The sequence below is a fragment of the Salmo trutta genome, chromosome 35, assembly GCF_901001165.1.
Source record: "Salmo trutta chromosome 35, fSalTru1.1, whole genome shotgun sequence".
Taxonomy (NCBI): domain Eukaryota; kingdom Metazoa; phylum Chordata; class Actinopteri; order Salmoniformes; family Salmonidae; genus Salmo; species Salmo trutta.
The window spans coordinates 57,267-201,445 of record NC_042991.1 but is presented as its reverse complement, the minus strand read 5'-3'; the positions used below and the strand labels follow the sequence as shown (position 1 = coordinate 201,445).

Sequence of the window (144,179 nt, the reverse complement as noted above, 5' to 3'; positions counted from 1 at the left end):
TTGTCCGTGTAGACCAATTTGGACTTCCAATCTCTCCAAAAGAATGTGGTGATTGATGGTATCAAAAGCAGAACTAAGGTTTAGGAGCACGAGGACAGATGCAGAATCTTGGTCTGATGCCATTAAAAAGTAATTTACCACCTTCACGAGTGCTACGATGGGGTCTAAAACCAGACTGAAGCATTTCAAATACATTGTTAGTCTTCAAGAAGGCAGTGAGTTGCTGCGCAACAGCTTTTTCAAAAGTTTTTGAGAGGAATGGGGGATTTGATATAGGCCGATCGTTTTTTATATTTTCTAGGTCAAGGTTTGGCTTTTTCAAGAGAGGCTTTATTACTGCCACTTTTAGTGAGTTTGGTACACATCCGGTGGAGAGGGAGATGTTTATTATGTTCGACATAGGAGGGCCAAGCACAGGAAGCAGCTCTTTCAGTAGTTTAGTTGGAATAGGGTCCAGTATGCAGCTTGAAGGTTTGGAGGCCATGACTATTTTCATCAATGTGTCAAGAGATGTAATATTAAAAAAACTTCAGTGTCTCCCTTGATCCTAGCTCCTGGCAGTGTTGTACAGACTCAGGACAACTGAGCTTTGGAGAAATATGCAGATTTAAAGAGGAGTCCGTAATTTGCTTTCAAATGATCTTTTCATCAAAGGAGTTCATGAATTTATCACTGCTGAAGTGAAAGCCATCCTCTCTTGGGGAATGCTGCTTTTTAGTTAGCTTTGTAACAGTATAAAAATGAAATGTAGGATTGTTCATATTCTTCTTAATTAAGTTGGAAAACTAGGATGATCGAGCAGCAGTGAGGGCTCTTCGATCCTGCACTCAGGGGCGAAAATCTGATATGAACTTTGGAGGGGACAATTACATTACATTTTCTCAAGAGAAATTCCTGAGGGGGACACCAAAAGTAGTGCTGTAACACATAGCCTACATTGTAATATGGTAAATGTATATTGAGGAACCAAAGAAATAAGGTGTTTGCCGTACTCCTAACTACTGGTACCCAAAACTACACAACTAATCACAACAGCAATACCATTGCCTTTAACAAATCTTAGTTCAGTCACCAGTTTAAGTTGAGAGTGGGGGTATCCATGGCATTTTCCAATTATGTTCCTATTTTACAAGTCAAAAAAATTGAGAACCTTTCATAATGTTGCCAAACAAAGACTCAACAAACTTACCTGAGACTCCCTGTCTCTGCCAGTCTGTCCCTGCATATCTGTCCCCAACTCTGCTGTCTGTGTGCCATCTGTTGCCTGCTCTGCCTAATGACATCATTGTGAAACATTTCCATTAGAATTTCATTTCTTTCTTATGAACATTTTATCAACTAGTCTTTGAGATATTAGGCTACTAGGGTTCTTACTTTGTGTTTTGGTGTACTGAAAAATACTCTTATGTCCGTCTTTTATTTTTCTGCCATTTTTCTACCTGGCTGGCTGGCTACACACACACACAGTGTGTAGGTTATTTACATTAGGAGATGGGCTTCTATCATCTTATCTTTTATCATTCTATTTGGGCTTCGATCTAAAAGGTAGCTAGCAAATGTGAAACGGACTAAAATGACAAGAGTTGACAGCTGTATGAGTTCACCATTTACACAACATATGCTGCAACCTTTTGTAATTTTAATAGTTTGTTTCATATTGGCTGGCTTCCAACAATAGCTGAATTTGCAAAGCTAGCGAGCACCAATTCCGTTTCAGTGGTGTTTGCTATAATCTTTGCTACCCGGGTTAAATAAAGGTGAAATAAAATAAATAAATAAAAGTTCCCTTGCGACAATTTAGCTTTTGCAACGAGACCATTAAATATATTTAAGACAATGGTAGAAGAGTGTAGTTCTGTCCAGTTTGGACTTCAGTTTATCGCTAACCTTATCGCAGGGACTTTGAAGCACTAACTTACATCATCTGCATGCTGATCTTGGAATAAATTGACGATAGCAAAGATTCCATCTTTGACGAGGCCACATAAATGGAATAGGTACTAGCTAGCTTAATAGTTAATATTTGCGCGCTATCTCTGCATATTCAGCTAGTGTGTGTGCTTGATTGACTGGATTAACCTCACTTCAGTTACGTTCATTGAGTGCCTTTCAGACAGTAGATTCGACCCCTCTGTTACCTTGCCAACTAAGGAACTGGCAGTGGATCAAAACATTGTGAGGCAAAGGGTTGGGGGGTCTCAATCTTTTGAAACTTAAAAATGCGCTATTAAGTGTCTATAATCAGCACAATTGCTTTCATTGCGTATTATTAATATTATTTAAATTACATAGTTATGTTTCAGTGATATATTGGGGGGGACAAATCATATTTTTCCAAGGATGGGGGGGTCGTGTCCCCCCCGTCCCCCCCCGGATTTCTGCCCCTGCCTGCACGGTACTGTCTTTCCAAGCTGATCGAAAGACTTCCAGTTTGGTGTTATGCCATTACCGTTCCAATTTTCTGGAAGCTTGCTTCAGGGCTCAGGTATTTTCTGTATACCAGGGAGCTAGTTTCTTATGACAAATGTTTTTTTTTTCAAGGGTAGGACTGTATCTAGGGTATTACGCAAGGTTAAATTATGTTCCTCAGTTAGGGGGTTAACTGACTGTTGTACTCTGACATCCTTGGGTAGGTGGAGGGAGTCTGGAAGGGCATCTGGAAGGGCATCTAGGAATCTTTGGGTTGTCTGAGAATTTATAGCACGGCTTTTGATGATCCTTGGTTGGGGTCTGAACAGATTATTTTTTGCGATTGCAAACGTAATAAAATGGTGGTTCGATAGTCCAGGATTATGAAAAAAAACATTAAGATCCACAATATTTATTCCACGAGACAAAACTAGGTCCAGATTATGACTGTGGCAGTGAGTAGAACTGGAGACATGTTGGACAAAACCCATTGAGTTGATGATGGCTCCGAAAGCCTATTGGAGTGGGTCTGTGGACTTTTCCATGTGAATATTAAAGTCACCAAAAATGTGAATATTATCTGCCATGACTTCAAGGTCCGATAGGAATTCAGTGAGGAACGCTGTATACGGCCCAGGAGGCCTGTAAACAGTAGCTATAAAAAGTGATTTAGTAGGCTGCATAGATTTCATGACAAGAAGCTCAAAAGAACAAAATGCAGTCATTTTTTTTGTAAATTGAAATTTGGTATCGTAAATGTTAGCAACATCTTTGGGGGATATGGAGAATTAGAAGAGGCCTCTTTTAACACAGTAAATTCATCAGGCTTAATCCATGTTTCAGTCAGGCCAATCACATCAATATTATGATCCGTGATTAGTTCATTGACTATAACTGCCTTGGAAGTGAGGGATCTAACATTAAGTAGCCCTATTTTGAGATGTGCGATATCACAATCTCTTTCAATAATGACAGGAATTGAGGAGTTCTTTATTCCAGTGAGATTGCTAAGGCGAATACCGCCATGTTTAGTTTTGCCCAACCTAGAACTCCTTTATGAAATCGCTATGTCAGATTTTAAAATAGCTTTTCGGCGAAAGCACATTTTGCATTATTCTGAGTAGACAGCTCGGCCATCACAGGCTAGCTAATTTGACACCCACCAAGTTTGGGGCAACCTAAACTCAGAATTACTATTAGAAATATTGGATTACCTTTGCTGTTCTTCGTCAGAATGCACTCCCAGGACTTCTACTTCAACAACAAATGTTTTGGTTCCAAATAATCCATAGTTATATCCAAATACCTCCATTTTGTTTGTGCGTTCAGGTCACTATCCGAAGGGTAACGCGCGAGCGCATTTCGTGACAAAAAAATTCAAAATATTCCATTACCGTACTTAGAAGCATGTCAAATGCTGTTTAAAATCAATTTTTATGCCATTTTTCTCGTAAAATAGCGATAATATTCCAACAGGGCAACGTTGTATTCATTCAAATACTGAAAGAAAAACATGGCGAGTTCTTGTGACCGCGCATCTCCAGTCTCACTGTCCCCAGGCAGACCACTTACAAACTCTGCTCCTATACTTTGCCGAGAGACAGCAGACACCCCATTCCACTTTCTGGTGGCTTTAGAGAGCCAATGAAAGCCTTAGAAAGTGTCACGTTACTGCACAGATGCTGTAATGTTGATAGAGATGCAACAGAAGGACAACAATTTGTCAGACAGGGCACTTCCTGTATGGAATCTTCTCAGGTTTTGGCCTGCCATATGAGTTCTGTTATACTCACAGACACCATTCAAACAGTTTTAGAAACTTTAGAGTGTTTTCTATCCAAATCTACTAATTAAATGCATATTATCGTTTCTGGGCAAGAGTAGTAACCAGTTTAAATCGGGGACGTTTTTTATCCGGCCGTGAAAATACTGCTCTTAGCCCAGACAGGTTAAGAACAAATTCTTATTTACAATGATGGCCAACAACCGGCCAAACCCTAACGACACTGGGCCAATTGTGCGCCGCCCTGTGGGACTCCCAATCACAACCGGTTGTGATACAGCCTGTAATTGAACCAGGGTCTGTAGTGATGCCTCGAACACCGAGATGCAGTGCCTTAGAATGCTGCGCCACTCGGGAGCCCAAGGGCAGTCAATCCGTAAAATTTAAAGAACTTTGAAAGTTTCTTTAAGTGCAGTCGCAAAAACTACCAAGCACTATGATGTAACTGGACCGCCACAGGAAAGGAAGACCCAGAGTTACCTCTGCTGCAGAGGAAAAGTTCATTAGAGTTAACTGCACCTCAGATTGCAGCCCAAATGCATGCGTCACAGAGTTCAAGTAACATACACATCTCAACATCAACTGCGTGAATCAGGCCTTCATGGTCGTATTGCTGCAAAGAAACCACTACTAAAGGACACCAATAAGAAGAAGACTTGCTTGGGCCAAGAAACACGAGCAATGGACATTAGACAGGTGGAAAGTCCAAATTTGAGATTTTTAGTTCCAACAACTTGTGGACTTGATTACGTGCTGCTGTTCGTTTTGTTGCTAGCGTTACGGTTTTTACTTTTTAATTACCGTTTTATATATATATTTTTTTTTTCCCTCACTTTACTTTTTTCAGTCAACTTTTTTACCCTGGACGCTTTATTTGGACATGGTTCTACAGGACCTCCACCAGCCGAAGCTAAGTAGTAGCATTAACATTATGCCTTATAATTGCAGTCGCTGTACTCATAATATACAGGAGAACATTCACCTTATGGTGAGGATAGCCATGCTGCAAGCCCAGCTTCAGACGCAATCGTTAGGCAAGGGTAATTTAAGTGTAGGAAATGATGAAACAGCGTCTGTGCCACAAATAAGTACAGGTAGTAATATAAATCCCCTCGCAGTCCCCACAGCCGGACAATTTTCTCTTGGCTTCTGGAAGGAAATGCTGTAGGAATGCTCAACCGGTGTCGCTCATTCAGCCGACAGAAACTTTAACCGGTTCTCCCCATTAAAGTAATGATGGACTGTCATTTCTCTTTGCTTATTTGAGCTGTTCTTGCCATAGCCCTATTTGGTAAAAGACCAAATCCATACTATCTTCTGTTTATGACCCCTACCTTGTCACAACACAACTGATTGGCTCAAATGCACTAAGAAAGAAAGAGATTCCACAAATTAACTTTTAATAACAAGGCACACCTGTTAATTGAAATGCATTCCAGGTGACTACCTCATGAAGCTAGTTGAGAGAATGCCAAGAGTGTTCAAAACTGTCATCAAGTCAAAGGGTGTCTATGAATAATCTCAAATCGAAAATATATTTTGATTTGTTTAACACTTTTTTGGTTACTATATGATTCCATGTGTTATTTCATAGTTTTGATGTGTTCACTATTATTCCACAATGTAGAAAATAGTACAAATAAATACAAACCCTGGAATGAAAAGGGGTGTCCACACTTTTGACTTGCACTGTATGGCTGCACTCAGCATACATACTCATTCTGTATTATTATACTGTATACTGTATACTGTTTGAAGACTGTATGTTTTGTTTATTCCATGTGTAACTCTGTGTTGTTGTATGTGTCGAATTGCTATGCTTTATCTTGGCCAGGTCACGGTTGCAAATGAGAACTTGTTCTTAACTAGCCTACCTGGTTAAATAAAGGTGAAATAAAAAATTATTTAAAAAATTCACCCATACATCCATAGTTTAAGCATGGACAGACAAACACACACATTCCTGTCACTGTCCTTTGTGCTCTCTTTTTCAGGCCTCCTCTTGAGCTGGCCTACCCCAGATGAGATAGTACTGCCCCAGGTAGACTAGGCCAAGCCTGCAAACATCCACCAATGGCAAATGATGATGGTATGGTACTGTACATTAAGCAATACTCATCTATAAGAGACAATGAGATGTGGATCTCTCTCTCTCACTCTCTCACTCTCTCTCACTCTCTCTCACTCTCTCTCACTCTCTCTCACTCTCTCACTCTCTCTCTCTCTCTCACTGCTACTGCTAGACCAATTACATCATTTTGTAGGTTTAAAGAGATCTTTGAGTCATCTACAGTAGATGTCTCATAAAGGGATAGCTCATTAAGGCCAGGACACATCTATGATTGATCTCTAGGAGGAGAAATGGTTAAAACCACTTAACTCTCCAATCTCAACATCCGGTGAAATTGCAGAGCGCCAAATTCAAACTACAGAAATATGAATATTCAACATTCACGAAAATGTAAGTGTAATACATCAAAATAAAGTTTAACTTCTTGTTAATCCAGCCGCTGTGTCAGATTTCAAAAAGGCTTTACGGCAAAAATACACTATGCAATTATCTGAGGACAGCGCCCCGCATACAAAAACATGAAAATAATTTTTCAACCAGGCAGGTGCGACACAAAAGTCAGAAATAACGATATAATAAATGCCTTACCTTTGAAGATCTTCATCTTTTTGCAAACCCAAATGTCTCAGTTACACAATGAATGGTCATTTTTCCTTCTTTATATTCCCAAAATGTCTATTTATTTGGTGCATTTGATTCAGAAATACACTGGTTCCAACTCACCCAACATGACTACAAAGTATCTAATAAGTTACCTGTAAACTTGGTCCAAACATTTCAAACAACGTTTCTAATACAACCTCAGGTACCCTAAAATGTAAATAATCGATAAAATGTAAGACGTGATAAACAGTTTCCAATACCGAAGAAAAACAACACAGAGCGCTCGCTCGTTCACACGCACCAAAAGACTAGAGACCTTCTGAGTGACACATAGAAAGAATATGACTACTTCATTTCCCAAAAGAAAAACATCGAACAATTTCTAAAGAGTGTTGACATCTAGTGGAAGCCATAGGAATGGCAATCTGGGCCCTAATAAATCAGGTCTCCCATAGAAAAGCATTGGAAAACACAATGACCTCAACAACAAAAAATCCCTGGATGGATTGTGCTCGGGGTTTCGCCTGCCAAATCAGTTCTGTTATACTCACAGACATTATTTAACAGTTTTAGAAACTTTAGTGTTTTTTATCCAATAATACTTCTGGGCCTGAGTAACAGGCAGTTTACTTTGGTAACGCTTTTCATCCGGACGTGAAAATACTGCCCCCTATCCCGAAGAAGTTTTAAATGAGGTCATACTGATCTGGAAGATATTGGGATAGTGGGGGGAAAGGGAGAAGAAGCTATGTGACCTGGAGAAAATCTGTGCATCAAACAAAAAATGTGATCAACTGTCTCAGCATTTAAGTCATGTTGTACTGAGGTCTTTATCTTGCTTATTTACCATTGAATTAAGGATACATGGCCATGGTGTTCACTGAGCTGAAGCATAGTTCTGACCCAGAATACTGTTCCCGATAGCTGTCCAACTTCTTGTGATTGGTTCTCACTCTCTTTCTACCCTTCCTTGTCTTAGCGCTGGCCGTCCTAGATCCTGAGTTCTGTTACAGGACCTTAGGGAGCCAGGCGAGGGTGGTTGGAGAAGGGGTGTGTTTGGGCTGGGAGAGCTGGGTGTTGTTATTGAAGTGACAGCAACACACCTCAGATGAAACTTGAAACCGGTAGCCAAGGCTGCAGATCTGTTTAAGGGGAGACCGTTATGGAGAGAACGAGGGGAAAGAGAGAAGTGTGAGTTATAGGTTGAAGTGGTCTCCATATGTACTTAGTTACAAAACTACTGTATGTCCTTCTAATAAATTGTGACCACTGGTGTGATAGTGAATGAAGCCTCCTCTTTGACTGTTTTCCCCCATATCAGTGTGTATGATTGAGAGGGAAGTTGATGTGATGCAATGCGAGAGCTCCTGTCCCCATTTGTTACCATTAGGACTTGATCTAATGAACATATACACACACACACACACACACACACACACACACACACACACACACACATACACACACACGCATCCTATTAACCCTGGGCACAGTGCTACCTAGTTAATCTTCCCCTTGACCTACTCACACAGTAGCTGTCAAAAGGGGTCTGTCTTGAGTTTAGTGCTGGGATCCTAAGAAAGGAGAGAAGAAGTCTATCACATGATGCCTATATGAAGGTAAGGATCTGCATTGACATTTTGTGAAATTGTGTGTCTCAGAGGATTCGAGTTCGATTTCTCTCAAGCCCCCAATCTCTACCCTCTATGGTCCATTTGGTTTAGGAAGTGCCATGTCAGGATATCGCCCAATGTTGAAGTGTTTTGGGACCTGTCCTCACTTAGACCAAGTCACTCATCTGGATCTGGTTAAGGATGTGTTTCTTCATCTGTATGTATCTCTGTGTGTGTTTAAGTGTGTTTTACTGTGGTTTTGCGCTTGTCTTTTGTGCGTGTGCAATGTGCATGTGTGTTCACTTATGTATTTGCATATGTGTGTATTTATGTGTATACATGTCTGTGGGATGGTAGGTAGCCTAGCGGTTAAGATTGTTGGGCCAGTAACTGTAAGGTTGATGGTTCGAATCCCTGAGCTGACTAGGTGAAAAATCTGTCTGGGCCCTTGAGCAAGGCACTTAACGCTAATTGATCCTGTAAGTTGCTCTGGGTGATAGTGTTTGCTAAATTATGTAAAAGCATGCCTGTTTATGTGCGTAGGTCGAAAGGTGCCTGTGTCTATGAGTGAATACTTGCGTTCTGCATATATGCATTGTGCATGTGTGTCAGGAAGTGTTTGTTTGTGTGTGTGTGTTTGCATACCTGTGTGTGTAGAAGTCTAAAAGTGGATCTTTAAGAGCAGTCTGGCTGTCTGTGTAGATAACCTCTCATTAAACAGATGTGTGACCTCCCACTCAGTGGTCTGGTCTCGTCGCCCGGCCAATACCCTGATCTAAGCCTATCAACTAGGCCTACAGTACTGTTGGCTTGCTGGAACATTGAGACAGATGGGCCTACTGTATAGACTCCCTCTGTCATAAACTGCACAGTCATTAGGTCTCTCAACGGCCAGGCTGTTTTATGTTTCTCTAATGGTATTGGTTTCGCTTATAAAAGGCCCGCTGTTGGTTATGCTGTCACAGTAGATGATGTGTGATGAGATTATGTTACGGAACTTGTCTGGAGAGGACAACGGCAAATGTATATTGAGAGGGAAGTTGATGTTATGCAATGCGAGAGCTCCTGTCCCCATTTGTTACCACTAGGACTTGATCTAATGAACACACACACATACACACACACATATATCCTATTAACCCTGGGCACAGTGCTACCTAGTTAATCTTCCCCCTGACCTACTCACACAGTAGCTGTCAATAAAGTTATATTGTCCAAAATCATGTGACATAAAACACTACTTTTCTTTCCTTGCATTTATGGTAGAGTAAGTTGTCATTATAAATCATATATTAACCATTCATCAGTTAAATTAGACATTGAACTTGAACCCTGTAAGAATTCTGGATCTAGCTGTCGGACAGTTTTTTTGTGTAGAGATCTGACAATTGCAGTGTAACTATGTAACATTTTCTGTCTCCTTATGTTACATGGGGAAAACAGTTTTCATGGGCACACAAATCCCCACAAAATTATGCAATTGCAAAATCGAATGCTTCTAACCCAGGGGTGTCAAACTCATTCCACGGAGGGCTGAGTGTCTGCATTTTTTCCCTTTCAATTAAGACCTAGACAACCAGGTGAGGGGAGTTCCTTATTAATTAGTGACCTTATTTATTTTTTATTTTATTTATTTCACCTTTATTTAACCAGGTAGGCAAGTTGAGAACAAGTTCTCATTTACAATTGCGACCTGGCCAAGATAAAGCAAAGCAGTTCGACAACATACAACAACACAGAGTTACACATGGAGTAAACAACATACAGTCAATAATACAGTAGAAAAAAAATAAAAAATAAGACTATATACAATGTGAGCAAATGATGTGAGATAAGGGAGGTAAGAGCAAAAAAAAATGCCATGGTGGCAAAATAAATAAAGTATAGCAAGAAAAACAATGGAATGGTAGATTTGTAGTTTGAAGAAAGTTCAAAGTTCAAATATAAATAATATGGTGCAAAGGAGCAAAATAAATAAAATAAATAAATACAGTAGGGGAAGAGGTAGTAGTTTGGGCTAAATTATAGATGGGCTATGTACAGGTGCAGTGATCTGTGAGCTGCTCTGACAGCTGGTGCTTAAAGCTAGTGAGGGAGATAAGTGTTTCCAATTTCAGAGATTTTTGTAGTTCGTTCCAGTCGTTGGCAGCAGAGAACTGGAAGGAGAGACGACCAAAGGAGGAGTTGGCTTTAGGGGTGACCAGAGAGATATACCTGCTGGAGCGCGTGCTACAGGTGGGTGCTGCTATGGTGACCAGTGAGCGGAGATAAGGGGGGACTTTACCTAGCAGGGTCTTGTAGATGACCTGGAGCCAATGTGTTTGGCGACGATTATGAAGTGAAGGCCAGCCAACGAGAGCATACAGATCGCAGTGGTGGGTTGTATATGGGGCTTTGGTGACAAAACGGATGGCACTGTGATAGACTGCATCCAGCTTGTTGAGTAGGGTATTGGAGGCTATTTTGTAAATGACATCGCCGAAGTCGAGGATTGGTAGGATGGTCAGTTTTACGAGGGTATGTTTGGCAGCATGAGTGAAGGATGCTTTGTTGCGAAATAGGAAGCCAATTCTAGATTTCACTTTGGATTGGAGATGATTGATGTGAGTCTGGAAGGAGAGTTTACAGTCTAACCAGACACCTAGGTATTTGTAGTTGTCCACAAATTCTAAGTTAGAACCGTCCAGAGAAGTTATGCTGGATGGGCGGGCAGGTGCAGGCAGCGATCGGTTGAAGAGCATGCATTTAGTTTTACTTGTGTTTAGGAGCAGTTGGAGGCCACGGAAGGAGAGTTGAATGGCATTGAAGCTCGTCTGGAGGGTTGTTAACCTGTTACATCTAGGGGGCAGTAATTTCACGGCTGGATAAAAAACGTACCCGATTTAATCTGATTATTAGTCCTGCCCAGAAACTGGAATATGCATATAATTATTAGCTTTGGAGAGAAAACACTCCAAAGTTTCTGAAACTGTTTGAATGGTGTCTGTGAGTATAACAGAACTCCTATGGCAGGCAAAAACCTGAGATGCTTCTGTTCAGGAAGTACCCTGTCTGAACATTTCTTGCCCTTCTTTATTATCTCTGTCGTTTACAAAGGATCTCTGCTCTTACGTGACAATTCTCACGTCAACAATGGAGTCTCACAGCCCGGGAAAAACAGGAATGATGTCATTCAAAGCCCTGGCTGAAGCACACGAGAGCAAATGCTGAGTGGTCAGTCAATGGACTAAGCCTTAGGCGCGTGACACGCCCCGCCCCCGGCTTTTGGTTTTTTCCTCAGTTTACAGACAGGCAGATTCCCGGTCGGAATATTATCGCTTCTCTACGAGATAAATTGCATAAATATTGGTTTTAAACAGCGGTTGACATGCTTCGAAGTACGGTAATGGAATATTTCGAAATTTTTTGTCATATTTTGCGTCATGCTCGTGGCCGAGATTTAGCGTTGGGATAGTGTCTAGAACGCACGAACAAAACGTCGCTGTTTGGATATAACGATGGATTATTTGGGACCAAACCTACATTTGTTATTGAAGTAGAAGTCCTGGCAGTGTATTCTGATGAAGAACAAGCAAGGTAAGAACATTTTTCTTATAGGAAATGTGATTTTGGTGAAGGCTACACTGGGTGGGTGTCTAAATAGCTAGCCCTGTAACGCCGGGCTATGTACTTACATTATTGCAAAATGTGCTTCATCCGAAAAGCTATTTTAAAATCGGACATATCGAGTGCATAGAGGAGTTCTGTATCTATAATTCTTAAAATAATTGTTATGCTTTTTGTGAACGTTTATCGTGAGTAATTTAGTAAAATCACCGGAAGTGTTCGGTGGGAATGCTAGTTCTGAACGTCACATGCTAATGTAAAAAGCTGGTTTTTGATATAAATATGAACTTGATTGAACAGACATGCATGTATTGTATAACACAATGTCCTAGGTGTGTCATCTGATGAAGATCATCAAAGGTTAGTGCTGCATTTAGATATGGTTTGGGTTTATGTGACATGATATGCTAGCTTGAAAAATGGCTGTGTGATTATTCCTGGCTGGGTACTCTGCTGACATAATCTAATGTTTTGCTTTCGCTGTAAAGCCTTTTTGAAATCGGACAGTTTGGTTAGATAAAGGAGAGTCTTGTCTTTAAATAGCTGTAACATAGTCATATGTTTGAAAAGTGTAAGTTTTCGGATTTAGAGGAGTTTGAATTTCGCGCCCCGCCCATCATTGGATATTGGAGCAGACGTTCCGCTAGCGGAACGTGTAGATGTAAGAAGTTAACACAGTGTCCAAAGAAGGGCCAGAAGTATACAGAATGGTGTTGTCTGCGTAGAGGTGGATCAGAGATTCACCAGCAGGAAGAGCGACATCATTTATGTATACAAAGAAAAGAGTTGGCCCAAGAATTGAACCCTGTGGTACCCCCATAGAGACTGCCAGAGGTCCAGACAGTAGGCCCTCCGATTTGACACACTGAACTCTGTCAGAGAAGTAGTTGGTGAACCAGGCGACGCAATCGTTTGAGAAACCAAGGCTACTAAGTCTGCCTATGAGGATGTGGTGATTAACAGAGTCAAAAGCTTTGGCCAGGTCAATGAATACGGCAGCACAGTATTGTTTCTTATCGATGGCGGTTACGATGTCGTTTAGGACCTTGAGCGTGGCTGAGGTGCACCCATGACCAGCTCTGAAACCAGATTGCATAGCGGAGAGGGTGCGGTAGGATTCGAAATAGTCGGTAATCTGTTTGTTGACTTGGCTTTCGAAGACCTTAGAAAGGCAGGGTAGGATGGATATAGGTCTGTAGCAATTTGGGTCAAGAGTGTCACCTCCTTTGAAGAGGGGGATGACAGCAGCTGCTTTCCAATCTATGGGAATCTCAGACGACACGAAAGAGAGGTTGAACCGGCTAGTAATAGGGGTTGCAATAATTTCAGCAGATAATTTTAGAAAGAAAGGGTCCAGATTGTCAAGCCCAGCTGATTTGTAGGGGTCCAGATTTTGCAGCTCTTTCAGAACATCAGCTGAATGGATTTGGGAGAAGGAGAAATGGGGGAGGTTTGGGCGAGTAGCTGTGGGGGGTGCAGTGCTGTTGAATGCAGTAGGGGTAGCCAGGTGGAAAGCATGGCCAGCCGTAGAAAAATGCTTATTGAAATTCTCAATTATAGTGGGCTTATCGGTGGTGACAGAGTTTCCTATCCTCAGTGCAGTGGGCAGTTGGGAGGAGGTGTTCTTATTCTCCATGGACTTTACAATGTCCCAGAACTTTTTAGAGTTGGAGTTGCACGAAGCAAATTTTTGTTTGAAAAAGCTAGCCTTGGCGTTTCTAACTGCCTGTGTGTATTGGTTTCTAACTTCCCTAAAAAGTTGCATATCGCGGGGGCAGTTCGATGCTAATGCAGAACGCCACAGGATATTTTTGTGTTGGTTAATGGCAGTCAGGTCTGGGGAGAACCAAGGGCTATATCTGTTCCTGGTTCTAAATTTCTTGAAAGGGGCATGCTTATTTAAGATGGAGAGGAAGGCATTTTTAAAATATAACCAGGCATCCTCTACTGACGGGATGAGGTCAATATCCTTCCAGGATACCAGGGCCAGGTCGATTAGAAAGGCTTGCTCGTTGAAATGTTTCAGGGAGCGTTTGACAGTGATGAGTGGAGGTCGTTTGACCGCTGACCCATTACGGGTGCAGGCAATGAGGCAGTGATCGCTGAGATCTTGGTTGAAAACAGCAGAGGTGTAATTAGAGGGCACATTGGTTAGGATGATATCTATGAGGGTGCCAGAGTTTGCGGCTTTGGGGTTGTACCTGGTGGGTTCATTAATAATTTGTGTGAGATTGAGGGCATCAAGCTTGGATTGTAGAATGGCTGGGGTGTTAAGCATGTCCCAGTTTAGGTCGCCTAGTAGCACGAGCTCTGAAGATAGATGGGGGGCAATCAGTTCACATATGGTGTCCAGAGCACAGCTAGGTGCCGAGGGGGGTCTATAGCAGGCGGCAACGGTGAGAGACTTGTTTTTGGAGAGATGGATTTTTAGAAGTAGAAGTTCAAATTGTTTGGGTACAGACCTGGATGGAGGACAGAACTCTGCAGGCTATCTCTGCAGTAGATTGCAACACCGCCCCCTTTGGTCGTTCTATCTTGTCTGAAAACGTTGTAGTTAGGGATGATGATTTCACCGTTTTTGGTGGACTTCCTAAGCCAAGATTCAGACACAGCTAGGACATCCGGGTTGGCAGAGTGTGCTAAAGCAGTGAATAAAACAAACTTAGGGAGGAGGCTTCTAATGTTAACATGCATGAAACCAAGGCTATTACGGTTACAGAAGTCATCAAAAGAGAGCGCCTGGGGAGTAGGAGTGGAGCCAGGCACTGCAGGGCCTGGATTCACCTCTACATCCCCAGAGGAGCAGAGAAGAATAAGTATGAGGGTACGGCTAAAAGCTATAAGAATTGGTCGTCTGTGACGTCCAGAATAGAGAGAAAAAGGAGCAGGTTTCTGGGGGCGATAAAACAGCTTCAAGGTATAATGTACAGACAAAGGTATGGTGGGATGTGAGTACAGAGGAGGTAAACCTAGGCATTTAGTGATTATGAGAGAGATATTGTCTCTAGAAACATCATTGAAACCAGAAGATGTCATAGCATGTGTAGGTGGAGGAACTGAGAGGTTGGATAAGGTATAATGAGCAGGGCTAGAGGCTCTACAGTGAAATAAGCCAATAAACACTAACCAGAACAGCAATGGACAAGGCATATTGACATTAAGGAGAGGCATGCTTAGCCGAGTGATCAGAGGGTCCAGTGAGATTCAGACAGCTAGCCGGGCCATAGGTAGCAAGCTGGTGGAAGATGGGAGGGAGGTCTGTTTTTAGCCACCTCGTGCGTTTCCGTCTGTGGGTTAGTGGGGTTCCGTGTGGAAGGGGGGACCTGTCCAAGTTGGCAAAATAGTTAGTTATAGTGGCCCAAGAAAAGTGTCCGATAGACCTATTCAGATCGCAGCCGAAAAGACAGCTAACGATTAGCCGGCCGCAGATGGGCGATCAGGTTACGTCGCGACGGAGGGGCCAGTTGGATAACTCCCTCGGGCAGATAACGTTGGTGGTCCAGTCGTGAAGACCCGATGGGGCTCCGCATCGGCAGTAAAACGGGTCAGGATAGGTGAGTTGTAGCCCAGGAGACACTTCAGCTGGCTAGCTCAGGAACAGCCCACGAGTGGCTGACGGAACTCCTCAGCTGGCTAGCTGGCCAGCTCCGCAATAATGTGTGTTAATTCCGTTACCGACGTTGCCAATAGTCACTCAGGTAGCAGCTAGTTAGCTGCAAGATCCAGGTGTAAATGTCCAGAGCCTGCGGTAGAAATCGGGGAAAGGAGAGAGAATAGGTCCGATATGCTCTGGTCTGAGTCGCGCTGTACAAAAACTGGCGATAGCTTTTCGAGCTAATGGACAGCTGAGGACGGCTAACCGTGGCTAGCTGAACTTCAACGTTAGCCAGTGAAAATGGCTAACCTCTGGCTAGCTTCTGTTGTGGAATTCAGATGAGGTAAATAATACTTTTTTTTTTTTTTTTTTTTTAAATTGGTGAGGCATGTTGCAGGAGAGTGCTTTGAGGTTGAGTATTTGAATAAAAAAATGTAAAAAGATCAGTGAAGAAAAAAATATGTAAATATATATATACACGAGACACGACAGGACGTCTGAACTGCTACGCCATCTTGGGATTTTTGGGATACCTTAATGTATTAATCATCTTGGGATACCTTAATGTATTAATCAAGTACAAGGATGGACCGAAAACCTGCAGACACTAGGCCCTCCATGGATTAAGTTTGACACATGTTCTAACAGAAAGAGTCACCATACCCAAGTGCTGACAAAAAAAGGTGTTTCTGAGGAATGTCCAGAATATTTTGGTTTCTCATTCGATCCATATTTTCCAGTAATACATTTGCAGAAACTATAGTATTGGTTCAAATACAAGGTATTAAGTGCCGTGACCAATTATTGAATGTCGACAGACGGCCCCGATTCTCCCTGTAAAACGAAGCTAGAGGATTTAAACCATGGAGGCGTTGAAAGAAGCGCACAAGAATTCTACCAATTTGCCTTGAATATGGAAAAATTTAGCAAACTGGATAAAATTGGGCAACATTTCCCTGCTGACGGAGAATTCAAATAAAGAATTTAGGGAGGCAATTATGACTTGGCACAATGACATAAAACCAGAATCCAAAGCTCAATATACCAGCTTTTTGATGTCAGCATTCTATCAACAAAAAATACAAACTGATAAACCCAGAAAGACTGGGTAAGGGAGTGCATTGATAGAATTTGCACTTCTGCTTTGATGGCAGGTTTGAAACCTGTGATCAAAACAGTAATTGCGGGGGTAGTGGATGAAATAGAGCAGGATGTTTTGACAGTGGAATATAATGCCGCTGTAACAACTGTCGTAGAGAGGGGACCAAAGCGCAGCGTGTTGAGTGCTCATGATGATAATTTATTATAACTCAAAATACTGAAGCAAAATAACAAAGAGAAAAAACAACAGCGCACAGTTCTGTCAGGTACAGAGACTAAACAGAAAACAACTGCCCACAAACACAGGTGGGAAAAACCCCTACTTAAGTAGGGCTACGGAACCCTGACCTGTTTCACCGGACGTGCTTGTTGCACCCTCAACAATTACTATGATTATTATTATTTGACCATGCTGGTCATTTACGAACATTTTAACATCTTGACCATGTTCTGTTATAATATCCACCCGGCACAGCCAGAAGAGGACTGGCCACCCCTCATAGCCTGGTTCCTCTCTAGGTTTCTTCCTAGGTTTTTGGCCTTTCTCAGGAGTTTTTCCTAGGGAGTTTTTCCCAGCCACCGTGCTTCTTTCACATGCATTGCTTGCTGTTTGGGGTTTTAGGCTGGGTTTCTGTACAGCACTTTGAGATTTCAGCTGATGTACGAAGGGCTATATAAATAAATTTGATTTGATTTGATTTGAAGTATGATCTCCAATTAGAGACAACGAGGACCAGCTGCCTCTAATTGGAGATCATCCCAAAAAACAACAACATAGAAATAGAAAACTAGAACTAAACAGAAATAGAAAAATACAAAACACGCCCTGACCTACTCTACCATAGAAAATAACATCTTACTATGGTCAGGACGTGATATCCGCTCACTTCGCAGACGTGCAAGGGGTTAATACGGCCACAGGGAAAGTCACTAACTATAGTTTCAATGGCCAAGGTAAGACAAAGAAATGTAGGGAAAAAACATCAAAGCGGAGGGAGATAGCTCCCTGTTTTAGATGCGGGGCTATCAGACATTGGAAGAATGAGTGTAAGGTGGTACTGGAACCTGCTGTATTTGGAGGAAATGCTGCCATGCAAGCGTTTGCATCTTTTTCAAAAGAGCATCAACAAATCTTCCAGAAAGAAGCAGGACAGGAACTTTCACATAGCGGTGTATGTCATCGGTACGATCGATAGTGGTTCATAGAGATTACAGTTCTATGTGAAGGAAGACATATGAGATCACGTCTTACACAACTTTTTAATAGATGCCAGGGAACAAATATCACAGATTCCTTATGATGAGAAGTTGGCTAAATTTGCCACAGAAAATGTATTTTGGGTTGAAGAATCTAGGCAAAACTAAATTCTGGCCAAACACTCTTATTCTGAAATAGATTTCTCGAATGGACGACAGGGTGGAGGAGTCACGAGGAATTAGCATAGGGTGTCAGGAATCCTGCTTCCTGAGTCTGTTTTCTGCCTGAGCTTGTTTTGGAGTCTTTTGTCTGAGGTTCCTGAACGCACCCTGTCTGGTTGCCAGGCAACGAAGCTAGGCGGGAGAACCTTTGATTACCCGCACCTGCATCTCATCAACCATCTGCACACCTGGTCCTGATCATCACCTCTTCATAAGCCCTGACCTGACATCCATTCCCTGCCGGATCGTTAGCAACGAACAGCTTATCAGCCAGTTTGTGCCAGCTTATCAGCCTCATCTTTCCTGAGTTTGTTTTGTTATTCTGTACTTGTTGCCGGTTACTCACTCTCGTTTACTCTGTCTACAGTCATTCTCCCGGAACATTCAACTCCCTTGCCTGGCCGTCGGTGGATTCAGTGACTTCATTGGATCAACCCATTCACTCTCATCAACTCTCCTCCGCTGCCGTTCCGTCTCCTGGATTATTCAATTTACACATCAAAACTACCAATAAATACTCACATTCATTTTACTCACCTTGTCCTGGTCTGCTTCTGGGTTCTGTCTTAGAGAATCGTGACATGGGGTTATCAAACCTAAAATGTACTTAGAATTTTTTTGTTCATGAACATGGTGGTGCAGTGGTTATGGAGAATCATGGGGAAAAGAGAGCCGTGAATCATTAGACTCGGTGGTAAGATAATATGCTAAATAAATGATGGGGTGGATTAAAACAACCGTTTAATGATTGGATGATTGGAGTAATTCACCATTATCACATACTGCTCAAAAAAATAAAGGGAACACTTAAACAACACATCCTAGATCTGAATGAAAGAAATAATCTTATTAAATACTTTTTTCTTTACATAGTTGAATGTGCTGACAACAAAATCACACAAAAATAATCAATGGAAATCCAATTTATCAACCCATGGAGGTGTGGATTTGGAGTCACACTCAAAATTAAAGTGGAAAACCACACTACAGGCTGATCGAACTTTGATGTAATGTCCTTAAAACAAGTCAAAATGAGGCTCAGTAGTGTGTGTGGCCTCCACGTGCCTGTATGACCGCCCTACAATGCCTGGGCATGCTCCTGATGAGGTGGCGGATGGTCTCCTGAGGGATCTCCTCCCAGACCTGGACTAAAGCATCCGCCAACTCCTGGACAGTCTGTGGTGCAACGTGGCGTTGGTGGATGGAGCGAGACATGATGTCCCAGATGTGCTCAATTTGATTCAGGTCTGGGGAACGGGCAGGCCAGTCCATAGCATCAATGCCTTCCTCTTGCAGAAACTGCTGACACACTCCAGCCACATGAGGTTTAGCATTGTCTTGCATTAGGAGGAACCCAGGGCCAACCGCACCAGCATATGGTCTCACAAGGGGTCTGAGGATTTCATCTCGGTACCTAATGGCAGTCAGGCTACCTCTGGCGAGCACATGGAGGGCTGTGCGGCCCCCCAAAGAAATGCCACCCCACACCATGACTGACCCACCGCCAAACCGGTCATGCTGGAGGATGTTGCAGGCAGCAGAACGTTCTCCACGGCATCTCCAGACTCTGTCACATCTGTCACGTGCTCAGTGTGAACCTGCTTTCATCTGTGAAGAGCACAGGGCGCTAGTGGCGAATTTGCCAATCTTGGTGTTCTCTGGCAAATGCCAAACGTCCTGCACGGTGTTGGGCTGTAAGCACAACCCCCACCTGTGGACGTAGGGCCCTCATACCACCCTCATGGAGTCTGTTTCTGACCGTTTGAGCAGACACATGCACATTTGTGGCCTGCTGGAGGTCATTTTGCAGGGCTCTGGCAGTGCTTCTCCTGCTCCTCCTTGCACAAAAGCGGAGGTAGCGGTCCTGCTGCTGGGTTGTTTCCCTCCTACGGCCTCCTCCATGTCTCCTGATGTACTGGCCTGTCTCCTGGTAGCACCTCCATGCTCTGGACACTACGCTGACAGACACAGCAAACCTTCTTGCCACAGCTCGCATTGATGTGCCATCCTGGATGAGCTGCACTACCTGAGCCACTTGTGTGGGTTGTAGACTCCGTCTCATGCTACCACTAGAGTGAAAGCACCGCCAGCATTCAACAGTGACAAAAACATCAGCTAGGAAGCATAGGAACTGAGAAGTGGTCTGTGGTCCCCACCTGCCGAACCACTCCATTATTGGGGGTGTCTTGCTAATTGCCTATAATTTCCACCTGTTGTCTATTCCATTTGCACAACAGCATGTGAAATTTATTGTCAATCAGTGTTGCTTCCTAAGTGGACAGTTTGATTTCACAGAAGTGTGATTGACTTGGAGTTACATTGTGTTGTTTAAGTGTTCCCTTTATTTTTTTGAGCAGTGTATTTGGTTTGTAATTAATACTTTTGGATTGCTGATTAAAATATAGCATAGTGAATGCTAACGAAATTTGCACTTTCTTTTCCTTATTCATTATCTCTCGTTGGAATGTCCTTTTAGACTGGGGTATTGGGGAGAGCAGTTAGTGATATTCGGCAGTTTTAAGAATAAAAGTATCTGGATTAGGCCATAAACAGAGTTCCCAGATAAGTAAAGCCTGTTCATGTGTGTTTTTGACCTAACTCTAAGTTGATTGGGGTTATTCGAATTAGTTTATTTTTGATTGAACATGCTGTTTTTGAATCACGACGTGAATCATATGTCCTGGTCATTGGGTAAATATACAAATGTATTTTGTTCAGTCTGCATATAGAAGGAAAAATATATGTTAATGAATGACAGTTACTCCAAATGGAGTGTGATACGTGAATTGATGATCTCGTTTTTTTGTTTTTGTTTCGATTCAAATTTCACTAGGTTTGATGGGTTAGGGTGCTACCTTCCTGATCTGGAAACTCTTCCAAGAGGTCGCCAGTAAAATACGGGAGTATGAACTAAATTTCAAAGTGGTTTCAATAGTAACAGTATGTTGTTATGTTCTTTGATGTTTGTCGTAGAAATAATGTTAAGAAAATTGGGAATGTAATAATCGTTCGTATGCTTGTCTGTATTTCCTGAAACAGAACATTTATTTAAATAAACTGTTGTTCTGATCTGTCCTCTCGAGGTTATCATGGAAGTTGACGTCAGATCGTGTCTTAATGTATGGTATGAATAATTTGACCACAAACAGTGTGTGAACCTCAAAACCCTCCCTAACCGGCTGAAGAAAGAGCGACAAAGGTGTTCGATGCGACAGTAACTTTTAACACTCCTATCTGAGTCCGAGCCATTAACCTGGGCACGGTCGACAGGAGTGCGAGAGGAGTCCTGAGACCGCGTGTGGAGTGAGCGTGGAGAGGGATAGAGGCTCAGGTGAGAGACTGATTACTTTATATTGAAATCAGGACATTACCAAGTGCCATCAGATGTGACAGACAATAGTTACTGTACATATGTGCCGAAGGGAAGGAGGAAGTTCCGGGGAGGGGGAGATGGTATTGAGGAAGGTCTACACACACACTGCGAACAATTTGTACTAAGAATGCATTGAGATACTGTCACGGTTGTCGTAGGGTAAAGTGGACCAAGACGCAGCGGAGAAATGTGCACTCATCTTTTTATTTAATGGACAAGAAGGTGAACCAAAACAACACGTACACCAAAAAAACACAACGACTAATAGCAGGCCGGTAAGGCACAAAGCTATACACAGCACAATCTCCCACAAATACTAAAACAAACACATACCTATTTATAGAACCCTCAATCAGAGGCAACGAGAAAACACCTGCCTCCAATTGAGGGTTCAACCCCCAATAAACTAAACATAGAAATACAAAGAACTAGACCAAACATAGAAATACATTAACATAGAACAGTGCCCAAAACCCCGGAATAATAAATCAAACACACCACTAAACACACCACCACCCCGAACCACATAAAACAAATACCCCCTGCTACGTCCTGACCAAACTACAATAACAAATAACCCCTATTACTGGTCAGGACGTGACAGTACCCCCCCCCCCCCCCAAAGGTGCAGACCTCAGATGCACCTCACACAAATAAACAAAATAACCCCAAAACAAAAATAAATCCCCTAAACTAAAGGGAGGGAAGGGAGGGTGGCTGCCGTCAATGACGGCTCCTGTGCTACACCCCCCCCCCCTCCCCAACCAACCTATACTGGAGGTGGCTCAGGCTCAGGTCTACTTCCCCCACCCAACCTGTCCACCCCTGCTGAATGCTCAGGGCTGTAGAGTGTCTCTGGGAGCTCCGGACTGCAGGCAGACTCACTAGGCTCCGGACTGCAGGCCGTCTCACTCGGCTCCGGACTGCAGGGCGACTCTGGGAGCTCCGGACTGTAGGGCGACTCTCCTGGTTCCGGACAGTGGGCCGTCTCTCTTGGTTCCGGACAGTCTGGACGAGGCACTGTTGCCGGAAGTTCTGGACGAGGCACTGTTGCCGGAAGTCCTGGACGAGGCACTGTTGCCGGAAGTTCTGGACGAGGCACTGTTGCCGGAAGTCCTGGACGAGGCACTGTTGCCGGAAGTCCTGGACGAGGCACTGTTGCCGGAAGTCCTGGACGAGGCACTGTTGCCGGAAGTCCTGGATGAGGCACTGTTGCCGGAAGTCCTTGACGAGGCACTGTTGCCGGAAGTTCTGGACGAGGCACTGTTGCCGGAAGTTCTGGACGAGGCACTGTTGCCGAAAGCTCTGGACTGGGCTGACGCACTGGAAGCCTGATGCGTGGGGCTGGTAGTGGAGGTACCAGACTGGGGACACGCACCTCAGGACTAGTGCGGGGAGCAGGAACAGGACGTACTGGACTGGGCTGATGCACTGGAAGCCTAGTGCGTGGGGCTGGTACTGGAGGTATCAGACTAGGGACACGTACCCCAAGGCTAGTGCGAGGAGTGGGAACAGGACGTACTGGACTGGGCTGACGCACTGGAAGCTTAGTGCGTGGGGCTGTTACTGGAGGTATCAGACTAGGGACACACACTAAGGCTAGTGCAAGGAGCGGGAACAGGACGTACTGGACTGGGCTGACGCACTGGAAGCTTAGTGCGTGGGTCTGGTACTGGAGGTATCAGACTGGAGGCACGCACTTCAAGGCTAGTGCGAGGAGCGGGAACAGGACGTACTGGACTGGGCTGATGCACTGGAAGCTTAGTGCGTGGGGCTGGTACTGGAGGTATCAGACTAGGGACACACACACACTAAGGCTAGTGCGAGGAGCGGGAACAGGACATCCTGGACTGGGCTGATGCACTGGAAGCCTAGTGCATGGTGCTGGTACTGGAGGTATCAGACTGGAGACACACACTTCAAGGCTAGTGCGAGGAGCGGGAACAGGCTGAATTGGACTGGGCTGATGCACTGGAAGCCTAGTGCGTGGTGCTGCTACTGGAGGTATCAGACTGGAGACACACACCTCAGGGCTAGTGCGTGGAGCGGGAACAGGACATACTGAACTGGGCTGATGTACTGGAGGCCTGGTGCTGGTACTGTCTTCACCAGCCGGCTAGCACGCACCTCAGGACACGTATGTAGAGCTGACTCAGGTGACATTAATTTACAGACACGCTATGTAGGGCGAATGTCGTGCCTAATACACCAACACAGTAGCTCTCTCATAGTTTTCATCTCCAATTTTCCCATCAACTCCTTAATAATCTCTGCTTCGCTCACCTCCGATTTTACCCCGACTGGCTCTGGTTCCATCCTCGGCTCTTCCGATCTGTCCATGTGCCCCCCCAAAAAAATTATTGGGGCTGCCTCTCCAGTTTGAACGCCAGCCGTATTCCCCAGTAGCGTTCCCGGTCCTCACCAGACTTCCTCCATGGGCCCTCTCCGGCCAAAATCTCCTCCCACGTCCAAAACTCCCGATAGTCCATATGATTCTCCCGTTGCTCCTTACCCCGCTGCTTGGTCCTTGGTTGGTGGGAGATTCTGTCACGGTTGTCGTAGGGTAAAGTGGACCAAGAAGCAGCGGGGAAATGTGCACTCATCTTTTTATTTAATGGACAAGAAGGTGAACCAAAACAACACATACACCAAAAAAAACACAACGACTAATAACAGGCCGGTAAGGCACAAAGCTATACACAGCACAATCTCCCACAAATACTAAAAACAAACACATACCTATTTATAGAAGCCTCAATCAGAGGCAACGAGAAAACACCTGCCTCCAATTGAGGGTTCAACCCCCAATAAACTAAACATAGAAATACAAAGAACTAGACTAAACATAGAAATACATTAACATAGAACAGTGCCCAAAACCCCGGAATAATAAATCAAACACACCACTAAACACACCACCACCCCGAACCACATAAAACAAATACCCCCTGCCACGTCCTGACCAAACTACAATAACAAATAACCCCTATTACTGGTCAGGACGTGACAGATACCGATACTTTCATTACCAGGCCACTCGCGACAGGAAAACAGGGACAAAGGGGGGGTTGTAATGAGAAGAGTTATTACCGGCAATAAAAGGTCCCGTTTATAAATGTACATTCTAACCGTGAAGATGTGTGCTACGTTGGGAAGACTCAAAGGAGGCACTAAGGACTGTCATTCTAAATTTGGGTTGGATAATTTATAACATTTTTAGTTATGATTTGGCTACAGTGAGAGAGAGTTGCTCGAAAACTGGAGGGGTGGGTGCACTGCTCAAATTTATTAGGCCTAGGGAGGCTGTAAAAACCTTATCTTTATGTGTCCTCAGACATGGAGGTTATTAGAGAACTCACTGGATGATAGCTTGGGTCAACCATGAAGGTTTTTTTGTTTTACCATATCATCAGAATTTTTATGTTAATTATGTTAATTTTTTGTTCATGTTCTATAATCAGTGTTTGTTCATTTAAAAGTCATTTCCAAGTGTAGGTAATGTTGAACAGTATGATATCAGATGTTCAAAAATGGGGGACTGATAGGTTTGGTTTCTGAGCTTTAACTATTATTAATCATTAGTTATAAAAGAGACATGAGGGGTGCCATAATGAAGCTTGGGAGGGGCTGAGTGCAGGGAACACGGTCACGTGTGGCAGTACTGATAAGGGGATGAACTGTTTAAGGACCATATCACTCAGCTCCCTGACTAGCAATAATGATGCAATGTTTAGCGATAAGGAGGAGACTCCACCCAAAGTGGGGTATGCATACTACTACGGGTGAAACCATGTCTTTGTCTGATGCAGATGTATTGACCCTTTGGGAAGAATAAACTTGGTTTAAGCTTTTACAGTGTCCGTCGAGTTCCTACTCTAATAATAGAACCTAACAAACACTATCAACAAGCCAGGTACTACAGGCCCTTGTTTTGTTGCACCTTGACTACTGTTCTGGCGTGTGGTCAGGTGCCACAAAAAAGGACTTAGGAAAATTGCAATTGGCTCAGAACAGTGCAGCACGGCTGGCCCTTGGATGTACACAGAGAGCTAATATTAATAATATGCATGTCAATCTCTCCTGGCTGAAAGTGGAGGAGAGATTGACTTCATCACTACTTTTATTTACGAGAGGTATTGACATGTTGAATGCACCGAGCTGTCTGTCTAAACTACAGGCACACTGCTCGGACACCAATGCATACCCCACAAGACTTGCCATCAGAGGTCTCTTCACAGTCCCCAAGTCCAGAACAGACTATTGGAGGCACACAGTACTACATAGAGCCATGACTACATGAAACTCTATTCCACACACACACACACACACACGATAACATATGCACCATACATACACATGGATTTAGTACTGTAGATATGTGGTAGGTGTAGGGGCCTGAGAGCACACAGTGTGTTGTGAAATCTGTGAATGTATTTTAATGTTTTTAAAATGGTATAAACTGCCTTAATTTTGCTGGACCACAGGAAGAGTAGGTGCTGCTAATGGGGATCCACAATAAATACAAATACAAATTACAAACAATGTATTAAATCTGCCTGTAGGCCAGTCTAGTATTCCCTCATAATAGGACCCTTGGGGCATCTCCATTCCACTGCCCGGGAGCAGTCTATATTTTATTGTTAAGGATATATAATATTTTCTCCCCATCTTTGGCACCTTGTGTTGTGCTAATACATCATTCTGTGGCCCAACCAAGAACATTGTTCAAGGATATGTAATCAAATAAATTGTATTTATAAAGCCCTTTTTACATCAGTGTCATGCGCTTGAAGTCGCCAGGCTCCCCAGCATTACACACTCCTTCCACCATCAGTACACACGCCTGCCTTCCCCCGTCACGCGCATCAGCGATTATTGGACTCAAATCACCTGTTAATTACCTCCCCTATATTTGTCTGTGCATTAGCCATTCTAGGGTCTGTGCAGTATCCTGAATTTCTGCCTGTCTGACGTGCCCAAAGTAAACAGCCTGTTACTCAGGCCCAGAAGCTAGGATATGCATATAAGAATTGAATTGGATAGAAAACACTCTGAAGTTTCTAAAACTGTTAAAATAATGTCTGTGAGTATAACATAACTGATATAGCAGGAGTACACCCAAGGAAAATCTTTTTTGAGCTTGGAGTGACTTCCAATGCAATGCTATTGAAAGATCTAAATTCCGCCTCCCAGATTGCAGTTCCTATGGCTTCCACTGGATGTCAACAGTCTTTATACAAGGTTTTAGATGTCATGGCTGTTTAAATGATCGGACCAAAATGCAGCGTCGGTTTCGTTCCACATATTTATTAGACTGTGAAACTTAATGCAATACCAAAATAAACTGAAGGATAAAACAACAAACCATGACGCAGGAGGAACAAACACTACTCACAAAATATAATCACCCACAAAAACAGGTGGGACAAACATCAACTTAAATATGACCTCCAATTAGAGACAGCGACAACCGGCTGTCTCTATTTGGAGGTCATGGAAAACAAAAACCAACATAGAAATACAATAACAGACAAACACCCCCTGTCACGCCCTGACCTACTATACCATAGAAAATAACAACTTAATATGGTCAGGACGTGACATTAGGCTTGTTTTTTTGAAAAATTAAGAAGAATTTGTAGTTGTTCCAAGTTGAGCGCCAGGGCAAAAGTTGTAACCTCCTGAGACGGCCTGCAGTCCGGAACCTCCTGAGACGGCCTGCAGTCCGGAACCTCCTGAGATGGCCTGCAGCCCGGAACCTCCGGCGATGGCCGGCAGCCGTTTATTTGGCCCGTTTGATTCAGAAATCCACCTGTTCCAACTCTCCCAACATGCCAACAAAGGAATCTAAAAAGTTACCTGTAAACTTCGTCCAAACAATTCAAACAACGTTTCTAATCCAACCTCAGGTATCCTAATATGTAAATAATCGATAAAATTTAAGACGGAATATAATGTGTTCAAAACCAGAGAAAAAGAACGAGGAGCGTGCGCCAAAAGACTAGAGTCCTTCTGAGGGATACTTCGAAAGAATACGAATACTTCTTCATTTTTCAAAAACAAGCATGAAACAATTTCTAAAGACTGTTGACATCTAGTGGAAGCCATAGGAACTGTAACCTGGGTCCTAATTATTAGACTTTCCCATAGAAATGCATTGAGAAGTCCAATGACCTCAAAAACAATCCTGGATGGATTGTTCTCGGGGTTTCGCCTGCCAAATCAGTTCTGTTATACCCACAGACAATATCTTAACAGTTTTAGAAACTTCAGAGTGTTGTCTATCCAATGCATATCCTGGCTGAGTAACAGGCAGTTTACTTTGGGAACGTTTGTCATCCAAACGTCAAAATACTGCCCCCTAGCACAAAGAAGTTAACAGTTGAATAAGATGAGAAAAAAATAAGAAACCCAATAAAGGACTCAAGTCCTTTATCAGAGGAAGGAAGTTTGACATGCTTTTTACATTTGTATTACAAATAGGGATGTGCACAGTTATTTGAATACTAGAATATCTGAGTTTAGACATACTCAAATCAAATCAAATTAATTTATATAGCCCTTCTTACATCAGCTGATATCTCAAAGTGCTGTACAGAAACCCAGCCTAAAACCCCAAACAGCAAGCAATGCAGGTGTAGAAGCACAGTGGCTAGGAAAAACTCCCTAGAAAGGCCAAAACCTAGGAAGAAACCGAGAGAGGAACCAGGCTATGAGGGGTGGCCAGTCTTCTTCTGGCTGTGCCGGGTGGAGATTATAACAGAACATGGCCAAGATGTTCAAATGTTCATAAATGACCAGCATGGTCAAATAATAATAATCACAGTTGTCGAGGGTGTAACAATTCAGCACCTCAAGAGTAAATGTCAGTTGGCTTTTCATAGCCGATCATTGAGAGTATCTCTACCGCTCCTGCTGTCTCTAGAGAGTTGAAAACAGCAAGTCTGGGACAGGTAGCATGTCCGGTGAACAGGTCAGGGTTCCATATGTTGTATCACACTATAAGGAGTATAATCACACCAAGATGTTGTCTGTATCAAGTATGGTTCATAGGGTCTTACAGGAGGCATGTATAGTTCTAAAAAGGGCCTAAAATGGCTACTTTCATCATGATTTTCAAAAGAATGGTTTGTGATATCAATCATCGCTCTCTGATGGAAACCTTGTAACAAAATGTTAGTATTTTTTTTAAATATAATTATTGAAAGCTGTAACTCCCCTCAATGTATACTAAACAGTTCATGACTCAAGGACTAAGAAAGTGAATACAAAATAGCTTTGGAAGTTTCATAATTGTATATTGTATTGTTTCAATTTGTTTTGTTTTTCATCAGAAAGCGACAAAATGTAAAAAGTATTTCAAACATCCTTCCTCCCAATGAAGTTTATGTGAGAATTGCCAGAACAATTTGAAATACCAACAATATTTTCAATTTTCACTGGCGTGGAATCGCCAACGTAATCCATTCCAAGGACTGGCATCCAAACAGTTTAATTAATATTCCTAGAAATTGAAAATCCTTCATGGAGAGAACATGAAAATGTATAAGTGAACTGGTGTTTGGAACTGACAGGGCTGTGAGATATCTGAATTCCAGGAAGCCTTGTTGCTGTCAGAAGTTAGGAACACCATTGGCTCTCAGTGAGGGGACTTTCCTCTGGCCTGGCTGTGCACACTGCACTGTGAGGATGCCGAACAATGAGTCCCTAATGACTCACACTTGCAATGACCACTCACTCACTCAGATATGCATGCATGCTTATACACACTTATTCACATTCACTCAGTCATCAAGTTGTAATGGATCTGAACGGTTAGCTCCTAACTATTTCAGGTGGAATTCCAACAGTTGAAGTTAATCAGCCGAATCTAATGTCATCTTTATCTTCTAACCCTAAACTCCAGAACTGAGTCAGAAAGTGGGAGCAAGGGAGTGGTAGAGGAAGGTATAGAGAGAGAGCGAGAGATGGGGGGAGGTGGAGAGAGAGGGATCCGGCTGAGATCTGGTGCTGTGTCTCTGGGCTCTGGGTAATGTGACCAAGTTGTGTTCTTCATTTTTTTAAGGGAAGACAAGACTGCTGCTGCTCGTCCTTGGGCTGTCCTCTCTCTCTGTCTTCTCACGCTCTCTCTCTCGTTCAATACTGATTTCCATCCTTCTCTCCATTTTGCTATCCACTCTCTCATCCCTGACTTTTTAACTCTTAACTTATTCGATTCATCTCTCCATCCCTCTCTCCTTGTGCTTTTGTTGACACCCTCTCTATCTCTCTGTCACTGTAATTTCTATAATTTGTGCCACCTGCAGTGTTGGCTGTTCTCCAGTTCTCCCAAGGAGAGAGTGTGTGTGTGTGTGTGTGTGTGTGTGTGTGTGTGTGTGTGTGTGTGTGTGTGTGTGTGTGTGTGTGTGTGTGTGTGTGTGTGTGTGTGTGTGTGATGAAGAAAGAGAGAGCAAGCGAGAAGGACAGAGACATAGAGCGAGAAAGCGTGATAGAGAAACATGGAGCGAGATACCTCGATAGAGAGTGTGATAGAGGGAGTGTGATACATAGAGCGTGTGTGTAGGGAGAGAAAGAGAGGATTCTCTTGCAATGGAAATTGGTCAGGATGTGGGCTAGCTGGACGCGTGCTCCCTTCTCTCTTCCCTCCCAGTTGGCTCTGCTGCTTTCTGTTTCCGCTCCCATCTACTCCCCTCGCTTCTCTCTCTCTCTCTCTCTCTCTGTCCCTGTCTCTGTCTCTCTCTCTCTGTCTCTCTCTCTCTCTGAGCTGTCTGACCTCATAGAGGTGGGGACCTGTCTTCTACTGACCAGCCCAATGCACATAATAGCTATCCGCTTCAAAGCGTGTATGTGTTTTTATAATTTAGTGTGTGTGTGTATGTGTCTGAGTGAGGCGAAACTTCCCGATGCATGGAGATGGAACTAAACAGTGAAAGGTTACTGGGAAATCAGCATCTTGCGCTGCCCAGAGGAATTACTAGCCGTGGGAACAAAGGTGAGGAGGAGGAGGAACTCAATAACGTTGTTGCTTTGTAAAATTGTTATATATTGCACACTTATCATGGCTGTGTGATTATCATTCACACTTTGTCAGAGAGATTCACAGCAGAGGTCTGTTTGATACTGTGGAGCAGATTTGAAGTAATTCATTTGAAATATAAGCTGTAATATGTGATACAGATTCTGTGCTCGAACTGAAATCAACGTGTCTCCTATAGTACCACTATTTAGGGTTTTCCCTGCCAGGGTCTCGGTCTTCATATAATCATAATTGTAGTGGTCAATGTGCCTCGGCTGCACTTACTGAAATTACTCTGTCCAAGGTTTCAATTTAGCCTGGAGCTAATGGTAGCCTTGGACCCCACTTTAATTAGATGGCGGTCCACTGGTCTTGTTGCCAGTCTTATCTCTACACTAGATGCTATCCTCTCTTCTGCAATTAAGATAAAGACAAGGTAAAGGCGTAGTGTGTGTGTGTGTGTGTGTGTGTGTGTGTGTGTGTGTGTGTGTGTGTGTGTGTGTGTGTGTGTGTGTGTGTGTGTGTGTGTACTGTGTATCACTCTACTAGTGTCCAATTGTGTAACTAGTATCCAACAGTGTAGCCTTCTGGTTCTCTAAAGCTTCATGTTTGTGTTTTGGTCACGCGAGGGATACAGGTTGGTAGGTGCAGTATTCTATGTTTAGAGTGCCAGGATGTTTGTGTGTGTGTGTGTGTTTGTGTGTGTGTGGGTGTGTGTGATGGAATAATGTTGTAGTGTAGTATAATGTAATTAGATGTTAGTGGTTGTTTTTGTCTTGTTTTATTGACATAAAATGAAGATGTGGGTCTGGGCGTTCTAAGACTTATACAAATGGAATGCATTGTTTCCCCTATACTCATTTAGCAGCAGTGGAGTGAAACAATACGAAGACAAAATCTATATAATATACAATGGGGTGTGAAATGATTGACACCCTTGATAAAGATGAAGAAAAATGAGTGTATAAAATGTCATTCAAATACTGAGCTATATTGTATGCTCAAATAAGTAATGATGAGTGAGCCTCTGTGAATTTCTCGCTCATCATTATTCACCATTCATTCATAATAAACCGAAGCTGCAAAAAAATCCTAGACATTGAAATGTGATTCATTTGTTTAAAGTTCATGATTTAGAGGATAGGGGTGATTTAATGTTATCCGTATTATAATCCCAGACTGTATTATCTCACCTTTAAACACTAGCGTGTGTGTCTAGGTGTCTAGGTGTTGAGAGAGAGAGAGAGAGAGAGAGAGAGAGAGAGAGAGAGAGAGAGAGAGAGAGAGAGAGAGAGAGAGAGAGAGAGAGAGAGAGAGAGAGAGAGAGAGAGAGAGAGAGAGAGAGAGAGAGAGAGAGAGAGAGAGAGAGAGACTTTGGATCATATTTAGCCTTGATTTATTTTAACTTCTTTACATCTTGAGTTTGACCAAAGGTCACACTTCTTTCATAAACTCTAAATTACCATGGAAATGTGTGTGTTTCAGTGATACGTGTTTGTTTTCTTCCTATGGTCCAGGGTGCTGTGTTTAGTTGTGTTGTAGTGGTAGGAATAGAGAGGGAGGAGGTGGTGGAAAGGAAGGCAATTTCACAATCTCTCTCCCTCTCACCTTCTTCCTGCTGGACCTTCGTCCTGCATTTTAATCTGAGTCCAAACACAGTTTTCTCCGTCCGCCACACACACACACACACACACACACACACACACACACACACACACACACACACACACACACACACACACACAATGTCCCCCATACACACACACACACCGTTCGACATACAGTACACACACAGACACACACAATGTCCCCCTTACACACACACACACCGTTCGACATACAGTACACACACAGACACACACAGTCCCACTCACTGTCACACACACACAAAATCACACACCGCCTCACATACACACACTACCGTGTCCAGTCGTAACTCTGGCAGCTTCCTCTCTAACTTTACCATTTCCCATTCTGTGCCCCACTTCCAATCTCCTTCTCTCCCACCCTCTCTCCTTCTCGCCCTCTCGCCCTCCTTCCTTTCCACTCTTCTTTCCCCTCTAGTGATTTGTTAAATCCATTGAATGGGGTATGTGAAATGAATAGTAAACACTGTACTACTTACTACCCTGATAGTAGTGGATGTCGTTGTAGTTTATATTGTGGTCAAAGAGCTGCTGCTTTTGTTGTTTTAGTGGCAATGTTGTTTTGTTGTTGTTTAGTCTGCTGTAAGGGAGAAGATGCTCCTTGTTGTCTGAGTCGGTTTTCTGGCTCCTCCGGACCATTCCAAGTATATAAGTTTTAATTGCAGCTTCAGAATTCTGGCCGCTCAGCCTCAGACATTCCTGAACTTGTCCTGGCATCATGGCCAGACTGCTGCATGCTGCTCAGGGAATATGTGAATTCCGTGAATCTGGGAAGCTCATAAGGCAGGAATCCTAGGGAAATGTATCAGATGTTATGGAGGCCACCAAGTGGAGACAATAGAGCTTTTTAATTTGTCTGTCTGTCAGTTAAGTGATTTAATTTTCATGTTATACGCTATTCATATGGACTGTAATTTCCTTTAAAACCATTTGAAACTACTGTTCCACTGTTAGCTGTTGAAGTGAAAGTTTAAATACTGTATCAAACAGTACAGTAAAATAACAAAGAGAATGTAAGAATTGAGGTATGCAGCATGAATGTGTTTTACGTTGACTTTCCTACAGTGACATTTAGGGAATGTGGAAACGAGCTGGCCTCATTGTGACTGGCACAGCTGAGAAACGAAAGAGCTTTCTCTCTCTCTCTCTCTCTCGCTCTCTCGCTCGCTCTCTCTCGCTCTCTCTATATATATATATATCCCAACATCTGATCTGGACAAACTTCTTCCTACCATTTACTGTTTTACACAAGCATATATATATATATATATATATTGCAATAATAATCACCCAATCAAACCCGGGTCATTCCATGTCGTTTCACCCACCATTTCAGGTTGTCTGAAATCATTTCTGTAGTTAGAAAAAGATAAGATTAGCATTCCTGAAACATTATTTAGTTGAAATGTTATTTGATCTCTGAGAAATTAAGCTAACTGATTGCACCCAAAATGGCCCTTTTAATTTATAGGATTCACATAATATTCAACAAATATAGAACCCAACATCTGATCTGGACAAACTTCTTCCTACCATTTACTGTTTTACACAAGCATATGGAGTAGCCAGTCAAATAGAAAAAGTAGCCAGCCAGGCTCCAACGGGCTGGGGGGGATGTTCATATTTTTTTTGTCAAACATGCTTTATTTTGGTGGCCTCTAGTACCTTGTAATTGTAATTTCTACCAGCAACTATCAGGAAATAAAACTGATTGAAAAAAAATCACACTTTTACAGTATTAGATTAATCAGCTGTTGTACTATATGATATAAAACACAGAAAAAAAACAATTTTGACTGCGCTGGGCCTTAACAGAATCCTGTAAGTCTGCTGGCTTCCACAGGCTTCAAGCTTCCTTTTAAGAGACATTTTCTCAGCTGTCTGCAATACAGGTATGATTGAAGAATGAAGCAGGTGTTAATCATGGGCTTTGCTCCACAGAAAGCAGCAGATGACTACTCCATTGTCAACACTTTGATTAAATCAGTAGACCTACATCAATATCTTTGAAAATACCACAAAAGTATCATTAGCTTTAAAATTTTTTTAGCTGTTTTCTTTTATCATATTTTATACCAGGTTCTCTCTCTACTAGCTTAACTATTGTTCCTCCAGTGAGGAGTATTCCTCCTATTCATCAAATGCTTTCATCAATTATCTGCAGATAATTGCCAAAAAGCCTATCAGTATGAAAATTAGGAAGCCAAATGAACAGCACTTTTACCAATGCAATTCGGTAGGCTCCTGATGAATAACTCACTTTCACTGTACTGTCTGGCAAGTCCTGATGGACCTGCAACTAGCTCTCACAGTTTCACGCCAGAATTAGGCGTTAATCCATGTTTCTCAGTTTACGCATTAACTCCAAATGTTTAAGGTTAGGGTACATTTTTGGCATTAACTCCAATGTTAGCCGTTAAGGTAAGCGTTAAGGTTTAGGATAAGCTTAAAAGTAAAATCGAAAAAACTACTTTCTATCGCTGGATTAGAACATGCAACCTTTGGCACCAGAGGCAGATGCTTACCGAAACCTATTTGAAGGTAACAGCATTCACTGTTGCCCCTAGTTGAAGGTTTCCACATCATCTCCCGACGTCCTCAGTCATGGATGGTTATCAAAAACTGACTTGCAATCACAGGTGACCTGGCTGTGGCTGTCGAAAATACAAATTAGATCTTGCCCAGATGAAATACCATAGACATATAACTACATTGTATGATTTATGAACAATAAAGGACATGAGAAATGTTATTCAGTCAGTTCAACCTTTCATAAACTAGTCAAGATTGACAAACAGCAATCAAAGCACAGTAAATAGCCTATGCATCACAACTACGTGGCTACATATGAAACACGCCAGGGTCCAACATTAACTTTTTATCTCACGCCAAAAATCTACTGGCCCGAACAGAATTTCTACTTGCTCGGACATTGTGTATTTCTTAAATGCATTGGGGTCATGCAACAAAGCCCCCCCCCATTTCTCCTTCACCCAAATCCAGATAGCTGCTGTTCTGAAAGAGCTGCAAAATCTGGACCCCTATCAGCCGGGCTAGACAATCTGGACCCTCTCTTTCTAAAATGATCTGCCGAAATTGTTGCAACCCCTATTACTAGCCTGTTCAACCTATCTTTCGTATTGCCTGAGTTTCCCAAAGATTGGAAAGCAGCCGCGGTCATCCCCTCTTCAAAGGGGGTGACACTAGACCCAAACTGCTACAGACCTATATATATCCTACCCTGTCTTTCTAAGGTCTTCGAAAGCCAAGTTAACAAACAGATCACAGGCCATTTCGAATCCCACCGTACCTTCTCCGCTATGCAATCCGGCTTCAGAGCTGGTCATGGGTGCACCTCAGCCACGCTCCAGGTCCTAAACGACATCATAACCGCCATTGGTAAGAGACATTACTGTGCAGCCGTATTCATCGACCTGACCAAGGCTTTCGACTCTGTCAATCACCACATTCTTATTGGCAGACTCGACAGCCTTGGTTTCTCAAATGATTGCCTCGCCTGGTTTACCAACTACTTCTCTGATAGAATTCAATGTGTCAAATCGGAGGGCCTGTTGTAAGGACCTCTGACAGTCTCTATGGGGGTGCCACAGGGTTCAATTCTCGGGCCGACTCTCTTCTCTGTATACATCAATGATGTCGCTCTTGCTGCTGGTGATTCTCTGATCCACCTCTACGCAGACGAGACCATTCTGTATACTTCTGGCTCTTCTTTGGACACTGTGTTAACCTCTCTTGGGTAGGTGGGACGAAATCGTCCCACCTACGTAACAGCCAGTGGAATCCCGTGGCGCATTATTCAAATACCTTAGAAATGCTATTACTTCAATTTCTCAAACATATTACTATTTTACACCATTTTAAAGACAAGACTCTCGTTAACCTTTTGGGGATAGGGGGCAGTATTGAGAATTTTGGAAAAAATATGTTCCCATTTTTAACTGCCTCCTACACCAACTCAGAAGCTAGAATATGCATATTATTGTTCAGGTTTGGATAGAAAACACTCTGAATTTTCTAAAACTGTTTGAATGGTGTCTGTGAGTATAACAGAACTCCTATGGCAGGCAAAAACCTGACAAGGTTTCAAGCAGGAAGTACCCTGTCTGACGAGTCGTGCGTCTTGCATCTGTTTATTGAAAAGTAAGGATCTTAGCTGTAACGTGACAATTCCCAGGGCTCCGATAGGCTCTCAGAACCCGGGAAATAACTGAAGGTTAACGAGGCAGCCTCAGGCTGAAACACATTATCGGCTTTGTTAAGTGGCGGCTCAGAGGACCTTTGAATGAGGCGCGTACACGATTCGCTCCTGAGGAGAAATTTTATTCGGCTGTTTAGGCTCAATGCATATTCCGGTCGGAATATTATCACTTTTCTACGAGGTAAATGGCATAAAAATTTGTTTTAAACAGCGGTTGACATGCTTCGAAGTACGGTAATGGAATATTTAGACATTTTTTGTCACGCCAATGCGCCATGCGCAACACCGTGATGAAGCATTCTGATAGTGTCTAGAACTCACGAACAAAACGTCGCTGTTTGGATATAACGATGGATTATTTGGGACCAAACCAACATTTGTTATTGAAGTAGAAGTCCTGGCAGTGTATTCTGACGAAGAACAAGCAAGGTAAGAACATTTTTCTTATAGGAAATGTGATTTTGGTGGAGGCTGACCTGGGTGTGTGTCTAAATAGCTAGCCCTGTGATGCCGGTCTATGTACTTAGATTATTGCAAAATGTGCTTCATCCGAAAAGCTATTTTAAAATCGGACATATCGAGTGCATAGAGGAGTAATGTATCTATAATTCTTAAAATAATTGTTATGCTTTTTGTGAACGTTTATCGTGAGTAATTTAGCAAACTGTTAGTAAATTCTGGCTGGGCACTCTGCTGACATAATCTAATGTTTTGCTTTCGTTGTAAAGCCTTTTTGAAATCGGACAGTGGGGTTAGATTAACGAGATTCTTGTCTTTAAATAGCTGTAAAATAGTCATATGTTTGAGAAATTGAAGTAATAGTATTTCTAACGATTCAAAAATCGCGCCACTGGATTTCAGTGGCTGTTACGTAGGTGGGACGAGTTCGTCCCACATGCGCCAGAGAGGTTAATCTAACCACACTGTCCGATTTCAAAAAGGCTTTACAACGAAAGCAAAACATTAGATTATGTCAGCAGAGTACCCAGCCAGAAATAATCAGACACCCATTTTTCAAGCTAGCATATAATGTCACATAAACCCAAACCACAGCTAAATGCAGCACTAACCTTTGATGATCTTCATCAGATTACACTCCTAGGACATTATGTTATACAATACATGCATGTTTTGTTCAATCAAGTTCATATTTATATCAAAAACCAGCTTTTTACATTAGCATGTGACGTTCAGAACTAGCATACCCCCCGCAAACTTCCGGTGAATTTACTAAATTACTCACGATAAACGTTCACAAAAAACATAACAATTATTTTAAGAATTATAGATACAGAACTCCTTTATGCACTCGCTATGTCCAATTTTAAAATAGCTTTTCGGTGAAAGCACATTTTGCAATATTCTGAGTAGATAGCCCGGCATCACAGGGCTAGCTATTTAGACACCCACCAAGTTTAGCCCTCACCAAAGTCAGATTTACTATAAGAAAAATTTGATTACCTTTGCTGTTCTTCGTCAGAATTGTAACGGCTGTCTTCAGAGATGGACCAAGGCGCAGCGGGATTGTGGACACTCATGTTTATTAAATCAACAAAACAAGTAAAGTATCCACTGGAAAACCAAAAACAGTACTCACGACAGCAAACAGTTTTGCAGGCTCACAAAGCAAGTGCAAAAACAACCACCCACAACCCCAAAGAAAAACACACACACCTATATAGGACTTCCAATCAAAGGCAACTCAACACACCTGCCTTCAATTGGAAGTCCCAATCAACAATACAAACATCCCCATACACAAAACTGCCACGTCCTGACCCCAAAACTAAAACAATAGCTCCATCTGCTGGTCAGGATGTGACAGTACCCCCCCTCAAGGTGCAGACCCTGGAATGCACCTACCAACAGAAAACACCAACAAAAAACCCATAAACAATAACCCCTAAACAATAAGGGAGGGAAGGGAGGGTGGCTGCCGTCACCGACGGCACTGTGCTACACCCTCCCTCCCCAACCCACCTATCCTGGAGGTGGCTCAGGTGCAGGACGTGGACCTCGCTCCACCTTCGGCGTCGCCCACTTTGGTGGCGCCGATAGCTGCGCCGGGCAGACGGCCCACTCGGGCTGACCCTGGCAGACGGACCACTCGGGCTGGACCGGAGGACAGGAGGGCCCCTCGGGCTGGGCCGGGGGACAGGAGGGCCCCTCGGGCTGGGCCGGGGGACAGGAGGGCCCCTCGGGCTGGGCCGGGGGACAGGAGGGCCCCTCGGGCTGGGCAGGAGGGCCACTCGGGCTGGACCGGAGGGCAGGAGGGCCACTCGGGTTGGACCGGAGGGCAGGAGGACCACTCGGGTTGGACCGGAGGGCAGGAGGGCCACTCGAACTGGACCGGAGGGCAGGAGGGCCACTCGGGTTGGACCGGAGGGCAGGAGGGCCACTCGAACTGGACCGGAGGGCAGGAGGGCCACTCGGGCTGGGCTGGAGGGCAGGAGGGCCACTCGGGCTGGGCTGGAGGGCAGGAGGCCACTCGGGCTGGGCCGGAGGGCAGGAGGACCACTCGGGCTGGGCCGGAGGACAGGAGGGCCACTCGGGCTGGACCGGAGGGCAGGAGGGCCACTCGGGCTGGACCGGAGGGCAGGAGGGCCACTCGGGTTGGACCGGAGGGTAGGAGGGCCACTCGGGCTGGACCGGAGGGCAGCTGGGCCACTCGGGCTGGGCCGGATGGCAGGAGGGCCACTCGGGCTGGGCCGGGGGGAAAAGAGGGCCACTCGGGCTGGGTCGGAGGGCAGCAGGGCCACTCGGGCTGGGCCGGAGGGCAGGAGGGCCACTCGGGCTGGGCCGGAGGGCAAGAGGGCCACTCGGGCTGGGCCGGAGGGCAGGAGGGCCCCTCGGGCTGGGCCGGAGGGCAGGAGGGCCACTCGGGCTGGGCCGGAGGACAGGAGGGCCTCTCTGGCAGATCCTGACAGGCCGGGCACCCTGGCAGATCAGGGCAGGCGGGCACCTCTGGCAAAACCAGGCAGTCTGGCCACTCTGGCAGAACCGGGCAGTCTGGCCACCCTGGCAGAACCGGGCAGTCTGGCCACCCTGGCAGAACCGGGCAGTCTGGCCAGCCTGGCAGAACCGGGCAGTCTGGCCGCCCTGGCAGAACCAGGAAGTCTGGCGGCTCCTGACTGGCGGGCGGCTCTGGCGGCTCCTGACTGGCGGGCGGCTCTGGCGACTCCTGACTGGCGGGCGGCTCTGGCGACTGTTGACTGGCGGGCGGCTCTGGCGACTGTTGACTGGCGGGCGGCTCTGGCGACTGTTGACTGGCTGGCGGCTCTGGCGACTGTTGACTGGCGGGCGGCTCTGGCGACTGTTGACTGGCGGGCAGCTCTGGCGACTGTTGACTGGCGGGCAGCTCTGGCGACTGTTGACTGGCGGGCAGCTCTGGTGACTGTTGACTGGCAGGCAGCTCTGGCGTCTTACGCCTGGCAAGGCTGGGCTGACGCACTAGCCTCCTGCTGCGTGGGGCTGGTACCGAGCGGACTGGGCTGTGCGTCCGTATAGGCAAGATGGTGCGTACCTCAGCGTAACATGGCGCCCTCCACCTCATACGCACCTCCCTGTAGTCACGTGTAGCTGGCTTACGGCTCTTCCCTAGCCTGGCCAAACTACCCGTGTGCCCCCCAAAAAAAATTATTTGGGCTGCCTCTCGGGTTCCCTTAGCTCCCTAAGTTTGTCCTCCCAGAATCGTCTTTCGTCCTGCCAAGTCCATTCCTCCACTTTTTCCTCCTGTGGCTTCCTCCTCTTCCGCTGCTTGGTCCCTTGGTGGTGGGTGGTTCTGTAACAGCTGTCTTCAGAGATGGACCAAGGCGCAGCGGGATTGTGGACACTCATGTTTATTAAATCAACAAAGCAAGTAAAGTATCCACTGGAAAACCAAAAACAGTACTCACGACAGCAAACAGTTTTGCAGGCTCACAAAGCAAGTGCAAAAACAACCACCCACAACCCCAAAGAAAAACACACACACCTACATAGGACTTCCAATCAAAGGCAACTCAACACACCTGCCTTCAATTGGAAGTCCCAATCAACAATACAAACATCCCCATACACAAAACTGCCACGTCCTGACCCCAAAACTAAAACAATAGCTCCATCTGCTGGTCAGGACGTGACAAGAATGCACTCCCAGGACTTCTACTTCAATAACAAATGTTGGTTTGGTTCAAAATAATCCATAGTTATGTTCAAATATCCTCTGTTTTGTTCCTGCGTTCAAGACACTATCTGAAGTGTAAAGAAGGGTGACGCGCCCGACGCGTTTCATGACAAAAAAAATCTAAATATTCCATTACCGTACTTCGAAGCATGTCAACCACTGTTTAAAATCAATTTTTATGCCATTTTTCTCGTAAAAAAGTGATAATATTCCGACCGGGAAACCGTGTTTTAGTTCAAAGACAGAGAAAATAAAAACATGGGGTCGCCTCGTGCACGCGCCTCAGTCTCATTGTACTCTAATAGACCACTTACCAAAGGCGCTAATGTTTTTCAGCCAAGGGCTGCAAAGACATCATTCAGCTTTTTCCCGGGTTCTGAGAGCCTATGGGAGCTGTAGGAAGTGTAACGTTACAGCAGAGATCCTAAGTTTTCAATAAAGAGAGTGTAGAAGCCCAAGGAATGGTCAGAGAGGGCACTTCCTGTACAGAATCTTCTCAGGTTTTTGCCTGCCATATGAGTTCTGTTATACTCACAGACACCATTCAAACAGTTTTAGAAACTTTAGGGTGTTTTCTATCCAAAGCTAATAATTATATGCATATTCTAGTTTCTGGGCAGTAGTAATAACCAGATTAAATCGGGTACGTTTTTTATCAGGCCGTGCAAATACTGCCCCTACCCTCAACAGGTTAACTAACCTCCAGACGAGCTTCAATGCCATACAAGTCTCCTTCCGTGGCCTCCAACTGCTCTTAAATGCAAGTAAAACTAAATGCATGCTATTCAATCGATCACTGCCCACACCTGCCCGCCAGTCCAGCATCACTACGCTGGACGGCTCTGACTTAGAATATGTGGACAACTACAAATACCTGGGTGTCTGGTTAGACTGTAAACTCTCCTTCCAGACTCACATTAAGCATCTCCAATCCAAAATTAAATCTAGAATTGCCTTCCTATATCGCAACAAAGCCTCCTTCACTCATGCTGCCAAACATACCCTCATAAAACTGACCATCCTACCGATCCTCAACTTTGGCGATGTCATCTATAAAATAGCCTCCAGCACTCTACTCAACAAATTGGGTGCAGTCTATCACAGTGCCATCCGTTTTGTCACCAAAGCCCCATACACTACCCACCACTGCGACCTGTACGCTCTCGTTGGCTGGCCTTCGCTTCATACTCATCGCCAAACCCACTGGCTACAGTTTATCTGCAAGTCTCTGTTAGGTAAAGCCCCGCCTTGTCTCAGCTCACTGGTCACCATAGCAGCACCCACTCGTAGCACGCGCTCCAGCAGGTATGTCTCACTGGTCACCCCCAAAGCAAATTGCTCCTTTGGTCACCTTTCCTTCCAGTTCTTGGGATATCTCCAACCACCAACATACCATCCCATGACAAGGCCGAGTATAGCCCACAGAGATCTCCGCCACGGCACAGCCCAAGGGGGGGCACCAACCCAGACAGGAAGACCACGTCAGTGACTTAACCCACTCAAGTGACGCACCCTCCCAGGGACGTCATGGAAGAACACCACTAAGCCAGTGACTCAGCCCCCGTAATAGGGGTAGAGGCAGAGAATCCCACTGGAAAGAGGGGAAACCGGCCAGGCAGAGACAGCAAGGGCGGTTCGTTGCTCCAGCCTTTCCGTTCACCTTCACACCCCTGGGCCAGACTACACTTAATCATAGGACCTACTGAAGAGATGTGTCTTCAGTAAAGACTTAAAGGTTGAGACTGAGTCTGCGTCTCTCACATGGGTAGGCAGACTATTCCATAAAAATGGAGCTCTATAGGAGAAAGCCCTGCCTCCAGCTGTTTGCTTAGAAATTCTAGGAACAATAAGGAGGCCCGTGTCTTGTGACCGTAGCGTACGTGTAGGTATGTACGGCAGGACCAAATCGGAAAGATAGATAGGAGCAAGCCCATATAATGCTTTGTAGGTTAGCAGTAAAACCTTGAAATCAGCCCTTGCCTTAACAGGAAGCCAGTGTAGGGAGGCTAGCACTGGAGTAATATGATCAAATTTTGGGGTTCTAGTCAGGATTTTAGCAGCCGTATTTAGCACTAACGGAAGTTTATTTAGTGCTTTATCCGGGTAGCCGGAAAGTAGAGCATTGCAGTAGTCCAACCTAGAAGTAACAAAGGCATGGATTAATTTTTCTGCGTCATTTTTGGACAGAAAGTTTCTGATTTTTGCAATGTTACGTAGATGGAAAAAAGCTGTCCTTCAAACAGTCTTGATATGTTCTTCAAAAGAGAGATCAGGGTCCAGAGTAGCGCCGAGGTCGTTCACAGTTTTATTTGAGACGACTGTACAACCATCCAGATTAATTGTCAGATTCAACAGAAGATCTCTTTGTTTTTTGGGACCTAGAACAAGCATCTCTGTTTTGTCCGAGTTTAGAGTAGAAAGTTTGCAGCCATCCACTTCCTTATGTCTGAGACACAGGCTTCCAGCGAGGGCAATTTTGGGGCTTCACCATGTTTCATTGAAATGTACAGCTGTGAGTCATCCGCATAGCAGTGAAATTTAACATTATGTTTTCGAATGACATCCCCAAGAGGTAAAATATCTAGTGAAAACAATAGTGGTCCTAAAACCTAACCTTGAGGAACAACGAAATTTACAGTTGATTTGTCAGAGGACAAACCATTCACAGAGACAAACTGATATCTTTCCGACAGATAAGACCTAAACCAGGCCAGAACTTGTCCATGTAGACCAATTTGGGTTTCCAATCTCTCCAAAAGAATGTGGTGATCGATGGTATCAAAAGCAGCACTAAGATCTAGGAGCACGAGGACAGACGCAGAACCTCGGTCTGACGTCAGTAAAAGGTAATTTACCACCTTCACAAGTGCAGTCTCAGTGCTATGATGGGATCTACAGGGTGAGTCACTGACGTGGTCTTCCTGTCTGGGTTGGCGCCCCCCCCCTTGGGTTGTGCCGTGGCGGAGATCTTTGTGGGCTATACTCGGCCTTGTCTTAGGACGGTAAGTTGGTGGTTGGAGACATCCCTCTAGTGGTGTGGGGGCTGTGCATTGGCAAAGTGGGCGGGGTTATATCCTGCCTGTTTGGCCCTGTCCGGGAGTATCATCGGATGGTGGCCACAGTGTCTTCTGATCCCTCCTGTCTCAGCCTCCACTATTTATGCTGCAGTAGTTTATGTGTCGGGGGGCTAGGGTCAGTCTGTTACATCTGGAGTATTTCTCTTGTCTTATCCGGTGTCCTGTGTGAATTTAAATATGCTCTCTCTAATTCTCTCTTTCTCTCTTTCTTTCTTTCTTTCTCTCGGAGGACCTGAGCCCTAGGACCATGCCTCAGGACTACCTGGCATGATGACTCCTTGCTGTCCCCAGTCCACCTGGCCGTGCTGCTGCTCCAGTTTCAACTGTTCTGCCTGCGGCTATGGAACCCTGACCTGTTCACCGGACGTGCTTGTTGCACCCTCGACAACTATAATGATTATTATTATTTGACCATGCTGGTCATTTATGAGTTTTTCCTAGCCACCGTGCTTCTTTCACATGCATTGCTTGCTGTTTGGGGTTTTAGGCTGGGTTTCTGTATAGCACTTTGAGAAATCAGCTGATGTACGAAGGTCTATATAAATAAATTTGATTTGATCTAAAACCAGACTGAAGCGTTTCGTGTACATTGTTTGTCTTCATGAAGGCAGTGAGTTGCTGCGCAACAGATTTTTCTAAATTTTTTGAGAGGAATGGAAGATTCGATATAGGCCGATAGTTTTTTAAAATTTCTGTGTCAAGATTTGACTTTTTCAAGAGAGGCTTTATTACTGCCACTTTTAGTGAGTTTGGTACACATCCGGTGGATAGAGAGCCGTTTATTATGTTCAACATAGGAGGGCCAAGCACAGAAAGCAGCTCTTTCAGTAGTTTAGTTGGAATAGGGTCCAGTATGCAGCTTGAAGGTTTAGAGGCCATGATTATTTTCATCATTGTGTCAAGAGATATAGTACTAAAGCACTTTAGTGTCTCCCTTGATCCTAGGTCCTGGCAGGGTTGTGCAGACTCAGGACAACGGAGCTTTGGAGGATGATTGTATGTATGTATTAAAAAGCTGTTTAATATAATTTTGCAATGCAAGTCATTACTCTATTCTTTAGAATTGAATTAATTGCATACATTTTTGTTTCTAAAGTATGCAATTTGAGAAGATTAAGACAAACATTCCAAAAGAGATATAGACATGGCTACAGTAGGCTAGCTAAGACGGATGCTAAGTCTCCTTTTATATCTTTCTTTTTGCGGACTATCAACAGGAACCCTAAAATAAATAAGCTCAGCGAGTTGATTGATAGGCGTCACTTGCTCGTCGGAACTAGGATACTTCAAAATTTCGGAATTGCTAACTGGTTGAACGTGGCACGTGTATAACTACAAGTCGTACATTTCCGAGTTTCCTAGTTCCGACTAGCATGCGGCATCAAGTACTGCTCAAGAAATTGGGACTAACGGGAGAGTGGTGGTGCTTAAATGAACATCCAATCATACTGCTCAAATATGTGTAGTCTTCAATGGTTTACAATTGTAGGCTGCAACAGAGCAGGTAAATATTGAACTGGAATGCAAAAATCGTTAATGTCGGACCCTGCATGCTCAAGAAAATAAATGAACGTGCCAGAAAACAATAGGCAAAGTGGATTTCGACTCATCTTACCACGTTAGGCTATATGAGACATGTAAATTCACTCACATTATATGGGATGTGCAAATTTATGCTCTCTCACCCAGTAGCGGTGCGTGGGTAAAATCAGAGGAAGCCAGTCCAGAAAATAAAGCCATATTAGAACCTATGTGTTGTGATAATTGCGTTGTTTGCTCTATAACTGTCACGATTCCCACCGACGGTGGCGCCCCCTCCTGCTCGGGTGGCGCTCGGCGGTCGTCGTCACCGGCCTATTAGCTGCCACTGATTCCCCTTTTTGGTTTTCCCTTTTTTTGGTTTTGTGCACCTGTGTTGAGTGTGGTTAATTAGCGGGGCTATTTATGTGAGCTGGTCCGCTTCCGTGTTGTGCGGGATTATTTCTATGTTAACGGTTCATGTTCGTGTCGGCGCTATTTTACGCCGTGTGTACTTTCTCCCCTGTGTTTGGGAATATTTTGTTTCAGTAGTGAGTCTACATTAAATACGCCACTACCCTGTGCTCGCTGCTTCCTGTGCCTCATTCCTTCACCACGACTGCCAATCCGTTACAGAATCCCGCACCGCTAAAAGGCATGGAATCAGCAGGAGCAGCGGCCACCCCTGTCCCCTCGATGGAGGAACGCGACCTCCACCACACTACGGTCCTCCACCGCATAGGATCCGCGATGGACCAGATGATGGAGAGGATGGACAGATGGGAGAGAAGTGGTCTCCTCTCTCCACCTCCGGCTCCTCCGATGCAGCCACCTCCTCCTCCCACTACGTCTGGCTCAGGCGCGCTTCGTCTGGTGCTCCCGAGGGAGTACGATGGGGCGGCGGCTGGGTGCCAGGGATTTCTGCTCCAGCTCGAGCTGTACCTGGCCACCGTCAGACCTGCTCCCTCGGGAGAGGAGAACGTGAGTGCCCTCGTTTCCTGCCTGACGGGCCGAGCTCTGGAGTGGGCTAATGCGGTCTGGAATGGCCCAGACTCGGCGAGGGACCATTATTCAGAGTTCACCCGCCGCTTTCGGGCCGTGTTCGACCACCCTCCGGAGGGAAGAGCGGCGGGTGAACGGCTGTTCCACCTCAGGCAGGAGACGAGGAGCGCTCAGGACTTCGCGTTGGAGTTCAGGACCTTGGCTGCTGGGGCGGGGTGGAACGACAGGGCCCTCATAGACCACTATAGATGCAGTCTCCGGGCGGACGTCCGTAGGGAGCTGGCCTGTCGAGATGCAGCTCTATCCCTGGACGAGCTCATCGACATGTCCATTCGTTTGGACAATCTGCTGGCTGCCCGCGGGCGTTCGGAGAGGGTCCTGCCCGTTCCACCTTCGTGCACCCCCGCCCCTACCCCTATGGAGGTGGGGGGGGCCGTGCCAAGGGACACCGGAGGAGCTGGCTCCTCCTGCCCCAGCTGTGGTCGGAGAGGACACACGGCCGACCGGTGCTGGAGGAGCCAGTCTGGGAGTCGAGAGGGCAGGCAGAACACTTCTCGGTCACCCCAGGTGAGTCGGCACCAGATTCACCCAGAACCCCCTGTTGGTCACGTGTTCTTACCTGTTTTGTTTTCTAATTTTTTTCCCTCTTCCCAGCATAGGGCGCTAGTCGATTCAGGCGCAGCTGGGAACTTTATGGATCGTGGACTTGCCATTAAGCTGGGCATTCCGCAGGTGCCGTTAGATTCCCCCTTCCCCGTGCACTCCCTAGATAGCCGACCATTAGGGTCAGGGCTAGTCAGGGAGTCTACGGTGCCACTGGACATGGTAACGCAGGGGAATCATAAGGAACGCATTAGTTTTTTCCTTATTGATTCGCCTGCGTTTCCGGTGGTGCTGGGGGTCCCCTGGCTGGCTGGTCACAATCCCCGTATTTCGTGGAAACAGGGGGTTCTCCAGGGGTGGTCAGAGGAGTGTTCAGGGAGGTGTCTAGGAGTTTCCATAGGTGCCACGTCGGTGGAGAGTCCAGACCAGGTGTCCCCCGTGCGCATTCCCCCTGAGTACGCCGATTTGGCGATCGCCTTCTGTAAAAAGAGGGCGACTAAATTACCACCCCATCGACAGGGGGATTGTGCGATAGACCTCCAGGTTAACGCTGCACTTCCCAGGAGTCACGTGTACCCCTTGTCACAGGAGGAGACAGCGGCTATGGAGACATATGTCACTGAATCCATGGGACAGGGGTACATTCGGCCCTCCATCTCACCCGCCTCCTCGAGTTTCTTTTTTGTGAAGAAAAAGGAGGGAGGTCTGCGTCTGTGCATTGATTACAGAGGTCTAAACGCTATCACGGTGGGGTTTAGTTACCCACTACCTCTCATCGCTACGGCGGTGGAATCATTTCACGGAGCAAAGTTCTTCACAAAACTGGATCTTAAGAGCGCGTATAACCTGGTGCGTATCAAGAAGGGAGACGAGTGGAAAACCGCCTTTAGTACCACATCGGGCCATTATGATTACCTCGTCATGCCGTATGGGTTGAAAAATGCTCCAGTCGTCTTTCAATCCTTTGTTGACGAGATTCTCAGGGACCTGCACGGGCAGGGCGTGATAGTCTATATCGATGACATTCTGATATATTCCGCCACCCGCTCCGCGCATGTGTCCCTGGTGCGCAAGGTGCTTGGTAGACTGCTGGAGCATGACCTATACGTTAAGGCTGAGAAGTGTGTGTTTTCCAAACGAGCCGTTTCCTTTCTGGGTTATCGCATTTCCACCACGGGGGTGGTGATGGAGTGTGACCGCGTTAAGGCCGTGCGTAATTGGCCGACTCCAACCACGGTGAAGGAGGTGCAGCGGTTCTTAGGCTTTGCCAATTACTACCGGAGGTTTATCCGGGGTTTTGGCCAGGTAGCGGCTCCCATTACCTCACTGCTGAAGGGGGGGCCGGTGCGTTTGCGATGGTCGACGGAGGCGGAGGGAGCCTTCAAGAAGTTGAAGACCCTGTTCACCGACGCACCCGTGTTGGCGCACCCGGACCCGTCTCTAGCATTCATAGTGGAGGTGGACGCATCCGAGGCTGGGGTGGGTGCCGTGCTATCACAGCGCTCGGGTACGCCATCGATACTCCGCCCCTGCGCTTTCTTTTCGAGGAAGCTCAGTTCGGCGGAGCGTAACTATGATGTGGGGGACAGGGAGTTGCTAGCGGTGGTAAAAGCTTTGAGGGTGTGGCGGCACTGGCTTGAGGGGGCTAAACACCCCTTTCTCATCTGGACCGACCACCGAAACCTGGAGTACATCCGGGCAGCGAGGAGACTGAATCCGCGTCAGGCAAGGTGGGCCATGTTCTTCGCCCGGTTTAGGTTCACTATCTCCTATAGACCGGGTTCCCTTAACCTGTTAGGGTATAGGTGGCAGTATTGAGACTTTTTTGAAAAAAGATGTGCCCATTTTTAAATGCCTCCTACACCTACCCAGTAACTACAATATGCATATACTTATTATATATGGATAGAAAACACCCTAAAGTTTCAAAAACTGTTTGAATGGTGTCTGTGAGTATAACAGAACTCATTTGGCAGGCAAAACCCTGAGACAGATTCTGACAGGAAGTGGATACCTGATGTGTTGAATTGACTTTGAGCCTATGCCATTGAAAAACAAAGGGGGTTAGGAATATTCTGGCACTTCCTATTGCTTCCACAAGATGTCCCCAGCCTTTACAAAGTGTTTTGAGTGTTCTACAGTGAGATCTGACCGAATAAGAGCCATGGAACGTGATGGTCCATCATTCACCCTGGCGCGCGATTTGATGGTGGGTACTCTCATTCCGAAACGTTTTAAAAGAAAACCCAATGGTCCGCCTTGAATTTTATTCATGTTCTGGTTAAAAAAGGCCCTAATGATTTATGCGATACAACGTTTGACATGTTTGAACGAACGGAAATATATTTTTTCCGTTCTTGAAGTGAAGTGAAGTCCGGCTGGCTTAGATCATGCGCTACAACACGGAGGTTTTTCGACATAAATGATGAGCTTTTTTGAACAAAAATACATTCGTTATGGACCTGGGACTCTTTGGAAGTGACATCTGATGAAGAGAATCAAAGGTAATGGATTATTTATATAGTATTTTCGATTTTAGATTCCTCCAACATGGCGGTTAGTCTGTATCGCGATGCGTATTTTTCTGGCGCAGTGCTCAGATTATTGCAAAGTGTGATTTCCCAGTAAGGTTAATTTAAAATCTGACAAGTCCATTGCGTTCAAGAGATGTAAATCTATAATTCTTTGAATGACAATATAATATTTTAGCAATGTTTTCTAATATTAATTAATTATTTTGTCGTCATGACTTGACTGCCGGTATTGGAGGGAAACGATTTCCTGAAAATCAACGCCATAGTAAAACACTGTTTTTAGATATAAATATGAACTTGATAGAACTAAAAATGCATGCATTGTCTAACAAAATGTCCTAGGAGTGTCATCTGATGGAGATTGTAAAAGGTTAGTGCATAATTTTAGCTGATTGTATGGTTTTGGTGACGCATGTCTTTGAATCGACAATGCTTTGCACACAGCTATTGTCAATGTACTCTCCTAACATAACCTAACTTTATGCTTTCCCCGTAAAACCTTTTTGAAATCGGTAAACGTGGTTAGATTAAGAAGATGTTTATCTTTCAAAGGCTGTAAGTTAGTTGTATGTTTGAGAAATTTGAATTTGTACATTTATTTGGTTTCAAATTTGCCGCTCTTGAAATGCACCTGCTGTTGATAGGGTGCGCCACAGGTGGCACGCTAACGTCCCAGGTAGCCTCAAGAAGTTAACACTAGAGCCGACGCGCTGTCCCGTCTCTATGACACGGAGGACCGGTCCATCGATCCAACTCCCATCATTCCAGCGTCTAGGCTGGTGGCACCGGTGGTATGGGAGGTGGACACGGACATCGAGCGGGCATTAGTGTTCGAACCTGCGCCTGCGCAGGTTCCCGTGGGTCGCATGTATGTGCCGCTCGGTGTTCGTGATCGTTTGATTCGATGGGCGCACACGCTACCTACGGCGGGTCATCCTGGTGTGGCGAGGACAGTGCGGAGTCTCAGGGGGAAGTACTGGTGGCCCACCTTGGCTAAGGACGTGAGGTCCTATGTCTCTTCCTGTTCGGTGTGCGCTCAGAGTAAGGCTCCTAGGCATCTACCGAGAGGGAAGTTACAGCCCCTCCCCGTTCCACAACGGCCATGGTCGCACCTGTCTATAGATTTCTTGACAGATCTTCCCCCCTCTCAGGGGAACATTGCGATTCTGGTGGTTGTGGATCGGTTCTCTAAGTCCTGCCGTCTCCTCCCATTGCCCGGTCTCCCTACGGCCCTGCAGACTGCGGAGGCCCTATTTACCCACGTCTTCCGGCACTACGGGGTGCCGGAGGACATTGTCTCTGATCGAGGTTCCCAGTTCACATCCAGGGTCTGGAGGGCGTTTATGGAGCGGCTGGGGGTCTCGGTCAGTTTGACCTCCGGTTTTCACCCCGAGAGCAATGGGTAGGCGGAGAGGGTGAACCAGGAGGTGGGCAGGTTTCTGAGGTCGTATTGCCAGGACCGGACAGGGGAGTGGGCGAGGTACATTCCCTGGGCGGAGTTAGCCCAGAACTCACTTCGCCACTCCTCTACTAACATGTCACCCTTTCAGTGGGTTTTGGGTTACCAGCCGTTCCTGGCACCATGGCACCGGAGTCAGACCGAGGCTCCTGCGGTGGAGGACTGGGTACAGCACTCCAAGGAGACCTGGAAAGCCGTCCAGGACTCCTTAAAGGAGGCCAGTGGACGGCAGAAGAGGAGCGCTGACCGCCACCGCAGTGAGGCACCCGTGTTCGTACCGGGAGACAGGGTCTGGCTCTCGACCCGGAACCTGCCCCTCCGCGTGCCCTGCCGGAAGCTGGGGCTGCAGTGTGTGGGGCCATTTAAAGTCCAGAGGAGGATAAACGAGGTGTGTTATCGGTTACAACTCCCTTCCTATTACCGTATTAACCCCTCGTTTCATGTGTCTCTCCTCAGGCCGGTGGTAGCTGGTCCCCTGCAGGAAGGTGAGGTGCTGGAGGTCCCTCCACCCCCTCTGGACATCGGGGGTCCCCGGCGTACAGCGTACGGGCCATTCTGGACTCGAGACGCCGGGCGAAGGGCCTGCAGTACCTCGTGGACTGGGAGGGGTACGGCCCGGAGGAGAGGTGCTGGGTGCCGGCGGAGGACGTCTTGGACCCATCCATGTTGAAGGATTTCCATCGCCTCCGTCCGGATCGCCCTGCGCCTCGCCCTCCGGGTCGTCCTCGAGGCCGGTGTCGGCGCGCTGCGGGAGCCGCGCATCAGGAGGGGGGTACTGTCACGATTCCCACCGACGGTGGCGCCCCCTCCTGCTCGGGTGGCGCTCGGCGGTCATCGTCACCGGCCTATTAGCTGCCACTGATTCCCCTTTTTGGTTTTCCCTTTTTTTGGTTTTGTGCACCTGTGTTGAGTGTGGTTAATTAGCGGGGCTATTTATGTGAGCTGGTCCGCTTCCGTGTTGTGCGGGATTATTTCTATGTTAACGGTTCATGTTCGTGTCGGCGCTATTTTACGCCGTGTGTACTTTCTCCCCTGTGTTTGGGAATATTTTGTTTCAGTAGTGAGTCTACATTAAATACGCCACTACCCTGTGCTCGCTGCTTCCTGTGCCTCATTCCTTCACCACGACTGCCAATCCGTTACAATAACCTGTTAGTTCACCGTGATATATAGACCTAAGGCCGAGACAATAAGACAAAGTGGCAGAATAAATTCAACCACACATTTGTTTCATTACAAAACTGGAGAACAACATCTGTCCATTGAAGTCCACAAAACATATTGCATGTATCAAATCCCCAAGCTGACAAGGTAGAAATCTGTCATTCTGCCCCTGAACAATGCAGGTAACCCACTGCTCCCCGATAGGCTGACATTGTAAATAATAATTTGTTCTTAATTGACATGCCTAGTTAAATAAATTTTTTATTTCAAGGACATTTCTAAGTGACCTCAAACTTCTGAATGGTAGTGTACTTCTCAACTCTCAATATTCAGTTTAATTGCAACTATTTTATAACCAAGACATTTGATATGGCTTTGAAATATGAAGCGGCGCACCGGCCATTGTGATGGCATAGGCCTATAGGTGTCTTGGGCAGTAGCCTGCTACTGAAACGTTGTTTTAGGACATTACATTTACTGTTGGATGAATACATGGTTGCAAGCAATGGGTATTATATTTACAGTTAGCGATTTAGTCTTATGTGTTTTGAGTTACCAATTCCTCTGGTGTTAAACCCCAAATTAATCAGCCTATGATATTAGTTTGTTCATATAAAGACCTATTTAACTCATCTCTACTGAAAAAAATTATAATGTGGAAATTCTAGAGTCCTATTTTGACAGTAAAATATAGCAACTATAGTCTAATTGTCAACCCAAAATTCATGTCAATCACTGGATTAGATTGCACATAAAAATATCTTGAGTCATGCATTCCTGCTCGGACGTGTTATTTTTATTACATTTCTATTATTTCACCTTTGTTTAACCGGTAGGCCGAACAAGTTCTCATTTACAACTGCGACCTGGCCAAACAGTGCGACAAAACAACAACACAGAGTTACACATGGGATAAACAAACGTACAGTCAATAAAATCTGCATACAGTGTGTGCAAATGAAGTAAGGCGGTAAGGCAATAAATAGGCCGATGGTGGCGAAGTAATTACCATTTAGCAATTAAACACTGGAGTAATGTGTGTGTGTGTGTGTGTGTGTGTGTGTGTGTGTGTGTGTGTGTGTGTGTGTGTGTGTGTGTATATATGTGCAGATGAGGATTTGCAAGTAGAAATACTGGTGTGCAAAAGAGCAGAAAAACAAAAACAAATATGGGGATGAGGTAGGTAGTTGATTGGATGGGCTATTTACAGATGGGTTGTGTACAGCTGCAGCGATCGGTAAGCTGCTCTGACAGCTGATGCTTAAAGTTAGTGAGGGAGTCTCCAACTTCAGGGATTTTTGCAATTCGTTCCAGTCATTGGCAGCAGAGAACTGGAAGGAAAGGCGGCCAAAGTAGGTGTTGGCTTTGGGGATGACCAGTGAAATATACCTGCTGGAGCGCGTGCTAAGGGTGGGTGTTGATATGGTGACCAGTGGGCTGAGATAAGGCGGAGCTTTACCTAGCAAAGACTTATAGATGACCTGGAGCCAATGGGTTTGGTGTCAAATATGTAGCGAGGACCAGCCAACGAGAGCATACAAGTTGCAGTGGTGGGTAGTATATGGGGCTTTGGTGACAAAACGGATGGCACTGTGATAGACTGCATCCAATTTGCTGAGTAGAGTGTTGGAGCATATTTTGTAAATGACATCGCCGAAGTCAAGGATCGGTAGGATAGTCAGTTTTACGAGGGTATGTTTGGCAGCATAAGTGAAGGATGCTTTGTTGCGAAATAGGAAGTCGATTCTAGATATTACTTTGGATTGGAGATACTTAAAGTGAGTCTGGAAGGAGAGTTTACGGTCTAGCCAGACACCTAGGTATTTTTAGTTGTCCACATATTCTAAGTCAGAACCGTCCAGAGTAGTGATGCTAGTCGGATGGCCGGTTGAGGGCAGCGATCGGTTGAAGCATTGCATGCATTTGGTTTTACTTGCATTTAAGAGCAGTTGGAGGACACAGAAGGAGTGTTGTATGGCATTGAAGCTCGTCTGGAGGTTAGTTAACACAGTGTCCAAAGAAGGGCCAGAAGTATACAGAATGGTCTCGTCTGCATAGAGCTGGATCAAAGAATCACCCGCAGCAAGAGTGACATCATTGATATATACAAAGGAAAGAGTCGGCCCGAGAATTGAACCCTGTGGCACCCCCATAGATACTGCCAGAGGTCTGGACAACAGGCCCTCCGATTTGACACACTGAACTCTATCTGAGAGGTAGATAGTGAACCAGGCAAGGCAGTCATTAGAGAAACCAAGGCTGTTGAGTCTGCCAATAAGAATACGATGATTGACAGAGTCGAAAGCCTTGGCCAGGTCGATGAAGGTGGCTGCACAGTACTGTCTTTTATCGCTGGCGGTTATGATATCGTTTAGGACCTTGAGCGTGGATGAGGAGCACCCGTGACCAGCTCGGAAACCAGATTGCATAGCAGAGAAGGTACGGTGGGATTCGAAATGGCCGGTGATCTGTTTGTGCACTTGGCGCTTTCGAAGACTTTAGAAGGACAGGGCAGGATGGATATTGGTTTGCAACAGTTTGGGTCTAGAGTGTCTCCCCCATTGAATAGGGGGATGACCGCGGAAACTTTCAAATCTTTAGGAATCTCAGATGATACGAAAGAGAGGTTCAACAGACTAGTAATAGGGGTTGCAACTATGGCGGCGGATAATTTTAGGAAGAGAGGGTCCAGATTGTCTAGCTCAGCTGATTTGTAGGGATCCAGATTTTGCAGCTCTTTCAGAACATCAGCTGTCTGGATTTGAGTGAAGGAGAAGCTAGGGGGGGCTTGGATTAAACAACTTATTTCTTGAACTTGTTTCTTGAGTTTATTACACTTCTTAATAAAGCACTATGAATGACTATATAAGATGAGTATCAGACCAAATTATGGACTAGTGCTATCAACTGTAAAATATTAAGATGGGCAAAAGAACACAGACACTGGACATTGGAACTCTGCCTAGAAGTCCAGCATCCCAGAGTCCCATCTTTACTGTTGACGTTGAGACTGGTGAAGCCGGGGAAATTTTTTTGTCTGGAGCCCTGTAGTAATTCAGACAGACAGACAGACAGACAAGATGCTGAGACAGACATCAGAGAAGATGCTGAGACAGACAGCACAACAGGGAGGCAAACAAAATGTGGGCTTTTGTTGTCCCAGTCTGCCCTTGCAGGTGCCTGTCCTATCAATTGATGCTAGAAGATACATATCATTCATTCTAGCGGGAAAATGCTCGGCAGACTGTTTTTTATTCTTCTTCTCAGATATCAAATTATATTTCAACAAAATTATGTTTCAGGAATGCTAATCTAATCAGCTTCTAACTACAGAAATAAGTTCAGAACAATCAGAGATGGTGGATGTCGAAATCCTCTTTCTAGTGCTTTTTGAGGTGGAATGATTCACGCCCTCTTTCCCAGCGCTGAGGGGTTGGAACAAGCTACTCTGTTCTTGTAGTCATATGGAGTACATCCATCTTTTCCTTGGGCGCACTCACACACTGTTTTGTTTGTCTCTTGTGTTCAAGCTCTCTGATCGTGTGTGTGTGTGTGTGTGTGTGTGTGTGTGTGTGTGTGTGTGTGTGTGTGTGTGTGTGTGTGTGTGTGTGTGCTGCAACTAGCTCTCACAGTCTCACGTCATTGTTTATCCATGTTTCTCAAAAATACACATTTTAAGGCTAGGGTTAAGTTTAGGCATTAACCCTGAAATCTGAAGGTTAGGCATTAACTCTGAATGATTAAGGTAAGGGTTAAGTTTTGGTATAGGCTTAAAACAACAATCTCAAAAGTAACTGTCTATCGCTGTATTCAAACTACCAACCTTTGGAATCAGATGCTACACATCACCACCCGCGTCCATAATGCCATAGCGAAACCGAAACATACTTGAAGGTAACACCGTGCACTGTTGTCCCTAGTGGCCGGTTTCCACATCATCTCCCGACATTCTCAGACATGGATCGACTTCGAATACTGACCTGAGTGCTGAGTGCTGAGTGCTGAGTGCTGAGTGCTGAGTGCTGAGTGCTGAGTGCTGAGAGAGAGAGAGAGAGAGAGAGAGAGAGAGATTGCCCTTCCTCTGTTACTCGGGTGAGCCGAGCACCTGGAAGTTACCACAGTGAATACAGCGCTATGGCCTCGATCATTCTGGCAACCACACAAACCTTCAAACCCGCAATCCTAAGTGTGTGTGCATGTGTGTTAGCCCTGAAGTAGAGAGTGGCCTTGTGATTGGGTGTTTTCTTATAACAGACCTTCAAGAGAATAATATGCTTCTGAAGAGAAGGATGAATTAAAGAAAGTTCTACAGACTAATTTAGGAGGAAAAGAGAATAAGAGATGTTAGGCAAGGTTAACTGTTGTAAGGGAGTGAACATTATTTATAAGGACAAGGGAGAGGTTGAAATTTACATAATAGTTACCCGGAGGAAAGGGGGACGGCTTACTATTTTTTACATTTAGCCCAGGGGAGGGTCATGCAATTTGTAATCAATTAAATTTGATATTGCTCAGGGTTTGAGAATTAGTTGCTTATTGTAGTGTCTCATGTGTGCCCGATGATGACCCTCATCCCTAATTCCCCGCTTGGCGCGCAATATCAAGTATGCCTACTGTGGTCTCAATAAAATTATCCATAGCCTATACCAGCCTTTCTCAATTCCCGGTCTGTGTGGTCTGCAGCATATTTGTCTGGAATAACTACTTGCCATAGGCCTACTTGCACAATGCCCTGAATTATGCATGCGCGGTAAACAAATTGTGTTGCCATGACAAATTAGCCTATAGCTACACTAAACACACACACACACACAAGCTAGCCCAACTTCGCAGCCTGCATGCTCTCTCTCTCTCTCTCCCTGGATTTGTTTCAAATAACAGCTGCCCACCAAAACCGGTCTGTGTGATACATCAGACTTGCCTCAGCAACAATGCTATGAAGCCATTGAAAATGCACAAACATTTAGAAACAAAGCATCCACATTTTATTTTTTTACAAAAAAGAGATGACCAACCAAACAAATATGTTACACAATAATTTCACAGACAAGGATAGTTTACTTAAGGCTTCATACTTACTCTCTCATAACATTTCCAAGTGCCATGCTCCTTTCACTGTAGTTAAAAAGCTGGTCATGACCTCAGTCGTGGATGCTTGTGAGAGGTTTTAGACCCAACCAGGACCGGCACCAGAACGAATCAGTTGGACGGGCCTTTGATTTACATAGGCGAGCACGTTTTTCAAGGGACCGCACTTTCACAATTGATTTTAAATAGTGTAATAGTAAAGAACCATAGGCAGCTTGTGAGTTTCTACCGATCTGCTCTCTCTCTCTCCCCCCCAGTTATGATTATTTTTATATGCGCATTTTTGTGGAACAGTTTCTTGTCAATAATAACGTTTTTGTTTCTCAAAATCATTGTCACGAGGTTAAGCATAAAATTCTGAAGTAAAATGTTCAAATTCAACTATGGTGAGAGCACCAGCCTCTGCCATATGGACACATTAATACACTGTGATCAATTGGCGGCTAAAGAAATGAGAGCATAGAACTCAGCGATAGCCTATAGGCCAATGCAGCAGCAGGCGATGGGCCCATCGTCAACTAAGTAAAATACATAGGCCTAAAGCTAACAAATAAAAACAGTAGACAATATCCTGGTTCTTCTGGTTCTTTCAATCACATTCATTCTGGTTCTTTAAATTCTGGTTCTTTCAATCACATTCATCTCTCTACTCTGCCTGTCTCCCTCCCTTTCTATCTGTCTTGACTGGAGCTATTGCTAGTGAAGTGCAATTGTATCAAATCATCACTGTCCCTAGCGAATTTGCAACGTATCAACTAGCCTATTCTGGGACCTCAGAGTTTCCTGCGATTGGGACATACAGTAGTTTTTTGTGATGTTTCTACTGGATATATCTGATCATCAGATCATGATATTTTTCTCTTTCACATCGAGGATTGTTGATTATCGAGGCCGGGAGTGTTGGAAAGATTTTTCAAATACTGAGGAACTGTCATTCGCAATGGATGTAAAAAATAAATAAAAAATTGTTGACTTGTGTGAGGTGAAGAAAAAATGACTGAGAAGCTCAGCTTATTAGTGGTGTACATGGGGAGTTAAGACAATCAGAAATCAGATAATCAAATCAAATCAAATTTTACTTGTCACATACACATGGTTAGCAGATGTTAATGCGAGTGTAGCGAAATGCTTGTGCTTCTAGTTCCGACCATGCAGTAATATCTAACAAGTAATCTAACAATTTCACAACAACTACCTTATAAACACAAGTGTAAAGGAATGAATAAGAATATGTACATTAATATATATGGATGAGCGATGGCCGAACGGCATAGGCAAGATCCAGTAGATGGTATATAGTACAGTATATACATATGAGATGAGTAATGTAGGGTATGTAAACGTTATATAAAGTGGCATTGTTTAAAGTGGCTAGTGATACATTTATAACATCCAATTTTTAATTATTAAAGTGGCTAGAGATGAGTCAGTATGTTGGCAGCAGCCACTCAATGTTAGTGATGGCTGTTTAACAGTCTGATAGCCTTGAGATAGAAGCTGTTTTTCAGTCTCTTGGTCCCAGCTGTGATGCACCTGTACTGACCTCCTCACCTTCTGGATGATAGCGGGGTGAACAGGCAGTGGCTCGGGTGGTTGCTGTCCTTGATGATCTTTTTGGCCTTCCTGTGACATTGGGTGGTGTAGGTGTCCTGGAGGGCAGGTCGTTTGCCCCTGGTAATGCGTTGTGCAGACCTCACTACCCTCTAGAGAGCCTTACGGTTGTGGGCGGAGCAGTTGCCATACCAGCCGGTGATACAGTGCGACAGGATGCTCTCGACTGTGCATCTGTAAAAGTTTGAGTGTTTTTGGTTACAAGCCACATTTCTTCAGCCTTCTGAGGTTGAAGAGGCGCTGCTGCGCCTTCTTCACCATGCTGTCTGTGAGGGTGGACCATTTCAGTTTATCCGTGATGTGTACGCTGAGGAACTTAAAACTTTCCACCTTCTCCACTACTGTCCCGTCGATGTGGATAGGGGGCTGCTCCCTCTGCTGTTTCCTGAAGTCCACGATCATCTCCTTTGTTTTGTTGACATTGAGTGTGAGGTTATTTTCCTGACACCACACTCTGAGGTCCCTCACCTCCTCCCTGTAGGCCGTCTCGTCGTTGTTGGTAATCAAGCCTACCACTGTAGTGTCATCTGCAAACTTGATGATTGAGTTGGAGGCATGCATGGCCACGCAATAATGGGTGAACAGGGAGTACAGGAGAGGGCTGAGAACGCACCCTTGTGGGGCCCCAGTGTTGATGAACAGCGGGGTGGAGATGTTGTTTCCTACCCTCACCACCTGGGGGCGGCCCGTCAGGAAGTCCAGGACCCAGTTGCACAGGGCAGGGTCAAGACCCAGGGTTTCAAGCTTAATGACGAGTTTGGAGGGGACTATGGTGTTAAATGCTGAGCTGTAGTCGATGAACAGCATTCTTACATATGTATTCCTCTTGTCCAGATGGGTTAGGGCAGTGTGCAGTGTGATTGTGTGATTGTCTGTGGACCTATTGGGACGGTAATCAAATTGGAGTGGGTCTAGGGTGTCAGGTAGGGTGGAGGTGATACGGTCCTTGACTAGTCTCTCAAATCACTTCATGATGACGTAAGTGAGTGCTACGGGGTGATAGTCATTTAGCTCAGTTACCTTTGCTTTCTTGGGAACAGGAACAATGGTGGCCCTCTTGAAGCATGTGGGAACAGCGGACTGGGATAAGGATTGATTGAATATGCCTGTAAACACACCAGCCAGCTGGTCTGTGCATGCTCAGAGGACGCGGCTAGGGATGCCGTCTGGGCTGGCAGCCTTGCGAGACTTAACACGTTTAAATGTTTTACTCACGTTGGCTGCAGTGAAGGAGAGCCCGCAGGTTTTGGTAGCGGGGCGTGTCGGTGGCACTGTATTGTCCTCAAAGCGAGCAAAGAAGTTGTTTAGTTAGTCTGGGAGCAAGACATCATGGTCCGCGACGGGGCTGGTTTTCTTTTTGTAGTCCGTGATTGACTGTAGACCCTGCCACATTTCTCTTGTATCTGAGCCGTTGAATTGCGATTCTGCTTTGTCTCTATACTGACGCTTAGCTTGTTTGATTGCCTTGTGGAGGGAATAGCTACACTGTTTGTATTCGGTCATGTTTCTGGTCGCCTTGCCCTGATTAAAATAAGTGGTTCGCGCTTTCAGTTTTGTGCGAATGCTGCCATCAATCCACGGTTTCTGGTTGGGGAAGGTTTTAATAGTCGCTGTGGGTACAACATCACCGATGCACTTGCTAATAAACTTGCTCACTGAATCAGCATATTCATCAATGTTATTGTCCGACGCTATGTGGAACATATCCCAGTCCACGTGATCGAAGCAATCTTGAAGCGTAGAATCCGATTGGTCGGACCAGCGTTGGACAGACCTGAGTACGGGTGTTTCCTGTTTTAGTTCCTGTCTATAGGCTGGGAGCAACAAAATGTAGTCCTGGTCAGATTTTCCGAAAGGAGGGTGGGGGAGGGCTTTGTATGCATCGCGGAAGTTACATACAGATATCTGATTTCAGCCTCTTGCAAATTGGAAAGGAAAGTTGGCGGGTGATTAGCGCACTGTTAGGATGCTGAATTGCCCTGAAGTAAATTGATGTTTTGTCAAAATTATATAATTATTCACGTCTAACTAAAATCACTCAAAATACTTCACCAGGGATTATGACTTCACCACAGAGGATCATTAGCTTTTTTTCTGTGGGTTATTTCAAATCACAAGTGTGTAGGCATATGCCTATTTGGGAAGGCCACAATTTGGGTTAGTGCACGTGGCATTAGGTCTAGCTGATTGAGTTGCAGCTGACAGTGAAAAGCATCTAAAATATGTGGGAAGATAATGTGTTTTGAGTATAATTTAAAATGTTGCATCAGGAAGGGGAGGGGTGTGTAGCGAAGATATTGTGCTTCTCTCTCCAGAAGGCATACATATGTAGGAAAGTGCCCATTTGGCATTTGGGAGGGCTTTGTATGCGCGCGGAAGATAGAATAACAATGATCCAGGGTTTCGCCAGCCCGGGTCGCGCATTCGATATGCTGATAACATGTAGGGAGCCTTGTTTTCAGATTAGAATGTTAAAATCCCCAGCTACAATAAATGCAGCCTCAGGATATGTGGTTTCCAGTTTACATAGAGTTCAAAGGAAACCACATATCCTGAGGCTGCATTGATTGTGTGCTTAGGATCGTTGTCCTGTTGGAAGGTGAACTTTCAACCCAGTCTGAGGTCCTGAGCAGGTTTTCATCAAGGATGACTCTGTACTTTGCTCTGTTCAACTTTTCATTGATCCTGACTAGTCTCCCAGTCCCACTTACCATGTAATGCTAACAAAATGAAGAACAGTTTCTAAATCTGCATATCTTAGTTGCATCACAAAGCCTCCATTTTGTTAGTCTGATTAAAAAAATGTATGTTTAAATTATTTATACCTTCTCGAATTTGATTGTGCTGCGGCTGCTGGTTCAAGTTTCAGCACCACAGTGTAAGTTACTCGAATCTGGCTTATTGTGAGGTCAATAACAGAACATAAGCTATAGGCTAGTCCACGCGCAAGATTTTTGAGACTAGGCCTAATCAAAAAAAAATTCTGAAGAAACCTTTGACTCTCTTCCTAACCTGCCACCACAGCCTTACACAGCACAACCATCGGTTTTTGATCATCTAGAGCAGAGCAGGGTTGGAATATCCATTACAGTGTGTAATGCAGCCTAGTTTTATTTACACCATCCCAGTAACTTTCTTAGAAATATAACTTTGCTATGTGCTTCTCCGAGCATGCACTTCGTAGCCTATAGCCTATAGTCTATGGATCATTTTGATTGAGACCACACTAACTAGTCTATAGGCGTAACTGATATTGAACACTAAGCGGAGAATCAGAGACGAGGGGCGGCATGGAGCACACATTGACATATAGCCTAATAAGCAACTACTTCTAAAACACTGAGAAATACTGACATTTTATCATTTACAAATTACTTTACCCTCTCCTGGACTACCCTCACGTTGACTGAAATTGAAAAAGCATGACCCTCCCCCATGTAACCATTCTGTAAATTTTGATCCATCCCTAAGGCTGTCAGATAGGATAGGAGAGACATTTTACATTTACATTTTAGTCATTTAGCAGATGCTCTTATCCAGAGCGACTTACAGTAGTGAATGCATACATTTCATTTCATGCATTTTTTTTTGTTTAAACTGGCCCCCCATGGGAATCAAACCCACAACTCTGGCGTTGCAAACACCATGCTCTACCAACTGAGCCACAGGGAAGACAGACAGTAGGGGTTTGTCCTCCAATTAACTGGCCGGAGTTGGAAGCAGGAGAGCTGGTCAGTGGTGTTATGTATTTGCTTAGCATGGGGTGCTCATTATGTGGCATGGGGAGAGGGAAGTCAGTGTTTGGGGTTAAGGGGAGAGGGCAGAGGCCTTCATGGGTCAATGGGTCCCATCAGTGCTAGAGAAGGGTTGTGCTGCTGGAGATAGACCTTTTACTGCAGGCTGCCTAGCACCTGTTGGGGTGGGGTGGAGGGCACTAGTTGGATAGTTCGCAGTTAGAGGGTTCACTAGCGTTGTATGGTAGCCTACTGACCAGTAAACTGCACTGTTATGTGAACCAATTGACTAACCGCAGGGATTCAATGCCTGTGCTGTCACACACACAAACACACCCATACATAGTGTATTTTTTCTTCATGCGGAATACAGAGACTTCCCGAGAGTTTGAAAAGAACGACCGACTTAAGAAAAACGGGAGGAGGAAGATAAAAGGAGAGAGAAGAGAGGACATGGGGAGAGAGGGCACTTAATGTGGAAATCAACTCCTTGTAATTTGCTGTGGGAGAGAGGGGGAGGAGTCTGGTGGAGGGGAAAGCCCAGGGGGAGGGAACAGGGGAGAGCAGAGGTCATTCAGTATTACGCACAAAGAGACATACACACATACACTGAGTGGACATGCTACCACCAGAGAGAGAGGGTGAGCCCGTCTGAAAGAGGGAGACAGAGAGCCCAGTGAGAAACAGCTTCAGCAAGCCAGCAAAGAAGGGAAAGAGAGAGCAAGCTATAGAGAAACAATCTGAAATAAAGTATAGAAAGAGGGTTCAACAGCTGCTGCACCAGTGAGAAGCCTTAGTGTGTGTGTTAGGTGCCAGAGTGAGTGCATGTTTATGAGTGTGTGTTGGGAGCAGTGGATAGCATGCTTGCTCCCTGAAGAAGGAAATGTATTCGACTGACTGAGAGAATGTGAGGAAGTGTGGGGGAATTCTGCATGCTGCGGGAAGGGAATACTGCGATTGGAATACTCTGCTCCTGGTGGATATGCAAACTTTCCTGGACTGTTGTTTTCTTTTCGAACCATTTACTCCTCTTCAGGGTTTAAACTCTTCTGTTCTTTTTGCTGAAGGAAAGTCAAGCCATTATGCCAACTGGTAGGCTGGATTTATTTATGTTATTTTGCTGTAGACTGTTTTATGTCCAATGCTGTTTGGGGCCTCCTTCATCTGTCAAAGGTTTTACATTGTCAGTTGTTTTTTTTTCTCAAGTGTCTGATCCGCAGTCAAAGGTGCATCAGAGTTTAGATTTCTTTATCTTTCATATCATGTTGTGTCTATGTGGTAAAATAGGGTCCTTTTAGTCACTGTCCTAGTCCTAAAGTCTTTGAAGGTGAATGCCTTGATGGTGTGTCTGGTAGGAATTCATATGTTTTTATTAATATACACATAAGAGCTGGCTCTGTTTTAGTTAAATATGTCATTCTTGCATCTGGAAAAGGTCATTTGAATGAAACTTGTTGTGTACTTTTATTGTCCTTATTGGTTTGTTAGTTGTGCTGTATCTAGCACCATTGTTGTCCGTTGTGTGTGTGTGTGTGTTTGCTTCTTTGTGTGCTGGTGGGATATCTTCTCCCTGCCTACAATGTTGTGTGAAGTGTGTGACCTCTTTGTCGTTGTTCTCTCTCCTGTGCTGTTGTATGAACAGTGTTTTATAGTTGCTTTCCCGCAGAGTCAGTTGAATGGAACATGTTTGCTTTCTCGCAGGGATGTTGGTTCTTGCTGATTAGGAGTGATATCCTTAGTTCCTCTCCTGTAACTTTTCCCCCACAGACGTTGTTCATATGTAGAGCGTATTCTCACTGACTGAGAGGTAGAGATTTTCACTGAGTATACAAAACATTAAGAACATGCTCTTTCCATGACATAGAATGACCAGGTAAATTCATGTGAAAGCTTTGATCCCTTATTGATGTCACTTGTTAAATCCACTTCAATCAGTGTAGATGAAGGGGAGGAGACAGGTTAAATAATTATTTGTAAGCCTTGAGACAATTGAGACAGATTGACAAAAGATGTAAGTGTCTTTGAACGAGGTATGTTAGTAGGTGCTAGGCGCACCGGTTTGTGTTAAGAACTGCAATGGTGCTGGGTTTTTCAAGCTCAACAATTTCCTGTGTGTATCAAGAATGGTTCACCACCCAAAGGACATCCAGCCAACTTGACACAACTTTGGGAAGCATTGGAGTCAACATAGGCTAGCATCCCTGTGGAACGCTTTTGACACCTTGTAGAGTCCACGCCCCGATGAAGCCAAGATCAATGATATAAAGAATAATGGAAAAAAAACGTAGGAGTACTTTTAAATGAAATTATGGGCAGAAAGACAAATTCAACTCCATCTTTCATCAAATCAGATGGCTTATACATCACAAAACTATTTGGTGTTGCCAATTATGTTTATGATTATTTCATTGGCAAAGTGGGCAAACTTAGGCAGAAAATGCCCACAACGAACAGTGAGCAATTGTATTCATACATAAAAAAACTAATAATGAAAGAAAAGCAGTGCTAGTTTGAATTTTGTAAAGTTAGTGTGGGAGAAGTGGAAAAAGTATTGTTATCGATCAATAATGACAAACCTCCTGGCATTGACAACTTAGATGGAAAGCTACTGAGGATGGTAGCTGACTCTGTAGCCACTTCTATCTGTCATATTTTTAATTTGAGCCTGGAGGAAAGTCTTTGTCCTCATGCCTGGAGGGAAGCCAAAGTAATTCCGCTACCCAAGAGTGGTAAAGCGGCCTTTACTGGTTCTAACAGCAGACCTATACGCTTGCTGCCAGCTCTTAGCAACCTGTTGGAAAAAATTGTGTTTGACCAAATACAATGCTATTTCTCCATAAACATATTAACAACATACTTTCAGCATGCTTATAGAGAAGGGCACTCAACATGTACTGCACTGACACAAATGATGATGATTAAAATAAATTGATAGTAAGAAGATTGTGGGAGCTGTACTGTTAGATTTCAGTGCAGCCTTTGATATTATTGACAATAACCTGTTGTTGAAAAAACATATGTGTTATGGCTTTTCAACCTCTGTCATATCGTGGATTTAGAGCTATCTATCTAATAGAACTCGGAGGATTTTCTTTAATGGAAGCTTCTCTAATGTGAAACATGTAAAGTGTGGCGTACCGCAGGGCAGCGCTCCAGGCCCTCTACTCTTTTCTATTTTTACCAATGACCTGCCACTGGCAAAAAAACTAAGCACGTGTGTCCATGTATGCTGATGATTCAACCATATACACGTCAACAACCACAGCTAATGAAGTCACTGAAACCCTTAACAAAGAGTTTCAGTCTGTTTTGGAATGGGTGGTCAGTAATAAACTGGTCCTGAACATCTCTAAAACTACAGTGCCTTGCAAAAGTATTCATCCCCCTTGGCGTTTTCCTATTTTGTTGCATTACAACCTGTAATTTAAACAGATTTTTATTTGGATTTCATGTAATGGACATACACAAAATAGTCCAAATTGAAGTGAAATGAAAAAAATGACTTGTGTGCATATGTATTCACCCCCTTTGCAATGATGCCCCTAAATAAGATCTGGTGCAACCAATTACCTTCAGAAGTCACATAATTAGTTATATAAAGTCCACTTGTGTGCAATCTAAGTGTCACATGATCTGTCACATGATCTCAGTATATATACACCTGTTCTTAACTTCTTGGGGCTATGTGGGACGTTAGCGTGCCACCCGTGGCGCACCCTATCAACAGCAGGTGCATTTCAAGAGCGGCAAATTTGAAACCAAATAAATGTCAAAATTCAAATTTCTCAAACATACAACTAACTTACAGCCTTTGAAAGATAAACATCTCCTTAATCTAACCACGTTTTCCGATTTCAAAAAGGTTTTACGGGGAAAGCATAAAGTTAGGTTATGTTAGGAGAGTACATTGACAATAGCTGTGTGTAGTGTATTGTCGATTCAAAGACAGGCGTCACCAAAACCATAAAATCAGCTAAAATTATGCACTAACCTTTTACAATCTCCTTCCGATGACACTCCTAGGACATTATGTTAGACAATGCATGCATTTTTAGTTCTATCAAGTTCATATTTATATCTAAAAACAGCGTTTTACTATGGCGTTGATGTTCAGGAAATCGTTTCCCTCCAATACCGGCAGTCAAGTCATCACAACAAAATAATTAATTAATATTAGAAAACATTGGTAAAATATTATATTGTCATTCAAAGAATTATAGATTTACATCTCTTGAACGCAATGGACTTGCCAGATTTAAAATTAACCTTACTGGGAAATCACACTTTTCAATAATCTGAGCACTGCGCCAGAAAAATACGCATTGCGATACAGACTAACCGCCATGTTGGAGAGATCTAAAATCGAAAATACTATGTAAATAATCCATTACCTTTGATTCTCTTCATCAGATGTCACTTCCAAAGAATCCCAGGTCCATAACGAATGTAGTTTTGTTCAAAAAAGCTCATCATTTATGTCCAAAAACCTCCGTGTTGTAGCACATGATCTAAGCCAGCCGGACTTCACTTCACATCACGAACGGAAAAAAGATATTTACGTTCGTTCAAACATGTCAAACGTTGTATCGCATAAATCATTAGGGCCTTTTTTAACCAGAACATGAATAAAATTCAAGGCGGACCATTGGGTTCTCTTTTAAAACGTTTCGGAATGAGAGTACCCACCATCAACTCGCACGCCAGGTGTCTAATGGGCCATCGCCGTTCCAAAGCTCTTCTTCAGTCAGATCTCACTGTAGAAGACTCAAAACACTTTGTAAAGGCTGGGGACATCTTGTGGAAGCAATAGGAAGTGCCAAAACATTCCTCACCCCCTTTGTTTTTCAATGGTATAGGCTTAAAGTCAATTCAACACATCAGGTATCCACTTCCTGTCAGAATCTGTCTCAGGGTTTTGCCTGCCAAATGAGTTCTGTTATACTCACAGACACCATTCAAACAGTTTTTGAAACTTTAGGGTGTTTTCTATCCATATATAATAAGTATATGCATATTGTAGTTACTGGGTAGGATTAGTAACCAGATTAAATCGGGTACATTTTTTTATCCAGCCGTGAAAATACTGCCCCCTATACCCTAACAGGTTAAAGGCCCCAGAGTCTGCAACACCACTAAGCAAGGGGCACCACCAAGCAAGCCACACCATGAAGACCAAGGAGCTCTCCAAACAGGTCAGGGACAAAATTGTGGAGAAGTACAGATCAGGGTTGTGTTATAAAAAAATCTTCCGAACCTTTGAACATCCCACGGAGCACCATTAAATTATAATTATTTTTAAAGATTATGGCACCACAACAAACCTGCCAAGACAGGGCCACCCAACAAAACTCATGGACCAGGCAAGGAGGGCATTAATCAGAGAGGCAACAAAGAGACCAAAGATAACCCTGAAGGAGCTGCATCTTCAAGTGGCAGGCAGGTTGTGTAAATCAAATGATACAAACCCCCCCCCCAAAATATATTTTAATTGCAGGATGTAAGGCAACAAAATATGAAAAATGCCAAGGGGGTGAATACTTTCGCAAGTCACTGTAAAAGCATTGTATTTGGTATAAATCATTCCTTAAGTTCTAGACCTCAGCTGAATCTGGTAATGAATGGTGTGGCTGTTGAGCAAGTTGAGGAGTCTAAATTACTGTCATGCCCTGACCTGAGAGAGATGGTTTATTTCTCTATTTTGTTAGGTCAGGGTGTGGGGTGGGCATTCTATGTTTTATATTTCTATGTTTTGGCCAGGTATGGTTTCCAATCAGAGGCAGCTGCCATTTGTTGTCTCTGATTGGGAACCATACTTAGGCAGCCCTTTTTCCCTCCTTGAGTTGTGGGATCTTATTTTTGTACTGCTCGGTAAGCCTGCAAGACGTGACTGTTGTTTACCATTGTTTATTATTTTGTTTAAGTGTTCTGAGTAAAAATAAATATCAAGATGAACCCTTACCACGCTGCACCTTGGTCCGCTCATTGCGACGGTCATTACAATTACTTTGCATTACCTTAGATTGTAAACTGTCATGGTCAAAACATATAGATCCAATGGTTGTAAAGATGGGGAGAGGTCTAGCCGTAATAAAGAGATGCTCTCGTTTTGTATAATATTGATTATTGTCCAGTCGTGTGGTCCAGTTCTGCAAGGAAAGACCTAGTTAAGCTGCAGCTGGCCCAGAAAAGAGCGGCATGTTTTGGTCTCTTGGCTAAGAGTTGAGGAGAGACTGATTGCATCGCTCCTTCTTTTTATAAGAAACAATGTGTTGAAAATCCCAAATTGTTTGCATAGTCAACTTTCACGCAGCACTGACACACATACTTATGCCACCAGGGGTCTTTTCACAGTCCCCAAATCCAAAATAAATTCATGAAAGTGTACAGTATTATATATCAAATCAAAATCAAATCAAATTTATTTATATAGCCCTTCGTATATCAGCTGAAATCTCAAAGTGCTGTACAGAAACCCAGCCTAAAACCCCAAACAGCAAGCAATGCATGTGAAAGAGGCACGGTGGCTAGGAAAAACTCCCTAGGAAAAACTCCCTAGAAAGGCCAAAAACCTAGGAAGAAACCTAGAGAGGAACCAGGCTATGAGGGGTGGCCAGTCCTCTTCTGGCTGTGCCGGGTGGATATTATAACAGAACATGGTCAAGATGTTAAAATGTTCATAAATGACCAGCATGGTCAAATAATAATAATCATTGTAGTTGTCGAGGGTGCAACAAGCACGTCCGGTGAACAGGTCAGGGTTCCGTAGCCGCAGGCAGAACAGTTGAAACTGGAGCAGCAGCATGGCCAGGTGGACTGGGGACAGCAAGGAGTCATCATGCCAGGTAGTCCCGAGGCATGGTCCTAGGGCTCAGGTCCTCCGAGAGAAAGAAAGAAAGAGAGAAAGAAAGAGAGAATTAGAGAGAGCATATTTAAATTCACACAGGACACCGGATAAGACAAGAGAATACTCCAGATGAAACAGACTGACCCTAGCCCCCCGGCACATAAACTACTGCAGCATAAATACTGGAGGCTGAGACAGGAGGGTTCAGAAGACACTGTGGCCCCATCCGATGATACCCCCGGACAGGGCAAAACAGGCAGGATATAACCCCACCCACTTTGCCAAAGCACAGCCCCCACACCACTAGAGGGATGTCTACAACCACCAACTTACCGTCTGAAGACAAGGCCGAGTATAGCCCACAAAAATCTCCGCCATGGCACAACCCAAGGGGGGTGCGCCAACCCAGACAAGAAGACCACGTCAGTGACTCAACCCATTCAGGTGACGCACCCCTCCCATGGACGGCATGGAAGAACACCAGTAAGTCAGTGACTCAGCCCCTGTAATAGGGTTAGAGGCAGAGAATCCCAGTGGAAAGAGGGGAACCGGCAAGGCAGAGACAGCAAGGGCGGTTCGTTGCTCCAGCCTTTCCGTTCACCTTCACACTCCTGGGCCAGACTACACTTAATCATAGGACCTACTGAAGAGATAAGTCTTCAGTAAAGACTTAAAGGTTGAGACTGAGTCTGCGTCTCTCACATGGGTAGGCAGACCATTCCATAAAAATGGAGCTCTATAGGAGAAAGCCCTACCTCCAGCCGTTTGCTTAGAAATTCTAGGGACAATTAGGAGGCCTGCGTCTTGTGACCGTAGCGTACGTGTAGGTATGTACGGCAGGACCAAATCGGAAAGATAGGTAGGAGCAAGCCCATGTAATGCTTTGTAGGTTAGCAGTAAAACCTTGAAATCAGCCCTTGCCTTAACAGGAAGCCAGTGTAGGGAGGCTAGCACTGGAGTAATATGATCAAATTTTTTGGTTCTAGTCAGGATTCTAGCAGCCGTATTTAGCACTAACTGAAGTTTGTTTAGTGCTTTATCCGGGTAGCCGGAAAGTAGAGCATTGCAGTAGTCCAGCCTAGAAGTAACAAAAGCATGGATTAATTTTTCTGCGTCATTTTTGGACAGAAAGTTTCTGATTTTTGCAATGTTACGTAGATGGAAAAAAGCTGTCCTTGAAACAGTCTTGATATGTTCTTCAAAAGAGAGATCAGGGTCCAGAGTAACACCGAGGTCCTTCACAGTTTTATTTGAGACGACTGTACAACCATCCAGATTAATTGTCAGATTGAATAGAAGATCTCTTTGTTTCTTGGGACCTAGAACAAGCATCTCTGTTTTGTCCGAGTTTAAAAGTAGAAAGTTTGCAGCCATCCACTTCCTTATGTCTGAAACACAGGCTTCTAGCGAGGGCAATTTTGGAGCTTCACCATGTTTCATTGAAATGTACAGCTGTGTGTCGTCCGCATAGCAGTGAAATTTAACATTATGTTTTCGAATGACATCCCCAAGAGGTAAAATATATAGTGAAAACAATAGTGGTCCTAAAACGGAACCTTGAGGAACACCGAAATTTACAATTGATTTGTCAGAGGACAAACCATTCACAGAGACAAACTAATACCTTTCCGACAGATAAGATCTAAACCAGGCCAGAACTTGTCCATGTAGACCAATTTGGGTTTCCAATCTCTCCAAAAGAATGTGGTGATCGATGGTATCAAAAGCGGCACTAAGATCTAGGAGCACGAGGACAGATGCAGAGCCTCGGTCTGACGTCATTAAAAGGTCATTTACCACCTTCACAAGTGCAGTCTCAGTGCTATGATGGGGTCTAAAACCAGACTGAAGCGTTTCGTATACATTGTTTGTCTTCAGGAAGGCAGTGAGCACTTATTGCATGGAACTTCCTTCCATCTCATATTGCTCAAATGAACAGCAAATCTGGTTTTAAAGAAACAGAAAAAGCAACACCTCACGCAACAACACCTCTCCCCTGTTTGACCTAGACAGTTTTTGTGTATGCATTGATTTGTAGCCTACATGTGCCTTTACATTTTTTTTATGTAGTTCTGTCCTTGAGCTGTTCTTGTCTATTGATGTTCTGTATTATGTCATTCTGTATTATGTTTCATATTTTGTGTGGACTACAGGAAAAGTAGCTGCTGCTTTTGCAAAAGCTAATGGGGATCCTAATAAAATACCAAAATTGAGGCTGTTCTGAAGTTTGTAGTCTAGTATATTTTCTGTGTAAAAGTGTCTGTGTGCTAAATTAACATGGAGTTCTTTCCATGCAACGTTACTGTCTAGAGTTTATTTTTCACGTGTGCAATGAATGAGCTATGCATAGTCAACTTACACACAGCACTGACAAACATACTTATGCCACCAGGGGTCTTTTCACAGTCCCCAAATCCAAAACAAATTCAAGAAAGCGTCCAGTATTATATAGAGCCCTTATTGCATGGAACTCTGTTTAAATTGTGTGATATTTAATGTCTCCCTCTGCACTCCTAATACCTCAGATAGCCGTTTCTTAGTTGGTGTGTGTCAGCAGATACTGAGTGGGTTGGTTGTTTAGTTTCCTCTCCCTGCATGTCTGATTGAGTAGCTGTTTGGGGAGTGCCGAGATGCCATTCTGCAGCCCGTGACCCAAATTAGAGCCCTCGGGAGTGGCAGGAGGGGGGCGAGGGGTAAGGAATGGGGGTGAGTGGGGGGAGGTCATAATTACTATGTCGAGGCTCAGTGGACAATGCACCCCCCCTCCTTCCACCACCCTACCCCAGCTTACTAAGACATCTGCCCCCATACTCAGCTAGTCCTGCTGGGGTGGGATGGGGATGGGGGAGGGATCATGGGGAGAGTGGAGAGTGGAGGGTGGGAGGGGGGCAGGTCAATTTGGATGAAATCTTCCCCTCTCACCCTCAAAAGTTTTCGTGTGTGTGTGTGTGTGTGTGTGTGGTGAGAGGAGAGGTAAGGAGACTTAGGGAGGCTGTGGAAGGCAAGCACAGGTTTGTGGGAGAGATACAGACATTCAAAATGGAAGAAGATTTGTAAGGCATAGTAGTGACAAGAGTGGTGTGTGTGTCTGAAAAAAGGGTGTGTGAGTATGTGTGGACTTTTTCCCACATTAGCAGTTGCCATACCAGGCGGTGATGCAACTGGTCAGGATGCTCTCAATGCTGCAGCTGTATAACGTTTTGAGTATCTTGCTCTCACTACCGATCTCCACCCTTCTCTCTATGTTGCTATCCACTCTCTCATCCACAAATGTTTTACTCAAATTACTCATTTCAACTCAATCGATCCCTCTCTCCATCCCTTTCTCCTTGTGCTTTCGTTGACACCCTCTCTCTCACTGTAATTTCTGTCATTTGTGCCGTCAGCAGTGTTGGCTGTTCTCCAGTTCTCCCAATGAGTCACTCTGCGTAAGTCTGTCTGTCTGTGGCTTGGCTGCCGGTATAGAGATATAATGAGTTTACCTTGTTGTCTCTGTGCCGGAGAGACAGTGAGGTGGTTTATGAACAGTATCAGTATCATCTCCAGTGTTCAAACATGCCTGGCCCTCTTCAGTTGAAGTGCTGTTGTGCAGCATGTGTAGCTTATGCAGAGCCAAAGCATTAGCGTGGAATGTTTTTCTCCTTTTTAGCAAGCTCTCGCTGACACACGTGCGCACTTCGCGCAGACACACACACACACATTCAAGTACGAATGCACACACACACATGCACTCTCACTTTCTTTCTCTCTCTCTCTCAATTCAATTGGCTTTATTGGCATGACGTAACAATGTACATATTGCCAAAGCTTATTTTGGATATTTACAATATAAAAATAAATAAAATGAGAATCAAAATTGTCAACAGTACAACAGTAACAACAATAACCAAGGGTCAAAATAACCATACATTCAACAATAACAATAAGCATACAGTAGAGTACATGTGCAGGTTGATTGGTCTGTCAGACACTGTCCCTCAATTATGGCAGGCAGCAATGTAGTGCGCTGCCAACAACCTTGAATAGGGTTTCAAATTTGGGAAAATGACACTCTCTAATTGTTTTATATTTTTTACATTTTGTCAGGAAATACAGCTCCGTCTCAGGTTCTGCTGTTGTGCATTGGTTGCACAGCCTTTCCTCTACAGGAAGCCAGGTTTTCCTGTGTCTACCCATCTCAATGGCAAGGCTGTGCTCACTGAGCCCGTACTTTGTCAAGGTTTTTCTAAGGTTTTGATCAGTAACCATGGTCAAATATTTAGCCACGGTGTACTGTCGATTTAGGGCCATATAGCACTGCATTTTGCTTTGTGTTTGTGCTTGTGTTTCCCAATAAGCAATGTAGTTTTGTTTTGACTGTGTTGTAATTTGGTTTATTCTGATTGATTGAATGTTCTGGTCCTGAGGCTTCAGTGTGTTAGTAGAACAGGTTTGGGAACACAGCCCCAGGACCAGCTGGATGAGGGGACTCTTTTCTTTGTTCAGCTCTTGGCATTGCAGGGCTTGGTAATGATATGAGAGGGGATCACTGTATTTTAGATGTTTCCAAAACTTAACCTCTCTAGTACATGTGGGACGAACTCGTCCCACCTACGTAACAGCCACTGAAATCCAGTGGCGCGATTTTTGAATCGTTAGAAATGCTATAACTTCAATTTCTCAAACATATGACTATTTCACAGCTATTTAAAGACAAGAATCTCGTTAATCTAACCCCACTGTCCGATTTCAAAAAGGCTTTACAACAAAAGCAAAACATTAGATTATGTCAGCAGAGTGCCCAGCCAGAAAAAATCTGACACCCATTTTTCAAGCTAGCATATCATGTCACATAAACCCAAACCACAGCTAAATGCAGCACTAACCTTTTATAATCTTCATCAGATGACACACCTAGGACATTGTGTTATACAATACATGCATGTCTGTTCAATCAAGTTCATATTTATATCAAAAACCAGCTTTTTACATTAGCATGTGACGTTCAGAAAAAGCATAACCACCGCAAACTTCCGGTGAATTTACTAACAGTTTGCTAAATTACTCACGATAAACGTTCACAAAAAGCATAACAATTATTTTAAGAATTATAGATACATTACCCCTCTATGCACTCGATATGTCCGATTTTAAAATAGCTTTTCGGATGAAGCACATTTTGCAATAATCTAAGTACATAGCCCGGCATTACAGGGCTAGCTATTTAGATACCCACCCAGTTCAGCCTCCACCAAAATCACATTTCCTATAAGAAAAATGTTCTTACCTTGCTTGTTCTTCATCAGAATACACTGCCAGGACTTCTACTTCAATAACAAATGTTGGTTTGGTCCCAAATAATCCATCGTTATATCCAAACAGCGACGTTTTGTTCGTGAGTTCTAGAATGCTTCTTCGCGGTGTCGCGCATGGCGCATTGGCGTGTCAAAAATGTCTAAATATTCCATTACCGTACTTCGAAGCATGTCAACCGCTGTTTAAAACCAATTTTTATGCCATTTATGTCATAGAGAAGTGTTAATATTCCGACCGGGAGTATGCATTGAGCCTAAACAGCCGAATAAAATTTCTCCTCAGAAGCGACTCATGCACGCGCATCATTGAAAGGTCCTCCGAGCATCCACTTACAAAAGGCGATAATATATTTCAACCTGAGGTTCCCTCGTAAACCTTCAGTTATTTCGCGGGCTCTGAGAGCCTATTGGAGCCCTGGGAATTGTCACGTTACAGCTAAGATCCTTACTTTTCAATAAAAAGAGGTAAGACGCACGACTCCTTGTCAGACAGGGTACTTCCTGCTTGAAGCCTTGTCAGGTTTTTGCCTGCCATAGGAGTTCTGTTATACTCACAGACACCATTCAAACAGTTTTAGAAAATTCAGAGTGTTTTCTATCCAAACCTGAACAATAATATGCATATTCTAGCTTCTGAGTTGGTGTAGGAGGCAGTTAAAAACGGGAACATATTTTTTCCAAAATTCTCAATACTGCCCCCTATACCAAAGAGGTTAATGGCTCTTTTCTGAGTTTTTATTATTAGTGGATATTGGCCTAATTCTGCCCTGAATGCATTTGTTGTAGTTTTCCTCTGGACCTGTAGGAGATTCTTACAGAACTCTGCATGCAGGGTTTCAATGGGGTGTTTGTCCCATTTGATTAAATCTTGTTTTGCAAGTGGACCCCACACCTCGCTGCCATGAAGTGCAATTGGTTCAATGACATATTCAATTCGATTTAGCCAAATTTTAATAGGTATTTCAATTAGAATTTGCTTTTTAATGGCGTAGAATGTCCTGCATGCTTTGTCTCTCAGTTCATTTACTGCCTCATTAAGGTGTCCAGTTGAGCTTATTTTTAAACCTAAGTAATTGTAGTGTGTACAGTACTCTATATATTTTGTACCAATTGAGAACTTTGGTCTAATTCCCTGAGATCTGGATCTTCTCTGGAAAATCATTATTTTAGTATTTTTGGGGTTTACTGCCAGGGCCCAGGTCTGGCAGTACTGCTCTAGCAGGTCCAGGCTCTGCTGTAGGCCATGTGCTGTGGGTGACAGCAGGCATAGGTCATCTGCGAAGAGTAGGCATTTAACTACTGAATTGTGGAGACTAACACCAGGGGCTGAGGATTTTTCTAGAATAGTGGCCAATTCTTTGATGTAAATATTGAAGAGTGCAGGGCTCAGATTGCAACCCTGACTAAGGCCCTGCCCAATTTGGCTTTTACTCAAGACATTGTGCTTATTAAGGAAGTTTAGAACTCTTACTCTCTCTCTATCTAACATTTGTTCTGTAATGTATGGCCCAGTCTTGGCAGGTCTATGTGTGTCGGGTGGTCTTTGCTTTCTGGTATTCTCTCCCATCTTCTATCCTCTCCTTTCCCGCTGTTTCCTTTGGATTCATTGAGCTGCAGCGTGAAATCCTGAGTGACACTTTTAGGTGTTAAACCTCGGTAGAGATCAGCCCCGCATCTCTATCAGAAAGGAAGAGAGGCGGAGAGAGAGACTGGGAGGGAGGGGGACACTCTGACAATATTTCAGAGCCAGAGAAGAGAGTTGATACAGACAGACAGAACCCTATGTATCCCAATATACAGTGGCAAGAAAAAGTATATGAACCCTTTGGAAATACCTGGATTTATGCATAAATTGGTCATAAAATTTGATCTGATCTTCATCTAGGTCACAACAATAGACAAACAGACTGCTTAAACTAATAACACACAGACAATTTTACGTTTATGTCTTTATTGAACACACCGTGTAAACATTCATAGTGCAGGGTGGAAAAAGTATGTGAACCCATGGATTTAATAACTTGTTGACCCTCCTTTGGCAGCAATTTTTATTTTATTTTTAATTCACCTTTATTTAACCAGGTAGGCTAGTTGAGAACAAGTTCTCATTTGCAACTGTGACCTGGCCATGATAAAGCAAAGCAGTTCGACACATACAACAACACAGAGTTACACATGGAATAAACAAACAGAGTAGAAAAAGTATATTTACAGCATGTGCAAATGAGGTAGGATAAGGGAGGTAAGGCAATAAATAGGCCATGGTGGCGAAGTAATTACAATATTGCAATTAAACACTGGAATGGTAGATGTGCAGAAGATGAATGTGCAAGTAGAGATACTTGGGTGCAAAGGAGCAAGATAAATAAATACAGTATGGGGGTGAGGTAGTTGGATGGGCTATGTACAGGTGCAGTGATCTGTGAGCTGCTCTGACATCTGGTGCTTAAGAATTATAGATACAGAACTCCTTTATGCAATCGCTGTGTCAGATTTTAAAATAGCTTTTCGGCGAAAGCACATTTTGCAATATTCTGAGTACATAGCTTAGCCATCACAGCTAGCTATTCAGACACCCGCCAATTTCGGGGCTCACTAAACTCAGAATTACTATTAGAAAAATTGGATTACCTTTGCTGTTCTTCATCAGAGTGCACTCCCAGGACTGCTACTTCAACAACAAATGTTGTTTTTGTTCCAAATAATCCATAGTTATGTGCAAATACCCCCGTTTTGTTTGTGCGTTCAGGTCACTATCCAAACGGTAACGTGCGAGCACATTTTGAGACAAAAAAATTCAAAATGTTCCTTTACCGTACTTAGAAGCATGTCAAACGCTGTTTAATAAAATCAATTTTTATGGTATTTTTCTCGTAAAATAGCAATAATATTCCAACCGGGCAATCCTGTATTCATTCAAAAAAAGGAAGAGAAAAAATGTCGAGGTCTAATGAACGCACATTTCCAATCTTTTAGCCACCAGGCAGTCCACAGACAAACTGTGCTCATGTAGTCTGCCCGGAGACAGGAGACGCGTCAATCCGCTTTCTGAACACTTTAGAGAGCCAATGGAAGCCTTAGAAAGTGCTACATAACCCCACGGGCACTGTAGTTTTGATAGAGAAGCAAAGGGAGAACTACAAAATCGCAGACAGGCCACTTCCTGCTTGGAATTTTCACAGGTTTTTGCCTGCCATATGAGTTCTGTTATACTCACAGACACCATTCAAACAGTTTTAGAAACTTCAGAGTGTTTTCTATCCAAATCTACTAATAGTATGCATATTCTCGTTTCTGGGAAAGAGTAGTAACCAGATTAAATCGGGTACGTTTTTTTATCCGGACGTGAAAATACTGCCCCCTAGCCCAGACAGGTTAAGCCATTCTGTTGTTGATTTACTTCTGTGTTTTGGGTCATTGTCCTGTTGCATCCCCCAACTTCTGTTGACCTTCGATTGGCGAACAGATAGCCTAACATTCTCCTGCAACATGTCTTAACTTCTTGGGGCTATGTGGGACGTTAGCGTGCCACCCGTGGCGCACCCTATCAACAGCAGGTGCATTTCAAGAGCGGCAAATTTGAAACCAAATAAATGTCAAAATTCAAATTTCTCAAACATACAACTAACTTACAGCCTTTGGAAGATAAACATCTTCTTAATCTAACCACGTTTACCGATTTCAAAAAGGTTTTACGGGGAAAGCATAAAGTTAGGTTATGTTAGGAGAGTACATTGACAATAGCTGTGTGTAGTGTATTGTCGATTCAAAGACAGGCGTCACCAAAACCATAAAATCAGCTAAAATTATGCACTAACCTTTTACAATCTCCATCAGATGACACTCCTAGGACATTATGTTAGACAATGCATGCATTTTTAGTTCTATCAAGTTCATATTTATATCTAAAAACAGCGTTTTACTATGGCGTTGATGTTCAGGAAATCGTTTCCCTCCAATACCGGCAGTCAAGTCATCACAACAAAATAATTAATTAATATTAGAAAACATTGGTAAAATATTATATTGTCATTCAAAGAATTATAGATTTACATCTCTTGAACGCAATGGACTTGCCAGATTTAAAATTAACCTTACTGGGAAATCACACTTTGCAATAATCTGAGCACTGCGCCCAGAAAAATACGCATTGCGATACAGACTAACCGCCATGTTGGAGAGATCTAAAATCGAAAATACTATGTAAATAATCCATTACCTTTGATTCTCTTCATCAGATGTCACTTCCAAAGAATCCCAGGTCCATAACGAATGTAGTTTTGTTCAAAAAAGCTCATCATTTATGTCCAAAAACCTCCGTGTTGTAGCACATGATCTAAGCCAGCCGGACTTCACTTCACTTCAAGAACGGAAAAAATATATTTTCGTTCGTTCAAACATGTCAAACGTTGTATCGCATAAATCATTAGGGCCTTTTTCTAACCAGAACATGAATAAAATTCAAGGCGGACCATTGGGTTCTCTTTTAAAACGTTTCGGAATGAGAGTACCCACCATCAAATCGCGCGCCGTTCCAAAGCTCTTCTTCAGTCAGATCTCACTGTAGAAGACTCAAAACACTTTGTAAAGGCTGGGGACATCTTGTGGAAGCAATAGGAAGTGCCAAAATATTCCTCCTTCCCTTTGTTTTTCAATGGTATAGGCTTAAAGTCAATTCAACACATCAGGTATCCACTTCCTGTCAGAATCTGTCTCAGGGTTTTGCCTGCCAAATGAGTTCTGTTATACTCACAGACACCATTCAAACAGTTTTTGAAACTTTAGGGTGTTTTCTATCCATATATAATAAGTATATGCATATTGTAGTTACTGGGTAGGATTAGTAACCAGATTAAATCGGGTACATTTTTTTATCCAGCCGTGAAAATACTGCCCCCTATACCCTAACAGGTTAATAAACTTTAATTCCTTTTTCTGGTGACGATAGCAAGCTGTCCAGGCCCTGAGGCAGCAAAGCAGCACCAAACCATGATGCTCCCTCCAGCATACTTTACAGTTGGGATGAGGTTTTGATGATGGTGTGCTGTGCCTTCTTTTTCTCCACACGTAGTGTTGTGTGTTCCTTCCAAACAACTAAACTGTAGTTTCATCTGTCAACAGAATACTTTGCCAGTAGCGCTGTGGAACATCCAGGTGCTCTTTTGCGAATTTCAGACGTGCAGCAATGTTTTTTTTGGACAGCAGTGGCTGTCCCATGAACACCATTCTTATTTAGTGTTTTACATATTGTTGACTCGTCAACAGAGATGTTAGCATCTTCCAGATATGTCTGTAAGTCTTTAGCTGACACTAGGATTCCTCTTAACCTCATTGAGCATTCTGTGCTGTTCTCTTGCAGTCATCTTTGCAGGACAGCCACTCCTAGGGAGAGTAGCAACAGTGCTGAACTTTCTCCATTTATAGACAGTTTTACTTACCGTGGACTGATGAACATCAAGGCTTTTTAAAAATACTTTTGTAACCCTTTCCAGCTTTATGCAAGTCAACCATTCTTAATCTTAGGCCTTCTGATATCTCTTTAGTTTGAGGCATGGTTCACATCAGGCAATGCTTCTTGTGAATAGCAAACTCAAATATTGTGAGTTTTTTTTTTTATAGGACAAGTCAGCTCTAACCAACATCTCCAATCTCGTCTCATTGACTGGACTCCAGGTTAGCTGACTCCTAACTCCAATTAGCTTTTGGAGAAGTCATTAGCCTAGGAGTTCACATACTTTTTCCAACCTACACTGTGAATGTTTAAATAACGTATTCAATATCGACAAGAAAAATACAATAATTGGTGTGTTATTAGTTTAAGCACAATATGTTGGTCTATTGTTGTGGCTTAGATGAAGATCAGATCAAATTTGATGACCAATTTATGCAGAAATCCAGGTAATTCAAAAAGATTCACATACTTTTTCTTGCCACTGTATTATAGATAAGTCTAATAGTGCATGAGCACTTTTTCAGAGTGAACCTACCAAGGGAGGTCTCTGAAAGATGGGAAGAAACGGTGGGAGAATGAGGGGAGGGTGGCATTTATGACTGATGACCCTTCCTCTCCTCTCCCCTTTTTTCTCTGTCTTTCATGTTCTCTCCCTCTTGGGTTTGTCTTGATCCTGATCTGATTTAATCACAGTTGAAACTATTACCATAATGTTGCCTAGGCGGAGAGACGGCCGTAACTCACGGCAACGCCTTTGGCCTATTACTGCTACTCATTTCCCCTGAGTGTCCTACACTCCTCTGCCCCTTCTTCCTGAGCCAATACACACCCCACCCCTGGCACACTTTTATACTTGTTTGTTGTTGTTACTTGTTTTTGTCTGTGTTCAACTCTGTTATTGCAGACACCATCCATAATGATTGACTGTCACCACAGATTTAGTGCAATGAATAGAGGGCAATAAACAATTATGTGTCATAGACACTTCTACTAGTTGGCATTGTTGTTCTTCTCTAGGTTCGTGGTGGGTTGATGGGAGGGGAATATGTTGTCAGACCCTGCCCAGTCAGAGTTGCTCCACTCTGGGGTGGAGAAACCACATTTGGCTCCATGCTGAGGAAAGGTGCAAGTAAGGCTGGAATTCAGTCTGATGTTTAAGAACTCAGTTCCAGAATCCCTCTCTCCTTCCTTACCTCTGTTGTCCCTCTCTCTATATCAGGAGCGGTTCATGCCATTCAAGATTAGAGCTGACTTTTTTTTCTTCTCTATTACAGCATATTGGATGACTGTCACTCATATTCCATTCACCCAGCTCAATGTAACAGCAATAGGTTTAGGCTACTACATGATACTCGAATTTGCCCTATACCCATCATCGTTCTGTTTGCTTCCGTTTAAGAAACATTTTGCAACAGAATCTGCTTAATAAATATACCCCTGATCTCAGACACACACACACACACACACACACACACACACACACACACACACACACACACACACACACACACACACACACACACACACACACACACACACACACACACACACACACACACACACACACACACACACACACACACACACAGTTCACTTTCATAGCAGTCCGTACAGCATCATCACTTTGCTTATTGTAAAATTCCTTCTCGCATCTATGAGCTCCCACCTTTTCCCTTTGCTAGTGGACTTCAGTGCACAACACAACAGCTGTCTGTGAACAGGTGCAAAAACTTCTCCAAGCCAAACCATCATACCATAGCCGCTAACCACTACACAAACTACATCATTATCACCATATTAACTTTATAGTCAACAAGAGAAGGGCAAGTGAAACAGTGTACAGCAAGGAGTTTATCAATTACACCGGCAGGCCCCAATGTCAATACATTTATAAAACTGAAAGCTCACCTTGACTTAGAACAGTTGCAGTATTTCATACCTTTATCCATCTAGATAACATAAATAACTTTCCTCTCTGTTGGAGTCAGATTGTTAAGTAGGCAACATTATCTGCAGTAGCTAAGTAAGTGAAAGGTAAAATAATAAGACATAAAATTCAACAAAATAAAGCTAGCTCTTAATTTTAAGAAAATGATTTGTTCAAAACTGTTCAACTATAGTCTTTCTCTCACTTTGAGTCAACTACTCACCACACTTTATGTACTGCAGTGCTTGCTAGCTGTAGCTTATGCTTTCAGGACTAGATTAATTATTTGATCCTTTGACTGGATGGACAAGATGTTAGTTCATACTTCAAGAGCTCTGATAGGTTGGAGGACTTCCTCTGGAAGTCATCATAATTACTGTGTAAGTCTATAGAAGGGGGTAAGAATCATGAGCCTTCTCGGTTTTGTATTGAAGTCAATGTTCCCAGAGGACAGAAAATAACAGTCCTCCGGCTACACCATGGCGCTACACTGGTATATTTTAGATGTCACTGTATTAGACTAAGCATAGGTGATTTGATGATGTTGAAGTTGAAATGGTGCTGGAATAGTGGAGGCAGCCCCTATTTTCTTTGCGACTTGGGGTAGCTCTCTGAGGTTCTAAATCAATAGTTGTTCAGTGGACCGAAAAAGTCTCAAACATTAAGTGTTCCCTTTATTTTTTTGAGCAGTATATTAGCCATTTGTGAGAGTCACTTGGATAATTAATTTGATGACAGAGCTGTAGCAATATAAGTATATAACATCTATAGAAGAGACAGGAATGCTAATTCTATTCAGAGCCATGTCCCTGTAATGCTTACAGAAGATCTTATGTCAAGTGTTATTGTGGTTGCAGGTTCACCTGGCACACATATAGCCTTTTTTGCGGGGGTGTTGCTATAGGCCACCAAGTGCTAACAGTCAGTACCTAAATAATATGTGTGAAATGCTTGATAGTGTATGTGATTTAAACAGAGAGGTCTATTTCCTTGGGGACATGAATATTGACTGATTTTCATCAAGCTGTCCACTCAAGAGGAAGCTTCTCACTGTAACCAGTGCCTGTAATCTGGTTCAGGTTATTAATAAATTTATCAGGGTATTTACAAATACTACAGGAACAACAACAGCCCAATGTATTGATCACATTTACTAATACTGTCGAACTTTGTTCTAAAGCTGTACCCATACCCATTGGATGCAGTGATCACAATAAAGTAGCTATATCCAGGAAAGCCCAAGTTCCAAAGCTGGGCCTAAAATAATGTATGAGAGATCATATAAAATATTTTGCTGTGACTTTTATGTGGATGCTGTTAAAAATATTTGTTGGTCTAATTAATAAGGAGCATCCAGACACACCATTTGATGAATTTATTAAATTGCTTCTTCCAATTTTTGATAAACATGCACCTGTTAAGAAACTGATTGTTAGAACTGTTAAGGCTCCCTGGATTGATGAGGAGTGGCTAATAAGTCTGGCTGACTGGCTGACTTACTGCAAATTGAGAAATTATGTGACAAAAAAATAAGAATAAACTGTATTATGAAGCCAAGATCAATGATATAAAGAATGATAGAAAAAAACTTTGGAGTACTTTAAATGAAATTATAGGCAGAAAGACAAATTCACCTCCATCTGTCATCGAATCAAATGGCTTATTCATCGCAAAGCCATTTGATGTTGCCAATTATTTTATGGAATACTTCATTGGCAAAGTGGGAAAACATAGTCAGGAAATGCCAAAAACAAACAGTGAGCCATCGTATAAAACATTTTTTTATTTTTATTTTGTAAAGTTAGCGTGGGAGAGGAATATTTTATATTTTTTAAACGATCAATAATGACAAACCTTCTGGCATTATCAACTTAGATGGAAAGCTACTGAGGATGTTAGCTGACTCTATAGCCACTCCGATCTTTCATATATTTAATCTGAGCCTAGAGGAAAGTTTTTGTCCTCAGGTCTGGAGGAAGCCAAAGTCATTCCGTTACCCAAGAGTGGTAAAGTGGCCTTTACTTGTACAGCAGACATATCAGCTTGCTGCCAGCTCTTAAATATTAACAAACTGTTGCAAAAAATGTTTTGACCAAATACAATGCTATTTCTCTGTAAACAAATTAACAACAGACTTTCAGTAAGCTTATAGAGAAGGGCACTCAACATGTACTGCACTAACACAAATGACTGATGATTGTTTGAAAGAAATTGATAATAAGTAGATTGTGCAGGCTTTGATATTATTGACCATAACCTGTTGAGAAAACGTATGTGTTATGGCTTTTCAAACTCTGCCATATCGTATATTCAGAGCTATCTATTTAATAGATCTGTTTTCTTTAATATTTGTTTCTTAAATTTTCTCTAATGTCAAACATGTAAAGAGTGGTGTAGCTGCTCTAGGCCCTCTACTCTTTTCTATTTTTACCAATGACCTGCCACTGGCAATAAACAAATAATGTGTGTCCATGTACAGTATGCTAATGTTTCAACCATATACGCATCAGCAACTACATCTAATGAATTCACTGAAACCCATAACAAATAGTTGCAGTCTGTTTTGGAATGGGTAGCCAGTAATAAACTGGTCCTGAACATCAATCAAATCAAATCAAATTGTATTTGTCACATGCACCGAATACTACAGGTATACCTTACCGTGAAATGCTTACTTACAAGCCCTTCACCAACAATGCAGTTCAAGAAATAGAGTTTAGATTTATTTAGTAAATATTTTCTTAAGTAAACATTTTTTTATCAATAACAAGGCCATATACAGGGGGTACCGGTACCGGAACATCTCTAAAACTAAGAGTACTGTATTTGGTACAAATCATTCCCTATGTTCTAGACCTCAGCTGAATCTTGTAATGAGTGGTGTGGCTATTGAACAAGTTGAGGAGACTACATTACTGCCATGACCAAAATATAAAGATTCAATGGTTGTAAAGATGGGGAAAAGTCTGTCTGTAAAAAAGAGGTGCTCTGCTTTTTTGACACCACACTCCACAATGTAAGTCTTGCAGGCTCTAGTTTTATCTTGTCTTGATTATTGCCCAGTCATATGGTCAAGTGCTGCAAATAAAGACCTAGTTAAGCTGCAGCTGGCCCAGAACAGAGTGGCACGTCTTGCTCTCCATTGTAATCAGAGGGCTAATATTAATACTATGCATACCAGTCTCTCTTGGCTAAGAGTTGAGGAAAGACTTACTGCATCACTTCTTGTTTTTATAAGAAATTCCAAATTGTTTGCATAGTCAACTTACACACAGCACTGACACACACACTTAACCCACCAGACATGCCACCGGGGGTCTTTTCACAGTCCCCAGGTCCAGAAACGTACAGTGTTATACATCTATACATTATCCATCTAATACAGCGCAAGTGAACAGCAAACCTGGTTTCAAAAATAAATAAAGCAACACCTCTCCCCATGTGACCTAGTTGTTTTGTGTGTGTACTATTCTATTTAACTAGGCAAGTCAGTTAAGAACAAATTCTTATTTACAATGACGGCCTACCCCGCCCTATGGAACTCCCAATCACGACCGGATGTGATAGAGCTATGGATTTGAACCAGGGACTGTAGTGACGCCTCTTGCACTGAGATGCTGCGCCACTCAGGAGTACTGACATAACTGATATGTGTATCTGATATATGCACACACACACTACATGTTAATGCTTTTAAATGTACAGTACCAGTCAAAAGTTTGGACACACCTTTCTCATTCAAGAGTTTCATTTTTTGTTACTATTTTCTACATTGTAGAATAATAGTGACGACCTCAAAACTATGAAATAACACATATGGAATCATGTAGTAACCAAAAACTGTTAAATAAATCAAAATATATGTCATTGTCACAGGCGTCAAAAGGAGTCGACCAAGGTGCAGCCTGGAATATGTTCATCTTGTGGTTTAAAACCTCTTGAGACTCTCATCCCGTTAGCGGGATCATTTTCCAGCGAAAAACTCCTAGCGACATTAGCATAACGAAATGCAATATATATATTTTTTCAAATATAGGACTGTCTCATATCGTTTTATAGATACACCTCTCTTGAATCGACCCTCATTGTCCGATTTCAAAAAGGTTTTACAGGAAAAGCACAATATTAGATTATGTTAGAGGAGTACATGGTAAAAGTAGCATCATATGAATTTTCCGACCAAGCACATGCATCACATATAACCAAAAAACAGCTAAATGCAGCACTAACCTTTTACAAACTTCATCAGATGACACACCTAGGACATCATGTTACACACAGCATGCAATCTTTTGTTCAATAAAGGTCATATTTCTATATAAAAACAGCATTTTACATCGGCACCTGACGTTGACTAACTATTTTCCCATAAAATGCGTCCCGGGAAACAGTGCTACAATTTTATAAATTACTATTCGAAAACGATTTTTTTTTTTTATATTGTCAATCTAAGATTTATAGATGAATATCTCTTGAAAACACCCGTCATAACAGATTTTAAATTAACTTTACAGGGTAATCACACTTTGAGATAAAAGGGGATGCGATACTCAGAAAATGAGCTAGAAAGCCTAGCTCGTCGCCATCTTGGAACAATCGCACATCACATCTGATCTTGTATAATATTGCCAATAATCCCTCACCTTTAGTTGTCTTCATCAGAAAGCACTTCCAGGCATCCCAGGTCCACGACAAATGTATTTTCGGTCGAAAAAGTCCATCCTTTATGTTCCATTAGCTTGCTGTTGTTAGAGCGTCAGAAGGCTGTATCCAAATGTTGATACGGGCGCGGGACTTGGCTAACGAAAAATGACTTTTTTCCCTCCTGTAGGTTCGTTCAAACATGTCAAACGTTGTATAACATTAATCTTCAGGGCCTGTTTCAACAAGAGAGCCAATAAGATTCGAGTGGGACCATTTCATTGTGTTTCAAAAGGTTTCCAAAGGTGGGGGCAGACACGGCCGCCGACGTCACAATGCTGATGGCCCTCCTACTGTGACCAATTGCCACATCGTCTCCTGCACTGAGTTTCGACAGCAGAAGCTTCAAAACACTTTGTAAAGACTGGGGACATCTAGTGGAAGCACTGGAAAGTGCTCAATTATCATTTTTTCACGTTGTGAATTACAGGGAAGGCTGTGAAGTCGAGTCCACAATTCAGAATCCCACTTCCTGGTTCAATCGGTCTCGGGGTTTTGACTGCCATACGAGTTCTGTTATACTCACAGACACCATTCAAACAGTTTTAAAAACTTTAGGGTGTTTTCTATCCATGTAAAATAAGTATATGCATGTCCTGGCTTCTGAGTTTGATTAGTAGGCCGTTGAAAATGGGAACGAATTTTTTCCAAAATGCGCTGTGGCGCCCCCAGTGGTAGGATATACGCAAGAGGTTAATGAAAGAATGAACACTTTACAAATTAAACAAAAATAACAGCAGACAGTTCCGTCAGGTACTTACAACTAAACGGAAAACAACTACCCACAAAACCCAAAGGAAAAACAGGCTGCCTATGTATGGTTCCTAATCAGAGACAACGATAGACAGCTGCCTCTGGTTAGGAACCATACTCTGCCCAACACAAAGAAATACAACACATAGAATGCCCACCCCACACCCTGACCTAACCACATAGAGAAACAAACCCTCTCTCTCAGGTCAGAGCGTGAAAGTTATATACTCAGCAAAAAAAGAAACATCCTTTTTTCAGGACCCTGTCTTTCAAAGATAATTCGTAAAAATCCAATTAACTTCACAGATATTCATTGTAAAGGGTTTAAACACTGTTTCTTGTGCATGTTCAATGAATCATAAACAATAAATGAACATGCACCTATGGAACGGTCGTTTAGACGCTAACAGCTTACAGACGGTAGGCAATTAAGGTCACAGTTATGAAAACTTAGGACACTAAAGAGGCCTTTCTACTGACTCTCAAAAACACCAAAAGAAAGTTGCACAGGGTCCCTGCTCATCTGTGTAAACGTGCCTTAGGCATGCTGCAAGAAGGCATGAGGACTGCAGATGTGGTTAGGGCAATAAATTGCAATGTTCGTACTGTGAGACGCCTAAGACAGCACTACAGGGAGACAGGAAGGACAGTTGATCATCCTCGCAGTGGCAGACCACGTGTAACAACACCTGCGCAGGATCGGTACATCCAAACATCACACCTGCGGGACAGATACAGGATGGCAACAATAACTGCCCGAGTTACACCAGGAACGCACAATCCCTATATCAGTGCTCAGACTGTCCTCAATAGGCTGAGAGAGGCTGTACTGAGGGTAAGGCAGGTTTTAAGGCAGATCCTCACCAGACATCACCGGCAACAACGTTGCCTATGGGCACAAACCCACCATCGCTGGACCAGATAGGACTGGCAAAAAGTGATCTTCACTGATGAGTCGCGGTTTTGTTTCAGCAGGGGTGAAATTCGAATTCGCGTTTATCATCGAAGGAATGAGCGTTACACCGAGGCCTGTACTCTGGAGCGGGATCGATTTGGAGGTGGGGGTTTTTTCATGGTCTGGGGTGGTGTGTCACAGCATCATCGGACTGTGCTTGTTGTCATTGCAGGCAATCTCAATGCTATGCGTTACAGGGAAGACATCCTCCCTCCTCATGTGGTACCCTTCCTGCAGGCTCATTCTGACATGACCCTGCAGCATGACAATGCCACCAGCCATACTGCTCGTTCTGTGCGTGATTTCCTGCAAGACAGGCAGTTTTTACAATTTTTAAAACATTACAATACATTAACATATTTCACAGATGTGCCCTCAGGCCCCTACACCACCACTACCACATATCTGCAGTACTAAATCCATATGTATGTAGTGTGTGTGTGTGTGTGTGTGTGTGTGTGTGTGTGTGTGTGTGTGTGTGTGTGTGTGTGTGTGTGTGTGTGTGTGTGTGTGTGTGTGTGTGTGTGTGTGTGTGTGTGTGTGTGTGTGTGTGTGTGTTGCTTCACAGTCCCCGATTGATGACTTGATGACAGCTTTCCACACTCTTGGCATTCTCTCAAACAGCTTCATGAGGTAGTCACCTGGAATGCATTTCAAATAACAGGTGTTCCTTGTTAAAAGTTAATTTGTGGAATTTCTTTCCATCTTAATAGATTTGAGCCAATCAGTCGTGTTGTGACAAGGTAGGGTTGGTATACAGAAGATAGCCCTATTTGGTAAAAGACACCAGGTCCAGAACAAATTCATAGAAACAAACAGTATTATACAGAGCTATGAACAGAACCTGGTTTCAAACCTTGTTGTTGTGTGTATATACTAACATGTGTGAGTAACTGATATTTGCACACACTACATGTTAATGTTTTTAAACGTACAGTACCAGTCAAAAACAAGCCATAGAAGGTTGGTTGCAATTTCAATTTAATCCACCAGAAAAGACAGAACAAATAATATAACAAATATTATGGTTAAACTCAAATATACTAATTGATTAAAAAAAACATACTTAAAAAAAAGGTATAATCTTCATCAATGATATCATAAATACAACTGGTGGAGTTATGTCATACATGCAGCTAACAAAAACATGAAAATGTCTGCTCTACCCAAAATTACAACCAACTAATTGCAGCATTACCGCAAAAATTGAAGGTGGAAGGGGGAAAAAGTAAGGAACTTGTCTGTCAGCCCTGCATTAAAGACCATCATTTGTGATAAAAAAAACTGTGATAAATAAAAAAAGTATACCAGTTTTATTTAAGGACCAAATAATTGACAGCGGTGCCATATAGATTGCAAAATAGTTGGGAAGAGATTTTTTATGTACTGATTCCATGGCACATGGTTTAAATGAACTGTTACGCAAAACGGGTCCAAAACTTTGTATTTTTACATTTAAATGATTTTACAAAATTCTTACAACGAAAATAATGGTATTTATATGGGGGATACAACCTTCCCAGCTCTGCAGATTTTGCTGCGAAGAGGCACAATCATTAGATCACTTGTTTTGGTACTGTACATGTGTAGCTTGTTTTTGGTCACAGGTCCAGGAATGGCTGAAGAATTGCAATATTTATCTGAAGCTAACCCTGCAGATAGCACTGCTGGGCGATCTGAAAAGTCATAGTCAATTGATCAATAATATAATAATAATTTTAGCAGAAATGTTTATTTTTAATTTACAATCTGTAGAAACAATGAGAATAGAATGTTTCAGAACTTCCAGTATGGATGGTGTTAAGAGATAGATGGTTGGAGTTGAATGGAGCTGAAGGTTGGGACTAATAACAACTAATAACAACACGATAATCCAAATCACAATTCCATACATAAAACCTTGATTTTGGACAAAATTGCCTGAATGGACTATTACTACCAAGGATTATCAATAAAAAAACTAACAAACCAAAACCTGCAGAAGAAACACAGTGGAAGCTGGAAATACCAGCCGCAACAACACTGAGTGAGTAAAGTTCAGTCTGAACCTAATTCTGAATTGTGTTATATAAAGCTTCATAAATAAGGCTACAAAGTACCAAGCTGCTAGGAAAGAAACTTCCCAACAACCTCAATTAGCAAATGGCAGGAGTCTCACAAGCCCTCTTCCGCTGTTCAGAGACCATCCACTGGCATTTTCTACAAGAAATCTGCCTCCAGAAATAAAAGCTTCTCCCAAGTAGGTGTGATACCTATTCCCGTTGCCTGCTGCACTGCTGCTTGGATTCCACCTGGCGATCTGTTCACCGTCTGCCCTGGCTTGTACCCTAAGCTCTCCCCCTGTCTGGTACAGGTACCCCCACCACACTCCCCCTCTCTCCCAAGCTTTTGATCGCCTCCAGCAGACAGGCACTGTTGGGGTGAGTGACTCTGAACTTCCAATGGCAAGCACCAAGTCGTTATTTTTTGTTGTTGTGCATTTTGATATTTACCTCATGACTCCTGCATGCTTGTTGACTATGAACTTTTTTGTTTACTCAACCGTGGGACAGACTGTTTGTTCCCACACTCGGGACTCTGACTTTCTATTGGTTACACGGACTCTTGGCCTGAAGATCGTCAAAGGTTAGTGCATAATTTTAGTTGAATTTCTGGTATTTGTGACGCCTGTCCTTGCTAGGAAAATGGATGTGTGGTTTTTCTTGTGTTGGAACTGTCCTAACATAATCTACTTTTATGCTTTCGCCGTAAAGCCTTTTTGAAATCGGACAATGTGGTTGGATTAACGAGAGTCTTATCTTTAAAATGGTGTAAAATAGGTGATTTGTTTGAGAAAATGGAATTATGAGATTTTAGCTGTTTTGAATTTAGCGCTCTGATTTTCCACTGGCTGTTGTCAAAATCAATCCCGTTAACTGGATAAGAACGGGAAGGGGTCCCCTAGAGGTTAGCCTAGTGATGAGCTTGGAAGGCACTATGATGTTGAACACTGAGCTGTAGTCAATGAACAGCATTCTCACATATAGGTGTTCCTTTTTGTCCAAGTAGAAAAGAGCAGTATGGAGTGCAATATAGATGGCATCATCTGCTGGGGTGGTATGTGAATTTGAGTTGCTCCATGGTGTCTGGGATTATGGTGTTGATGTGAGCCATGACCATTCTTTTAAAGCATTTCATGGCTACATATATGAGTGCTACAGGGCAATAGTAATTTATTCAGGTTACATTCGCGTTCTTGGCAACAAAGACTATGGTGGTCTGCTTGAAACATGTAGGTATACAGACTGGGTCAGGGAGAGGTTGAAAATGTCAGTGCAGCCCCACGGGACTCGTCTGAAGTCGATAACACTGATGTACCAACTTATATCTATAGTACCTGAACCGTTTGGGCTACAAACTAATACTCGTCTGAAGGTAACCCATGCAAATTCATGGAAGTACGTGACTTGCTGGTAGAAGTTAGGTAAAACGGATTTCAGTTTTCCTGCATTAAAATCACCGGTGAGTCTATTCTCGATGAGCATTTTCTTGCTTGCTTATGGCCCTAAACAGGATGTTGAGTGCGGCCTTAGTGCCAGCATCGGTTTGTGGTGGTGAATAGACAGCTATGAAAAATATAGATGAAAACTCTCTTGGTAAATAGTATGGTCCTATTGATAGGATAGTCTTGAACGGAGCTCGTCCAGTTTGTTCTGAAAAATAGATAAATAAAATAAAAAATCCAAGATGGCGTAGCAGTCAGATGTCTTCGTCTTGTCGTGTCCCGTGTATATATCTTTTATATCTTTTTATTCGCATATATTTTTTAAATATTTTTCTTAACCTCAACTTCAACATACTCTCCTGCAATCCGCCTCACCCAATGTGGTATGGATCTGCTATTTCTTTACTTTAGAACCGGTACCCCCAACAGAAGCTAGCCAGCTAACTAGCTACTAGCTAGTAGTCAGTTAGCGGCCATCAGCTACCCTTTAGCCTGGGCAACTCTTGCCAGTCTGCACAGCGCGATTCAAACCAGAGCATATCGGACTTATTTTTCTCCATATCTCCGGATTCCTAGCACAAGCTCTGAACCTTTTCGTCTGGATCATCGTAGCTAGCTAGATGCTATCCGAGTAGCCACTCCTGGCTAATGTCTCTGTCCCGAAGCAAGCACCAATTTAGCCTGTAGCTAACCTATGCAAGGCCCATCTCCTGGCTAGCTGAAGAGGTCCATCAGCCACTCCTTGGGCTACAATACCTATTTTGCCAATTGGCCTGGACCCCTTTTACTGCCAATACGGAGACCCGCCGATCCATCACGAGTGAACTACCGACGTAATCTGCCCGAGGGTTTTTTTCAACAGGCTCCTCCGTCGCGACGTCCCCTGTCACCCCATCTGCTAGCCTGCTAGCAGCGGCCCGCTAGCAGTCTAGAGCATATCGGACTGCTAGCTGAAGAGGCCCATCGGCCAATTTCTTGGGCAACTATACCCATTTTGCCAATTGGCCTGGACCCTTTTACTAAACAGAGCCCTGCTGATCCATCACGACTGGTCTGCCGACCTAACTGCACGAGGGGGCTGCAACAGACTTCTTCCGTCACAACGTCCCTCTAAGGCCCCTCTGCTAGCTTGCTAGCCCCGGGCCGCTAGCTGTCTGAATCGCCATGTCTCCAGCCTGCCTAGCTACTCACTGGACCCCTATGATCACTCGGCTACGCATGCCTCTCCCTAATGTCAATATGCCTTGTCCATTGCTGTTTTGGTTAGTGATTATTGTCCTATTTCACTGTAGAGCCTCTAGCCCTGCTCAATATGCCTTAGCTAACCCTTTAGTTCCACCTCCCACACATGAGGTGACCTCACCTGGTTTAAACGTCTCTAGAGACAATATCTCTCTCATCGTCACTCAATGCCTAGGTTTACCTCCACTGTATTCACATCCTACCATATCTTTGTCTGTACATATGCCTTGAATCTATTTTACCGTGCCCAGAAACCTGCTTCTTTTACTCTCTGTTCCGAACGTACTAGACGACCAGTTCTTATAGCCTTTAGCCGTACCCTTATCCAACTCCTCCTCTGTTCCTCTGGTGAGATAAAGGTTAATCCAGGTCCTGCAGTGCCTAGCTCCACTCCCATTCCCCAGGCACTCTCATTTGTTGACTTCTGTAACCGTAAAAGCCTTGGTTTCATGCAAATTAACATTAGAAGCCTCCTCCCTAAGTTTGTTTTATTCACTGCTTTAGCACACTCTGCCAACCCGGATGTCCTAGCCGTGTCTGAATCATGGCTTAGGAAGACCACCAAAAACCCTGAAATTTCCATCCCAACTACAACATTTTCCGACAAGCTAGAACTGCCAAAGGGGGTGGAGTTGCAATAGACTGCAGAGATAGCCTGCAGTTCTGTCTTACTATCCAGGTCTGTGCCCAAACAATTTGAGCTTTTACAATTAAAAATCCACCTTTCCAGAAACAAGTCTCTCACCGTTGCCGCTTGCTATAGACCACTTTCTGCCCCCTAGCTGTGCCCTGGACACCATATGTGAATTGGTAGCCCCCCCATCTATCTTCAGAGCTCGTGCTGCTAGGTGACCTAAACTGTGACATGCTTAACACACAGGCCGTCCTACAATCACAGCTTGATGCCCTCAATCTCACACAAATGATCAATGAACCTACCAGGTACAACTCCAAATCCGCACCCTCAAAGATATCATCCTAACCAACCTGCCCTCCAAATACACCTCTGCTGTCTTCAACCAGGATCTCTGCGATCACTGCCTCATTGCCTGTATATATTTGGTTATGGAAAAGATATTTCACAGCGGTTTAGATGGTACAATGATTCTCTACACTTGCTTGTTTTATCACATAAACTGAAAATAGGGGAACTAATAGAATTTTTGCAACCAGGAAATGGAGGAGCAATTTCTGCACTGTGCACCTTTAATTTCTGTAAGATCAAAATATTTTTAAATGAATAATGTTTCCAGGAATGCTTATCTTATCGATTTCAGAGCAATGTGAGATGGTGGGTGCCATAGCTTGCTGAAATGACATGGAACGACCAATGCCCAAGCTATGAGAGGATTCCATGGCACTCTTTACATCTCCCACAGTACTCCTTCAGCACCTCATTTCAATATCACCAAAAAAAATTGTCATGTAACTCATATACCTCAAAGTTTATGCTTGTCAAATACTGTAGCTGATATAAAGTTTGTGAACTTGAGATTTCAAGTTGGGATTGGCAACTTTGTAAGCTATGTAGATAACTCTCAGTGTAGGTGAATTATTTGAGAAAGTGAACTAGTCTTGGTCCACACATGTTCTCTGCATTGTATGTGCCCTGGTCTGTAAGTATATATATGCTCTGCAATGTGAGTATATTTTTATGTGGTAAAGTACTTGCTTTTTATATGATAAAGTATATGCGGTTAAGAACTCATTAATCCTCTCGAATCTCCCAGGACAGGATTGCTGGAATTGGCAAAGCTGTGAGTGGAACCCTTACATGACTTCCTAAACATCATGTCTCTATGAACAGCACTGACATAGAGGATCTGTGGCAGTTATATTTATGAATGTTAGGGGAAAGGAGGGAAGAAGGAAGGGAGAAATGAATGGAGTCAGTGAGAGAGAGAGAGTAAAAAAAGTAAGAGCAAGTAGGGAGGAAAATAGAGGAGCGGTACAGAGGGATAAAGAATGTGAGGGAGGCGTAGGGAGAAGCCTAGAGCTCACAGGCCAGACCATTGTCCTGAGCGGAGCTGAATTCAATGATGTCATGTTTTAGAGTGAGTCTCTCAGCAGTAGCACTCAAGAGGGCCCCCTCCATTTCTCCCTCTGTCCTTTTTTTATCCTTACCCTCTTTATCTCTATTCATCTTTGTCTGCCCATTTTTGTCTCTATCCATCTTAACTTTTTCTCCTTTCCTTTGAGTTGATATATCAAATCAAATGTTATTTGTCACATACACATGTTTAGCAGATGTTATTGCAGGTGTAGTGAAATGCTTGTGTTTCTAGCTCCAACAGTGCAGTAATATCTAACTCACAACAATACACACAACCTAAAAGTAAAATAATGGAATTTAAGGAATATTGAATATCAGTTTGAGCAATGTCGGAGTGGCATAGACTAAAATACAGTAGAATAGAATACAGTATATACAGTTGAAGTCGGAAGTTTACATACACCTTAGCCAAATACATTTAAACTCAGCTTTTCACAATCCCTGACATTTAATCCTAGTAGAAAATCCATTTTAGGTCAGTTAGAATCAGCACTTTATTTTAAGAATATGAAATATCAGAATAATAGTTGAGAGAATGATTTATTTCAGCTTTTATTTCTTTCTTCACATTCTCAGTGGGTCAGAAGTTTACATACACTCAATTAGCATTCGGTAGCATTGCCTTTAAATTGTTTAACCTGGGTCAAACGTTTCGGGCAGCCTTCCACAAGCATCCCACAATAAATTGGGTGAATTTTGGCCCATTCCTCCTGACAGAGCTGGTGTAACTAAGTCAGGTTTGTAGGCCTCCTTGCTCGCACACGCTTTTTCAGTTCTGCCCACAAATTTTCTATTGGATTGAGGTCAGGACTTTGTGATGGCCACTTCAATACCTTGACTTTGTTGTCCTTAATAAGCCCTTTTGCCAAAACTTTGGAAGTATACTTGGGGTCATTGTACATTTAGAAGACCCATTTGTGACCAAGCTTTAACTTCCTGATTGATGTCTTGAGATGTTGCTTCAATATATCCACATAATCTTCCTCCTCATGATGCCGTCTATTTTGTGAAGTGCACCAGTCCCTCCTGCAGCAAAGCATCCCCACAACATGATGCTGCCACCCCCGTGCTTCATGGTTGGAATGGTGTTCTTCGGCTTGCAAGCTTCCCCCTTTTTCCTCCAAACATAACGATGGTCATTATGGCCAAACAGTTCTATTTTTGTTTCATCAGACCAGAGGACATTTCTCCAAAAAGTATGATCTTTGTCCCCATGTGCAGTTGCAAACCATAGTCTGGCTTTTTTATGGTAGTTTTGGAGCAGTGGCTTCTTCCTTGCTGACCGGCCTTTCAGGTTATGTTGATATAGGACTCGTTTTACTGTGGATATAGATACTTTTGTACCTGTTCCCTCCAGCATCTTCACAAGGTCCTTTGCTGTTGTTCTGGGATTGATTTACACTTTTCGCACCAAAGTGCATTCATATCTAGGAGTAAGAACGTATCTCCTTCCTGAGCGGTATGACGGCTGCGTGGTCCCATGGTGTTTATACTTGCGTACTATTGTTTGAACAGATAAACGTGGTACCTTCAGGCATTTGGAAATTGCTCCCAAGGATGAACCAGACTTGTGGAGGTCTACAATTTTTTGCCTGACGTCTTGGCTTATTTCTTTTCAATTTCCCATGTCAAGCAAAGAGGCACTAAGTTTGAAGGTAGGCCTTGAAATACATCCACATGTACACCTCCAATTTACTGAAATTATGTCAATTAGCCTATCAGAAACTTCTAAAGCCATGCACTGGAATTGTGATACAGTGAATCATAAGTGAAATAATCTGTCTGTAAACAATTGTTGGAAAAATTACTTGTGTCTTGCACAAAGTACATGTCTGACCGACTTGCCAAAACTATAGTTTGTTAACAAGAAATTTGTGGAGCTGAGTTTAAATGACTCCAACCTAAGTGAATGTAAACTTCTGACTTCAACTGTACATATGAGATGACTAAAGCAAAAATATGTGAACATTATTAAAGTGACTAGTGTTCCGTTATTAAAGTGGCCAGTGATTTCAAGTCTATGTATATGGGGCAGCAGCATCTAAGGTGCAGGGTTACGTAATCGGGTGACGGCTAGTGATGGCTATTTAACAGTATGATGGCCTTGAGATAGAAGACCGCACCACCCTCTGGAGAGACCTGAGGTTGTGGGCGGTGAAGTTGTTGTACCAGGCAGTGATACAGCCTGACAGGATGCTCTCATTTGTGCATCTGTAAAAGTTTGTGAGGGTTTTAGGTGCCAAGCCACATTTCTTCAGCCTCCTGAGGTTGAAGAGGTGCTGTTGAGCCTTCTTCACCACACTGTCTGTGGGTGGACCATTTCAAATTGTCAGTGACATGTATGCCGAGGAACGTGAAGCTTTCCACCTGCTCCCCTGCGTTCCCGTAGATGTGGATAGGGGCGTGCTCCCTCTGCTGCTTCCTGAAGTCCACATTCAGCTTTGTTTTGTCGACATTGAGTGAGGTTGTTTTCCTGGCACCATACTCCCAGGGCCCTCACCTCCTCTCTGTAGGCTGTCTCGTTATTGCTGGTAATCAGGCCTACTACTGTTGTGTTGTCTGCACTTGATGATTGAGTTGAAGGCGTGCGTGACCACGCAGTCATGGGTGAACAGGGAGTACAGGTGGGGGTTTAGCACGCACCCTTGCTGGGCCCCTGTGTTGAGGATCAACGAAGTGGAGGTCTTGATTCCTACCTTCACCACCTGGGGGCAGCCTGTCAGGAAGTCCAGGACCCAGTTGCACAGGGTGGGGTTCAGCTTAATGATGAGCTTGGAGGGTACTAGAGTGTTGAATGCTGAGCTATTGTCCATGAACAGCATTCTTACATAGGTATTCCTCTTGTCCAGATGGGATAGGGCACTGTGCAGTGCGATGGCGATTGCATCGTCTGTGGATCTATTGGGGCGGTAAGAAATTTGAAGTGTGTCTAGGCCTAGGGTGTCAGGTAAGGTAGAGGTGATTATGATATGATCCTTAGCTAGCCTCTCAAATCACTTCATGATGACAGAAGTGAGTACTACGGGGCGATAGACATTTAGTTCAGTTACCTTTCTTGGGTACAGGAACAATGGTGGATATCTTGAAGCAAGTGGGGACAGGAGACTGGGATAGAGAGAGATTGAATATGTCTGTAAAAACTCCAGCCAGCTGGCCTGCGCATGCTCTGAGGACGCGGCTAGGGATGCCGTCTGGGCCGGCAGCCTTGCGAGGGTTAAAATGCTTAAATGTGTTACTCACGTCGGAGAAGGAGAGCCCACAGTCCTTGGTAGCGGCCGCGTCGGTGGCACTGTGTTATCCACTGTGTTATCCTCAAAGTGGGCAAAGAAGGTGTTTAGCTTGTCCGAAAGCAAGACGTTGGAGCTACTTGTGGATGTGTTTTATTTTGGCCAGCTGAGGCGGGTGGAATCGTGGGGGTACAGAGGACGGGGTGTGCATGGAGGGTGTGTGTGTGTGTGTGTGTGTGTGTGTGTGTGTGTGTGTGTGTGTGTGTGTGTGTGTGTGTGTGTGTGTGTGTGTGTGTGTGTGTGTGTGTGTGTCTGGGGCTCTTTGTACAGTGAGAGATTTGACTGTTGAAAGCTGTATTGAAGGCTGTATTGTGACAGAGGAGCAGAGGGGCAGAAAAAGAGAAAAGAAAGGACAGCAGCTGCTTTATATACCCTATACAGACCTGATTCTATCTGTGTCATCTGCTGACTATGAAGGCTCATAAAAGTCTCATTGTGACGTGTTGTGTTTACACAGGCATATATGTTAAGTATATTAAACTGGGCTCGATAGAAGGTATGAGGGCTGGTCTTTGTCTCCTTATTGAGTTAGCCTAAATGTAGGCCAGGTTCTGAAACCCACTGGTTCACCGTCTCTCTGTTATGGCAGGAAAGGTAGAGCTCGCAGCACTAATTCCTAAACACACACACAAATGTGCACACGCATATACACACAGACACATGCACACACAGACATGCACACACACGTTCATGCACAAACACATACACACACAGACACGGCCAAATGCAACAGGAGATACAGTACCAACCCGTAGGCTTTAGGCCCATAATTAGAGATAATTTACACAGATCAGGTTGAACATAATCTGGGCTGAAGGTAACTACAACATTCCCCCAACCCCCCTGCCCTGCCCTGCCCACCCCACTCTCTACTCAGTCTTTCTACTCACTCTCTATGCTTGTTCTATTTCTCTCTCTCTCTCTCACACTCACACACACACACACACACACACACACACACACACACACACACACACACACACACACACACACACACACACACACACACAAACTCTATGTGTGAGACTGAGAGAGAGAGAGAAACGGGTTAGGTGTGTCCCCAACAAGAAGCTGGAAGGTGCAGGGGAAGGTCTGGGTAAACAGAAGTTAGTACATCTTCAAGTCTGGTGTTTGGGTTTCACTAGGAGTGGAAACACAAATGGTTTCTTTGTGTGTATGTTGCTGGCCCTTGGTTAATAGCTCTAATGGCTACAAGGAGCCACACTAAAGCCATTAGCTCAGTTAGTATTCTGCCCTTGATTTGCATTCCCATGCAAAATTAGACGGAAGGCTAACAACTAAGTCTTCAATAAAACTCCCAAGGCGTGACTTTTCTTGAATTAATATACTGAAAACGTTTATATTGTGAAACTGCAAAATACAGAAAATAATCTAATTTAGTATTCAATTCACATCGACATACTGTAGCTGTACATTATACATTCCAAGTTGAAGTTGAATTAATACAAAGCACGTGCCAAGGTACCATGTATCTGGCATGATGCCAAACCATATAGCTAATTGTTACTCATATGTTTTACAATTCGTTTACATGACGCACGAGCAAAGTAATACAGCTGACGGCATACATGAAGGCAAGGCAATTTGTGTGAGTAAATGCAACCAACTAACATTGATAAGTAAGCAATTCTATCAATAACACGATTATCATCACTAGCAATATGCTTGAATCGAACTAACACATATTTTCCAAGGCTGAAGCGTGACAAGAAATAACTGCACTGAAAGACCTGCACCGTAGCGTTGTTTTTAGCTGCTTCTATGCGTGCAGAACGAATTCTCTACTTCCTGTTTCCGTACAGTCTTTCCAAGTACCAGAAAGTTCCACTAGGGGGCGATAAACACCATGGAACACAATGAAAATCCATTTTAACCACTGTAATAACATTATCTGTTACCTTCTAACAGGATGGCAGCACAGCCTTATCTTAGGGATGATAAACCAAATGTATGTAACGATAGGACTGGGAATTGCCAGGGACCTCACGATACAATATTATCATGATACTTAGGTGCCGATATGATATGTATTGTGATTCTTTCTCACGATTCTCGCAATTCTATATGTATTGGGATTTCTTTTGCGATTTGATGTTCCAAACATATTGCTCACTGTATGTCTGCTGCAGAGAGATGAGAACATTTGTGTGGATCAGTCATGGAAATAAAAGTGCTGAAAACATGTTGAAGTTTTGACGCAGATTCAAACAACTAGCGCTAGCTAATGCTACCTAGCAAAAAAATAACTATTGATATAATATAGTCCAAAATAATATCGCAATATGTAACTATCAATTTTGTTCCTGTCACTAATAACAACCACAAACACACACTCTCTTACTTTCTTCATTCTTACAAACTCACACACGCATACATATCTGAGTGAGTAGTCATTATGAAGTATTGTGTGTGTGTATCACTGCTCCTCTGTCATTGGGGTGGCATGAGGTGTCTGCAGTTTTGGTTTGTGGCCATTTTCTCTCTTTCTCACTGATCTGTCAATGTTATAAAGTGAGTCAGACTGGGGACTGTCATCTAGACCCTACACACACACACATACACACAGCGAGTCCCAATCTCATGGGAGTAAGTACGGTGGAATGGAACACGGTTTAATACTGCTTCAGTTAGGACCGCTCACATTCATCATTCATGCTTTCCTTTGGCCTGGCAGTCCAGACATACAGACACCCACATTCTACTCTCAGACTCATAAGACTCTCATAAGCATATCATAGCCCTATATACAGTGTTCATAGAGCCTGCATACTGAGTGTGAGAGTGTCTATGGCCTCTTAGTCAAGGTGAGAGATCAGAAATGCGGTGGCATCATTCTTTGAGTGTGTTCACGGTTTCACGTTTCATGTTTTTCAGCATGTGCCTTGAACCTCTTCTGATCCCATGATCACACGTGCTTTGATGTTAGATGGTCTAACTGCCTGACTGGACAGAGACATGAATGCGTAAAGACACAGGCAGCTTTATATCAGGGATTTGATTATAATGTTGCTAAAACATCCAATGGTGCTGGGTCGCTAGATTTCCCGTAATAACAAAGATTGGTGCCACCGTCTACTGTACCTGGGATATAGAATTTCTCTCTCTCTCTCGCCCGCTTTCTCTCTCTTTCTCAGTATCTCTCTCTCTCACACACACCCCCTCTCTCTCCAACCCCTCCTTCTCCCCTTGCTGAAAGTGGTCTTTCTTCTGAGGGGAGATTCCTGTACAGTGCCAGTAGCAGTTCAGAGAGACCCTTTCACCTCAATGGACGTGTGTGTGTGTGTGTGTGTGTGTGTGTGTGTGTGTGTGTGTGTGTGTGTGTGTGTGTGTGTGTGTGTGTGCTCGTGTTCACAGACACAAGGTTATGTCGGCACCAGTCTGTCGCCTAAGACACACACACACACAGCCCTCTCTTCTAGAGAAATAGGGCTTTCATTCATTGCTCGAGAGAGGGAATATTCTCACCATTACACTGTTAATCTGGTCATTAAACCCCCTCTGTCTCTGGGTTGGCTGTTACAATCTTCCTCTTTTTCACTCACTCTCTATCTTGCTCTGTTTTTGTCTCCCTCTCTCTGTTTCCCTCTTTCTTTCTCTCTCTCTGTAAATGACTCAGTATGATCATCATGGCTTGGCAGAGTGCTTATTTTTGTGCATGTTCAAAGCCTTCTTAACTGGCCATAGTGTGAGTGAAAGACATAGGCGTCAGTTTCAGAAAGGCTGGACGCCACACTCTTATGCCTGTGGTCTGTTTTTCAGTTGGAATCCTGAACAGATCACCACTGTACGAGACATGAACATGGTGTGTGTTTTCTGCTTTTGCCGGTAGAGTTGAGGAAATGGCTCCACTGTCACTAGCTTTTTTGCTGAGAGAGAGAGAGAGAGAGAGGGGGAGAGAGAGAGTGAGGGAGGGAGGTTTCCAGTGGCCAGTTAGGCTGTGGCCTGGCAAGCTTTCCACTTGGAATCCAGATAGGGGCACTGTGGGGGGGGAAAAAACAATTCAACTTGGGGGGATAGTTGAGGCCTTTAAGCATTTTTCTGTTCTGTGAGTATTGACATTCATTGCTCTGTACTTGATGAGAGGACAATGATAAAGGTCTCAGTTTTCACACCTTCCTTTTCTCTCCCTTTCTATCTTCCTCCCTTCAGACGATTACACGGATGCCCTCCCTCCTCTGCCGGACATTCCAGACGCCGACTCGGTCCTAAGCTCCGTGGGCATTCCAGGTCGCTTCCGCCACTCCAACATCCGCCACGCCCCCCTACGCTACTGTTCTGCCCACAGCATGGACTCCTCCCCCGACAGCGGCGAGCGTCCAATCAGCTACGGCTCCACCTCTTCCTCCGCCTCCTCCCGGGACAGCCACTGCTCACTGGGCAGCCGCTCCACCTTAAGCCCCTCCTCTCACTGTCATCCCGCTTCGGACCGCGACCTGGACTCCGGGGCGATCCGGTTGGAGCTGGTTCCAGCTAGGCAGCTGGGGTGTGGGGATGAGGAGGAGAGGAAGGATGGCGGGATAGAGACAGGGAGAGAGATGGTTAAACATGGGTCTGCACAGACCCCACAGTCAGACACAGAGGCTGGGGAGAGGTCCAACCCGGGGCCCAGGGTGCTGTATGTTGACAGGGTGGTTCAGGAAATACTGGACACTGAAAGTACCTACGTAGAGGACCTGCACAGCATTGTACAGGTGAGGAACATGGTACCACACAACCACTGGAAAGATACACCAGCTATCTCAGGATAGCACATACAGGATAGCACAGGATAGCTAGGATAGCACATACAGTACAAGACTAACTGGCATGGTACAGATAGCATAGTAAAGAAGAATATTATAGAACATCATTACTATCATACTAGTCAGAACCTGTGTAAGAAGAACACGAGTCAAGATGGGTGAGTGTGAGGTCCACAGACAACACCCATATCCCGGTACACCGGAGTAGTTAACTCGGGTTACTATTTCAGGGGGGGACATAAAAATGGGAGGATTTCAATTACTAGTTTGGAGTTGACAGTCAGAGACCTCTCCTAGTGTTTCTCCTGCAGGGATTTCCTGCCACACGTAACACAAACACCTTGTTGCCGGCCTGGCGTCCCTCTTTCTCTCTCTCTGTAGCTCTTAACAGGGTCACTTGTGTGTACGGATGGGGTTAAGCAGGGTAACCCGACACTGTGCCTTTGTCCAGCTGTTTTACACACACACACACACACACACACACACACACACACACACACACACACACACACACACACACACACACACACACACACACACACACACACACACACACACACACACACACTGCTGACAATGACTAGGTTTGAACTGCAAATACACATTCATACTGATATACACGCGCCCGGTGCCTTTAAATGTGTTTCTGTCTCTGTGTTAAAAGAAATGTATGGTTGGAGTAAAGAGGAGGGGAGTGCGTGCGTGCGTGTATTAAATGATATGTCTCAGGAAGGGCTCTGATACACAATATAATTTAGTGCGTGATCATCCCTGTTCATGTGTATGTGAAAGTAGGGCAAACATTGGCATTAAAGAAGATTGATATCAGGCCCAGTTTGTTGATCCAATATGATACTGAACAGATGAAACGTGAGTGTGACACAGTAATATGGGGCTGAGTTTTCTCTCCCCCATCGTCCCTTTCCTTCTAAGTGACACTTCCTCTCTTCCTCTCCTGGTCTGAGTCTAGACTGGGGAAGTATGGGGTAGGGGGGTAGCGGGGTCATAGGCGGAACGGTTGTCGTCTATAAGAGGACCCATCTAGCAGGAAACCCTTTCAGAAAGAAAGGGATAAGGGATTGATGGGAGGGGGTGAGGGAGGAGTATGAGAGTTTGTTTGAAGGAAAAGTCTGCTTCCTCCCCCCCATTCTCCCTACCCTATCCCTTCTCCCTCCGTTCAGGGTGAGGAGAAGAGGAAAGGGGGAGAGAATGGTGCTGTAGGAAGAGGGATTTAGAGCTGTGATAACAATGTCTAAAGTAGGTTAGCTAAACACTGAGCAGAGCTGAGGAGCACCACTTTAAAGACGTATACTCCCCTTATAAAGACCTGTATTCCTTAATGAACTTATACCCTTATCAATACCCTTATCAGATCTATGGGGCAGGACACCCACTCTTCCACTACACTTTTAGACACTTTTAGACAGGAACATAATTTTTTACCCCTTAACTTCAATATTTGTCAACCCTGCCAACGCTTACTGCTATTAACCCTTTGACGAGTACAATCACATATTTGTGATCTTTGTTGAATGGTCCCTGCAGCGTACCATCGCAAATATGTAATTGGAAAAGTAGCAACAGAACGTATGATGCAACAAACGAGTCTAAACAACATTCTTGTCTGAAAAGCACCTAAACAAAGTTATGTACTGATGGGATATTAAGGTCTTCACAACTTTATTCCTCAATTTCATGTTTTATTGTAAAAGATAAATGCGAACTTCATCATCAATGCATTACACGGAACACATCCACAGCCAAACTTAGCTGGGAGTGTGTGTGCGTGTGTGTGTAGCTGCTTGTGTGTCTGAGGTATGTGTGTTTAGCATGCTGTGGGGTTATAACACTGTGTGTTTGTGTGTGTGATCAGGCTCAGACTAGGCTGTGTTGATTGACTGGGTCAGGACAGGCCACATCTGTGACCCGTGGCTAAAAAGTCTCATCTTACTCCTTAACCGTGGCCAATGACCCTAACCCAACCCTAAACATGATCTTGGTCCCCGACCCTGACTCCACCAACCACCATTATCCAAGCTGTAAGCCAAAACTCCTACCAAACTCTTACCTCCAAACCTGACCCTAAACCATTGCCCTGAAACCCCTATATCTGCCCATTCACCCTTAAATCCTCCATATGAACACTCACCCATGCTCTGTTACACAATGGTTCTGTCTGAGTTCCCCTCTGGGTGATTCTAGTTGGTTGTGTCTGTCACTGCCCAAGAGAAGAGAGGATGACCTCACCAAACACCAAACAATCTAATCTACTGGCCAGGGTGCGGTCTTTACAGTCATAATAACCAGGTCAGGATGAGAAACCATGCACACCAGCAGATGAGGGTGTGTGTGCCCTGTGTGTGTGCCCTGTGTGTGGGTGGACAAACTGAGTGTAGGACAGCCTAGTTATTTTCTCTGCTGTAATGCAATAAATGGCTTGCACCCACACAGTCTGACAAGTCTGTTTTTAAAAGTTGTTACACCTCCATAAAGATCCATTTTCACATTTACATTTACATCATTTAGCAGACGCTCTTATCCAGAGCGACTTACAAATTGGTGCATTCACCTTATGATATCCTACGTCGTTTCAACATGGCTGGTCCTACCTGTTTGTGGTTAGGACAGCTGTGTAGATGCTGGGCTGGAAAGTGTGTGTGTGTGTTGTATTTCAAGTTGTGTTTGTTACATGCACAACTACAGAATATCAAAAAGAGTATAGCTAATAAGACAAAAACCCCACAAAAAATAAGAGGAAACTAATTACAGGGTAAATTTACAGGGATACTGGAGTATTTGAGGTAGATACGATACAGTGTGTAGGCAGAGATTAGAAGAAAGTGTGTGTGTGTGTGACAGAGGTAGAGGGGGGTGTTGACACAGTGTGTGTTTGGGGTGAGACGTAGGTTGGCTACTTTGTGTAGCCTGCAGGTATAGATATTATCAGTGTGAGAGAATGTACTGTACACATCCAACGAGACAGAAACGAGACAAAGGAGAGATGAGTGGAGAGACAGGAGGAGGGAGAAAGTGTGTGTGTGTGTGTGTGTGTGTGTGTGTGTGTGTGTGTGTGTGTGTGTGTGTGTGTGTGTGTGTGTGTGTGTGTGTGTGTGTGTGTGTGTGTGTGTGTGTGTGTGTGTGTGTGTGTGTGTGTGTGTGTGGAGAGAAAGCCAAGATGCATAATCACCATTGGTAGCTGAGACCATCTGTCTCCGCCTGCATAAACACAGTACACAGTATCAGTTCCTTAGACAGTGCTCTACAAGCCTCTCACCAGTGTATCCTGTCCTATTGGCTTTGGACACTCTGTAGGCCCGTTTGACATTTTGCTGTGCTGGGTAAACAGCCATCTGGGTTACGCACTGAAGAGTCTGTAGGCGGATTGAGACTGGAGAAGTCAGGCAGAAGTGTGGCTGTGGGCCCAGTTGTTTTACTAGACAGAAACTCGGTTCAAGTGTGAAGTGTGTTTCTTAGCAGTGTTAAAGCAGATTGAATGTGTGAGCTGAATAAGTGTGTGGTCTCAAAGAGTTTGCAATGCTGTGGTTATTTATGAGCGGTGAGTGTGTTTTTGTCTGTGTGTGTGTGTGCGTATTCAGTGTGTGTTTCATGGTGGGTTGGCAGGATGATGCCAGGGAGCATGTCAAGCATACTGTCCTTCTCACATGACTGATGATGGGATATCCTTTGAAACACTTTGATGTACAGTGGGGGGGAAAAGTATTTGATCCCCTGCTGATTTTGTACGTTTGCCCACTTACAAAGAAATGATCAGTCTATAATTTTAATGGTAGGTTTATTTGAACAGTGAGAGACAGAATAACAACAAAAAAATCCTGAAAAACACATGTCAAAAATGTTATAAAATGATTTGCATTTTAATGAGGGAAATAAGTATTTGACCAATCTGCAAAACATGACTTAGTACTTGGTGGCAAAACCCTTGTTTGGCAATCACAGAGGTCAAACGTTTCTTGTAGTTGGCCACCAGGTTTGCACACATCTCAGGAGGGATTGTGTCCCACTCCTCTTTGCAAATCTTCTCTAAGTCATTAAGGTTTCGAGGCTGACGTTTGGCAACTCGAACCTTCAGCTCCCTCCACAGATTTTCTATGGGATTAGGGTCTGGAGACTGGCTAGGCCACTCCGGGACCTTAATGTGCTTCTTCTTGAGCGACTCCTTTGTTGCCTTGGCCGTGTGTTTTGGGTCATTGTCATGCTAGAATACCCATCCACGACACATTTTCAATGCCCTGGCTGAGGGAAGGAGGTTCTCACCCAAGATTTCTTGGTACATGGCCCCGTCTATCGTCCGTTTGATGCGGTGAAGTTGTCCTGTCCCCTTAGCAGAAAAACACCCCCAAACATAATGTTTCCACCTCCATGTTTGATGGTGGAGATGGTGTTCTTGGGGTCATAGGCAGCATTCCGCCTCCTCCAAACACGGCGAGTTGAGTTGATGCCAAAGAGCTCCATTTTGGTCTCATCTGACCACAACACTTGCACCAGTTGTCCTCTGAATCATTCAGATGTTCATTGGCAAACTTCAGACGGGCATGTATATGTATTTTTGAGCAGGGGGACCTTGCGGGCGCTGCAGGATTTCAGTCCTTCACGGCATAGTGTGTTACCAATTGTTTTCTTAGTGACTATGGTCCCAGCTGCCTTGAGATCATTGACAAGATCCCCCCGTGTAGTTCTGGGCTGATTCCTCACCGTTCTCATGATCATTGCAACTCCACGAGGTGAGATATTGCATGGAGCCCCAGGCCGAGGGATATTGACAGTTATTTTGTGTTTCTTCCATTTGCGAATAATCGCACCAAATGTTGTCACCTTCTCACCAAGCTGCTTGGCGATGGTCTTGTAGCCCATTCCAGCCTTGTGTAGGTCTACAATCTTGTCCCTGACATCCTTGGAGAGCTCTTTGGTCTTGGCCATGGTGGAGAGTTTGGAATCTGATTGATTGATTGCTTCTGTGGACAGGTGTCTTTTATACAGGTAACAAGCTGTGGTTAGGAGCACTCACTTTAAGAGTGTACTCCAAAGCTCAGCTCGTTACCTGTATAAAAGACACCTGGGAGCCAGAAATCTTTCTGAAATCTTTCTGATTCTGATTTTAATGAGGGAAATACTTATTTCCCTCATTAAAATGCAAATCAATTTATAACATTTTCGACCAGCGTTTTTCTGGATATTTTTGTTGTTATTCTGTCTCTCACTGTTCAAATAAACCTACCATTAAAATTATAGACTGATAATTTCTTTGTAAGTGGGCAAACGTACAAAATCAGCAGGGGATCAAATACTTTTTTCCCCCACTGTAGGTGAGATAACTGACCTCTCTCCCCCTTCTCTTCTCTCTCTTTTCTCTCTCTTTTCTCTCTCTCTCGCCCTCTCTCTCTTTCTCTTTCTTTCTATCTCTATTCTATTCAATGTGCTTTATTGGCATGAAATATATTCTGTAATTGTATTCCAAAAATCATACCTTTAAAGTCAAAAATACAATTGCATGAATTCACATACTGTACATTGTCTCTCAACAAAAAAACATTTCTCTCTCTCTTTAGGATTACCTTGAGTGTATCAGCAACCAGTCTCGTCTAGCACTGAGCTCAGAGGATAGAGTCTCTCTATTCGGAAACATCCGCGACATCTACCACTTCAACAGGTAAACAACAATCACCTACTGTACAACTTCAAAGAGGTAAACACACATACCTAAAACAAATATAGAGTGCAGTCTCCAAAGCATCTACTGAATGAAGATGGTTTGTGTCACCTGTCGATTTGAGGGTGGGGGGGTGGGGGGTGCTGTAAACTGTATCTATATACACTACATGGCCAAAGGCATGTGGGTATATACCCTTTCAATTTAGTTGATTCGGCTATTTCAGCCACACCCGTTGCTGAAAGTTGTATAAAATCGAGCACACCACCATGCAATCTCCATAGACAAACATTGGCAGTAGAGTGGCCCGTACTGAAGAGCTGATTGACCTTAAAAGTGGTACCGTCATAGAATGTCACCTTTCCATCAGTGCAGTTCGTAAAATTTCTGCCCTGCTAGAGCTGGTCAACTGTAAATGCTGTTATTGTGAAGTGGAAATGTCTAGGAGCAGCAACGGCTCAGCCACGAAGTGGTAGGACACACAAGCTCACAGAATGGGACTGCCGAGTGCTGAAACGCGTAGCGCGTACAAATTGTCTGTCCTCGGTTGCAACACTCACTACCGAGTTCCAAACTGCCTCTGGAAGCAACATCAGCACAAGAACTGTTTGCCAAAAGCTTAATGAAATGGGTTTCCATAGCCACGCAAGATCACCATGCGTGTTCTCTGGAGTGATGAATCATACTTCACCATATGGCAGTCCAACGAATCTGGGTTTGGCAGATGCCAGGAGAACACTACCTGCCCAAATGCATAGTGCCAACTGTAAAGTTTGATGGAGGAAAAATAATCATCTGAGGCTGTTTTTCATGGTTCAGAGATACACAGGGACAATGACATCATGCTCTATTCATGTAACTATAGCTACACCAGTTGACAGTTTTTACATCAACCAAGAAGAATAAGGGACACACGCATACACACAGAGAGAGACGGAACATATTTCAATTCATGGAAGTGACTTTTTGTTCTGATTACAGCACCCTAGGACCTAATATTGTGTCCTAAGTTAAATTTGTTGCTGAAAATGTTTTCTTTTTTAGAACATAGATCAATAAGGAGTAATTTGCATGAATTAATTATGTGTGTGTGTGTGTGTGTGTGTTGTATTTGTCACATGCACAATTACAGAGTATCAAAAAGAGTATAGCTAATAACAAAATTTACAAAAAAGAGGAAGCTAAATACAGGGTAAATGTACAATGTGCAGGGATACTGGAGTATTTGAGGTAGATACAGTATGTACATGTAGGCAGGGATTAGAAGAAAGTGTGCGTGCCTGCGTGTGTGCGCGTGTGCGGTTGACGTAGTGATATCCTGAAGTGATTTTGTTTTTCAGAGATCTGCTACATGACCTGGAGAAATGTAATTCAGACCCTGTGGCCATCGCAGAGTGCTTTGTATCAAAGGTAAGAGACTCTCTCTTTCTCTATTCCTCTTTCTCTCTATCTATCGCACACCTTCTTGTTGAAGCCTGTCTGAACAGCCGGTTGGGAACCAATAAACACTCCAAGCATGCACATACTGGCCGTGTCCGAATACTACATACTTAAACTGCATACTTATTTCGGAATTTGATCTATCCACAAGTGTCCCATGATGCCTTGTGGGAATTATGGGTGTTATTTCCTGTTCTATGTAAACAAACGTTTTTTTCATTCATTCATTCATGAAGAGCTTGCCAAACTAATAATGATGTGGGAACACAACCTGATGGAGATCAAAAAGGGTAGTATTAGCCTACCTTTACCCTCCATAATTGATAGTTGGGAAGATGACGTGAAGAAGTGGCCTTGTATCACGTACGGTAGCATATTTACCTACTTTGTTGAATCTGTAGCTTGCGATGGTAAGGCGATGAGCAACTTAAAAAGTTCGGAGGCGTACCAATACCTACACAGTAACAAAGTTGTTTGGGTGTTATTGAAGGATGTTGGAGACGACCTTGACTACCTAAAAGCAGACATAGAGCCGAATCAGAGCCTGCACGCATCTCATCACAAGGCGTGGGTACTAGCATCAACGACAGGTGTCATACAGACAGCGGGTTGCTCAGAACGCTCTTGTAGTCACGCTGCAGCAATTCTGTGGAAGGTCAGTAAAGTAACGACCAAAAATTACATAAAAGTGCAGGACAACGGGTACTCCAGGAGAGGTTTGGGAAACACTGGGTTACATAATAACTAAAAATATTTTCTTCAATGTGGATTGAGAGTGCAGTCAGGCAAGGCGAAACAGGAATGGCATGCACTGATGTGCAAAGGACGTGGAACTCAGGTGTGAGGAAGAATGTAGGGCTGAGGAAGGCGAAACACATACATTTTAAACACCACAGACCCCACCACACATATTCAGGCCCATCAACGTCATCACAGGACGATTCCACAACCTCCCCCCGACTTTTTAGGAACCATGCAGAGTTCACAAGCCACATCAACTCCTCGGTAATGGCTCCACTATTTCGGCTCCAGACAAATGGTCTTCTTCAGTTAAGTTACAGAGCAAATGTAGACAGCAACAGCAAGGCAGGCCCAAGTCAACATGATTCAGCCCACACGAACACACTGTGTCACACTGAACACAGCACAACACTAACCTGTAGGAAGTGCACAATGTTTTATGAGGCCTACATGAAATTATCCCCCGTACAAGCAGCTACATTTATGTAAGAAACCAAGATCCAAAGTACTTCACAACTATGGCATGGTGCTAGGAAGCTGCGTCTAACAGCCAGCACAGTGAAATGAGTCCCAAAACGAAACAACACAGATCCCCCAAAAATGTGTAAATGAGCATTTGTACCCAACTTTCACTGGCAATTCAGTAACAAAGCATGGCAAAGAAAATTAGGTCAATGTCATCCCACTCCTGGAGAGCAGAGGGCATGTTGTGGAGAACAGGGGCCTGGTGGTGCACCCTGACCATCCTTGGTTGGGAGCCAGCCCAGATGGGATCCTTGATGCAATACAGCTCCTTGAGATCAAGTGCCCCTTCAAGAGTTCCACGTCAAATTTCTGAGTCGGCCAAATGGTGACATCAAAAGCTTGGATGATGGACAGTACCTATTCGTCCCAATGGAAAAGATGGGTACTACCTTCAGGTGGGTACATTTTTTTTCAAGAAAATAGATTATTAGCTGTATTATTACAAGTATTGAACATTGTATTGTAATTCTGTGGCAATGTGCTTTCTAATTCCTTCTTTCAGACACAAGTCAATCAACCAAATGTATTTATAAAGCCCTTCTTACATCAGCTGATGTCACAAAGTGCTGTACAGAAACCCAGCCTAAAACCCCAAACAGCAAGCAATGCAGGTATAGAAGCACGGTGGCTAGGAAAAACTCCCTAGAAAGGCCAGAACCTAGGAAGAAACCCAGAGAGGAACCAGGCTATGAGGGGTGGCCAGTCCTCTTCGGCTGTGCCGGGTGGGGATTGTAACAGAACATGGCCAAGATGTTCAAATGTTCATAGATGACCAGCAGGGTCAAATAATAATAATCACAGTGGTTGTCGAGGGTGCAACAGGTCAGCACCTCAGGAGTAAATGTCAGTTGGCTTTTCATAACCGATCATTCAGAGTTAGAGACAGCAGGTGCGGTAGAGAGAGAGTCCAAAACAGCAGGTCCGGGACAAGGTAGCATGTCCGGTGAACAGGTCAAGGTTCCATAGCCGCAGGCAGAACAGTTGAAACTGGAGAAGCATCATGACCAGGTGGACTGGGGACAGCAAGGAGTCATCAGGCCAGGTAATCCTGAGGCATGGTCCTAGGGCTCAGGTCCTCCGAGAGAGAGAGAGAAAGAAAGAGAGAGAGAAAGAGAGAGAGAGAGAATTAGAGAGAGCGTACTTAAATTCACACAGGACACCGGATAAGACAGGAGAAATACTCCAGATATAACAGACTGACCCTAGCCCCCCAACACATAAACTACTGCAGCATAAATACTGTGACCCTGATGTGCCTGGGCCTACAGAGCTCCAAGCTGGTCGTCTGGACACCAAGCGAGCACATAGAAGTAGACATTCCATTTGATAAAGACTACGGACATGTGCAACAGCTGCAGAAGTTCTCCTTTTTACACATGCTACCTAAGTTGGCTGATGATTTGGCTGACAAGAAAATACACCTCTGTTATACCTACACAAACACAGTGTAATGATCTCTCACCAGTTTATTTTTCATAGGACAAAGTCAGTTTTTCATAGGACAGAACCAGTTAAAATAGCCAAGTTGGTACAGGCAGTTGTGTGAGCTAACAAAATAATGACAAAACAATGATTTACAACAAATACAGCTGGAATAAAAGAATGTTACAAATGCTGACAATGTTTTGCAGTTCATTAACTTCTTGAGGCTACCTGGGACGTTAGCGTGCCACCTGTGGCGCACCCTATCAACAGCAGGTGCATTTCAAGAGCGGCAAATTTGAAACCAAATAAATGTACAAATTCAAATTTCTCAAACATACAACTAACTTACAGCCTTTGAAAGATAAACATCTTCTTAATCTAACCACGTTTACCGATTTCAAAAAGGTTTTACGGGGAAAGCATAAAGTTAGGTTATGTTAGGAGAGTACATTGACAATAGCTGTGTGCAATGCATTGTCGATTCAAAGACATGCCTCACCAAAACCATACAATCAGCTAAAATTATGCACTAACCTTTTACAATCTCCATCAGATGACACTCCTAGGACATTTTGTTAGACAATGCATGCATTTTTAGTTCTATCAAGTTCATATTTATATCTAAAAACAGTGTTTTACTATGGCGTTGATGTTCAGGAAATCGTTTCCCTCCAATACCGGCAGTCAAGTCATGACGACAAAATAATTAATTAATATTAGAAAACATTGCTAAAATATTATATTGTCATTCAAAGAATTATAGATTTACATCTCTTGAACGCAATGGACTTGTCAGATTTTAAATTAACCTTACTGGGAGATCACACTTTGCAATAATCTGAGCACTGCGCCAGACAAATACGCATCGCGATACAGACTAACCGCCATGTTGGAGGAATCTAAAATCGAAAATACTATATAAATAATCCATTACCTTTGATTCTCTTCATCAGATGTCACTTCCAAAGAGTCCCAGGTCCATAACGAATGTATTTTTGTTCAAAAAAGCTCATCATTTATGTCGAAAAACCTCCGTGTTGTAGCGCATGATCTAAGCCAGCCGGACTTCACTTCACTTCAAGAACGGAAAAAATATATTTCCGTTCGTTCAAACATGTCAAACGTTGTATCGCATAAATCATTAGGGCCTTTTTTAACCAGAACATGAATAAAATTCAAGGCGGACCATTGGGTTTTCTTTTAAAACGTTTCGGAATGAGAGTACCCACCATCAAATCGCGCGCCAGGGTGAATGATGGACCATCACGTTCCATGGCTCTTATTCGGTCAGATCTCACTGTAGAACACTCAAAACACTTTGTAAAGGCTGGGGACATCTTGTGGAAGCAATAGGAAGTGCCAGAATATAATTCACCCCCTTTGTTTTTCAATGGCATAGGCTCAAAGTCAATTCAACACATCAGGTATCCACTTCCTGTCAGAATCTGTCTCAGGGTTTTGCCTGCCAAATGAGTTCTGTTATACTCACAGACACCATTCAAACAGTTTTTGAAACTTTAGGGTGTTTTCTATCCATATATAATAAGTATATGCATATTGTAGTTACTGGGTAGGTGTAGGAGGCATTTAAAAATGGGCACATCTTTTTTCAAAAAATTCTCAATACTGCCCCCTATACCCTAACAGGTTAATAGGAATAAAGTGATGTACATTTTTGGAATACATAAACGATCAGTGCATGTTGTTAGTCATGTTGATTGTGTTAGACATTGTGTCTATTTGCTAGAAATAAGCTTTCCTCTCAGATTTACCAGAGCTGCACAAATTTTACGTATGTTGTCAATTTTAGGGACCAAACTAATAAGCACAGTTTGTGAGAGAATCTTGTACACCTTAAAATGCATTATTGCTCATTCCACATGAATATAGACATTAGCAATGCGTTATGTGTGAGTGACCTGCTCATTTGTCAACTGGCATTGCTTGTGTGGAAATGCTGTTAAGACCAAGCGTACATTCCGTTCCTCTAGCAAGTCCCTAATTGTGAAGCCACGGTCCCCCATCACCTCATCTCCAGCACGCAAATGGTCGAGAAACCCTGAGTTCTGTGTTATGAACCTATCGCTACATTTCCCACAATAAGCCTCTGAAATGAACATAACTATTCCTGATGGAGCAGGTGCAACTAGATATTTTACAGTATTATTGGCATAGTAGTGACTGTAAGATTCAGTTATTGAGTCTACACCTTCTGTGCAGTCAGTAACACAAGTTGTGTTTGAAAAATTCTCCTGAAATACCTGTGGCATAGTAGCCTTTATCGTCTCACGAGGCAGCAATGGAATGAGATCCTTGGTGTGCTCAGCAATGACATCTATCCAGAATGTCAATGTTTTACTGACCTGACCAGGTGACCTTTTGAAGCGTCTTGCTAAATCAGCTATAACAAAGTTCTGTCTAAGTTTCATTAGTGTCAACAGAATTTGGTCTACAACTGGCATTGTTGATGATGTGGGGGCAAAACCTTGTAAGCGAGACACAAGAGTGTTGAATTCTAGTAGTGGGATCCCTGTGTACAGCAGACAGTCTGCATCATCTTTCAATGTAACATCTGCAACAGACAGTGACCTCTCAGGGGCTGGTGAGGTCGTCATGCCACATGTGATGATAGGTCCTTTGGAATAGGTGTGGTCCTCCATTGCTGTTCTTTGAAATAGGACCTGGCTCCTCAGAAACCTCCACCACACCAGGCTCATCTGCAGGTGATGATTAGTTGAATATGAATATAGATGATTAGTTCATGAGATTATTGGGTAAGATTCTGGAAAGCAAATACAATAATTAGGGATACTTTTAAAAACATTTTAAACTCCCTGTGCCTCACTTATAGCGTTTATCAGACTATTCTCCACTGCTAATAAGCACTATAAACCCAGTGGGATACATAGACTAGGTTTAATATTTTCAAAATATATATTCTGTATCTATTAGCTAGAACAAGGAATGAAATTAACACCTGCCAAATACAGGGTAAATGTTGGCCGTGGCAGGTGAACATTTCAGGTCACCTGCCACCATGGCAGAAAGATTATTATTCTATTAATATTATTATAAATTAAGAATAATCATGGATTATTAAGGTTACACAATATGTACCATATTTCTAATGTCAGGTAGCCTACCACTGACTCAGTGTTTTCATAAGTGGTAGATTTAAAAAAAAGTGGCTGGTAGAAATTAAAGAGATTAATTTCGGACCCTGACTAGAAGCTATCGTAGTCAGATTCTAGTAACAAAAACTGAAGACAAACACGCAATATCAAAACTAGTCAACATACCTGTTCTTGTGACATGTCTGTCAACCCTCCTGCAAAAGCGGCATCTCTTCTCTGGTGGCCTCTCATAACCCAGAAAGAGCTTTGGGTATGGGTTATCCCGCGTTTGCTCTTTTCACTTTGTTGATAAGACACAAACACACAACTTTTTGGGGTCTTTTTTTAAGTTTAAGTTTTTGAGCCAATTTCTTTATGCTTCGTCGTCATTTGGGGTGCGATGGAAACTATACCATCTCTGACAGGAACATTCTGATTTACTTTTGGGTTTATGGTCGAAGCACTCCAATTTAAGCCAATCATTAAGTTGTGTCTGTTTGTATGTACAACCATGAACAGCACATGTTGTCCCCGAGCTCCATAACATTTCAACATCTAGCGAGTTAATATTTTATTATTGCTTATCCCAGTTTGTTAGCTTATAAAATCAATAATACTGCCGGTCAACTCCGTACTTCGCTGCTTCCACCGGAATTGTCACCCTTAATCGTTTCCCCAGTGACCTCCCCAGGAAACTTGTTGATACTGAACAAAAATATAAATGCAACATGTAAGGTGTTGGTCCCCTGTTTCATGAGCTGAAATAAAAGATTCCAGAAATTGGCCCGCTGTAACAAAATGAACGAATGGCGGGAGTCATCACAATCACACATTAGAAGATGCATTCAGAGTACTATTTTCGAAATTCACCTACTATAAAATGTTACTTTTTCGTATGCTAGTATGGGTATTCAGACACGGCCACTGTCTCTCAAACTCACACTCACACTCAACATTATTTGGGTTAGGAGATCTTTGGAAGTTAGGAAGCGTCTAAACCCAAAGTCAGCCTAAAACCAAACCATTTAGCCAAACTCTAAATCAAACTTAATCAAATCAAATGTATTTATATAGCCTTCTTACATCAGCTGATATCTCAAAGTGCTGTACAGAAACCCAGCCTAAAACCCCAAACAGCAAGCATACTGACTACTTATCATGACGCTCTACATGTTGATCTGTTCTGTACTGTGTGTGTGTCCAGGAAAGACGGGTACTCACACATAGTAGGAATGTAGGTCTCAAGTGCAGCAGCAGAGGAGAATTTCTTAGGAATTTCCAGGGCCGGCTGGTGAGAGCTAATGGTAGTGCTTCAACAACAACAACTGAGCAAAAAACTCTGCTCTTCTTGTAGCTCTTATCTTTCTCACTCACTCACTCTCTCTCTCTGTGTGTGTGTGTGTGTGTGTGTGTGTGTGTGTGTGTGTGTGTGTGTGTGTGTGTGTGTGTGTGTGTGTGTGTGTGTGTGACTGTGTTCTTTAAATTCCTGTGGCTCCCCATCCGTTCCCCATTAAATCAATCAATATAATGATAACCTCCTCAAAACACTTACAGTTCCAGTCAAAGGTTTGGACATACCTACTCGTTCAAGGGTTTTTCTTCATTTTTACCATTTTCTACATTGTAGAATAACAGTGAAGACAACAAAACTATGAAATAACACATATGGAATCATGTAGTAACCAAAAAATCGAAATATATGAATCAGGCCTTCATGGTCGAATTGCTGCAAAGACACCACTACTAAAGGACACCAATAAGAAGAAGAGACTTGCATGGGCCAAGAAACACGAGCAATGGACATTAGACCAGTGGACATCTGTCCTTTGTTTTAATGAGTCTTCATTTTAGATTTTTGGTTCCAACCGCCATGTCTTTGTGAGACTAGAGTAGGTGAACGGATGATCTCCGCAAGTGTTATTCCCACCGTGAAGCATGGAGGAGGAGGTGTGATAGTGTGGGGGTGCTCTGCTGGTGACACTGTCAGTGATTTATTTAGAATTCAAGGCACACTAACCAGCATGGCTACCACAGCATTCTGCAGCGATACGCCATCCCATCTGGTTTGCACTTAGTGGGACTATAATTTGTTTTTCAACAGGACAATGACCAAATACACCTCCAGCCTGTGTAAGGGCTATTTGACCAAGAAGGAGAGTGATGGATTGCTGCATCAGATGACCTGGCCTCCACAATCACCCAGCCTCAACCAAATTGAGATGGTTTGGGATGTTGGACCGCAGAGTGAAGGAAAAGCAGCCAACAAGTGCTCAACATATGTGGAAGTCCTTCAAGACTGTTGGAAAAGTATTCCAGGTGAAGCTGGTTGAGAGATTGCCAAGAGTGTGCAAAGCTGTCCTCAAGGCAAAGGTTGGCTACTTTGAAGAATCTACAATATATTTTGATGTGTTTAACACTTTTGGTTACTACATGATTCCATATGTTTTATTTAATAGTTTTGATGTCTTCACTATTATTTTACAATGTAGAAAATAGTACAAATAAATAAAAACCCTTCAGTGAGTAGGTGTGTCCAAACTTTTGACTGGTACTGTATCTCTACCAAAACTACAATAATGACACAGTCTGTAACAAGATTTTGTCTGTCTGGAGAGGCGCAAACACACTAGTCATTTCACCATGGTCTGTGCCAGTGTGTACCACATATGCCTAATAGTTTTATAGTTAACTGTCTGGCTATGAACAAAAACAAACAATAGTCATATCACTGTTCAAGAGTTTACGACACTACCACATACAGTAGCTATTGTTTAAACATGCGTAAAATTGTATAGTTATCCACATAGCACCCCATGTCAAATTTGATTTAACATTGCACCGGAGAAGAAGGCTGACGTTTTATATGTCCCCAACCGATTGTGTTTTTTGTTCGTTTATTTGCGTTGTTTGTAACTTATTTTGTACATAATGTTGCCGCTACCGTCTCTTATGACCAAAAATAACTTCTGGACATCAGGACTGTGATTACTCACCACGGACTAGCAGAATCCTTTTTTTCCTTTAATGAGTCTGACGAGCCCGACGCAAATTATATACTGCTTTCTCGGGAACAGGCCCAGGTTCCCGTGATTTGCGTGAAGAGGAGACAGAGAAAAAAGGGCCAGAGTGCCTTCTGAGAATTCGTAGGCGATTGAATGAACCCCACTTCCTTCCATTCTGCAAACGTGCAATATTTGGAGAATAAAATTGATGACCTACACGGAAGATTAAACTACCAACAGGACATTCAAAACTGTAATATCTTATTCTTCACGGAGTCGTGGCTGAATGACGACACTATCAACATACATCTGGCTGGTTATACACTGTACCGGCAGGATAGAACAGCGGCGTCTGGTAAGAGAAGGGGCGGCGGACTATGTATTTTTGTAAACAACAGCTGGTGCACGATATCTAAGGAAGTCTTGAGCTATTGCTCGCCTGAGGTAGAGTATTTCATGATAAGCTGTAGACCACACTACCTACTGAGAGAGAGTTTTCTTCTGTATTTTTCGTAGCTGTTTACATACCACCACAGACTGAGGCTGGCACTAAGACATCATTGAATGAGTTGTATTCCGCCATAAGCAAACAAGAAAACGCTCACCCAGAGGCGACACTCCTATTAGCCGGGGACTTTAATGCAGGGAAACTTAAATCCGTTTTACCAAATTTCTATCAGCATGTTAAATGTGCAACCAGAGGGAAAAAAACTCTGGACTACCTTTACTCCCCACACAGAGACTCATACAAAGCTCTCCCTCGCCCTCCATTTGGAAAATCTGACCATAATTCTATCCTCCTGATTCCTGCTTACAAGCAAAAATGTAATCCGAAAGCACCAGTGAGTAGATCAATAAAAAAGTGGTCAGATGCTAAGCTATGGGACGGTTTTGCTAGCACAGACTGGAATATGTTCCGGGATTCCTCCGATGGCATTTAGGAGTACAGCACATCAGTCATTGGCTTCATCAATAAGTGCATCGATGACATCATCCCCACAGTGACCGTACGTACATACCCCAACCAGAAGCCATGGATTACATGCAACATCCGCACTGAGCTAAAGGCTAGAACTGCCGCTTCAAGGAGTGGGACTCTAACCCGGAAGCCTATAAGAAATCCCGCTATGCCCTCCGACGAACCATCAAACAGGCAAAGCGTCAATACAGGACTAAGATTGAATCATACTACACCGGCTCTGCCGTGCGTCAGATGTGGCAGGGCTTGCAAACCATTACAGACTACAAAGGGAAGCACAGCCGAGAGCTGCCCAGTGACACGAGCCTACCAGGCGAGCTAAACTACTTCTAATGCTTGCTTCGAGGCAAATAACACTAAAACATGCATGAGAGCACCAGATGTTCCGGAAGACAGTGTGATCACGCTCTCCACCTCCAATGTGAGTAAGACCTTTAAACAGGTCAACATTCACAAGGCCACAGGGCCAGACGGATTACCAGGACGTGTGCTGCGAGCATGTGCTGACCAACTGGCAAGTGTCTTCACTGACATTTTCACCCTCTCCCTGTCCGAGTCTGTAATACTAACATGTTCTAGCAGACCACCATAGTGCCTGTGCCCAAGAACACTAAGGTAACCTGCCTAAATGACTACCAACCTGTAGCACTCACGTCTGTAACCATAAAGTACTTTGGTCATGGCTCACAACAACACCATTATCCCAGAAAACCTAGGCCCACTCCAATTTTCATACCGCCCCAACCGATCCACAGATGATGCCCTTTCCCACCTGGACAAAAGGAACACCTATGTGAGAATGCTATTCATTGACTACAGCTCAGCGTTCAACACCATAGTGCCCTCAAAGCTCATCAATAAGCTAAGGACCCTGGGACTAAACACCTCCCTCTGCAACTGAATCCTGGACTTCGACGGGCCGCCCCCAGGTGGTAAGGGTAGGTAACAACACATCTGCCATGCTGATCCTCAACACAGGGACCCCTCGGGTTAGGTCTATGTTTATCTATTTTGGTCATAACCCATCAAAATCCTTGTTTCTTGGATACATCCACGACATGCGCGCGCGCACACACACACACACATACACCGCTAGAGAGTAACAACAAGGCAAAGCGTTTGAAGGAGAGAGAAAAGTAAGAGACCATAAATCTCCCCCCCCCTCATTCTTTTGGCTATCTGTCCTGATGTTCCTTACCCTGCTCTCAGTGAAATGTGTTGAGTAAGCAGCCTAGCATTTATGCGTCCCTACATGCTGACTGCAGCACTGATGCACAATAAAACAAGATTATAATGTTTTATCATCTGGTTGAAAGAAATGCCAGTGTAGCACCCTTAGCCTGCCAGATGGTCAATACAGATTCAAAACTAATTATTGTAAAATGTCCCATAATGTTACTCCTATGATGATGAGCAGCACAGTCTGGAGATGTACTGTCTATAAATCCACATCTATGGTAGCTCAGAAGAAATCCTCGGGTCCAGTTGCTCAGGCCTTGATGTCCTGGGATGATCTGAACTTCACTATTAGTCTATATCTATGTTACATCAGGAGGGATTGATCTATGTAATTTAGAAAATGTCCTCACTGAACAAAGCTGAGCAGAAATTCACAGATCCAATCTCTGCCTTTGTTTTATTGAGATGATCTAAGGGTTTCTACTGTGTGTAAATGCCAGCCATAGTTTAGGACTCAATCAATAGGACCTCATTAATCGGATATACTTTAGATGGTGCTGAATATACTGTATAGTGGATGAGTTCATATATTTTTACAAGGGCAATATTTGTAGATCTGGGTTATTTCTGTGACTTTAGTTTGCTTGTTAGGGTCACAGAATGTTTGTTTGGACGGAGTGTGTGCATGCGTGTGTGTGTTATGGTTTGGGTATTGGTGTGTGTGTATTGGTGATCAGTGTGTATTGTGTTTAGTTGACTCTGTGGTGGGAGACTGCTGGAAACAGTTTATATATGTTACCCTTGACAGCTTTATCAGAAAGCACAGCATTGATATAAATACTTGCATAGCTCACAACTTCCTCCAGCTAAATCAAGACAAGACCGAGGTACTTATTGTTTGTTTTTTTATTTATTATGGATCCCCATTAGCTGCTGCCAAAGCAGCAGCTACTCTTCCTGGGGTCCAGCAAAATGAAGGCAGTTTGTACAATTTTAAACATTACAATACATTCACAGATTTCACAACACACTGTGTGCCCTCACCACTACCACATATCTACAGTACTAAATCCATGTGTATGTATAGTGCGTATGTTATCGTGTGTGTGTTTATTTATTTTATTTTTTATTTTACCTTTTATTTAACTAGGTAAGTCAGTTAAGAACAAATTCTTATTTTCAATGACGGCCTGGTGTGTGTGTGTGTGTGTGTGTGTGTGTGTGCGTGTCTGTGCAGGTGCCACAGGGTTCAATTCTTGGGCCAACTCTTTTCTCTGTATACATCAATGATGTTGCTCTTGCTGTTGGTGAGTCTCTGATCCACCTCTACGCAGACAACACCATTCTGTATACCTCTGGCCCTTCTTTGGACACTGTATTAACTACCCTCCAGACGAGCTTCAATGCCATACAACTCTCCTCCCGTGGCCTCCAACTGCTCTTAAATACAAGTAAAACAAAATGCAGGCTATTCAACCGATCGTTGCCCGCACCTGCCCGCCCGTCCAGCATCACTACTCTGGAGGGTTCTGACTTAGAATATGTGGACAACTACAAATACCTAGGTGTCTGGTTAGACTGTAAGCTCTCCTTCCAGACTCATATCAAACATCTCCAATCCAAAGTTAAATCTAGAATTGGCTTCCTATTTCGCAACAAAGCATCCTTCACTCATGCTGCCAAACATACCTTCGTAAAACTGACCATCCTACCGATCCTCGACCTCGGCGATGTCATTTACAAACTGGATGCAGTCTATCACAGTGCCATCCGTTTTGTCACCAAAGCCCCATATACTACCCACTACTGCGACCTGTACGCTCTTGTTGGCTGGCCCTCGCTTCATACTCGTCGCCAAATCCACTGGCTCCAGGTCATCTACAAGACCCTGCTAGGTAAAGTCCCCCCTTATCTCAGCTTGCTGGTCACCATAGCAGCACCCACCTGTAGCACTCACTCCAGCAGGTATATCTCTCTGGTCACCCCCAAAGCCAATTCCTCCTTTGGCCATCTCTCCTTCCAGTTCTCTGCTGCCAAAGACTGGAATGAACTACAAAAATCTCTGAAACTCGAAACACTTATCTCCTTCACTAGCTTTAAGCACCAGCTGTCAGAGCAGCTCACAGATCACTGCACCTGTACATAGCCCATCTATAATTTAGCCCAAACAACTACCTCTTCCCCTACTGTATTTATTTATTTATTTTGCTCCTTTGCACCCCATTATTTCTATTTCTACTTTGCACTTTCTTCCACTACAAATCTACCATTCCAGTGTTTTACTTGCTATATTGTATTTACTTTGCCACCATGGCCTTTTTGCCTTTACCTCCCTTATCTCACCTCATTTGCTCACATTGTATATAGACTTATTTTTCTACTATATTATTGACTGTAAGTTTGTTTTACTCCATGTGTAACTCTGTGTTGTTGTGTGTCGAACTGCTTTGCTTTATCTTGGCCAGGTCGCAATTGTAAATGAGAACTTGTTCTCAACTTGCCTACCTGGTTAAATAAAGGTGAAATAAATGTGTCTGTGCCAATGTTTGTCTTGCTTTACAGTCCCCGCTGTTCCATAAGGAGTTTTTTATCTCTCTGTGTACATCCAAGGGCCAGCCGTGCTGCACTGTTCTGAGACAATTGCAATTTTCCTAAGTGCTTTTTTTGTGGCACCTGACCACACGACTGAACAGTAGTCAACGTGTGACAAAACTAGAGCCTGTAGGACCTGCCTTGTTGATAGTGCTGTTAAGAAGGTAGAGCAGCGCTTTATTATAGACCGACTTCTCCCCATCTTAGCTACTACTGCATCAATATGTTTTGACCTTGACAGTTTATTATCTAGTGTTACTCCAAGCAGTTTAGTAATCTCAACTTGCTCAATTTCCACATTATTTATTACAATATTTAGTTGAGGTTTAGGGTTTAGTGAGTGTTTTGATCCAAATACAATGCTTTTAGTTTTAGAAATATTTACGGCTAACTTATTACTTGCCACCCACTCTGAAACTAACTGCAGCTCTTTGTTGAGTGTTGCAGTCATTTCAGTCACTGTAGTAGCTGACGTGTATAGTGTTGTGTCATCTGCATACATAGAAACCCTGGCTTTACTCAAAGTCAGTGACTTTTCATTAGTAAAGATTGAAAAAAAGCAAGGGGCCTAAACATCTGGATTATATTTGATAGGTTTCCATTAAAAAACACCCTCTGTGTTCTGTTAGACAAGTAACTCATTATCTACATTATAGCAGCGGGTGTAAAAGCCATAAGATATACGTTTTTTCAGCAGCAGACTATGATCAATAATGTCAAAAGCTGCACTGAAGTCTATAACAAGACAGCCCCCACAATCCTTTTATCATCAATTTCTCTCAGCCAATCATCAGTCATTTGAATAAGTGCTGTGCTTGTTGAGTGTCCTTCCCTATAAGCATGCTGAAATTCTGTAAAATAGCATTGTATCTGGTCAAACACCATTTTTTCCAGAAGTATACTAAGGGTTGGTAAAAGGCTGAATGGTTGGCTATTTGAGCCAGTAAAGGGGCTTTATTATTCTTAGGTAGCGGAATGACTTTAGCTTCCCTCCAGGCCTGAGGGCACACTCTCTATAGTAGGCTTAAATTGAAGATGTGACAAATAGGAGTGGCAATATCGTCTGTTATTATCCTCCAGTAATTTTACATTGTCAGACCCTGGTGGCTTGTCATTGTTGATGGACAACAATACCTTTTTCATCTCTTCCACACTGACTTTACGGAATTCAAAAGTACAAATCTTGTCTTTCATAATTTGGTCCGATATACTTGGATGTTTAGTGTCAGCATTTGTTGCTGGCATGTCATCCCTAAGTTTGCTTATCTTGCCAATGAAAAAGTCATTAAAGTAGTTTGAAATATCAGTGGGCTTTGTGATGAATGAGCCATCTGCTTCATAGTGTAGTTTATTTTTATTTAGTTTAGTCACATGATTCCTTAATTTGCAATCAGTTGGGCTGCCAGACTTAATCCCATATCTTTTGCCTCATCCCTCTCAACAATACAAATTTTCAATTCCTCATCAATCTAAGGGGATTTAACCATTTTTACAGTCGTTTTCTTAATGGTTGAGTGCTTATTAGTAACTGGAATTAGTAAACTCTGCAAAAATAAAGAAACATCCCTCATTCAGGACCCTGTTACTCAAAGACAATTCATAAAAATCCAAATAACTTCACAGTTTCCCATGCTTGTTCAATGAACCATAAACAATTAATGAACATGCACCTGTGGAACGGTCGTTAAGACACTAACAGCTTACAGATGGTAGGCAATTAAGGTCACAGTTATGAAAACTTAGGACACTAAAGAGGCCTTTCTAGTGACTCTGAAAAACACCAAAAGAATGATGCTCAGGGTCCCTGCTCATCTGTGTGAACGTGCCTTAGGCATGCTGCAAGGAGGCATGGGGACTGCAGATGTGGCAAGGGCAATGAATTGCAATGTCCATACTGTGAGACGCCTAAGACAGCACTACAGGGAGACAGGACGGACAGCTGATCATCCTCGCAGTGGCAGACCACGTGTAACAACACCTGCACAGGATCGGTACATCCGAACATCACACCTGCGGGACAGGTACAGGATGGCAACAACTGCCCGAGTTACACCAGCAACGCACAATCCCTCCATCAGTGCTCAGACTGTCCGCAATAGGCTGAGAGAGGCTGTACTGAGGGCTTGTAGGCCTGTTGTAAGGCAGGTCCTCACCAGCCCATAGGCAACAACGTCGCCTATGGGCACAAACCCGCCGTCACTGGACCTGGCAGGACTGGCAAAAAGTGCTCTTCACTGACGAGTCGTGGTTTTGTCTCACCAGGGGTGATGGTCGGATTCGTGTTTATTGTCGAGGGAATGAGCGTTACACCGAGGCCTGTACTCTGGAGCAGGATCGATTTGGAGGTGGAGGGTCCGTCATGGTCTGGGGCAGTGTTTCACAGCATCATTGGACTGAGCTTGTCGTCATTGCAGGCAATCTCAATGCTGTGCGTTACAGGGAAGACATCCTCCTCCCTCATGTGGTACCCTTCCTCAGGTCCTCTAGCACTGGCATTTTAACTACCCCAAAGGCCTATGACCAAGAGGCATGGAGAGGCAGACTTTAGTTGTAATGCCCCCAGCCTCTGGAATAGCCTGCCAGAGAACCTGAGGGGGGCCAAAACGGTGGACATTATTAAAAGTGATCTTAAAACCTTTTTAGCTTTGCTATTCCTTCAGGTATTTTTTTTGTCATTCAGTTTGTATTGTTATTCATTTGGTTTTTATCCTCTGATGTTTGTGGTGAATATTTATGCTTTTATTTAACTTGTTTTTATTAGTTGTTTTCCTGTAAAGCACATTGTGTTGCATTCCATGTCTGAAATGCACTTCATAAATAAAGCTTGATTTGATTTCAAAACCCTGTTTTTCAATTTACGGCTTTTCCCACGGGGAACCTCCAGGGTGTGTGTGTGTATGTGTGTTCGCACATACACGTGTACAGCATGTACAGTACCAGTCAAAAGTTTGGACACTACTAATTCAAGGGTTTTTCTTTATTTCTATTTTCTACATTGTAGAATACTAGTGAAGACATCAAAACTATGAAATAACACATATGGAATCATGTACTAACCAACAAAGTAGCCACCCTTTGACTTGATGACAGCTTTGCAGACTCTTGGCATTCTCTCAACCAGCTTCACCCGCTTCACCATATATGTTATTTCATGGTTTGATGTCTTCACTATTATTCTACAATGTAGAAAATAGTAATTATTAAGAAAAACCCTTGAATGAGTAGAGGTGTCCCAATTTTTGACTGCTACTGCATGTATGGTATGATGTGTGCATGTGAGTAATTATTTGGTATGAATGGAAGTGTGTGTGAAATATTTCTATATTTGTATTTTCTTTGTGACTGTGTGTCACATGCCCGTGTGTGTTGATGGAATCACATGTTTTTTTCCTAGAGTGTGTACAGTACATGTGTGTGTTTGTACAGTATGAGTGTGCAAAGCTACGGAACAGGACAGCTCCCCATCATCTTTCCCGTCTGTTTAAGATTCTGTTATGTTTCCTGTTATAACTGTCCACTTCCTGTCTTTGGCCTACCCCAGAGTATTTATTGACACATTATGAACACAATCAGGACCAGAGCTATTATCAGTTACACAACTCCAAATCATTTGATTTGATGTGTGTGCCTTGGCAGCAAGGACAGGGGGATGAGAAAGGAAGAAGGGTATAGAGAGATGGACATGAGTGGGGAGAGAGATAAGAAAGATGGAGGGCTAGTGCAGAATGCGAGACAAGGAGGTATGGAAAGAGATGTAAATGTCCAAGAAGGGAGAGACTGAGCGAAAGACAGGGAACAGGAGAGACAGTCAGCGAGATCGAGGTAGAGAAAATGGAATAGAATGAGAGTAAGGGAGGAGGAGAGCAAGGTTCATTCCAGCTTTGATAAGTCATGTTGCCTCTGTCTTTGTAATGCATGGATGCATGAGAGATGGAAACTGACAAATTAAAGGGGCAGGGATGGAACAGGGTGGCTTTTAATCACAGCACCTACAGCAGGGCTCTCCAACCCTATTCCTGGAGAGCTACGGTCCTGTAGGTTTTCGATCCAACCCTAATCTAGCGCACCTGATTCTAATAATTAGCTGGTTGTTAAACTCCACCAGGTTAGTTACAACTGTGGTTGGACAGAAAACCTACAGGAGTGTAGCTCTCCAGGAAGAGAGTTAGGTAGCCCTGGCCTACAGCATAGTGCTCAACAGAGCCTTTAATAAGACATGGATACTGGTAATCATAATAATAAGGTTCACTTTCATTCTCTACCTTAAAACTGAAGAGAGAGGCCTCCTTATTCCATTTGTAGCTCAGTAAGCATTGCTCAGGAACGCTTTACCACTGACTCATCCAAAGTGACCACCCCTCTTCCCCTTGATACAAACACACTAATCCATTCACTGTAAATGTAAACTCACTCACTTTCACGTTCACAAACATTTTACAAGGTCTTTAAAATTCTCTAGTCAAAGAGGAATGTTGGTTGATTCAAGAGAAGATAGTTTCTCTGCTACTGGTATGAATGCTTGCTAGGACTAATGCTAATGTAACATGAATGTAATTATTTTATCTTTCTTTTCCAGAGTCAAGAGTTCCACATTTACACTCAGTACTGCACCAACTACCCAAGGTAAGAAACCCCAACTATGGCTGCATTAAACACAAATAGTTTGCCCCCCTTTTATTGTGTCTTTGTGCGTGTATGTTTGTGCGTGTTTGAAAGTCTAATATGAAGTATGAATGTATGTAAAAGCATCCACATTGTTACCTTATGTGATCTGGGTTTGCATACAGGTGAATCTCACCTTCATGTTCTTGATTCCCAGAGCTCTGTATTGTCTGTATAGAGCTACAATACCTCAGCCTTTCTCTCTCTGTGTAGCCTTGATATACAGCCCAACCCAACAGGAGTCCAACTCTATGCCTCACTGCCAGTTAATGCCCCAAGGTCTCTACCTCCCTCTTTCTTTTTTTATTTTATATGGAGCATATTGACGGAGTTACAACCCCTACTCTAAAAGATGGGTATTATACCCATCACCTTATCATACGCAGCGACTTTAATGTTTTATTTCACCTTGTGTGAACGACCTGTTGTTATAGGAAATTGTGTGTGTGTGTGTGTGTGTGTGTGTGTGTGTGTGTGTGTGTGTGTGTGTGTGTGTGTGTGTGCGTGCGTGCTTATGTCTGGGGACCAAAAACAAGAGGCAATTCTTCACAATGAAACCTAATGAGGGCTGTGTGTTTCACAATGGTTGTGACGCACTAAAAACAGCACACCTGAAATTATCGATGATGATTAATAGAGTAGTTACAGATATTGTGTGTGTGTTTACGTGTGTGTGTGTCCACATTACAGTGCAGTTCCACACAGGCCTCACTTTGTTCTCTCTACGAAACCCAAACTGAGAGCTCAGAATGACTGAGATACAGCAGCCTTGGTTCCTATTCTAATTGTGAGTGTGTGTGTTTTGTGTGTGCGTGTGCATGCGTGCATGCCGGTCGTGTGCGACCTTGGCTAGGGTCACCAGCTGTGTGAGGGGGTGGTTGAGGGTCTCAAAAATCCTTACAAGAGCCCATTCATACACACACACTCAAATATATTCCTATTTGGCCTTTCCTTTTTCTGTAGGTCACAGCATAGAAAGTCCATGGGCCTTGACCTGACCTTGCTCCGTCCTCTCAGACAGGATTGTGTGCGCGTGTGCATATTTGTGTGCGTGCGCATGTGATCAGTCACTCTGTCTTTTAATTGGTCTACAATATCTGTCATTGTTTCCTAGGATTAATATCAGGTTTTATTTTTCCTTCTCTCCCTCCCCCTTTCCCTCTGCAGGTCAGTGGCTGTGTTGACTGAGTGTATGAGGAATAAGGCATTGGCCAAGTTTTTCCGGGAACGTCAGGAATCTTTGAGACACTCCCTGCCTTTGGGCTCCTACCTGCTCAAGCCAGTGCAGAGGATCCTCAAGTACCACTTACTGCTACACGTTAGTAATACATCTATACACACTAAATGACACCTACCTCACACAAGCAAAGCCCCACATACTGTGCATTTGAAAAATATTCACACCCCTTGAGTTTTCCCACGATTTGTTACATTACAGCCTTATTAAAAAATGGATTAAAGACATCCTCATCAATCTACACACAATACCCCATAACGAAAAAGCGAAAACAGGTTTTTAGACATTTTAGCAAGTGTATTACAAAAAAAAAAACAGATATACCTTGTTTACATAAGTATTCAGATCTTGCTATGAGACTCGAAATTGAGCTCAGGTGTATCCATTGATCATGTTTTTCTACAACTTGATTGGAGTCCACCTGTGGTAAATTCAATTGATTGGACATGATTTGGAAAGGCACACACCTGTCTATGTAACGTCCCACAGTTGACACTATATCTGAGGAAAAACCAAGCCATGAGGTCGAAGGAATTGTCTCTAGAGCTACGAAACAGGTTTGTGTCGAGGCACAGATCTGAGGAAGTGTACCCAAAAAATTCTGCAGCATTGAAGGTCCCCAAGAACACAGTGGCCTCCATCATTCTTACATGGAAGACGTTTGGAACCACCAAGACTCTTCCTAGAGCGAGCCGCTCGGCCAAACTGAGCAATGGGGGAAGAAGGGCCTTGGTCAGAGAGGTGACCAAGAACCTGATAGTCACTCTGACAGAGCTCTAGAGTTCCTTTGTGGAGATGGGAGAACCTTCCAGATGGACAACCCTCTCTGCAGTATTCTACCAATCAGGCCTTTATGCTATAGTGGCCAGACGGAAGCTACTCCTCAGTAAAAGGCACATAACAGCCTGCTTGGAGTTTGCCAAAAGGCACCTAAAGGACTCTCCAGCCATGAGAAACAAGATTCTCTGATCTGATGAAACCAAGATTGAACTCTTTGGCCTGAATGCCAAGCGTCACGTTTGTGGGAAACCTAGCACCATTCCTACGGTGAAGCATGGTGTTGGCAGCATCATGCCTTGGGGATTGAGGGAAAGATGAACGGAGAAAAGTACAGAGAGATCCTTGATTAAAACCTGCTATAGAGCGCTCAGGACCTCAGACTGAATGTCCTCGAGTGGCCCAGCCAGAGCCCGGACTTGAACCCGATCGAACATCTCTGAAAATAGCTGTGCAGTGACGCTCCCCATCCAACCTGACAGAGTTTGAGAGGCTCTGCAGAGAAGAATGGGAGAAACTCCCCAAATACAGGTGTGCCAAGCTTGTAGCATCATAGCCAAGAAGACTTGAGGCTGTAATCACTGCCAAAGGTGCTTCCACAAAGTTCTGAGTAAAGGGTCAGAATACTTATGTAAATGTGATATTTCAGATTTTTTTTTAAATATATTTTTTTCTAAAAACCAGTTTTTGCTTTGTCATTATGTGGTATTGTGTGTAGATTGAGGATTTTTCTTTTTAAACGATTTTCGAATAATGCTGTGATGTAAGAAAATGTGGAAAAATTCAAGGGGTCTGAATACTTTTTGAATGCACCGTACTCCTAACACACACTGTAAGCCTAACCACACAGAACTGCATCCAAAACTTGCATTGGTTTTTGTACAGTTAGCTCTAATGGACTGTATGTACAGTTAGCCACCAGTCTATGTTTGAACTAGCTACCCATATTGCCAAGAAAAACCAGGCAATCATTGCTGGAAACAGATGGTACCCAGTCTAACGTACATCTAGCCGATTACATTTCCCACTCTAACCCCAAGTGTATTTCCTGCCCCCTGTAGGAGATAGCCAACCACCTGGAGAAGGACACAGAGACGTATGAAGTGGTGCAGGAGGCCATAGACACCATGCAGAGAGTAGCCTGGCACATCAACAACATGAAAAGGAAACATGAACACGCTGTCAGGTTGCAGGTAAATTTACACTTCCAAATGAACATGCTGAAACAGGTACATAGGCACACATGCTCACTGTCACGGCTGTTCGAAGGATCGGACGAAAATGCAGCGTGTTCGTAGTTCCACATATTTTATTTATAGTGAAACTAAATGCAATACACGAAAATACTTGAATACACACAAAACAACAAACCGTGACGCAGAGAAGAAAACACACTACTCAAAAGATAATCACCCACAAACACAGGAAGAAAAAAACCCCACTTAAATACGATCTCTAATCATAGGCAACGAGGATCAGCTGCCTCCAATTGGAGATCAACCCAAATAACCCCAACATAGAAACAGAAAAAACAGAACTCAAACATAGAAATAGAAAACCCAAAACACCCCCTGTCACGCCCTGACCTACTCTACTATAGAAAATGACATCTTACTAGGGTCAGGATGTGACACTCACATACATCTGTACATCTGCACATCTGCACATCTGTGTGAGCCCACATACAGGACGTGGGTTTTGTCCTCAGATCCTCCCATCGTGTCCCTAGCCTTCGCCAGTCTAGTTTGCATCCCAAATGTCCCCCCTATTCCCTACATAGTGCACTACTTTTCATCAGAGCCCTATTGGTCCCAGTCAAAGTAGTGTACCGTATAGGGAATAGGGTGCCATTTGGGACGCGGAATTGGTTTCAGTCTCCTCTAAGTTATGCAATACATTGTTTTCCAGGGCTAAGGATGGCCTTGCATAACACAGCAGGCAGAAAAAAGGGAAAGTGTAGCTTTAATCTATGGGGAGGGAGGATGATCAGATGGTCAGATGAGTGAATGTGTGTGGAAGTATTTCGTCAGGATCTGGTAAAGAGTGCTTAGTTGACCTGCCTAAATCTCTGTCCTTTTTTCTCTCGCTCCTCTCCTCCCTCTCTTCTCTCGTTCGGCTCTTCTCTCCTCCTTCTCTTCTGTCCTTTCCCGTCCTACTCTTGTTTTCTCACTTGTTTCACTTACCTTTCTCTCATCCTATTCCGCTCTCTCTATCCCTCTCTTACTCACTCTCCCCCTCTCCTCCTCCTCCCTCTCTATCCCTGTCCCTCTCTCTTTCATTCACTCTAATCCCCTTCTTCTCCACCCTCTCTATCCCTGTCCCTCTCTCTTTCATTCACTCTTACCCCTCTCCTCCTCCTCCACCCTATATCCCCCTCCCTCTCTCAGGAAATCCAGAGTCTGCTGACCAACTGGAAGGGGCCTGATCTGATTGGCTACGGGGAGCTGGTTCTGGAGGGGACGTTCCGTCTGCAACGAGCCAAGAATGAGCGCACGCTCTTCCTGTTTGACAAACTGCTGCTGGTCACCAAGAAACGTGAGGAGGCCTACACCTACAAGGCCCACATCCTGGTCAGTCACTACACTAACTCTAAAATATCTCCCAAAACTATCTCCCAAAAGGTGTACCATAATAGAAAGACATCCATCATACTAGCCATGTCTCTATGTCATTATAGTGTTGCAACCTGATGTTGGTGGAAGTCATTCTGAAAGAGCCACTCAGCTTCAGTGTGTTCCACTACAAGAACCCCAAACTACAGCACACCGTACAGGTAACGCAAAACTACACCCCACTACTAGAGCATATTCCACAGGCGATTGTACAGCATAGAGTACAAGTAAATTGTACTATATCACTTGTGCCCTGCCAAGCCCACCACTCCACCACTCCAGACTTGTTCAATTCTTTAGGGTGGATAAGAAGAGTTTGTCATTTCTCAACGTGAGTGTTTGGGTATTCACTTCAAACAATCCCATAATCTGTGTTACGTAACAAACACAGAGGAGTAGAAGGTCAGATCCCACTGTTGTATGGGTTTGTGATAATCGTCTTATACACCGTTTAAAGTCTCTCCCTTAATCTGTCTCTCTTCTTCTCTCCTCTCTGTTGTGTTGTGTTCCGCCCCCAGGCCAAATCCCAGCAGGACAAACGCATGTGGATCCTGCATCTGAAGAGACTCATACTTGAAAACCACCCGGCTAAAATCCCAGCCAAGGTGAGACACGGAGCAGGCAATATGTGTGCTCACTAACGACATAAACACAACACTGAGTGGAAGGAAGTGGAATGGTCTCTCTTTCTCTCTCTCTTTTTCAATCCCCCCCTCTCTCCACTCACTTCCTTCAGTCTTGGCTCCGGTGCAAATGGGAAATTATGCTTTTGTCCGTAAAAAATTGTTGAGAGTGTTCATTGTAATTACAATAAAGGGATCTCTTGTTAAACTTGATATTGTAGAGTAGTCCTGTTCTGTTCGGTGAAGACTACTGTCTGGCGCCATCTGGTGTCTGGAAGCCCCATATATCAACCTCAAGTATAGGATTACCGAACTCTGTAATATAGAGCTCACTTTAATAAAGGAACGTTTAAAAAATATTCAACTTTATATTCATCATCTCCAGCTCCACCCCATCATCAAAATATGTGAAAATTGCATGATTATATAGTACCAGTCAAAGTTTGGACACACCTACTCATTCAAGGGTTTTTCTTTATTTGTACTATTTTCTTTATTGTAGAATAATAGTGAAAACATCAAAACTATTAAATAACACATATGGAATCATGTAGTAAACAAAAAAGTGTTTTAAAAAATCCAAATATATTTTATATTTGAGATTCTTCAAAGTAGCCACCCTTTGTCTAAATGACAGCTTTGTACACGCTTGGCATTCTCTCAACCAGCTTCACCTGGAGTGCTTTTCTAACAGTCTTGAAGGACTTCCCACATATGCTGAGCACTTGATGGCTGCTTTTCCCTAACTCTGTGGTCCAACTCATCCCAAACCATCTTAATTGGGTTGATGTCGGGTGATTGAGGAGGCCAGGTCATCTGATGAAGCACGCAATCACTCTCCTTATTGGTCAAATAGCCCTTACACAGCCTGGAGGTGTTTTGGGTCATTGTCCTTTTGAAAAACAATGATAGTCCCACTAAGCGCAAACCAGATGGGATAGCGTATCGCTGCAGAATGCTGTGGTAGCCATGCTGGTTAAGTGTGACTTGAATTCGGAATAAATCACCAAGTGTCACCAGCAAAGCACCCCCAAACCATCATACCTCCTCCTCCATACTTCACAGTGGGAACCACACATGCGGAGATCATATTTCCTGGCCCAAGCAAGTCTCTTCTTATTATTGATGTCCTTCAGTAGTGGTTTCTTTGCAGCATTTTGACCATGAAGGCCTGATTCACATAGTCTCCTCTGAACAGTTGATGTTGAGATGTCTGTTACTTGAACTCAGTGAAGCATTTATTTGGGCTGCAATCTGAGGTGCAGTTAACTCTAATGAACTTTTCCTCTGCAGCAGAGGTAAGTCTGGGTCTTCCTTTCCTGTGGCGGTCCTCATGAGAGCCAGTTTCATCATAGCGCTTGATGGTTTTTGTAACTGCACTTGAAGAAACTTTCAAAGTTCTTGACATTTTCCTCATTGACTGACCTTCATGTCCTAAAGGAATGATGGACTGTAATTTCTCTTTTCTTATTTGAGCTGTTCTTGCCATAATATGGACTTGGTCTTTTACCAAATAGAGCTGTCTTCTGTATACCTTGTCACAACCGATTGGCTCAAACGCATTAAGAAGGAAAGACATTTCACAACGTTTAACAATGCACACCTGTTAATTGAAATGAATTCCAGGTGACTACCTCATGAAGCTTGTTGAGATAATGCCAAGAGTGTGTAAAACAATCATCAAGGCAAAGGGTGGCTACTTTGAATAATCCCAAATATAAAATATTTTTTGATTTGTTTAACACTTTTTTGGTTAGTGCATGATTCCATATGTGTTATTTCATAGTTTTGATGTCTTCACTATTATTCTACAATGTAGAAAATAGTCAAAATAAAAACCCTTGATTGAATGGGTGTTTCAACTTTGACTGGTACTGTAAGGTTTGTAGTAAAAAAGATACAGGAGGATAATTGTTTCCAATTACATTATCGGTGTGCATCGTGTGATTTTAACAAGTTATGAGTTGGCATTGTCTACTAATTGCCTACTAATTGGTTGATGATGTCATTGGGAACACTTATCTTCTATATTTTTTACTAGAAAACATAGAAATGCACCATTTTCACATATGTTGATGTTGGGGTGTTGCTTGAGATGATGAATATGAAGTAGAAACATTTCCCTTTAATGTAGGGATCATCAACTAGATGCAGCTGCTGAATATTTTTTTTTCTTGAGTGGATGATTATGGTGCCGGAACATAATTACAAATCATTTGTAGACTGCAAATTGATCGCAAGAAGCCCTAACAGATATAATATTTCACTAAAACATAATAATTTCAAACCTTGATTACATTTGTATATGATCACATGCGTCTGTTTATTGTGCGTGGGAATACTTAGGAATAGATTTCCAAATAAAAAATCATTTGGAGCTGATTTCCTGGTGTTTTTAGTCTTTTATGTCCATCAATGATTTTAGATTTTTCATAAAAATAAGAATTTTTGCTCAGAAAACTTGGGTATCCAAATAAAACCACCCGCGTGCCTCCAGTTGTGGAAATCTCCTTTAATGGTTGTTGTTTGTTTTTGTTTTTTTCTCTTGATTTTCAGGCCAAGCAGGCCATTTTGGAGATGGATGCTATGCGTAAGTATCCATTTGATATTGATTGAAGCCTCTTGTGACTATTATAAGATCATTACATTCATGGGTGTTTATTTGAGTGTCTGTAACATTCCCTCTCCCCTGTCCTCTCCAGACCACCCAGGGTTCCAATACAGTCTCGACAGGAACAAGAGGAGCCCCCACACCAAGGAGGGCCCCTCCCCTCGACGGGTCCGCAGGAAGTCAGGTAAGGAACACAGGAAGTACAGGGACAGGAAGAAGGCGCTGTAAATTATTTGGTGCCGATGCCAGTAGACTGAGCCTGTTTCTCTGCCTCTATGACTGACATGTCCTGTCCAATCTGTCTCTCCTCAGAGCCTCTGTCCAAGTTACTGAAGAACGCTAAACATGGTGCCAAGGAAGATGTCTCAAAGGTGAGCTTAACCCCACAATGCAGTCATTTACATATATGAATGGTGACACAATGCTACAGTTAGAAACAGTGTTATATCTCCATAATAGACTAAAGGTTTCAGCTAATTTGAGGTGTTATTTGCAATGGTTCCTATACCACTCACCTAACTCTCACTCAAGGACACATTTAACACTCCCTGCCTTATCACTCTCTCTCTCTGTAGCGGACAAGTCTGGGCGCCACCCTGCTCTCCCCTGTGTCCCAGCTGGCTCTGGGCACTATTGGCCGCAGCCGCAGCCTGGTCAACCAATCACAGAAGTCCCTGGACCCAGGTGACCATTTTGACCATAGCAATGGGGAGGAGCCACATCAGCAGGACGCCGATGATGAGGATGACAGCAGCCTGGTGAGTCTCTCCTACCTACCCACAATGCACCAGTTTGACAATTTAACCTCATATCAGATTAGCCTGTTTTGATTTCCATCCCTAGCCCATTGCCATAGCCCCTTTGCAGGTATAAAGTGATTAGATAGGTAAAGGTATGCTCATTACATGATTTTCTAACCGTGTGTTGCAGGGTGGGGAAAAGAGGGTGCGAGTCCCAGGACAGTCTAGCAGGAAGAGATTGAACCAACAGGCATCTATAGACAGCAGCATCAACCAATGGAAGACCTTCAACATGAGCGCCTCAGACCTACAGGTGACTGACCTTAACACTGTGATGAGAATGACTAGTAGGAATAATTGTGTACTGCACTTGTAACTGTAATTTAATAAAGGTCTGTGTTTGATCTCAGAAATAGACTTTCACCACACTTGTTGGTTAGCAGAGCAAGCTAGTACATCTATATTTGCACATTTACAAAATAATCTAATCTTCTATCCAGAGGTCTAAGGAACGTCACCACCCTCCTCTCCTCAGGACGCCCTGTGTGACAGATGAACCTCCGGAACCCCACGTCCCCTCCATGCTGGTCCCAGACGGTGACCCCCAGACGGTGGGGAACATCTGGGCGGATCACCTCGTCCGCAGAGCCATGTTCCCCACCCGCCAGCGCACCATGAACCCCGACGAGGAGGACGAAGACATCTACCAGATGTTTGTCCCCACCGAGCCTGGCGGGCCAGAACCAGAACCACCTCCTGTTAGGTCAGAGGTCACGTCATCTCCCAGCAGGACCCAGGGACGACCCTGCAGCTGGCATGTGGAGCAGGTGCCCATAGTGCAGATTGACCCCCCGTCCACTGGGGACAGCAGAGTGCTGCGGAGAGCCAGCAGCGTGGGGGAGAAACAGACTGGCTCCCGACAGAGCCCCCCTGATCAGGATGACAACCAGCAAGAGATGATCCACACTGAATCCTCCAGCAATGACATCTCGGGTTCATCGTCAGCCGAGCACCTGACGATAGACGACATTGAGAATGTTTATGACAACATCAGCTACGAGGACCTGAAGAGCATGGGGCTGATCAAGAGGGAGCAGGAGGGTCGGGGGGTCCAGCGAGAGGGCCCTAGAGACACACAAGACCCTGGGGCCCTAAACACCGGGATGACAGGGGGTATTACAGAGACTCTTATCGAGCCAGACAGCTTGTCTGACAGTAACCACTCCTCCACTGCCCAGGAGCTGAAGATCGTGGAGGAGGAGAACATATATGACACTATCTGCTTCAGGGAGCCCCCAGCGAAGTGTGACAAGGACGGGGACAGAAAGGCACAGGAGAGGGACAGTCTGTTGCAGTCTGCCTCTGAGACTGACCTGATGGGCTGTGAGAGACTTGGGGGCTTCGTGTCTGAGGAAAGCCTCCATTTTGGGGAGGACGAAGGAATGGAGGATAACTCTCATCCCGTCCACGGCAACTCTGAACCGGACTACTCCTCCTCATCTGCCTCGAAAACATTCTCCCAACATTCCAACACCGGCGACCGGATGTCAGAGCAGGTGGACGAGATCTGGAACGATTTGAAAAACTACATCAAGGAGAACGAGAAGAAAGTTGAACGCCTTCCCGCCGCATTTCCCATGAGCACCAGCGAGGCCCCCAAGACCTCATCTGTCAAGAGCAGCACCAAAAAGAACAACCCACATACAGCCAGCCCGCAAACATGCAGCCCCCCTACCAAGAGCCCCCTAGCCCGCCATCCCAACCCTCCCACTGTGACCCCACCTCACCAATTCACCATCCCCATCCTCACCATCCCAGAGTTGCTCAGAGAGGGTACTTTTGAAGACAAGGATCATTACCCCTCTCATTCTCCCCTCACTCCCCCGTCCCTCCCCCTGCCGGCCATTCCAGACCCTGCCCCTCCCGGGACAGTCAAGAGCATCCATAACAAACTGTCCCACCTCAGCACTGGGAGCTTCCATTTGGAGGATGATGATGAGCTGAGGGAGCTGCCTCAACAGCACCCCAGCCAGAAGGAACCCTCCATCAGAGACCTCCACAGCCTGTTCCCTGGGGAGCTGGGTTTGGACTCCCGCTTGGCTTCCTCCTCTCTCCTTCTGGGTGACTCAGTGGACAGCTTCTCCCAGGAGCTCATGGACAAGACCAAGAACCGTGTGTCCCTGATGGCTCGCCAGTACAGCCAGAAGATCAAGAAGGCCAACCAGATGCTCCGCATGAAGAGCATGGACCCCGGCGACATGTCAGGGGGATGCAACAGGGAGGAGAAGAAGCAGCAGAAAGACATGGAAAATAAGCAGAATGACCTGGCAGCCATTTTGGAGGAGAAGAAGCAAGGCGGTGCTGCCATAGGTAACATCAACAAAATCAGTAGCTGCTTATGCCTTACAGTCATGATATATACAGATAACTAGTGGATTATTTTTTTACGTCACTCATTGTCCCCTTCTTCCTCTTTGTCTCCTTCTCCCTCTCATTCTCCATCTCCATCTCCTTCTCTCGCTCTCTCTCTCTCTGTCTCAGGCGCGAGGATAGCCGAATACTCCCAGCTGTATGACCAGGTGATGTTTAAAGACCCTCCAGATCAGGGCTCCAGCAGCCTGGGCCCTTCTGGCTCGCACTATTCCCACCCAGCGCTACCCTCTTCCAAATCCCTGCCTGAGACCTGCTCCTCCCTGGGGCTGGAAGACGACTGGCTCCACTCAACCTACAGCAACGGGGAGCTGACCAGCTTTGTGTCAGAGATGCTGTCCTCTACCCCCCAGATCAAGCTCACCCCTGCCTGCTCCGTCCCAACCCTAAAGACCCTACCTCCCTCTCCGGAGACCTCTCCCACCCAGCGGTGGAGCTCTTGTGTCTCCTCCCCCAGCGAGAAGGAGGAGCATGTGTACAGGTATATTAAACAACAGACCTCCTTTAACTCCCCCTCATCTTCCTCCTCCTCCTCTAAACCACCTCCTTACAGCCGCTGCCAGTCTATCTGCTCACTGGGTGACCTGCAGGAGAAGGAGAATGACTGTGTCGAGTCCAAGCGTGGTCCGACTGCAGTCCAGAGATCTGCAGAGAGACTCCATGGCCCCAGCAGTCTGGTCCGGGCCAGTCGGCAGAGCAGCCTCCCGGAGCAGTCCAGTTTCGGTCATGGTCACTCTGACCTCACCCTCCAGGACAGTCAGCAGGTGGTGATCCTGAACCACGCCTCTGCACTGAGCATGCTCACAGCCACCCAGAACTACATGGCCAACTTCAAAGACAATGGCGACGATGATGACGACGATTACGTAGAGATCCGCTCTGAGAACAAGAGCGAGCGGGATCAGGACTGCTCCAGGCAGTGTACCACCGGTGGTGGTGCGGGTGGTGGTGGTGGTAGCTCCAAGGGACCAGCCCAGAGCCAAATCCAGAGTCTGCCCTGCACTCCAGTAAGGTCCTCCTGTGGGCTGATGGACCGGGAGCGTCTGCAGGAGTACCTGCGGGCGGAGCAGCAGACACAGCAGAACCAGTCCAACATCGTCCAATCACTCAGAGAGAAGTTCCAATGCCTCAGCTCCAGTAGCTTTGCTTGAGTCGCCTTGACTACCCTTAACACACCACCATATGAACACACTAGTGCATGTAGCACAAGCAGGTCTGTAGCTTTGCCATTCTCATCATGACAACAAATAACTCTCAGTATACACAAAAGACAACAAAGGACATGATTTCCTTCAACACACAACACGTCTAGAGTTATTATGACAAGGAATGACACACTAAATGCTAAATTCAGCACACTACTGTACACACATATTACACACTACACACAACAAAGGTCTGTAGCTTTGTCAGAGTCTTCAGGACAACATGAAAATAGATATATACATCTTAGCCTCACAGTTATATTTCACACACAATGTGCAATACTGCAGCTTTGCCAAATTCACATGTTCAAAGTTCAACATGTCACAAAACAACATGCCAAATACTGCATCTGAGGAGTCATGGGAAAATACAGTACAGGAACATACTAGTACTGCAGAGGCACTCCACCACCACAGCACTTCCTTACAGTCTTCCGTGTCAAGTAGATTGACATTCATATTTATTTTAGATAAGTTGAAAAAGAACTATGAAACGGTCAAAGTTATCATTCTAGCAAACTGTAGATGATATTGTTGAGTCCAACAGGGTGTGGTAAGGGGCTCAGAGTGCATGGGCTTAAGGTTCAAAGGGAAGCATACAGGTTATATTTTAGAGATGTTGGAAATGATGATGCCATATACTGTACAGATCCATTAATTCTAACCCTTTCCCCCTTCAACAAAAATACTGACATCCCAAAAATGTAATTTGGTAGCCTGCTGTAGACTGCTAGCATCTCTTGATGAGGAAATGGCACTTGCTGAATTGGGGTTATGTTGCTGTTTTAAACACCAGTTCATTCTAGTAAACAACCCCCTTATCAAGGTTTCAGCCTTTGAGTATCGGAAAAGCTCTTCCTTTTTAAAAGTTGTTTTGTTTATTTAACTTCCTATAGTTGAGCTTACCCGTTATCAAAGGTATGATCCTATATGACAAAAAGTCAGTGATAGTGTTTTAACTGTGTACAATACAGTATCAACCAATTTAACAATCTGAACAAGCAGCTTAATGAATTAGCAATTAGCTCAGGATTACAGGCTAGGTATGGACAGTTTATCAGCAATAATATATGTATTTTTTAAATAGGATCCAGGTGCCTTTTTAAGCTTGGAGCCTCCACACATACTGCTCATTAAGATGAGTTGACCTATATTTTACTTTGGGCTGTGGTGACGTCAAGCAGCAGATAGCCTATACCAGCATTCCTATAATGATGCGGTTTTCTCAACCTGCTTTGTCATAACTACGGATCATGCTTTAAACAGAATAATCTTAAAATAAAGAGAAAGGCATGTTGATATTTCAAAGATTTTCAATAAACAGCGATAGGAGTTATCTATTTATTTTGAATCTGTGTATCTGAAAATTGTATTAATTATATATTAGTCCTTTGCGTACACTATGTAGGTTAAGTAGCATAATGCATCCCAAGAACCTAAAATGTTATTTTATCTTATTCGTAAAAAAAACGTTGTTTTTAGGAGGGACCATGGAGGACAGAGTGGGGTGTGTTTGACCTAGACATCACTTCACAGTTTCAGTAGTGAGGATACATGTTTGAACTCATCAATGTGTCCCACTTACAATATCTTATTTAGCTACAAAGAAAAATCCCTATTCTTGACCCCACACATTGCTCTTGAATTAGAATATTATTGACCAAAGTTTGTAAATTAGAATAAAGTGTATTTATTAAAACTTTGTCTTCTTGATGAGATTTGAGACACTTTGGATAGAATTTGGTTAATTTGTTTACTGTGAACGTTACAAAAATGTTTAGTTTTACTTTATACACTGTTTGATGATATTTACTTATCAAAATAATAAATTAAAAGTTGGAATGCACAATACCATAGCAACGTTAATGTATCCAAAACAACTTAAAAATATGAAGTATGATTTTTTTGTTCATGGTATATTTGGTTTCTTGTGTTTCACTGGAGGGGATTGTCAAACTAAATTGAAATTGAATTTACTCTTGCACTTTTTCTTTCTTTTTTGTAACATTTGATTTGTGAACACTTTGTAAAGATGTACATTTTAGGAAAGTTATTATTGTATGCAATATAATGCTTTAGTGTTTAAGTTAAGTGTAGTGTAATTTGTTTAACTGCCTAGTTACCATTCCTCAAGAAAATAAATGAATCTGAAACAATAAAGAAAATACATACTTAAACATTTTTTGGAGGGGTTAGTGACTTTTTTGTTGAACACTGACACTTGTAAGCTACCCATGACTGAAAAACATGATGGATAAATTCATGCACAAGATTGCATGAGAGCTATTCAGAGAAGAGGTTGGACCCGGCCCTGAACAGACCCAAGATCAATCAGACCTGACCCGAATACAGTGAGGGAAAAAAGTATTTGATCCCCTGCTGATTTTGTCCGTTTGCCCACTGACAAAGAAATGATCATCTATAATTTTAATGGTAGGTTTATTTGAACAGTGAGATACACAGCCAGTAAAATATCAGGGCGGCAAATTCAAAAACAACAAAATGTCATAATTAAACTTTCTGAAACATACAACTATTTTACACCATTTTAAAGATACACTTCTCCTTGATGTAACCACATTGTCAGATTTCAAAAAGGCTTTACAGCGAAAGCAAAACATTAGATTATGTTAGGAGAGTACATAGAAAAAAATAATCACACAGCCATTTTCCAAGCAAGGACATGTGTCAATAAAACCCAAAACACAGCTAAATGAAGCACTAACCTTTGACGATCTTCATCAAGTGACACTCCTAGGACATTATGTTACACAATACATGTATGTTTTTTTCGATAAAGTTCATATTTATATCCAAAAACTGCATTTTACATTGGCGCATGATGTTTAGAAAATGTATTCCCACCAAAACGCCCGGTGAATGTGCACATCAATTTACAAAAATACTCATCATAAATGTTGACAAAATATATAACAATTATTTAAAGAATTATAGATAGACTACTCCTGGATGCAACCACTGTGTCAGATTTTAAAATAGCTTTACGGAGAAAGCACATTTTTCAATATTCTGAGTACATAGCTCACCATTACAGCAAGCTATACAGACACCCGCCAAGTTTTGGGCAACCTAAACTCAGAATTAGTATTAGAAATATTGTCTTACCTTTGCTGACCTTCGTCAGAATGCACTCCCAGGACTGCTACTTCCACAAGAAATGTTGTTTTTGTTCAAAATAATCCATATTTATGTCCAAATACCTCCGGTTTGTTCGTGCGTACAGATCACTTATCCAAAGGCATAACGCGCGAGCGCGGAACCAGAGACAAAGTCAAAATGTTCCATTATCGTACTTAGAAGCATGTCAAACGCTGATTAAAATCAGTCATTATGGTATTTTTAACATAAAATTGCGATAATATTCCAACCGGACAATAGCGTATTCATTCAAGGAGAAAAAGAAGGAACGGCGTTCTAGCGTGACTGCGCATAT

General features: G+C 43.6%; 1 protein-coding gene across 3 annotated transcripts; it reads left to right on the top strand.

Annotated features, from left to right (window-relative positions):
• Positions 1-30,318: 30,318 nt before the first annotated feature.
• Positions 30,319-142,906, top strand: LOC115174427 (pleckstrin homology domain-containing family G member 1). 3 transcript variants are annotated; one of them, XM_029732932.1, is made up of 17 exons: positions 30,319-30,565; positions 102,572-103,113; positions 108,732-108,832; positions 110,173-110,242; positions 128,405-128,451; positions 129,658-129,808; positions 131,566-131,697; positions 132,892-133,074; positions 133,182-133,277; positions 133,635-133,721; positions 136,296-136,329; positions 136,442-136,534; positions 136,663-136,721; positions 136,926-137,108; positions 137,281-137,403; positions 137,591-139,460; positions 139,632-142,906. In XM_029732932.1, exons 1-17 carry the CDS (start codon positions 30,481-30,483, stop codon positions 140,669-140,671), a joined length of 4,896 nt encoding a protein of 1,631 aa, XP_029588792.1. In that variant the 5' UTR covers positions 30,319-30,480; the 3' UTR covers positions 140,672-142,906. The 3 variants fall into 3 exon arrangements, with proteins under 3 accessions (XP_029588792.1, XP_029588793.1, XP_029588794.1); XM_029732933.1 differs by lacking the exon at positions 30,319-30,565 and adding an exon at positions 62,979-63,501; XM_029732934.1 differs by lacking the exons at positions 30,319-30,565; positions 102,572-103,113; positions 108,732-108,832; positions 110,173-110,242 and adding an exon at positions 110,395-111,933.
• The last annotated feature ends 1,273 nt before the right edge of the window (positions 142,907-144,179 follow it).

Coding starts and splice junctions, on each gene's coding strand:
- LOC115174427 (XM_029732932.1), top strand. CDS start 30,481: ATGGAGATGGAACTAAACAGTGAAAGGTTACTGGGAAATCAGCATCTT. Junction 108,833..110,172: donor GACATCTACCACTTCAACAG/GTAAACAACAAT, acceptor TTTGTTTTTCAG/AGATCTGCTACATGACCTGG. Junction 136,722..136,925: donor CCAAGGAAGATGTCTCAAAG/GTGAGCTTAACC, acceptor CTCTCTCTGTAG/CGGACAAGTCTGGGCGCCAC.